At 34.5% G+C, this 144,179-nt stretch overlaps 2 protein-coding genes, 3 long non-coding RNA genes and 3 pseudogenes across 6 annotated transcripts; 6 read left to right on the top strand and 2 right to left on the bottom strand.

The window, feature by feature from the left end:
• Nucleotides 1-24,966: 24,966 nt before the first annotated feature.
• On the top strand, nt 24,967-27,586 carry LOC105798382 (terpene synthase 10). Of its 2 annotated transcripts, none has more exons than XM_012628430.2 (7): nt 24,967-25,239; nt 25,379-25,646; nt 25,762-26,113; nt 26,208-26,426; nt 26,516-26,654; nt 26,743-26,991; nt 27,112-27,586. In XM_012628430.2, exons 1-7 carry the CDS (start codon nt 25,000-25,002, stop codon nt 27,409-27,411), a joined length of 1,767 nt encoding a protein of 588 aa, XP_012483884.1. In that variant the 5' UTR covers nt 24,967-24,999; the 3' UTR covers nt 27,412-27,586. The 2 variants fall into 2 exon arrangements, with proteins under 2 accessions (XP_012483884.1, XP_012483883.1); XM_012628429.2 differs by having other exon boundaries at nt 25,735-26,113.
• Nucleotides 27,587-39,266: 11,680 nt separating this feature from the next.
• Nucleotides 39,267-40,559, top strand: LOC105797460 (uncharacterized). Its single transcript, XM_012627427.2, has 2 exons — nt 39,267-39,852; nt 40,414-40,559. The coding sequence occupies exons 1-2, from the start codon at nt 39,267-39,269 to the stop codon at nt 40,557-40,559; spliced, it is 732 nt and encodes a 243-aa protein (XP_012482881.1).
• Nucleotides 40,560-65,224: 24,665 nt separating this feature from the next.
• On the top strand, nt 65,225-73,071 carry LOC105797458 (terpene synthase 10-like; annotated as a pseudogene).
• Nucleotides 73,072-74,076: 1,005 nt separating this feature from the next.
• On the bottom strand, nt 74,077-75,181 carry LOC128032397 (uncharacterized). The gene is made up of 2 exons (XR_008188491.1): nt 74,516-75,181; nt 74,077-74,393 (listed from the first exon to the last, which is right to left on the bottom strand). It is a non-coding gene; the product is annotated as an uncharacterized LOC128032397 (long non-coding RNA).
• A 1,361-nt stretch (nt 75,182-76,542) lies between these two features.
• LOC128032395 (uncharacterized) lies at nt 76,543-77,511 on the top strand. Its single transcript, XR_008188489.1, has 2 exons — nt 76,543-77,133; nt 77,232-77,511. It is a non-coding gene; the product is annotated as an uncharacterized LOC128032395 (long non-coding RNA).
• A 2,323-nt stretch (nt 77,512-79,834) lies between these two features.
• LOC128032548 (uncharacterized) lies at nt 79,835-87,156 on the bottom strand (annotated as a pseudogene).
• A 5,460-nt stretch (nt 87,157-92,616) lies between these two features.
• LOC128032396 (uncharacterized) lies at nt 92,617-93,143 on the top strand. The gene is made up of 2 exons (XR_008188490.1): nt 92,617-92,770; nt 92,864-93,143. It is a non-coding gene; the product is annotated as an uncharacterized LOC128032396 (long non-coding RNA).
• A 15,603-nt stretch (nt 93,144-108,746) lies between these two features.
• Nucleotides 108,747-117,061, top strand: LOC105797456 ((-)-alpha-terpineol synthase-like; annotated as a pseudogene).
• The last annotated feature ends 27,118 nt before the right edge of the window (nt 117,062-144,179 follow it).

Below are 144,179 nucleotides of genomic sequence, written 5' to 3'. Positions count from 1 at the left end.
CACGTTGTGATGAGCGCAAAATAGTGAGTGACGTTGCATTGAGGAATCCCCAACGTTTTGACGACAGCTTGGGTTTTAAAAACTTTGTAATCTGGTCCCTATCAAATTATAAATTGTTACGAGAGCTATCATAAGTTTGGATGAACTTAAATAAAGTTTTAAATTGTATTGTAAATGTTAATTGATCTTATTAGTTGGTTAAAATGATAAAATGAATTGAAATTAATAGTTGTTGCTTCGACAACTAATGTAACACCTTGGTTCTGTGACCCCGCAGTTGGGTCGGGTATGAAGGTGTTACATAAACCCTAGTTAAATATACTAAGGTTGTCGCATCTCATACATATTATGAGGGGTTTTAGGCCTTCTTTGTATTGGGTCCAATTATATGTGCTTCTTGGACTTTTAACCCAACACTTTATAATTTAATCCAACCTAATACATGTTTTGAAAACATGTGTTTTGATTAATGACATAACTTCTTTTATCTTGTTAAGTCGAGGTAGTAGATGGTGAAGTTTAAAAACAAAATTAATCATCAGTGACTCGACCTTGGGAAAACGAATTTTGAGGATTGCTAGCATCATCGACGGTGATCCAAGTAGGTACGTGTACTTCAGTTAAATTATATTTTAGTTACTTTAGTCAATTGGTAAACTTTAGAGACTGTAGAAATTAAACATTCTCTACTTGAAATTAGTTAATTCTGCTAAACTTTAGACTTAGGATCTAAAAATAACCTAACTAAACTTTAGAATTTTGAATTGTAGATGAGTTTACACGGTATATGTGGTCGTGGTGCTCGAGGACGTGGTGGACGTTGTCAAGTGGCTCATGCTGTGTCCTCTTCTCGGGGAAGCATGCCAAATCTGAAGACGAGAGATTGTGGAGTCGCCTATTTTTTAGGGTAATAATCAAGGAGTTGAAGATGATGCTATGTCCCAAGAGATGCTTAGAGATTGGCAAAGGGTTATCGGGGCCCAATCTGAAATTGTGGGCCAAGGGTTAATGATTAAGTGGCTCCGATTGAATGAGATTGAAGAAGTGGAAGAGAGTAATCGTTTGGAGAGTGAGAAAAAGGAAAGGAATAAAGTACGGAATAAGAGGGGTTCTGGTCCCACTAACTTGAATCTGTGACCTCGGAAGCCAGCCAGAAAGGATAGACCTTAGCTAGTTGAGGCAGCTGCGGATGTGGATCGGGCTCCGATTTGTGCTTTCTATGATAGATGTCATCCGAGTGTGTTTTGGAGGAAAACGACGGTGTGTTTTAGATGTGGGTTCATTGAGCACCATGTTAAGGATTGTGCACATCATTCTTTTAGTCAGATACAAGCTTTGACTCAGAAATAAAATCAAAGATTGGATTATATAGTAAGCCGTTGAAAGGTTCGAGACACATCTAGCTTCAATGGATGTACTTTTACGTGTTTCCAATTGTACCCTGTATATATCAAGAATTTGTTGCACCCAAATATTTGTTATCAATAGTGTTTTTTGGAGAATTTGGGGTAGAGGAAATTTTTAGTGATAATCCTGTAGAAGCCCTTTAAGACAATATGTGTCAGTGCAATAGAAAGTCCGTTAGAAATGGTGTCTAGATTGCAATGAAATCAGAGTTGTGCAGCGGTAGCATGGTGGTTAGTTTAGAATGAAGAGTTATAGAAATTGTGCATAAGTGAGAGGGGTGATAGCTATAATTTCAAGGATGAAATTCTTTGAAGGAGGGGAGAGTTGTCACATCCCAAAAATCGGGTTAGTAGAATTGGGTTAGTGGACCGAGAGTGATCACGCCCTGTTTTTAGATAAGTGTTGTAGGAGTTATGTAAAAGTGAATTGATCTAGTTCAGTGGTTAAGTGCAGTGTTTGTGTGTGTGAGGTCCTATGTTCAAATCCATTCTCTTGAGTTTTTATTGTTTTTATTCCTACACTTGACTGGTCACAAGTAGGTCATATTTTATTCTTGTTAGTTATTGACAAGAAAGAGCCTATTGGTTTAGTGGTAAGGCTATAACTTACCAAGGGGTCCCGTGTTGGAATCCAATTATGTGTAAACAATAGAATTCTTTTTATTTCCTCACTATTGTGTCGTCCATGACTCAGGGGGTGGGTCAATTTTCAAACACTTTGAGATATGATAGGATAATAACTAATATACCAAAAATATCTCTCCCACTATCCACTCAACCATCCCACTCTTCCACACTCTCTTTTGTCGTCTTCTTTTCCTATTTTTCACTCCATCTTTTGGTTTCATCTAGTTTCTTTCCGTTTATTTTCTTTTTATCTTTTTGTTTGTCTGTACTCACATTTTCCTTTTCTACTTACCATATTGCACATCTGCAATTCTTCTTGTTGCTCCTTTCGTTGATAGTACTCGGAAGTATCCAGTATTATGGTCACATCTGCATATCAGTGTTTCTATTCCTTCTCTTTTAGGAATTAGTGTTCTATTCGGATAGCGTGCTAATGGGAGGTTGTGACTAGTATTGGTCGTTTAGTAAGTTTCATGTCAGGTTTATTATTTTGTGTTTCTACCTAGGTGCAAAACAGAAAGCGCATAATACATTTCCGGTGAATTAAGGTTTTCGTTGGCACTGCATCAAAGGTAAGGGACTATTTTGTTATGCTTAGGCCGATTGCCCTATGTTTTTGGCCAAATAATCTAATCAAGTAAGGGTCAAGTAATTAGTTTGGACTTGGTGTGGTTGTTAATTAGTCGTTTTAGGGCCCGAGAATTGCTGCTTTTCTGACAACATAGAAAAAAGACCAACTGTGTGACTCAATCTCGTAAAAATAGTGAACATCGTAATGCAAAAAAACCCACTGTAGACGCCACATGGCTGCGTGCCATACCATATGAGCCACACAGGTTGGGTTAAGTAGGCCGCGTGGCCTATTTTCTGTAAATTTTAGTTAGGGTCGTGTTTTGATGTGCGTTTCGAGGTCAGTGATTCGATAGGTTTTATATGTGATATGTATGATGTCTGTTAAAAGAAAATTGTTGTTCTAATATGATTGCATATATGTTAGAGGTATGTTTCCTTATACAATGTCGTTCTTATATGTAAATTAGTGAGCATCATCGGGATGTTTCAGATTAGTTAAGTGTATACAATTATTGATAAATTATGTTTTGCTCAATTCCCATAGCCTGTGACATTGTGGCTATTCTGATTAAAGTGATTTGTAATTATTGACATCTGATATATCTGTTCTGCAAAGCATGAAATCACATGCTTATTGGTACCTATTAAAAATACAAATGTAGGTTAAACATGCTTAATGTTCTAATTCCATATTTGCATGCTATGTCACATTATAGGTTTTCTTATAAAAATAACCTAAAAATTTTGAATAATTACAAAAATGACCCAATTTTTTTTATTATGTACCTAAATGACCTAAAATGAATAGTTAAAGTTGGTGAAGCCAAAGAGATTGGCGACACCAACATGCCACGTCAACCAATCGGATTAGAGAAATCAACTTTTTGGTGGAGCCATAGAGAATGGTGCCACCTGTATAAATACTAGAGAAATACCAGTATTTCTCAATAATTTGGGGGCTAAAAAATAAATAATGGTGGTGGAGCCATAAAGAATGGTGCCACCACTTTAATGTGTCAACTTTTTTAGAAGTTTTTTTTAATTTAAAAATAAAATTGATATTTTATTTGGTGGTGCCATTCTATATGGCGTCACCAGTGTCATGATATTTTTAAAAATTAAAAACTAATATTTTATTTGGTGGAGCTATATATAATGGCGCAACCAATGTCAGATTTTTTAGTTTAAAAGTGATTTTTTTAATTTAAAATTGAAAAACTAATATTTAGCCACAATTTTTTTAATTTTTTAATAATAAAAATCTTTTTTTTTATTTTAGTGGTGCCATTGAGAATGGCATGACCACTATAAAAGTGAAATTTTTATTTAGTTGGGGCTATTCTTTTTCCCATGACCAACTTGGTGGTGGTACACATATAGATCTTGTTGACGTTCTTGTAGTAGTTGAACTGGAAAAGATGAAAAGAGAGAAATTGTTGTGTTTAGTAGGAGAGCTTAGAAATTGTGTTAAAGATGAATAAATCAGAGTTTTTGGTATACGTTCTTTTTTATGGTGAAATTGTAGAAGGTGATGTTGGTTGTGTATTTCAAGGTTGGCAAAGAGTAGGGATGCGATTCAATAAAACTGTGAAGCTAGAAGAAATGAAAAGAAAAATCAGTGCGAAAATAGCTATTTGTTGTGGAAGGGAGATGTCCAAATTATTTTACAAGTTTCCAATCTCTATAGGTCCATTGGAATTTATAGAGATGCAACTATTAGATGATGATGACTTGGGCATTATGATGAAAATATGGTGGTCGACTAGGAATAAGAACCCCCAACTAGTTGAGTTATTAACTAAGTTAGCCGATTTAGAGCCCGTTAAGGATGTCAGTCTAAGAAGTCAACATGGTAGGTTTGACGTTGATATTAATGTCAGATATATAGATCAGTCAGACTACGAAGGGACATTGTAGATGCCCGAAAATCCATATTATGGTGGGAGTTCATATAACAACCATGTCCTGGGTCCCCGTCTACATATACATTCGGAGGTGATAGGCACAGATGTAAACGTCGATAAAAGGGTCTAATAATGATGAAGATTATGATCACGATGTTAAAGATTTTAGTGACCCTGATCTTGATGAGGTTTTATATGATATCGATGATGAAGGCCCAGAGGAGGATGAAAATGTTCACGCCCAGATGTAGCGCATGCACCTGAGTTCCTTGAGTACACCAATATAGTCCCTACTCATAGATTGGTGTCAAATTCACAGATGAAAGATTTGTTCGTTGGGCAACAGTTCAAGAACAAGGTTAACTACATGTTTGCTATGAAATAGTACAACATGAAGGTGTCAATTGATTACAAGGTCACAACATCTACATCTACATTATATGTTAGAGAATGTTGTAAAGTTGACGAAGGGTGTGGCTGGTGAGTTCAAGCTGCATTTATACTGCCGATTGAACAGTGGAAAATACAAAAATTAGAAATGTGTCATACATGCACTGCCACACGTATGATGCAAGACCACCTGAAACCCGATGCCAAAATCATCTGCGACTACATCAAACAACTAGTGAAAGATAGCCTAACCATTTTTGTATTGACATTGATTGTAGACATGCAAACCCGGTTCTCGTACAGAGTGTCATATAGGAAAACATGGTGGGCCAAACAAATGGTCATAGAGTAGTTGTATGGTGACTAGGATGAGTCATATAATGAAGTTCAAGGGTGGATTTCAGCAATGCTGGAGTACATGCCAAGAATGTTGTGGACTTGCAAATGTTATCGTACAGAGGCTCGAATTCGGAACTTGAACTAGAGAGGAGAGTTTTTTATCGATTGTTCGTGACGTTCGATCCATGTATTAGGGCCTTCTCCTATTGCAAACCGCTTGTGTAGGTTGACAGAACGTGGCTTTATGAAAAATACAAGCATATACTATTGATTGCGGTTGCACAAAATGGTAACTGAAATAAGTATGGATCGCCTTCACAATTGTAGAGTCAGAGAGCTCTGAATCATAGGAATTTTTCATTAGGAACTTGCGAAGGCATGTTGTTAGGCAAGACAACATTTTCATTGTCTCTGATAGATCCAAGGGTTTTGTTGCTACGATTTGGCATTTTGAGGTTCCATGATGGTTCGTCTACTACATTTGCCACATCGCTATCAACTTCCACAATGAGTATATGAACAAAAACTGGCACAAACAAATCGTGAACATGGGTACAAATATCGTAATTAAAATTGTATTTGTAAATATTTTGAGTCCATTTATTAAAAGGAATGGTAACGTGCTTTATCGGAATACATATGTAGGGTATGAGCAGGAACGACACTGATTCAGGCATAGGTTGGTGAGGTTGGAGACTGGTATGGTAGGGTTCGATCATTCTCTCAAATAGTGGTTAGGTAGCATAAAGGCCTAGCAATGGATTCAATATTTTGATGATGGGGTACCGATATGGTCATATGACGACCAATCTTGTTGAGGTCATTAATTTCATGTTCATGCATACGCGTCAGTTACCAATTTCATCAATTCTCTCAGCTACATTTTACAAGTTGGCAACCTTGTTGCCAAAAATGAGGCTGAGACAAGCAAAACAGATGGAGGTCAGACACGTGCGCGTCAAAGATCTCAGGAATTTTAACACTTTACACCCAACTTGGACATTATGGTCGAATCTTGAGGAGTTACATTAGCTCGTTTGAAAACCTAAAAATTTAATTTCAGATCGTGACGTAAAACGCTGCTAAATTTTTGGGAATAAACCTCGTAAAAACCATTTACTTTATTATGAAAAACCATTTAGATAATCATCTCGTTTTGCAGCAAAATTTTCTAAGTTACGAAGTTTTCAAAATCGTGGTCTAAATAGTAAGTAGATAGTTTTTTCGGTATATACCTTATACCATTTTCTCCAGAAAAACAAGTCAAATCGAAAGGTAAATTCAAAAAACAAATTAAAGTCTGAAAAAGTCACAATTAAGACATAAAGTTCACAATTAAGTCACAAATATGAGTAGATCACATGATTTTCAAAGTTAGATTTTAGTTTGGGTTTTTAAACGAAAAACGTGATACCTCTAGATCTAGCCATAACGTCTAAGTCGAGTCTGGTGTGTTACATTTAGTGGTATCAAAGTCAAGTTCAAAACTTGGGCTATGTTTTTTGGTTTTAAAAAAATGTTTGTATGCATAATTTGTTTTTTAAATTTTTGATTTTTAAGAAAATTTTTGGAAATCTGATGTAGGTAAATTTGCACAAAAATTTACTAAGATTCTAGACATGTGAATCCAAGTCTCTAACGCCAATCCAAATAGGTACGTGTACTTTAGTTACTTTAGTCAATTGGTAAACTTTAGAGACTGTAGAAATTAAACAGTCTCTATTTCAAATTAGTTACTTTAGACTTAGAATCTAAAAATAACCTAAGCTAAAATTTAGACTTATGAACTGTAGAAAAGTAAAATTAGTTTACATGATATATGTGGTTGTGGTGCGAGAGGACGTGGTGGATGTTGTCAAGTGGCTCACGCTGGGTCCTCTTCTCGAGGCAACAGTCCCAAGAGATGCTTAGAGATTTGCAAAGGGTTGTCGGGGCCCAATTTGGAATTGTGGGCCAAGGGTTAATGATTGAGCAACTACGGTTGAATGAGATCGAGGAAGTGGAAGAGAGTGATCGTTTGGAGAGTGAGAAAAAAGAAAGGAATAAACTACAAAATAAGAGCAGTTCTAGTCCCACTGACTCGAATCCACGACCTTAGAAGCAAGCCAGAATGGATAGACCTCAATTGATTGAGGTAGCTGCAGGTGTGGATTTGGCTCCAATTTGTGCTTTTTTTGATAGTCGCCATCCGGGTGTGTGTTGGAGGAAAACAAGGGCGTATTTTAGGTGTGGGTCCGTTGAGCACCATGTTAAGGATTTTGCACGTCATTTTCTTAATCAGATACAAGCTTCGACTAAAAAATGGAACCAAAGATTGGATTATATAGTTAGGTGTCGAGAGGTTCAAGACGCATCTAGCATCAATGCTGGTACTTTTACGTCTTTCCAATTGTACCTTGTATAGATTAAGAATTTGTTGTACCCAAATGTTTGCCATCAATAGTGTTTTTTTGGAGAATTTGGGATAGAGAAAATTGTTAGTGATAATCCTGTAGAAGTCCCTTGAGATAATCTGTGTTAACGCTATAAGAAGTTCGTTAGAACTATTGTCTGGATTACAATAAAATTAGAATTGTGCAGCGGTAGTGTAGTGGTAAGTTTGGAATGAAGAGTTATGGAAATTATGCTTAAGTGAGAGGGTGACAGCTAGAATTTCGAGGACGAAATCCTTTTAAGGAGGGGAGAGTTGTCACATCCCAAAAACTAGGTTAGTAGAAATTAGGTTAGTGGGCCGAGAGTGATCACGCCCTGTTTTTAGATAAGTGTTGTAGGATTTGTGTAAAATGAATTGATTTGGTTCAGTGGTTAAGTGTAGTGTTTATGTAAGAGAGGTCCATTGTTCAAATCCTTTCTCTTGAGTTTTTATTGTTTTTATTCCTACACTTGACTGGTCACAAATAGGTTATATTTTATTCTTGCTAGTTGTTGATAAGAAAGAGCCTACTAGTTCAGTGGTAATGTTCCAGCTTACCCAATGGTCCCATGTTTGAATCTTCCTGTGTGTAATAGTGGATTTCTTTTTGTTTCCCCTCTGCTATGCCGTCCATGACTCAAGAAATCGGTCAATTTTCAAACACTTTGAGATCGATAGGATAACAACTAATATACCAAAAAAATCTCTCCCACTTTCCACTCAATTGTCCCACTCTTCCACATTCTCTCTTGTCATCCTTTTCTTCCTATTTTTCTCTCCACCATTCAATTTTCTCTAAGTTCTTTCCTTTCCTTTTCTTTTTCTCTTTTTGTTTGGTTATACTCACATTTCCTTTTTCTGGTTACCATATTGCACATCTACAGTTCTTCTTATTGCTCATTTCGTTGTTTGTGCATTGATCTTAGATTCTTCGTGTGTTAGTTATGAGTACTCGGAAGTGTCCAGTATTGTGGTCAGATTTGCATGTTAGTGTTTCTATTCCTTCTACTTTAGGAATGCGTGTTCCATTCGGATAGCGTGCAAATGGGAGATTGTGATTAATGTTGGTTGTTTAGTAAGTTTCATGTCTGGTTTATTATTTTGTGTTTATGTCTAGGTGTGAAATAGGAAGCGTATAACACCCCTCCGGTGAATTAATGTTGTCGTCGACACTTCATCAAGGGTAAAGGGTTGTGTACCTTAGGTAGGGACTATTATATTATGTTTAGGCCTATTGGCCTACATTTTTGGTCGAATACTCTAATCGAGTAAGGGTCGAGTAATTATTTTAGACTTGGTATGGTTTTTAATTAATCATTTTGGATGCTATTTTAGGGCTTTGGGATTCTTGTTGTTATGATGACATTGAAAAACGACCAGGTGTGTGATTTGATCTCATAAAAATAGTAAATGGTGTAAAGCCAAAAAACCTACTGTCGACGCCACATGGTCGTGTGCCAAACCATGTGAGCCATAAGGGTTGGGTTAATTAGGCTGTGTGGACCACACAGACAATGTGTGACCATCTTCTGTAAATTTTAGTCAGGGTAATGTTTTAAAGTGTGTTTCAAGGTTAGTGATTCTATAGGTTTGATTTGTGATATGTATGATGTCTGTTAAAAGAAAATTGTTGTTCTGATAGGATTGCATAAATTCTAGAGGTATGTTGCCTTATACATTTTGGTTCTGATATGTAAATTTGTAAGCATCATTGGCATATTTTTGATTAGTTAAGTGTATACAATTATTGATAAGTTATGTTTTATTCAATTCCCATAATATCTGACATTGTGGCTATTTTGATTAAAGTGATTTGTAATTATTAAAATCTAATATATTTGTTCTATAAAGCATGAAATTGTATGCTTATTGGTTTTTGTTAGAAATACGAATGCATGTTCAACATGCTTAGTGTAGTAGGCCAATTCCACCTGGCCCATTTGAAATAAATAATACCCAAATTATTAACAGTCCAAGCAATTAACCCGATTACAAAAATAAACCCAATGGCCCAAAAGGCCTAATAACCTAACCCAGATCATAACCCAAGCCCAAACATCAAATCAGAGAAGAACAAGTCAAACCCTAGGTGCGCCGCACCTAGGGGTTCCTTGCTCTTGCCGCCGCTGTCGCGTCGGCAACCACCCTTTGCTACCGTCGCTCGTCAATCACCTGCAAGACAAAATAAACATGCAACTAGCAAAAGAAAAAAAGAAAAATTGAAACAAATCGGCTGTAAAAGCCGAATATCACTTCTGTAATTTTTTTTACAAGGACCAGTGAATCGAAATAGCAGAAAAAGTTTTAAAAGGTGTTGATTTAGATTTTTTTTACTGTTTTTCTCTTTGTGTTTTTATTTTCCTATCCGTTTATTTTATTATTTGTTTATTTTATTACGAACCTAATTAAAACTGCCCGTAGCCCCGCTGTCGGTAGCCCTCTTGCCGTCGTCGGGTTCGGACTCCAAGGTTGGTCGGGGTTCCTTTTTTCTTTCGCCTTTCGTGCTGAGAGAACTCAACTCTCGGATACGCCGTGCCGCAAAGGCTCAAAAGCCCGTTTCGCGCGACTCGGGCCACTGGCCACGGAGGTGACTCGGCAAAGGTTAGGGAACCAAGGGCCAGATGTTTGAGAGAAAAGGGGAAGGGTTTTGAATTTTTTTTTAAAAAAATGATGGCTGAAATGAATTTACTTTTTTTTTGCTTAAATACCCTAAATAAAACGGTGACGTTTTGCAACTAGGGGTTAGGTGCCAAAACGACGTCGTTTTAGCCCTGACCCGCGACCCGGCTCGGCCCGTCCACCCTCAGGATCCGCGTGTTTCTGCGGTGAATGTGATATTTGTGCGTGAGGTCCCTTCTCCTTTGCGCCTTAGTGCAATCTGGTCCCATTTTGACTTTTTTAATTTGGCCGCATAATTTTTCATGTGTTTCATTTTAGTCCGCGTTGAAACGCTGTGCGTTAGGGTTGGGAATATTGCCTAATCAGACCCTCGTCCCTTCAACGCGTTCTATTTCAGTCCCGGACCAGTCTTTTTTATTTATTTATAGATTGGTCCCTCCCCTTTAATTTATTTACGATTTGACCCTAAATTTTGTTTTTAATTCAATGTAGCCCTTTTTTGTTATTTTGGTTATTTTCTTATTAAAATTAATAAATTTGATACTATTATTATTATTAATTATTATTTACTCATTTATATCTTTTAATTTCAAACTTTGTTATATATATACATACATATATTTTATAATTCTTATATATATATATACAAACATATATATTTTTATATTTTATAATTTTATATACTTTCTTTATTGTTATTATTGTTTTACTTAATATTTATTTATTTATTTATGTGGCCAATATTATTTTAAAAATGTTTTAGTTCTATTTGATTATTTCTTTTTATTTATTTATCTTATTTTTGTTGTTGTTGCTCGTATTATCCATGGTCACATTATCGTATTCATTATCGTTTGTTAAGCATATTAACACCGTGTTTTATTTCTACCATTTGGCGTTAGATTTTTTTTGATGCATAAATTGCGACTTTAAAATAATTAAAACTTTGTATTTTGATTCGAAAAGGTCGTACCCTAACTTACGGGGTTTTGATTTTGTCGATATACTCAAATAAACTAATGTTTTTGACAATTTTTTTAAAAATAAATCTCGGGAATTAAAAAATCGTATTCTAACTTACGGAGTACGATTTCTTTCTAAATCCTAGAGGATTGAATACCTTTCAATAAATAAACTTTTTTTGGCATTTATTCTCGTATCGGGGATTCGAGACATTGTGTCCTAACTTACGGGACGTAATTCTCTTTCTCGATCAACGTGAAATATGCCCATTTTCTCAAAATTTTTCAGCATTTTAACAAAGGATCGTATTTTAAATCTCTTCAAAGTTTTCAATTTTCGACACTAAGACATTAATTAATCAACTAGGTACCAATTTTGGGCGTTACAAGGGTGCTAATCCTTCCTCATACGTAACCGACTCCCGAACCCGTTTTTCTGAATTTCGTGGACCAAAATTGTTGTTTTAATAAAATCAAATAGTTTATTAAAAAAAACTACTTTTCGAGGTGACCCGATCACACCTCATCAAAAAAGGATTGGTGGAGACTTCCTTATTCATTTTCGTTTTCAAAATCCAAGTCGACTCTTTTATCAAAAAGAAATGGTTTCGACACTTACTATTCTACTTCTGCATTTGCATTCCATGTCACATTGCATGGGGTTGGGATAATATGGAAAGGAGGAAGTTTTGACAGTTTAATAATCTGCACTATCTAATGGTTTAACCACACATCTATTATCGCAGCTTGACTGCAATATATTGGTTTGACCATATATATTTTATTTGACAGTTTATTTGAATAATTTTTGGTGCCAAAATCCACAATTATTTTTTGGTGTGTTTTGGATAGACGAGTTTTGGGAACTCTAATTGGTGTGTAGCGGAGTTGCATAAGAAGTTTTTAAAAAAGATGCATTTTATTTTTTTTAAATTCTGCATTGACTTGGTTATAGGAAGTGACTTAGTCATCATATCTGCAGGATTTTCATGAGTACTAATTTTGCTCACAACAATATCACCACGAGCAATAATATCACGAACAAAATGATACCGAACATCAATGTGTTTTGTTCTCTCATGAAACATTTGATCTTTTGTAAGGAAGATGGCACTCTGACTGTCACAAAATACTGTATTGATTTGAAGGTCTTCATTGAGTTCACTAAAGAGTCCCTTCAACCAAATAGCTTCTTTACAAGCCTTAGTAATCGCCATGTACTCAGCTTCAGTGGTAGACAAAGCGACTGTAGTTTGCAAAGTGGCTTTCCAACTGATTGCACAACCTTCGATTGTAAACACATAACCTGTGAGAGATCTTCTTCTATTGTGGTCTCTAGCAAAATCAGCATCACCATACCTAATGACTCCATCTCTAGTTCTTCCAAACTGTAAGCAAACATCGGTAGTATCTTGTAATTATCTTAAAACCCACTGAACTGCCTTCCAATATTCTTTAACGGGATTCGCCATGTATCTGCTAACTGCACTAACTGCATATGATAAATCTGGAAGGGAACAAACATGACATACATGAGAGATCCTACTGCACTAGAGTATGAAACATGTGACATGTACTCAATATCATCCTCTAATTGTGGAGAAAAAGCCGATGAAAGTCTGAAATGGGCTGCTAAAGGAGTACTAACAGGCTTAGCATTCTGCAGATTGAATCTGCAAAGAACTTTCTCAATGTACCCCTTCTGACTTAGGTACAATTTACTTTCTTTTCTATCTCTAAGAATCTCCATACCAAGTATCTTTTTTGCTGGTCCCAAGTCTTTCATCTCAAATCCTTCATTTAGTTGGGCTTTGACCTTTCTTATCTCTCATTTATCTTTCGCTGCTATCAACATGTCATCAACATAAATGAATAGATACACAAAAGAACCATCACTGTTTTTCTTAAAGTAAACACAACTATCAAAGCTACTTGTTTTAAAATCATGAGAAGTCATAAATGAATCAAACCTCTTATACCACTGTCTTGGTGATTGTTTCAAACCGTAAAGGGATTTTTTCAGCAAGCAAACATAGTCCTCTTTATCTGAGACTGTAAAACCCTCTGGTTGTTGCATGTAAATATCCTCCTCAAGTTCTCCATGCAAAAATGCAGTTTTTACATCTAACTGCTCAAGCTCCAAATTGTGCATGGCCACAATACCAAGCAAAGCTCGAATTGAACTATGCTTCACAACTGGAGAGAACACATCTGTGAAGTCCGCTCTTGGAATTTGACTGTAACCCTTTGCAACAAGCCTTACTTTATATCTGGGTTCTTCAACTCTTAGAGTCCCTTCTTTCTTCTTAAACACCTATTTACAACGAACAACCTTTCTACCTTTAGGAAGTTTCACAAGATCCCATGTTTTATTTTTGTGTAGTGATTCCATCTCCTCTTGCATAGCAAACATCCACTTTTCTGAGTCTTCACAACTAACCGCCTCAGAATAATTAGATGGCTCTTGGTTTGCATCTATATCTTCAGCCACATTTAAAGCATAAGCAACTAGATCAGCCTCGACATACTTCTTTGGAGGTTTAATTTCTCTTCTAGTTCTATTTTTGGCAATAGAGTATTGTGGTGAAGAAGCAACTCTATTTTGAATTTTTGTACTGGCTTTAGTAGTCGACTCTATTGTATATTCTAGATTAATCTGATGCTCCACCTGCTTTTGATTTTCTTTATTGGAAGAGTCTTTAAGAGATAAGTTAGTTAGCATAGCAGTTTCATCAAAAACAACATCTCTGCTAATCACAACTTTTCTATTTTCAGGACACCATAACTTATACCCTTTTACACCAGCTTTATAACCAAGAAAAACACATTTAATAGATCTTGGTTCCAATTTTCCATTACCAACATGAGCATACCCAAGACAACTTAAAATCTTTAAATCAGAATAGTCAGCAGGATTACCAGACCATACCTCTTATGGAGTCTTTTTCTCAATGGCAACGGATGGAGATCGGTTGATAAAAAAACATGCAGTAGAGACTGCTTCGGCCCAAAATGACTTTGGTAAGTTGGCATTTGACAACATACATCGAACCTTCTCCATGATCGTTCTGCAACACCGTTTTGCTGTGGAGTATGACGAACTGTCAAGTGTCTCACGATCACTTATGACTTACACAATTTATTAAACTCATTAGAACAGAACTCTAAGCCATTGTCTGTGCATAGGTATTTTATTTGCTTTCCTGTCTGTTTTTCAATCATGGTTTTCCAAGACTTAAATGCGAAAAACACATCATTTTTCTGCTTCAGGAAGAGCACCCACACTTTTCTGGAAAAATCATCAATAAAAGTTAGCATATAATTAGCTTCACCTCTCGAAAGCACTCTGGATGGCCCCCAGAGATCAGAATGAATATACCCCAATGTTCCCTTCGTGTTATGGATTCCTCTGGTGTATCAAACTCTCTTTTGCTTGCCAAAAATACAGTGCTCACAGAACTTCAGTTTGTAAATTCCTTGCCCATCAAAAAGTCCTCTTTTGCTCAATTCTACCATACCATTCTCACTCATATGCCTTAGGCGCATGTGTCAAAGTTTACTAATATCATCATCTGACAAGGAAGAGGATGAGACAATCGCATCACCGATGTGATAAGAGAACCTCAAAAACATATAACTTGGCAGTCTTTCTCTGCCCTTTCATCACAATGAGGGAACCTTTGGAAATCTTCAAAACCCCACTTTCAGCTGTGTATTTATACCCTTTTAAATCAAGAGTACTCAACGAAATTAAATTTCTCTTTAATTCTAGAACTTGTCGTACGTCACTAAATGTTCTGACAACTCCATCAAACATCTTAACTCTAATTGTTCCAACACCTTCAATTCTACATGAAGCATTATTTCTCATCAAAACAATACCTTCAGACATTGTTTCGTAAGTTGTAAACCAATCCCGATTGGGACTCATGTGGAAGGTGTAACCGAATCAAGGATCCGCTCCTCGCTCGCTTTAGAATTATTGACAGAAGCGACTAGAAGTTCACCATCGCTGTAGTCTTCTACAACATCAGCTTTACTGGAATTTTCTAGTTGTTTTTCATTTTGATTCGCAGCCTCCCTTTTGATCTTATTTTGTAGCTTATAGCACTTAGATTTAATGTGCCCTTTCCTCTTGCAGAAGTTACAAGTTTTACCTCTGTTTAAAGACTTCGATCTACCCTTAGATTTACTGCGAGGATTCCGTTCATGTGTCCTTCCATGATCATAATCAACATTCTGAACTTGTCTCCCATGAACAATAAGACGGAAGCAATGAACAAAGTAGAATCAACCCTAGATCTTCCTTATCATACTGAACCTCCATGGCCTCCAAGTTTGATAGAATTTCTTTAAACACTGTTAAGTGTTCATGCACAGATGCACCTTCCTCCAAACGATGAGCATAAAGACGCTGCTTCATATGCAGTTTACTAGTTAGAGTTTTCGACATACATATTTGTTCCAACCTCTTCCATAATCCAGCGACAGTCTTCTCCTTCATCACATCCTGCAAAATTTCGTTAGACAAATGTAGATGTAACTGTGTTAACGCCTTTTGATCATTGCGCTTTTTCTCTTCCTCCGTCAATGTTGAAGGCATCTTATCTACCCTTAGCAGGGCTTCCTCTAAGTCCATCTGTGCAAGAACTGCCTGCATATTTATTTGCCACAACGTAAATCTGGTGTTGGGATCCAACAGCGGAATTTCGTAGTTCAAAGACGTCATTACCGTGATTTGAGATGAACAACCCAGAAGCTCGGATACCAATTTATGAAAAATATAATGTCGGTAATGACAATATATCACAAAGAGAAGAAAATAAAGAACACACAGATTTTACGTGGAAACCCTTTCGAGAAAAAACCACGGGCAGAGGAGAAGAAAATTCACTATGTCGAATTCGAATTAATTACAAGAGGAGTAGACTATGTCTATTTATAGGCTTGTAAACCTTATTCTAATAGGAGTGAAACTCCTTATTCTAATAATATCAAATAGATGGAGTTTAATAAGGTTTAAAAAACCTTATTCTAAAATAAAATAAAAGAAGTATAATTCTATAGGGATTTTACTTTTATTTTATTTTACCATAGTATTTAATTTAAATAAGGATTTGGGTCACTTAATTCTAACAATTTAGTTAAGGATTTTCCACTGCAAATTTGAAATGAGTTTTATGGAAGTTAATAACGAAAGTTTTAGAATATGCTAAGTCGGCAAAGTTATACGTTTTCACTTATCGAAATCACGATTTCCAAATTAAGTGTTTTCCGTAAAATAAATATGTACTATGCATGGCTTCCTAAAAAATGTAAGAGTATTCCAAAAATAATATGATCAGATCACACAATTTTTAAATTAATATTTTACTTTGGGTTTTTAAACGAAAAAACGTAATACCTACAAATCTGGTCATAACGTTTAGGCCGAGTCTAGGGTGTTACACAGGTCGAGCTAGCAAATGGTGAAGTTCAGAAAAAAAATCATTAGTGTCTCAACTTTGAGAAGGCGAATTTTGAGGATTGCTAGTATTACCAGACATTATGAATGAAGAAGAAATGAAAAATGAAAAATGAAAAATAAAAACAAAGAGAGAAATAATGTAAATGAATAAAATAATTAAAAATATTTTTTAAGTTTATTGACTGATTTTTTAATGGATATAACATTTTGGTGTAAAATGGGTAAAGAATAGTTTAGGTACCACATATAACCAAAAAACTAGTTAGGTACCCAAATGGGGAAAAAACACAGTTTAGGTTCCAATATGTGGGTTAAGCCTTTTTTGAAATAAACTTAACAGTTTAGGTTCCAAAAAACTAATGTAGGTACTAATTTGTGAAAAAAAAGTAGTTTATGTACCACTTGCGATAAAAAACATTTTAAATACTAAAATGAAAAAAATAATTTAAATATGTTAAGCCATATTTTTTGGTACAAAGGTTATAAACTTATTTTTAATTTTATGCATTTTTAATTATTTTCCTTAATTACCAAAGCACATCGTTAAAATTAACTTGTGCAAAGATAGAGTCCAGTTCTTGAGTGGTTGGTTGTCGGATAATAGATTTGGGCAGTTTGTTAATGACAGTTGGAGCAATTATGCAATGGTAGAAGAGTCCATTAAAAAGTTTATAGAAGCAGCAGAGAAGTGGAATAGAGAAGTCTTTGGTAATATTTTGAAGAGGAAACGTACAATTTTAGCTCGACTCAGGTGAATCCAAAGGAGTATGGAGAAATATCGATCAAGGAAACTTATTGACCGTGAAAAAGAACTATAGATTAAGCTAGAAATTGTTCTTGATAATGAAGAACTGCTGTGGAAGCAGAAACCTCGTAGTAATTGCCTGACACTTGGTGACCGTAACACCAAGTATTTTCATTCTCAAGCTAATAATAGGAGACGTGTTAATTAGATCAATGCTTTAAAGTTAGAAGATGGGATATGGTGCTATGAAGAGGAGAGGTTAAAGTATGAAGTTATGTCTTTTTATCAGACATTGTACAATGAGGAGAAGGATAACATGGGCAGATTCCCGGTAAGGCGAATGTTTCCTACAGTGGAAGCTGAATTCTAGCAGCACTTGATCAAAATTTGACTACACAAGAAGTTTATGATTCTTTATTTGGTATGGCACCTCTTCAGGCCCCAGGAATTGATGGTTTGCATGCTCAATTTTATCAATTGCAGTGGAATGTGGTTGGGGAATCTTTAGTTTCACTAGTCAGGAGGGTGTTTGAGAATGATATGTTAAAGAGATTTTTTAATAAAACATTTCTTGTACTTATTCCAAAAGTTGTGGGTCTAGAATCTATTATACAGTTTAGACCTATAAGTCTCTGCATTGTCCCGTATAAAATCATTACTAAAGTCATTGTGAATCGACTTAAACCTCTAATACGACTTTTGATTGCTAGTAATCAAACTAGCTTTGTTGGAGGACAGAATATTATGGACAACGTTGTTATCGCTTAAGAGGTGATACATTCAATGAGGATTTGTAAAAGGCAGAAGGGATGGATGGTGGTTAAAATATATTTGGAAAAAGCTTACGATCGGTTACGGTGGGATTTTCTTAAGGACACTCTTGAAGATGTTCAGTTGCCTGACAATTTTGTCTGTATTATTATGAAGTGTGTTTCAACTTCCTCTATGCAAATTTTATGGAATGGAGGGCTAACAAATCAGTTTTATCCTACCAAAGTTGTACGACAAGGAGACCCAATTTAACCTTATTTATTTTTTTTGGCAATGGAGAAGCTTGGTCATGCGATTAATTTGGCAGTTTCAGAAGGGAAGTGGAAGCCTATTAAGTTGGGCAGAAATGGGCCGAGTCTCTCTCATTATTTTTTGCTGATGAAGTGGTCTTATTTGGAGAAGCAAACGTGGATAATGCTCGGTGTTTTAAGATGATTCTTGAGCAATTTTGTTTTTATTCTAGTCATAAAGTCAATCCTAGTAAGTCGAAAGTTTGTTTTTCGGCTAATACGGAGGTACCAATTTGCAATATGCTTGTGATTGTTTTAGGATTTTAGGTGGAAGTTGATTTGGGCACTTATTTAGGGGTTCCACTTTTCCATAAAATAACTAATAAGAGAACTTTTCAATTCGTTGTTGATAAAATACAAAAAAGATTGAATGGCTTTGATGGTAAACTGTTGTCATTTGCAGGAAGAGTAACGTTGGTGAAATCGGTGTTGCTAACTATACTGGTGTTTTTTATGCAGTCCGCTATGATGCCAATAGGGTTGTGTAAGAAGATTGAATAGATAGCCAGCCAATTTATTTAGGGTTCGACAAGTAGTGGAAAGAAAGTGTTTTTGATTAAATGGGGTGGTTGTTGTCAAGATCTAATGAAAGGAGGACTTGGTTTAAGGAAATTAGTGCCTACTAATATCTCCTATTTGATGAAGCTTGCGTACCAAATTATGAAAAATTCTAATGAGTTGTGGGTAAGAGTTTTGCGTAGCAAGTACAAAATGGTAGAAGTTTGTCCCCACTCAATTAGTAGAAATGCGTGTTCTTATGTATGGCGTTCGCTAGAAAAAGTATGGGAACAATTTCGCCAGAGACTACATTTGAGTCTAGGAAATGGTAAATCTGTCAGCTTTATAAAGGATAGTTGGACTCCTAGGTTGGGGCCACTAGTTGATCATTTGCTTCCTAATACAGAGGTCTTGATACATATGAAATTAGTTGATTTTGTTGATGTTAATGGTTGCTGGAAATGGTCAGAGTTGAATAACATATTCTGTACAGAGGTTAAAGAATACATAGCTACTTGTCACCCACCTAATGATGCCTTTGGGGAAGATGTATGTCTTTGGCAAGCCACTGACAATAGTAAGTTCACTGTTAAGTCTGCATACAATAGTATTGTCAAGAATAAGTCTTTGCATGATCTTAATGGGTGGAAGAAAATGGGGAAATTTACTACGTCCTAGAATTAAGCATTTTTTATGGCTAGTTAAGCATAGGAAAATTCTCACAAACTGTGAAAGGGTACGGAGACGGATGATTGATGATGCAAGTTGTTTAGTCTGTAAGGATGTTCAAGAAACTACTTGCATGCTTTATGAAATTACCGAGCTGCTGCTGAAGTGTGGAAGAAGATATTCTCTATGGAAGATGTTCCTAGTTTCTTTGGGAAGGCGATAAATGAGTGGATGTCTACTAACCTTAGAGGTGAGTATAGAATGAGAGTTGGAAGGATTGAGACATCAATTATGTTTGGGGTAATGTGCTCGATGTTGTGGAAAAATAGGAAAAATTTTGTATTTCAACATGTGAGGAGTAGAGTGGAGGATATTGTAAAAGTTGCTGATTGTTTCACTATTAATCTGTATGATACAAATAAGAACAAGAATGTAGCTGGAAATTTCAGAGGCAGTTCGACTAAATGGCATCCATCCAATAGTGGATGGATCAAGATTAATACGGATGGAGCGGCAAATACAAATGGTAGTTGGTCTGCTGTTGGGGGTGTTTTGAGAGACTCTGCTAGGAATTGGATTGAAGGTTTTCAAAGGTTCATCGGAAGGGGGTCGACAGTGAATGCTGAGTTGTGGGCGATCCTTCATGGCCTAGAAATGGCACAGAACAGAGGGTATGATAAGGTTATTCTTGAAATAGATTGTATGACAACAGTGGAGATGATTAAGTAGGGGTTGAGGAGTACGCCTATAATGACTATAATTAGGAAAATAAAGATGACGCAACGATAATTTGCTGATGTCAAATTCCAATTTGTGCGTAGAGAAGGGAACATGGTTGCAGACTTGTTAGTAATTAATTGTTCCTCAAATGTAGAAAGTTTAGTCAAGATAGAATTTCCTTCATTTCATGTTAAGAAATTACTTCTAGAAGATAAACTAGGAGATGACATTGTAAGAACATATTGAAATAAGGCATTATGATGCTTTCTTTTCTTCTACAAAAAAAATTAACTTGTGCATATTTATAAAAGTTTTCAAAACTAAATCCACCCAAAATCTGAAACCAACCCTTATCGAATACCGTAGATGATTTTATTTTTTATGACAAAAAGATAAAGTTGAACTAATTACATAGCGACATTCTGAGTAGAAGGACCACCCTTAGACCTATCCATATCAATAAAGGGGCGAACCATCGTAGGGGAGAGATCAAACACTTGCAAGTTGTCTTTCTCAATCAAGGCTTGTTTAGCTAAGCAATCCGCAACTTGATTCTACTCCCTCGGTATATATCGCAAAAACCATTGGTTTCCTAAGATAAGATATTTTGGATTCGCCTAATCAAGGCAGAATTTGAGACAGTGGAAGTATTACCAAGGATGGCTTTAATGACTTCCAAACTGTCAGATTGAATGATGACTTGATCATGGCCTCTTCGTTGAATAAGTTTGAGACCCATAAAAATGCCTTAAAGTTCAGCATCAAAGATCGAACATTTACCAAGAAACCGGTGATAACCAACAATTCAATTGACATGCTTACCGCAGATGATTTTTTAATCATTATAAAGCAAATAAATGATCTTTTTGATACATTACTAAATTCCAGGAACCATTTTGCAAATAATAACAATGTAGAATAGTTTATATTGCTATTATTCAAATATATATATTGCTTAACAAAATTAAAAAAGCATTATATAAATATATGAATTATTTTTAATATATAGATAATGATATAATTTCGTATTAGTAGTTATGATATAACTATATGTTCATGATTAAATTGAATTATACATAATTAAGTGATCTTGAATAAAAATTTAATAGTTGATAAATAAAATAGATGTTAAGTATTGGTATGAGTGATATAAATCATAATAAGTTAATCTATTCTTTAAAATAGTTTTCGAAAGAAGCGGTGATTTAACTTTTAAAATTCACTAAAATTGTATAAATATATTTAGATGTTTAATAAAATATAGAATTAAATCTTATCGAGTCTAATTTTGCATAAAAGAAATGGTGTAAGTAATGAAATTGTAGATTATGAGATATATAAATTTTGTGAGACAATGTCGAATGATTTCGGTTCCCTTGTTTTGACTTTGAAAATTATTACAAATTTTACAAAAATTTTAGGAGATAAAATTTATATTCTTAAAATATTGATGAGTTTATTTTAAGGAAACAAACAATAACATTATATGAGTTCCCTACTGAAAGATAATTAATTTTTAGTAGAGAAGGTTCAAAGCTGCCTAGCAACAAAATAGTGGAAAATTAAAATAATTTATTGTATAAATTGGCTTAAGTTGATTATGGTAAAAAGGTCATCGAGTCTAGTTTCAAAAACAACAAGAGAATCTTCATTTGGAACATTGTAGGCCAATATATAAATACTTTAGTGAATGCTACTCAAGTGGACAACTTTGCTAAAATTATTTAATTAGTAAAATTAAATTTAATGATGCATGTAGGCATACAATACTAAAAGCCATAAATCGTAGTATAAATACATGTAAATAAAAGATGTGAAATGGAGAGGAGGGAGAGGAAAAATAGCTGAAGAGTGTGATGCTCAAAAATTATTATAAGTGATAGAATTGCTAATACATAAAAATAGCTTAAGTGAATAATTTTAATATGATGTATTAATGGATTTATTGGTAAAATCTTGATAGTTGTGTTAATCGTATAAATTTGATCTAGAAACATATGATACTGAAATTGGAAATAGTTACATGTGAATGATATGCAGAGTGAAATTGGTAGAATTGTGGTAAATAAATTTGATTGTAAGTGATAAGAAGTGATAGGATGGAAATCAATTGGATATAAAATCAACATCGCGATTACAGGTTCACCACGTCGCTACGAGCATAAAACAGTGGGTGACATCACAATGAGGAACCCCCAACGTTGCGACGACGGCTCGAGGTTTTGAAAACTTTGTAATTTGGTCTCTATCCAATTATAAACTGTTACAAGAGTTGTCAGAAGTTTGAATTGAAATTAAATAAGTTTTTAAATTGTATTGTTAACGCTAATTGATCTTCGTAGTTCGGTTAGAATGATAAAATGAATTGAAATTAATAGTTGTTGCTCCGACAACGAATGTAACACCTTGGTGCTGTGACCAGGCGGTTGGGTCAAGTATGTGGGTGTTACACAAACCCTAGTTAAATATACTAGAGTTGCCACCTCTCATACATATTATGAGGGATTTTGTGTCTCCCTGTATTGGGTCAAATTATATGTGCTTCTTGGACTTTTAACCAAGACTTTATAATTTAATCCAACCCAATACATGTTTTGAAAATATTGGTTTTGATTAATGAAATAACTTTTTTTTTATCCTGTTACGTCGAGCTAGAAAATGGTGAAGTTCAAAAACAAAATTAATCATCAGCATCTCGACCTTGAGAAGGTGAATTTTGAGGATTGCTAGTATTACCTGACATTATAAAGGAAGAAGAAATAAAAAAAGAAGAAGCAAAAATAAAAATAAAGAGAGAAATAATGTAAAGGAATAAAATGGAATAAAAGAATTAAAAATATTTTTAAGTTAATTTATTAATTTATTAATGGATATAACATTTTCGTGTAAAATGGATAAAGAATAGTTTAGGTACTACATATGACAAAAAACTAGTGAGGTACCAAAATAGGTTAAGCCTTTTATGAAATACACTTAATAGTTTAGCTAATGAATGTACCAATTTGTGAGGAAAACAAAAAAACAATTTAGGTACTACTTACGATAAAAATGTTTAAATACCAAAATAATAAAATAATAATAATTTAAATATTAACCCATTTTTGGGTACTAACGTTTACACCTATTTTTAATTTTATGCATTTTAAATATTTTCCTTAATTACAAAAACATAGAGTTAAAATTAACTTGTATACATTTATAAAAGTTGCAAAATTGAATCCACCCAAAAGCCGAAACCAACCCTTATCCAATACCGCAGTTGATTTTTAATCATTATAAAGCAGATAAATTATCTTTTGATATATTACTGAATTCCAGGAACCATTTTTGCAAATAATAACAATGTAGAATACTTTATATTGCTATTATTCAAATATATATATTGCTCAACAAAAGTAAAAATAGCATTATATAAATATATGAATTATTTTTAATATATTGATGGTTTTTTTAAATTTCACAAACAATTTTAAAAATATCAATTTGTATTTCATATATTTATTATTTTAAATATTAGTAAATTTAAATATGGAATTTACATTAGTTTATTTAAATTTTAAAGTAATATATTTCTCTATTTAAGAATTTCAAAAATAAAATAATTTAATTAAATTAAAATATAGTCCGCTAACTTCTAAAGTTTTAAATTGTTTTTTATAAATTTTTAACATTGAATAATTTATTAAAACTAAAGATAAGTGTGAAGGAATAATTATATAATATTCTATAATTTTACAAAAGTTATTAATATAATGGATAAGATTTTTTTACTTTTAGTAACATAATTAATTTTAAGAAAAAAATATATATATAGAAAAAGTATTAATATATTGGCTTTAAATTTATATATAAATTTGAAATTGTACACAATCTATTAATGTAAATATTTTGGTTTTATATAACATCTCTCAATAGATAAATCTTATGTATCATCGGTAAATAATAAGAGGTAACTTATAATTAAATAAAATGAAAATAGTGAAAGATTTATAAATAAATATGTATAACTTTATTTAAATATAATTAAATAATAATTAATTATAAAATAAATGCTAAAATCCTAATTTTTAAACTAAGATCCTTAAAATTAAGATCTTAAGTCCGGGAGATATTAATATTTATTTAAAATAGTTATGTTTAATATTTAATTATATTTAAACAAAATTATTAATATTTATTTAAATAAAATATTATTCCATTTAACTACGTAAATAACATCAAGATTACAAGATTTTGGTCATGTTTGCGGTCATTTCTCTGGGCCACCATCGTTTTTTCTTTTAAATAAATATATCTCTATAATCATTGAATAAACAGTAACAACCCACTATAAACACCGAGTAAACGAGTCAAAATTAGTAATTAAAATAAAAATAAAAGAGACAAAAGGTAATATCAAAATAAAAGCATCTGAATCATATTGTTACTTACTATTACTAAATAAACATTAACAACACACTATAAAAATATAATTTATTTAAAAGTAAAGGCACTAACAATAGATGCATCATTAGTGCATGTATCAACAAAAACCACTTCTATATATATAGTTATGCATTGTTGTAATATGTTCTTCACATCAAGTGATAACCATCAATCTGAGTAGATGGCTTCTTGCATGTTTAATTCATTCTCAATTTGCAGTTTTCCTGTACAATCAAAATGGAAACACTTCTCATATCATGGGTCAAGCTTCCGTAGGTTAAATGTTTCTTTTGCCTCACGATGTGAAGCTACAAACAAAATTTCTGTTGAAGACAATATCGTAATTAGACGATCGGCTGATTACCATCCTCCTATTTGGGAGTATGATTATGTTCAGTCACTTAGAAACGACTTTGTTCAGGTATATTTCGCATTGTTAGTGCATATCTACATGGCACTTCACACCATTTTTTTTTTTTTTGTTTTTGCTTTTCCTTTTTTCCCTAATAAAGCTGAATTTGGAGCAAGCTAACAAAATCTTGTTGTTACTTGTGCGTTAGGATGAATCATACAAGGAACGATCAAGCAAACTAAAGGAAGATGTGAGGATGATGTTTGAAAATGTGGTGGATCCTTTGGAGAAACTTGAGCTTATTGATACAATACAAAGACTTGGGTTATCCTATCACTTTGGAGATGGAATAAAGAAAACTTTGAAGAATATAAGTATTGATCGTAGCAGTACTGTTGCATCGAACAAAGACAATTTATATGCTACAGCCCTTGAATTTAGATTGCTAAGACAACACGGGTATAAAGTGAATCAAGGTACAACACAAGAAACAATTCAAAATTGGACATTTTAATTTACATTAAATTTGATAACACATAACATTGAATTATTTTCATGCACTAGATGTTTTCGCTTGTTTCATGGATGAAGTTGGAGACATTAAAGCAAGCCATAATCAAGATTGCAAGGGACTACTCAACTTGTATGAGGCTTCATACCACTTATTAGAAGGTGAAACAATGCTGGAGAATGCAAGAAAGTTAGCAGCTAAACTTCTCAAACAATGTCTGAAGGAGAACAATGACCATCAATATCTTTGGATGCTTGTGGAACATGCCTTGGTGCTTCCTTTACATTGGAGGATGCCAAGGTTGGAAGCCAGATGGTTCATAGATGTGTATGAGAAAAAAAAGGACAAAAATCCCATTATTTTAGAGCTTGCTATATTGGATTACAACATAGTGCAATCTATGCACCAGGATGATCTTAGATATGCTTCAACGTAAGTATTCCTACTGCATACTAGTTCAAAGTTGACTCGCATATGCTTCAACGCAAGTATGATTTTGTTTTTTTTTTTCACTTGTATTGTTTAGGTGGTGGAAAGAACTTGGCCTTGGCAAGACCTTGAGCTTTGCTAGAGATAGGCTAATGGAAAACTTCTTATGGAGTGTGGGAATGATAAATACTCCTCAAGATGGAAAAGGTAGAAGAATTCAGACAAAGGTCAATGCGCTAATAACAGTTATAGATGATGTTTATGACGTTTATGGAACCTTAGATGAGTTGGAACTCTTCACAGATGTTGTTGAGAGGTTTGTAGTTGTACTACTATATGATTTTATCTGCTTTTGATATGTCTTACAAATGTTTAATAGTCTTTAATGTGTTGGTGTAATTTCAGATGGGATATAAATGAAATACAAAAGCTTCCAAACTATATGAAAATATGTTACCATGCGCTTTACAATTCCGTAAATGAAATGGCTTTCGACACTCTTAAGGAACAAGGGATAGATGTCCTTCCCTTCCTCAAGAAAGTGGTATTAAACCAATTCCTATGATTCTTTTTGCTTTTCCTTATGAGCTCTGTCTGATTTGTGTTATTCATGGTTTAACATAAATGTTCAGTGGACGAATCTTTGTAAATCATATTTGTTGGAGGCAAAATGGTATTACATTGGATATACGCCAACTCTGCGAGAGTACATTGATAATGCTTGGATTTCAATATCGGGTTCTGTAATGCTTGGTCATTCCTATTTGGCAACTGATCTTATAACAGAAGAGGGATTGCACCACATCCAGCAATATTACCCCGATATGATTTATTGGTCGTCCATAGTTGTACGATTAGCAGATGATTTAGGGACATCGTCGGTAAGCAATATATATATTAATAAATATATATAGTTATCAACTTAAAATTTCCATTCGTTAATTAGTCTAATAGTGATTTGCTTGCCCGTTTGACTTTTTGTTTTTAAATTTTTGGATTAGTATGAGCTTCAAAGAGGTGATGTTCCTAAATCAATTCAATGTTACATGAACGAAAGTGGAGCATCTGAAGAAGAAGCTCGTGACCACATAAGAAAATTAATTGATGCAACATGGAAGAAGATGAATGAAGACCAAATGGCTAAATCTCCTTTCTCTCGTACGTTTATTGAGGTTGCTATGAACCTTGCAAGAATATCTTTATTGATGTACCAAAATGGCGATGGTCATGCTATTGAAGATAAAGAAACCAAAGATAGAGTGTTATCATTATTCGTTAACCCAATTGCTTTGCCTAAATAATTAAGAACATTGGAATTATTTTTCAAACTGGGCGAATAAAATGTTAGTTTTTGGTATAGTGTGCCAAATCATTTTATGATATTTTAATATGGTGTACAATAAACTTATGGTAGTGTAAGGACTACCCTACTACATGTTTCCTTTTGCTTTAAATGGTTTCTGCTTCTCCCCTCTATATCCCATTTTGTTTTTCACTCCTTTGAGCTGTTACTCCATTTTTATCAAATGAATGCTACATGTTTCCCCCACCCTTAAAAAATTAAAAATAAAATAAAAGGTCAAACTTGTAACACCCCACATCCAACCCGATAATCGGATCCCAGTATGAGATGTCACATTTGTTAGTTGGAGCAACTCATACTAAACATACATGTCATTTCATAAAATTAAACCACATTAACACATTTCAATCACAATTTAATCATTCGAGTCTAAATGTGGTTTAATATGAGCATAGGAATCAAATTCAACAACTTGTCAAATTTTAACATTATTTCTTGAGACAGGAACTCTATATCTTGAAACAAGCCTCATCATAAGTTTTTAAAATTTTGCTTTGATGTTTATATGTCTCGAGACAATGAAATTCATGTCTCAAGGAAAAATTCCTCAAGCCTCGAGACTAGGTCTCGAGACAGACCTCCCCTATTTTCCTATCTTAGCTTCGATGTTTTCATTTCTCGATACCTAAAGCGGAGCAAAAGTTATTTAGTTTCTACGTGCCCTTATCTCGAGACATAGACCACTAGTCTCGAGACCTAGATGAGTTTGTCTCACGACATTAAGCAAATGAATGTATAATGTAATAACCCAAATTTTCCCGGCCCACAAATATTTAAAATATATATAAAGCCAAATAAAAATTAAAAGTCCAATAATATCAGTCCAGCTACAATAATTAACCGATTATCCAAACCCAAAATACATTTTCCAAACCCGATAGCAGGCCTAATACCCAAACCTGAGTAACCCAACACCAGACCCAAACCCTAGCCCAACTCGAAGTGGCCCATTTGCTTGAAACATCCAGAAACCCTAGGGTTTCTGGAACATTTTGCGCCGCAGGCAGGTCAGGCTCCTCTCGCGCGTGCACCACCACGCTTCCCAGCCACGCACGCATCCGTACGGCCACCTCCGTACCACCAGGCTGGCCGAATACCTGCAAAAACACACGGAGGTAGCAGCCAATAGAAAAAAAACAGAATAGGGGAACCTTGTATTTATTTTTTATTTTATTTTCTGCAAAATCGGGTTATAAGAAAGCCATTCAAACACTGTAAATAGATTACGCATTCAAAAAAATACAAAAGATATCAAAAAGGTGATTTTTGATTTTCTTTTCTTCTTTCCATTCGTATTTCGTTTCTTTTTTCGTTTAGGCATCTACTGATTTTCATTAAAGATAGAAATAGTAGTAAGAAGGGGAGAAAGGTACCTTGTGCCGAGATTCGGGCCTCCTCCGTTGCCATTGGGGAACAGGTCTGGATCGGAGATCACTTGAGCCCCCTCAGTGCGCAAAACGGCGCAGAGAACATTAGTTCTCTTTCGGTTTTCTGAAATGGAAACGTTTAGGGTTTTTAGTTTTTAAAACACGGGACTAAAACGTCGCCGTTTGCTGCTAACATAATAGCTTCAAAACGGTATCGTTTGATGACCAGATCCAGGCGGTGACCCGACCCTGCGTAGAATCCGCGCAGGCTGGACTAATTGGTCTATTTGTTAAATAGGTCCCTGTGTGTTTACTATGATTACGATTTGATTTCTTTAATTGTTTGTAATTTGTACGGTGCATTTAACTTGTTTTCATTCAGGTCCAACTTGAAACGGTACCGTTTTATGTGGTTGATTGTAATTATTTTAATGCTTGCGTTTAATTGCTAGTTTAGTCCTTCAATGTTGAAACCGATTCGATTTAATACAAATTCAGTTTTCCTTTTAAATTCCACAATATTTTTAATTAATTAAATCCTACTTTCGTATAGTGTAATATTTAATATTATTTGTAATATTTATTTTAATAGTGTTTAAATTTATTATAATAGTTCAAAATGTAATAAATTATTACTTTTTTGTTTATTTTTTATTCATTATACACCAATATTTTGAGTCAATTGCATTTTAATTTTGTTCTAATTTATCATCATTCAAATTTTATTTAAGTGTCGATTTGAAATTTGTTGATTATTGTTCTCAATTTCAAAAAAATGTTTTGCATATTTAATTTTGATTTCAAAAGTTTTAAAAATCAAGTTTTATACCAATTCATTGTTTTTAAAAGTATTGTAATATTGGCTTAATATTTTCAAAATTATTATTGATATGATTTCTAAAATATAATACTTTACCCTCTTAAATTATTATTAATATGTTCTAAATTCATTGGCATCATTTTTAGATTTTCATGATATGGAATTATTTTAATATATATGTGTATAAAATGAATTGTAACTTGTAATTTCTAAAATTTTATTCTACGCTTTAAAATTGTTATTCATTTCAATTATGTTGATTGGTTTACTTGTGATTAAATTATTTTTGTATTAATTATTCTCATTTTGTTATTTGTAAGATTGTTTACTAGGTTATTTGATTATTAACGTCGATGTATTATATATGTGGTTGCTCCAAATTGTAGAATTAACTTGCTATTCATCATTCGCTTCGTATATTGCTATTCAATTATATTGTTTGTAAGAATTGCATTCCATTAAAACGTTATAATCATTTTATTTCAAAATTCCAAAAAAGGGCTTGGTGCTTAATAATTCTAGAGAGAATTGTGCCCTAACTTACTGGGCTTCAATTCTCTTCGATGGATTTATATTATCAAGTTTCCATTTTATTAAAACCATACCGTTATTAAAATAAAGCTCTTAAGATTACAAAATGTTGGATCCTAACTTATTGGATGTGGCATTTTGTTATCTCGATTTTAAAAAATAAAAGGCAATATTTGAGGTTTAAGAATTTCGAGAAATTGAACCCTAACTCACTGGATTCTGATTTCTCGATTGACTTAAATAATGAAATAACCTTCTTTAAACTCGTTTAAAAAAAAGGGAACGTACTTAATTTTGATGATTGAATTGTTGCACTCTAACTTACTGAGTATGGCAATTTGTTTATTCAAAATAAGTACGTCTTGTTATTCAATTTGGTTTATCCAAATTTAAACTTTAAAAGGATCGTATTTTAAAAAAAAATCTTTTCAAAAACTTCCACCCTAAGACATAAAACAATCAATTTGGTACCAATTTTCGGCATTACTAGGGTGCTAACCCTTCCTCGTGAATAACCGACTCCTGAACTTGCTTTCTCAAAATTCGCAGACCTAAAATTATTTTCAAAGTGATCCGATCACACCTCAACAAAAGATCAGTGGCGACTCCCATTTTATTTTCAAAATCAATCCCCGATTTTCAAAAAACAATTGGTTTCGACAGCTTGGCGACTCCACTGAGGATACCAGAGAGTCAGGCCGTAAAATTGATTGTTTTGTCTTATTGTCGAAAATTAAAATTGTGTTTTAAAAAAATTTTACGATCTTCTCTTTGCATTTATTAGTATGATCATTGTACATTGCGCTTTTATACATTGGCATCATATTGCATAAAGACTGTTTAGTCTTACCCTTTTAAGTGGGAGGGAGAAACTACTCCTTCATGAGGTTTTCGCCTCTGTGCAGGATAGTGGATCACTTTCGGAAAACATCCGTACCTATGTCTTTGTGAGATTTTCATCTCCGTGCAGCCATAGGGAAATGTATTCCCCTGAACCGAACTCGGTCTGTATGAGCCTATAATGGGTGAAGATAGATGAATCTGCTGGTTCAGGTACCTTAACTTTAAAACCAAACTCCATATAGTGGACTTAGGAGCTCGACCTAGTTAGAATTATTCCAACCTCTAGTGATTGCCCAGATAAGTGTTTGTGTTTCTTATACCTGCTTTGAATTTTGTTTTTGTTGTACTGACTTGTATTTTGTTTTTGCATGTCACTGCATATTTCAAAGAGTGTCGATTCAAGTTCAGTTACTAAATTAGAAAATTTTCATGGCAAACAAATTTCTTGATAAAGTGGAAGACAATGCCATTGTTCGTATATGGTCAGACAAAAGGCAATCGGAGAAAGGAGACAGTTTAGCTAAGGGATATGTGTCAGAGCTGTGGGACTACACTCGTATTAGTGTGACGTAGAATAACCTTCAAGAGTTAAGGGAAATATGGGATCGGTGGAATGATGAGACCAAGCAGTTGTTCTACTCTAATTATGGGGACTTGCCGTACCTATTTGACATCAAGGTAGATGAACATTTTTTTTGAGCCTTTACTCAATATTGGAATCCTGCATATAGCTGTTTTACTTTTGGGAACGTAGATTTGGTGCCTACAGTGGAGGAATATACAGCTTTACTGCATTGCCCAAGGCTTCAGGTCGATAAAGCGTATTCCAGAGCCGCATATGTCCCAGCACTTTGGAAGAAATTATTGAATATTACGGGAATGAGTGAGCAATGAATCACGGCCAGGATCAAGCAGAAGCGTGAGTGTAAATGTATCCCATGAAGGAATTTGCAAGATTTGATTCTAGCACATCCAGATATGAAAAAAAAAGTAGATGTGTTTGCTTTGAGTAATTACTGGTTGGTGATCTTCCCTAGAGCACTGAGGCATGTTGATGAGGCGGTTGCTGATCTTTTTGACCGACTGGATAAAGGGGTTACGCCTGTTCCTGCAATTTTGGCTGAAACATTTAGATCTTTGAACGCATGCAGGCGAGCTGGCGAGGGCATATTTATAGGTTGTGCGCAGTTGCTACTAACTTGGTTTCATAGTCATTTCTAGAAGGTCAACAGGATTTCGTACCGGGTTTTCTCCGAACATTACCCTCCATTAAAAGAGATAGTGGCTACGCCAAGAAGGGACGACATATCGTAAGAGAATTGGACTGCAATTCTCCAAAATCTTCAAGAGGAAGCTGTTGAGTGGAAAGCTCCTTAGCTGATTCCTGATAGAATTCTGTACAGATGCGAGAGCTTTCATTGGGTTCCGTTGCATGGAATTTGGGGAGCTGTTGGATATGCACATTTGCTTATACTGAGGCAATATGGTTCAAGACAGTTTGTGCCGGCAACGCATGGTTTAGCTCAGTGTGAGTTCTCGCATCGAGGAGATAATTACAAGAAGAAGTAAAAGAAATTTCTCAAGCATGGAATCAGGCTCATAAGATGAAAAGGTTATCTGTGGGCTCAATGACGATTCCTGAGTATAGTGAGTGGCGAAGCAAGAGAGTTAATGATAATATTCTGGAGTTAAACTCAGAGGGTGTTCGACCAATGGAAGATTACTTAGAAGTGATCCCATCGGAGTTGGAAATTATAAAGCAAGATTTCGAAAAAATAGAATTTAGAGCTTGAAAAGAAGATAAAACGGTTGGAAGAGGAAAAGATGCATTTAAGGTTAGATGCTGACGTTCAAAAATTAGAGGCTAAAAAATTAGGAAATGGGAAGAATAAAGCAGAGGAGGACCTAGATAGTCTAAAGACGGATTACAAGAAGTTACGACTATCGAGGAGAACTACTGGGCTGGGAAAGACTACAGAGCAGTGGCGACAGGAGATCTAGGAAGAAAGAAGCAAAGCCGATCAGTGGGAAAAAAAGTTTCAAGAAACACAAGTACAGAAAGAGACTCTAGCACGACAGATGTTAGAAACTCAAAACCATCAAGCAGAACTAAAAAATAGAATAGCAGAACTCGAGAGGTCGTTTGCGTTGTATAGAAGTCATAATTCTGTGGTAGAATTAAAGGCAAGTTTGTGCAAGATTGAAGAAATGAAAAAGAGGATGGAAGAATTGGAGTACACATTACAAGGCTGTGGACAACGGATTGAATTCTTGGAGGGAAATGAAGATCATTGGAAGGAACAACTTTATCACTTGCAGAATCAAATTCAGAACAGAGATTACATTATGGGCAAGACCGTGTCATAGATTCGTGAAGTAGCAAATCATTTACAAACAATGGCAATTCAAGTTGACGTTTTAAGCACAAAGTATGAGCTGGAATCAGATCAGGGTCAAGAGTTAGCTTCATTGTTAAAGGAAGTTAAAACTTTGAGCATTAAGGCAAATTCATATTTGTAATCCATTTTATGTAAAGAATTTTGTTTATCAGTAAAGTTTTCTAAAAGAAATTGGATTAGAATCGACACCTTTTTGCATTCGTTCCATACATTTGCATTACATGACATCATATGCATTCAAGATTATTAAAAAGGGTTTTAATTGGTTAAAATTATGCCTCAGTTAACCTGGACACCAACAAAAACTCATCAACCAAGCACCGCTACGGTACCCGTGCAAAGTCAAAAATTATGGATCAAAGATTAGAAAAGTTGGAGCGACTTCAAAAGGAAATTCAGGATTAGTTACAGATGCAAATGAAGGAGCAATTTGAAAAAATTCAACATGACATGACAAAAAGGATGCTAGAGTCTCAAAAGGACATGATGGCTGAGTTGACGTAATTACTGACTGAAGGAGTAAATAAAGGGAAAGGTCCTATGATTAATGATGAAGAAGAAGACAAGGATGGACCCATCTATCCTCCAAGCTTTACGCCTTCGCATGTGCAGGTTCAGACTCAGGTGCATCCGCGTAGATCCTCGGTTTCAATAAAGCCTCAGCGGTTTCAAATCGATATTCCAATACCGACGAACTTCTAAGCGGGATCAGGCTCTAACCCTGGTGAGAACCCGGTAAATCTTGCTATCCCAAATTTTGATGAAATAGCTGAGAAAGATAAAGTAAAGGAAGAATAGCCGAAACAGTTTGAGAAGAAATGGAAATGGTTTGAAGAGAAGTTTAAGGAAATAGAAAACATTGAAAGTTATTGTGGAATAGATGCAAAAGATTTGAGTCTGGTCCCAGATTTAGTGCTCCATTATAAGTTCAAGATGCCAGAATTTGAGAAATATAGTGGGACTAGTTGCCCTGAAGCCCATATTACAGTGTTTTGTAGGAGAATGACTGGGTACATTAATAATGATCAGCTATTAATACATTGTTTTTAGGATAGTCTCATTGGGGCAGCATCTAAATGGTATAACTAGTTGAGCCGAACAAAAATTGGCACTTGGAGGGATTTGGCGCAGGCTTTGATGAGACAGTACAGTCATGTATCCGAAATAATGCCTGATAGAATCACTTTGCCGAACTTGGAAAAGAAATCAAACGAAAGTTTCAGACAATATGCACAGAGGTGGAGAGAGATTGCTGTTCAAGTTCAACCACCACTTTTGGAAAAAGAAATGACGATGCTTTTCATCAACACATTGAAGGCGTCGTTTATCACGCACATGTTAGGAATTGCCTCAAAGAGTTTCTCGGATATAATCATGAATGGCGAAATGATTGAACATGCTATTAAAAACGAAAAAATAGACGGTGGAGAGAATAATCGAAGGTTAGCTCCAAATAAAAGAGAAACTAAAGTAAACAATGTGAACGCATACAGTAAATCAATTACAGTGAATCAACCAAGGAAGATGGTTGCTAATCAACAAGGCTCATCGAAACAAGAATCAGGAATGAGGCAAAATACTGAGAAGCCCCAGTTCACGCCCATTCCAATGACATATAAAGAGCTGTATCAAAATTTATTTAATGCACATGTTGTTGGTCCTCGTTACTTGAATCCTCTACAACCCCCGTATCCAAAATGGTATGACACGAACGCCCAATGTGACTATCATACGGGAATTTCAGGGCACTCAATAGAAAATTGTACCGCTTTCAAGAAGGTAGTAGAAAGACTTATCAAATTGGGTGTTGTCAAATTTGATGATTCACCCAGCACAGAAAGTCCGTTGCCCAATCATGATGATAAGGGAGTGAGTATGTTCTACGGGGGAAAGAGTTAAGACTGACATTGCTGAAGTAAAAACTCCATTGAAATGGGTCTGGAAAGAGATGGCAAAAAGAGGGTTAGTTATTTTAGATTTTGAGGAAGGGTATAAGATGAGAAATTATTGTGAATTCCACCATAAAACAGGGCACGAAATCCAATAATGTGAAGGATTCAGGGCTTTGGTTCAAAGCATGATGGATAACAAAGAGATGAGGTTCTATGAAGATGTGAAAGAAAGGAGGAGCATATGCGCGGCGGAGTCAGGAACAGGGACTCTGAAAATAAATCATCCTGTGGTCATTATCTCACGCCCTAAGAGTAATGAGGCCAGGGTTCAGGTAACACCAAAAATTGTAATCATGAAACCGTAAAGTTTCACATATAAGGATGATAAAATGGTTCCCTGGAATTACGGATACAATGTGACAATCCCAGGAAAAGAAGTTGAGGGCAATATGGTAAAAGAATATCAGGAAAGGGGTTATTATACGCGCAATGGGAAGCGATATGACGCTCAAGCAGAATCGGCAAAAGAAGAGAATTGGAGGAAAGAACAGAGGAAATGGAAGGTAGTGGAAATTGAGTCATTGGTTAATTAACCAATAAAAGAAGAGGAGGTAAAGGAGTTTTTGAAGTTTTTGAAACACAGCAAATACAGTGTTGTGGAGCAATTGCACAAATAGCCGGCCACATTTCGATATTAGCTTTGCTCCTAAGTTTAGAAGTACATCGAAGTGCACTGATGAAAGTTCTAAATGAAACATATGTGACTGATGATATCTCAATAAGAAAGCTAGATCGGTTGGTCAACAATAAGTGCTGACAATTTTATCTTCTTCAATGATGACGAAATACCGTCTGGCGGTAGAGGTTCTACTAAGGCTTTGCACAGTACTACCCGATGCAAGGGGTACACACTGTCAGGGGTCTTGGTCGATAATGGATCTGCACTAAACGTATTACCTTTATCTACTCTCAATCAGTTACCAGTGGACAGTTCACACATGAAAGCATGCCAGAGCATAGTCAGGGCATTTGATGGAATAGAAATGAGGGTTATCGGGAGAATTGAAGTACCGTTAATGATTGGCCTAACCACTTATGAGGTGGACTTCCTGATAATGGATATTAAGCCTTCCTACAACTATTTATTGGGGAGACCATGGATACATTTAGCTGGGGTAGTACCTTCATCGCTACATCAGAAGGTGAAGTTAGTATCAGAGGGACGGTTGATAACAATAAATGTGGAGGAAGATATCATTGCAACAGTAACTGGTAATGCACCTTATATGGAAATTAATGATGAGGCATAGGAATGTTCTTTTCGGTCATTAGAATTTGTGAACACGATGTTTATTACTGGAGGAAGTAGAATTCCAGTACCGAAAATATCCAGGACCACAGAGATGGGGTTACGATTGATGATTGGAAGAGGAGCTTCACCCGCGAAAGGATTGGGAAAATATCTTCAAGGAAAGATTGAAGCACCGATGCTGAAGGAAAAGTTTGATAGTTTTGGCTTAGAATACAAGCTAGACATGAAGCAGAAGAAGAAAGAAGCGGAGAAAAGACAAGAGAGAAGAAGGGCATGTTTGAGCGGAGAGGAAGTCAAGTGGGAGCCTTTGACCTTCCCCCACGTATCTAAATCCTTTGTGTCGGGTGGGTTTATTTACCCTAAGCAAGGGGTGTCCAGAAAGGAAAGCATTGAAGAAATGTTGGAAAATGTTCACATCAATGCTATAGAGACAATTGAAAGAAGGACCTTGTTAGAGGTTTGCCCTTACGAACCGGGGAGTGAGCTAAACAATTGGACTACGGAAGAAATACCTGTAGTCTTTAGAGGTTATTCAGAGTAATGTTCAAAACATTCTTGTTGTTTCTAGCCTAAGAATGATAGGAAATCATTTGTGAAATAGGCTTAAGTCTGAATATCATTATTCTAATAAAATACATCTTTGTATTCATTTCGAGCAATTATTCTTTTATTCTTTCTAGGCAAGTAAATATTTTTCCATTTGATTGAATTTCTTCTAAATGATTCTTTCATTATATTTATAACCTTATTGTACAAATAATTATTCATAAATTTATATATTTTGTATATTCTTTGATGTATCCCCATAGGTCCTCAGATATCAATGACATGAGTGATGTTGTTTCAAACGCGGAGTCTCTTTTTGAGCAAGACATGTGTTTGGAGGGATCTCAGGACTTTGAAAATGACGAAGACTGTGGTGTATCTCCGGACTTGTTGAGAATGGTGGAACAAAAGGATAAGCAAATCCTACCTCATAAGGAATCATTAGAAATTGTGAGCCTAGAGGAAGGAAAAAATGTGAAAATTGGAACTGATATCACCGCAAAGACAAAACATGACCTCGTTGAGTTACTCCGAGAGTTCAAAGATGTTTTCGTATGGTCATACCAGGATATTCCAGGGCTAAACCCTAGCATTGTGGTACATCGTTTACCTATAAAAGAAGATTGTAAACTAGTTCAGCAGAAGCTCAGAAAAATGAGACCCGATATTGTGCTGAAAATAAAAGAAGAAGTCAAAAGGCAGCTCGACGCTGGTTTCTTACAAGAGGTCAAGTATTCAGAATGGGTAGCAAACATCGTCCCTGTTCCCAAAAAGGATGGAAACGTACGAATGTGCGTGGATTATAGGGACTTGAACAAGGCTAGTCCAAAAGACAATTTTTCGTTGCCTCACATTGATACTTTAGTAGATAACACATGTGGCTACTGATTATTTTCTTTCATGGATGGCTTTTCTGGATACAATCAAATAAAGATGCATCCTGAAGATATGGAGAAAACCACATTCATTACATTATTGGGAACATTTTGTTACAAAGTAAAGCCCTTTGGATTGAAGAATGCGGGAGCAATGTATCAAAGGGCAATGCTCACATTGTTTCATGACATGATGCATAAAGAAATTGAGATTTATGTTGATGATATGATTGCAAAATCTAGAACTGAAGAAGAACATCTTCGAGCCTTGAGGAAATTATTTTTAAGATTGAGAAAATTTCAGCTCAAGCTCAACCCGAATAAAGTTGTTGGGCTTCATAGTCAGTAAGAAGGGGATTGAGATTGACCCGGATAAAGTTAAAGCAATACGAGATCTGCCTCCTCCAAGCACTCAGAAAGAGGTTCGAGGATTCCTAGGAAGGTTGAACTACATTGCTCGGTTCATTTCACAATTGACTGAGAAATGTGATCCAGTATTTCGTCTTCTGAAGAAACATAATCCGAGAAAATGGGATGAGTAATGTCAAAAAGCTTTCGACAAGATAAAGCAATACTTGGCCAATGCTCCAGTACTATCACCGCCTAGTCCAGATAGGTCATTGATACTGTATCTAACGGTGTTTGACAATTCCATGGGATGCGTCTTGGGCCAACATGACGAGACGGGAAAGAAAGAAAGGGCAATATACTTTCTTAGCAAGAAATTCACTGATTCTGAAATGAGGTACTCGTTCATTGAAAGACTGTGTTGTGCTTTAATTTAGACAACTCAAAGACTAAGGCAATACATGTTGTATCATACGACTTGGCTAATTTCAAAGTTGGATCCGTTAAAGTACATGATGGAATCAACTGCTTTAATTGGGAGAATGGCTAGATGGCAAATCCTGCTCTCTGAATTTAACATAGTATATTTAAGTCAGAAGGCTATAAAAGGAAGTGCAATAGCTGATTTTCTAGCTAGCAGAGCCTTGGAAGACTATGAGTCTTTGAACTTCGATTTTCCAAATGAGGATTTAATGTATGTGGCAAATACTGAAGAAAACCCTTAAATAGACCACATATGGAAGTTAAATTTCGATCGAGCTTCAAATGCTATAGGTAATGGAGTCGGGGCAATCTTGGTATCCCCAAGTGGAGATCATTACCCTGTCACTAGCAAGTTGGACTTCGATTGCACAAATAATATGGCAGAATATGAAGCATGTATTATGGGTATTCGTGCAACCATTGAACGAAAAATTAAAGTGCTAAAAGTGTATGGAGATTCTGCATTGGTGATATACCAACTCAATGGAGAATGGGAAACTAGGGACCCTAAGTTGATCAATTATAAAGATCTGGTTCTTGAATTGATTGATGAGTTTGATGACATCACCTTCTGTTACCTCCCACGATATGAAAACCAGATGGTTGACGCATTGGCTACTTTAGCCTCGATGATTAGGGTGAACAAGTTGGAAATCATGAAGCCTATTCAGATGAGCATATATGAGGTTTCGGCTCATTGCTACAATATTGAAGAGGAGGGAAAAGATGATCATCCTTGGCATCAGAGCATACTACAATATGTGAAGAATCGAAAATACCCTGATCAAGCGACAGAGAACGACAAAAGAACATTGAGAAGAATAGCCATTGAATATGTCTTAGATGGGGAAGTGTTGTACAAGAGAGGGAAAGATCAAGTGCTGTTAAGATGTATAGATACCGTGAAGGCTAGAAAGATCCTGGAAGAAGTCCATGAGGGCATTTACGAAACTCGTGCAAATGGTTTCACAATGGCCAGACAGATCATGAGATTTGGATACTATTGGTCTACTATGGAAGGGGATTGCATTAGTTATGCCAAGAAAAGTCATAAATGTCAAATTTATGGAGATAAGATACGTGTACCTCCCTCATCTCTGCACGTCATGACTGCTCCGTGGCCATTCTCCATGTGGGGCATGGATGTTATTGGGCCAATATCGCCGAAGGCTTCAAATGGGCATCGTTTCGTCTTTGTGGTCATTGATTACTTTACCAAATGGGTGGAAGCTGCTTCATATGCAAATGTCACGAAATCAGCGGTTAGTAAATTCTTAAAAAAGGAGATCATTTGTCGATATGGAATGCCTGAAAGAATCATATCTGACAATGCGTTGAATTTGAATAATAGCACAATAGCGGAGGTTTGCAGTCAGTTCAAGATCAATCACCATAACTCGTCGCCATATCGCCCAAAAATGAATGGTGCAGTGGAGGCGGCCAATAAAAATATTAAGAGAATTGTAGGGAAAATGACTGAAACCTACAAGGATTGGCATGAGAAGCTATCATTTGCTCTCTTAGCTTACCAAACATCTGTTAGGACCTCTACTGGGGCAACACCCTTTGCTCTCGTTTATGGGATGGAAGTCGTATTACCCATTGAGGTGGAGATTCCTTCTCTTTGGGTATTAGCTGAACTAAAATTGGATGAAGCAGAATGGGTTTAGTCTCGATACGACCAGTTGAACTTAATAGAAGGGAAAAGGTTAAAAGCCATCCAGTATGGTCATATGTACCAAAAACGGATGATGTGAGCCTATAACAAAAAGGTTCATCCCAGAGAATTCCACGAAGGAGATCTAGTGTTGAAGAAAATTCTTCCTATACAGAAAGACTTTAGAGGAAAATGGATGCAAAATTAGGAGGGTCCTTATGTCGTAAAGAAGGCCTTTTCTGGTGGAGCTTTGATTCTAACTGAGATAGATGGTAAAAATTTGCCAAATCCTGTAAACTCAGACTCAGTCAAGAAATACTTCACTTGAAGGAAAGGGACCAAAGTGAAAACCCACAAAGGGCGCTTTGATTCCTAAAAAAAAAAATGGAGAGGCCAAGGTGAAAACCCGCAAAGGGCACCTTGAGACCAAAGGGGATTTGAGTTGAAAACCCAAGGGGGTGGCTCAAATATTGATCAGAATGGGGCATGAGGTGATCAGAGCAGTTCATTTTTTGATCAGTTTGGGGCATGTAACGATCTTGTTATACCTGAATTAATGGGAAAGGGTATGCGACATCTTGGAGCATTTGCAGAGTACTGTAGATCCCATAAACACATGTCAAACTCAGAAAGGTTTTCAGAAAGTTTGTACAGAGAAATTCAAGCTGTGATATCTGGGGCATCTAGTTTTTTATACTAGTCATATTTTCTTTCTTGGAATACTTCATTCTTTTTCAAGACACAAGTCAGTTCCTCTTTTATTCTCAATATTCTTGATAATTTATTCATTGCAAGTTATGCTCTCAAATCAAGTCTATTCTATCCATTGTTTTGTTCTTTGTGCAAGCATGTTGCATTAGAATAAATATTAATGGACTAATAAAACTTTCACAGTGGAAGTTCTGCATATTATTCAGAAAAAGTTTCTAAATAATACAGTAACCATGAAACAAGACTTTTGTTTAGAACGAACCAAGTTTAAAGGTCAGAAATCTAATAGGGAAAAGTCCGAATCAAGACAATCCTTTTAGATTTTGTTGATAGAACAGTGATTGAACAAAATGACAAGAAGATCATGTTGATGATAAAGCTTAAATAAACAAGCAAGCAATGATCATTAGGCAATAGGAAGAGGTTTCCTCGAAGAAGAAAGCCTTCATTTGAGTATAAGATTTTGGTACGACACCCTGGGAATGATGTAAGGGACCAGGAAGATTTAAATCCGGGATCCTTGAATCATGATAGGAGAGGATTGAGGAAAAGCCACATATTTCTACCCTTGGATTACAGGGGAGAATGATGGTAAAAATTTTGCGCCCTAATGGATAGAACTTTGAGGTTTACAGTGGGGGCAATCTGACTAAGTGTTTCTTTAGAAAATCCGGTCAAGCAAGAAGGCGTTGGAGCACGTCGGTGTTAAAGCCTTAATAAATTTCAAGTAATGACAACCTAAGCGGGATCATTCTCGAAAAATAAAATTCTACATTTATGCAAACACCATTCACACATGTCTAGGTAGGAGCATTTGATTCATTTTGATCATGCCATCCTAATCATTAGACATATTTAGGTTCATTATACAAGGCATGTTCCCCAGAGAATAGATCAATGAATATAGCATATCTTGCCTTCCTGCATCGACGGTGGAGCAGATCAAAGATGGCGGATTTTACCTCCCTGAGATTACAGCGGAGCAGATTGAAGCCAGTAATCCTATTTCCCTGAGATTACAGTGGAGCAGATTAAAATAAAGGATCTTATCTCTCTGAAATCACAGTAGAGTAGATCGCATTAGGTCTTATCTCCCTGATATTACAGTGGAATAGACCGAAGAATTTCAAATCTTATCTCCCTGAGGTTACAGTGGAGCAGATTGAAGCCAGTAATCCTATTTCCCTGAGATTACAGTGGAGCGGATTAAAATAAAGGATCTTATCTCTCTAGAATTACAGTAGAGTAGATCGCATCAAGTCTTATCTCCCTGAGATTACAATGGAATAGACTGAAGAATCTTATCTCCCTGAGATTACAGTGGAATAGACCGAAAAATCTTATCTCCTGAGGTTACAGTAGAGCAGATTGAAGCCAGAAATCTTATCTCCCTGAGATTACAGCGGACTAGATTGAAGCCAGTAATCCTATTTCCTTGAGATTACAGTGGAGCGAATTAAAATAAAGAATCTTATCCCTCTAAAATTACAGTAGAGTAGATCGCATCAGGTCTTATCTCCCTGAGATTACAGGGGAATAGACCGAAGAATTTTCAAATCTTACTTCCTAGGCGGTGCAGTGGAATAAATTGAAGCTACAACAGCGAATCCTACTTCTCTGACATTGTAGTTAAGTAGATTTAAGTCACCAGCCTTATCTCCCTAAGCAGTAGTGGAGTAGGTTGAAAATTTCAGATCTTATCTCCCTAAGCAGTAGTGGAGCAGCTCAAAGACAGCGAATCCTATCTCCCCGATGTTTTGGCGGAGTGGATCGAAACAATTCCTATACCTCTGAAGATGCAGTAGGATGGAATGAGGCTACTTGAAGAAGAACACCAAATCCCGCATGACCAGGAAAATTTGCCTTTATCAAAGTCTTTGCTTCATTCCCGTTACACGACAATGAGCAAAGAGGGGCAACTGTAATAACCCAAATTTGCCCGGCCCACAAACATTTAAAAATATATAAAGCCAAATAAAAATTAAAAGTCCAATAATATCAGTCCAGTTACAATAATTAACCCATTATCCAAACCCAAAATACATTTTCCAAACCCGATAGCAGGCCTAATACCCAAACCTGAGTAACCCAACACCAGACCCAAACCCTAGCCCAACTCGAACTAGCCCATTTGCTTGAAACATCCAGAAACCCTAGGGTTTCTGGAACATTTTGTGCCGCAGGCAGGTCAGGCTCCTCTTACGCGTGCACCACCATGCCTCCCAGCCACGCACGCATCCGTACGGCCACCTCCGTACCACCAGGCTGGCTGAATACCTGCAAAAACACATGGAGGCAGCAACCAATAGAAAAACAATAGAATAGGGGAACCTTGTATTTATTTTTTATTTTATTTTCTATAAAATCGGGCTATAAGAAAGCCATTCAAACACAGTAAACAGATTACGCATTCAAAAAAATACAAAAGATATGAAAAAGGTGATTTCCGATTTTCTTTTCTTCTTTCCATTTGTATTTCGTTTCTTTTTTCGTTTAGGCATCTACTAATTTTCATTAAAGATAGAAATAGCAGTAAGAAAGGGAGAAAGGTACCTTGTGAGGAGATTCGGGCCTCCTCCGTTGCCATCGGGGAACAGGTCTGGATCGGAGATCACTTGAGCCCCCTCAGTGCTTAGAACGGCGCAGAGAACATTAGTTCTCTTTCGGTTCTCTGAAATGAAAACGTTTAGGTTTTTCAGTTTTTTAAACACGAGACTAAAACGTCACCGCTTGCTGCTAACATAATAGCTTCAAAACAGCGTCGTTTGACGACCAGATCCAGGCGGTGACCCGACCCGAGGTAGGATCCGCGCATGCTGGACTAATTGGCCTATTTGCTAAATAGGTCCCTGTGTGTTTACTATGATTACGATTTGATTTCTTTAATTTTTTGTAATTTGTATGGTGCATGTAACTTGTTTTCATTGAGGTCCAACTTGAAACGGTATCGTTTTATGTGGTTGATTGTAATTATTTTAATGCTTGCGTTTAATTGCTAGTTTAGTTCGTCAATGTTGAAACTGATTTCGATTTAATACAAATTCAGTTTTCTTTTTTTAAATTCCAAAATATTTTTAATTAATTAAATCCTACTTTCGTATATTGTAATATTTAATATTATTTGTGATATTTATTTTAATAGTGTTTAAATTTATTATAATAGTTCAAAATGTAATAAATTATTACTTTTTGTTTATTTTTATTCATTATACACCAATATTTTGAGTCAATTGCATTTTAATTTTGTTCTAATTTATCATCATTCAAATTTTATTTAAGTCTTGATTTGAAATTTGTTGATTATTGTTCTCAATTTCAAAAAAAAATGTTTTGCATATTTAATTTTGATTTCAAAAGTTTAAAAAATCAAGTTTTATACCAATTCATTGTTTTTAAAAGTATTGTAATATTGGCTTAATATTTTTCAAAATTATTATTGATATGATTTCTAAAATATAATACTTTACCCTCTTAAATTATTATTAATATGTTCTAAATTCATTGGCATCATTTTAGATTTTCATGATATGGAATTATTTTAATATATATGTGTATAAAATGAATTGTAACTTGTAATTTCTAAAATTTTATTCTACGCTTTAAATTTGTTATTCATTTCGATTATGTTGATTGGTTTACTTGTGATTAAATTATTTTTGTATTAATTATTCTCATTTGTTATTTGTAAGATTGTTTACTAGTTTATTTAATTATTAACGTCGATGTATTATATATGTGGTTGCTCCAAATTGTAGAATTAACTTGCTATTCATCATTCGCTTCAGATATTGTTATTCAATTATATTGTTTGTAAGAATTGCATTCCATTAAAACATTATAATCGTTCTATTTCAAAACTCCAAAAAGGACTTAGTGTTTAATAATTCTCGAGAAAATTGTGCCCTAACTTACTGGGCTTCAATTCTCTTCAATGGATTTATATTATCAAGTTTCCATTTTATTAAAACCATACCATTATTAAAATAAAGCTCTTAAGATTACAAAATGTTGGATCCTAACTTACTGGATGTGGCATTTTGTTATCTCGATTTTAAAAAATAAAAGGCAATATTTGAGGTTTAAGAATTTCGAGAAATTGAACCCTAACTCACTGGATTCTGATTTCTCGATTGACTTAAATAATCAAATAACCTTCTTTAAAAAAAAAAGGAAACGTACTTAATTTTGATGATTGAATTGTTGCACTCTAACTTACTGAGTGTAGCAATTTGTTTATTCAAAATAAGTACGTCTTGTTATTCAATTTGGTTTATCCAAATTTAAAATTTAAAAGGATCGTATTTTTTTTAAATCTTTTCAAAAACTTCCACCCTAAGACATACAACCAATTTGGTACCAATTTTGGGCGTTACGAGGGTGCTAACCCTTCCTCGTGCGTAACCGGCTCCCGAACTTGTTTTCTCAAACTTCGCAGACCTAAAATTATTTTCAAAGTGATCCGATCACACCTCAACAAAAGATCGGTGGCGACTCCCATTTTATTTTCAAAATCAATCCCCGATTTTCAAAAAAAAAGTGGTTTCGACACATAATATAGTAAATTTTTATTCTAACAGTCTCAAGACATTCTCTCGTTCTTTCGAGACTTAATGGTAAATGGTTTAAAATGCACATTTTCAAACATTCAAACTTCAGCTAATTGTACATAAAACATACCCAAATATTACACCAATGCAAAATCACCAATTTAACACATGTAAACACTATCAAATGTCATTAAACTATAGTATCAAAAGGATTAAGGTTTGATCTACTAACTAGCATATTCAGACTTATATAAACAAACATAGATCATCCAACCATCACACCAATATAACTAGCACCAAGTGTATCATTGATACGTTCAAAAATATTGCGCTTCACACCTCATTAGTATAAATCGAAGAAAAATCTCGTACACTAATCATATGACATGCCAACTATAACTGATTCAATCCGAGACAATATTCACTATTTCAAAGTATAAATATATTTCTCATGTGACCAAAATATAAATAATATTTGATGATTGATTAACTATAAGTGCAACCTTTAACAACCTTAAGTTTTAAAATCACCAAAATATAAATAATATTTGACGGAACGAGTGCCCAAGGATTGCCCAAGATGCATTTGAACTGTAGGTCCTACCTGCAATTGCAAGTGTTGAGATTATTAAATCTTCTCAACAAAGAGCTAAATTAAATGACGGAATAAAATAGATGGAATAAAAAGTGACCAAAAAAAAAAATAAAAAGATCAAAGTGATAATTTACTTATAGTACAGGGACCAACAATGGATTAAGTCCAAAGATGCAACTTCAAAAGCTCCGGGCAGCTTGCTTCAAAATTCAAAGAAATAATAAAAATAGGGAGTAATTTTTAAATTAATCATAATGAAACGATTCATTATTATTTATATTATAAGAATTTCTTCCAAGAAAAAACAAAAAGTTATGGACTAAAAGAGAATTACTCCTTACAATTTTTTTTTTGAATTGCAATAACATGACAAAGTTTAAATATAAACATTATTCGAGCTTAGACCACACCTGAAACAATGAACACTCTTAACTATCAGATCATCACACGAAACTCATTACTTCTTACAATTTAAAACACGTTTTTGGTGTGATATCTACAATTTTACTTATTAGGTGGATCATATAGATATTGCTTTAGATATGAGCATTTTAAATTGATTTCTTTTCATTTCACACATCAATTATTTGAACTTGATTTGGAATTTATTATTTTTTAAGATTAAATGTATATTAAATCAAAACATATTGTGATTGATTTATCTATATTTTATTAAAGATATATAATATTTAAAATAAAAAGAAGTGTAATTATGTAGCTAAATTAAATCACGTTTAAAAGTTGATGATAAAGAGAGCACTTGGTGAATCTATTATAACAAATAACAAGTGGGCAAACTATTTAAATGACATGACATTAGATTTCCTTGATTTAAAATATTAATATCTTAGATATTAGCAACTAATATATATTAATTTATCCTGTATAAGGTATATAAATATTTCAATTCAGGATACATAAAATATATAATATATTTATTCTTTTACATTTCAAATATCATATAATATAAAATATTTTTAATATAATCTATTATATTTTTTTATTTAATAAAGCCGGTTATGAGGGATTTTAAATCATGGTGATAGAAGAGGTGAAAAAAATGAGGCTGAATGGCGTATGAAAAAGGAGAGAGAAAAAAAAAGCAAGAAAAACCCAGCTTTCGAGTTTTAAGTGTGCATTAATGGTTTTAGGGGTCATTGTGAACTTAATTCCTTTGAAATTTTTGTTTCTTTGCATGTGATTTTCAATTTGATTCATTTTAGTCCTTATTTACATATTTAGTATGTTCATGATTCAATCCTAATGTGATATATTAATATGTTCAATCTAGTCTCTAGATTCGTTTTTGTTAGGTTTAATTTTGGATTTATCCTTGATTTAAGTGTTTTTTACTTATTTATATGATTTCATATATTTTTACGCTCATATTATTTTTTAATTTTATAATTTTAAGTCTTTTTATCTTTTAATTTTATATATTTAAAAAATCAACGCTAAATTAGCAAAAAAGTATAAACAAGTCTCTTCATTACTCAATTAATGAGAGTAAACTAAAAAAATTAAGTGCATCGTTGTACCAATAGAGTAGTGAAATAGCAATCTGCCGACAACGAGATACTATTCATCCCATCATTAACTTATCTGGAACTTATTGCTCTACTTTTTCTTTTTTAATGCAATTTTCTTACCAGGAAGGAGAATGAAAGTTTTGATCCCATATCATTTGGAACAATTGAGATTATTGTTTAATATTAGATTAAAATAAACATGGGTTGGAGTGGAGGTTGGAATTGTGGTACTTAGGTATGGGTTGTATCGGTTAATATATATCATTTCAATCTTAAATGATTTTAAAGTAGTATATGTTTTAATTTGATTAAAATTTTGACATGTTTCAACTATTTCGATGTATTTGAATTGTTTTAGTTAATAACAACTTATATTTGTTCATCTTGAGCCTTACAAAATTTTTATATTTTAAATTAAATTTTAAATTAAATTTTATTTAACTTTTAATGTATTTAAATTTTTATAATTACATTTAAATTTAATAATTATTGAAATTGATGAAAGATTTTAAAATTTATATTTATATATAAATATATTTATAGTTATTTAATTAAGGTATATTTATAAGTATACAAAAATATATAATTTCTTAAAAATTAAAACTTAAACTATAAATATATACTAATACTAAAATAAAAACGGCAAGTCGATCATATTGGGTACCTTGATTGAAATTCCATCTTTCACATGCAATTGGTCCTCCTTAAACCTTAGTGAGATCAAACCTTATCAAAATCAAAATATGAATAAACCAAATAAACTTTATTTCTGCAGAAAATATGTAACACTCCTAACCCGTATGCAACACCGAAACAGGGTTATGGAGTATTATCGGACTTACAGTTCAATCAATCAACCATTTCACGTACATTTCTCATTCAATTCAAAAACCATTCATAGACAATCATATGGTCTCTAACACGAGCCCCCAAGGCCCTAAATAGACATTAAAAGTGGTTCAGGACTAAACTTAGTGCTCAAGAAATTTTTAGAAAAACATTGAAATTTTTCAAAGTGTAAGGGACACATGCCCGTGTGGCCAGACACACGGCCAAAAGACACGCCCGTGTCTCAGGCCATGTGGGCATTCGAAATGGGTACACACAGCTGTATCCCAGCCAATGTCGGACCCCGTGTAACTCACTGACTTGGGTCAGACGGCCAACCACACGCCCATGTGCCAGGCCGTGTACCCTTTAAAATGGCCTCACACGCCCGTGTGCTGGGCCGTGTGTTAGGCCGTGTGAAAACTGGAGGTATACTGACTTGAGCCACACAATGAAGCCACACGCTTGTGAGCTAGGCCGTGTGACGCTACTGACTTGATTTCTAAAAAGTATCAGGGGACACACGACCGTGTCACCTGGCCGTGTATCACACATGGCTGAGACACATGCCTGTGTCTCTGCCCGTGTGGACAAAAATTGACCATTTTGCAAGATATATTCCTCACCCACCTTGGTACCAACCTATACACATCAATTTGCACATAACCATGACATAAATAGACACTTAAAACTAACAAATATCAAGTTTATAACATTTACTATCCGCACACATAACATGATATCCATGAGCACATTCATTTGAACACTTTTAAACATACCAAATATACTTCTAAAGTCTACTTAAATGGTCAATTACATATGTGAGACGTTGTGCCTAAAACTTAGCATGCCTACACAGTTAGTGCCAACACTCAATTTCACAAGCAAGGCATTCATATAGCAACTATACACCACATATCATAAGGCCATTTATACATATATACCTATCAAAATATATGACCACATTACCAGCTAATTCAAATAGCCAAAACACAACAAAACATATAGGCCACATTAGCCAAAATGCCATCGGTTTGAGGATGAAATGCAGTGCTAAAATGCAACCGTGTACCCAAAGCTTTTTACATCTTCTTCCAAAATCGTGATGTAAATAACGGATCTCTATCTGAGATGATGGAGACTGGTACTCCGTGCAATCTCACAATCTCGAAAATATACAATTTGACTAATCTGTCAAGTGAGAAGTCTATATGTACCAGAATGAAATGTGTAGACTTCGTCAAACGATCAACAATGACCTATATAGCATCTTTCTTTTTCGGAGATAGGGGTAATCCCGATACGAAATCTATCGTAACTCTATCCCACTTCCACTCTGGTATCATCACTGGCTACAATAGTCTTGAAGGCACTTGATGTTCGGCTTTAACTTGCTGACAAATCAAGCATCTCGACACAAAATTTGAAATGTCACGTTTCATACCTGACCACCAGTAAATTTGTCTCAAATCACCGTACATCTTAGTACTCCTAGATGAACAGACAAGCTCCCAGTAGAGCTTCATGTAAAATTTTCTATATAAGTTATGTATTTTTTGGTACACAAACTCTACTCGAAACAACAAAAAATCATCAAATCCTATCTGATACTCTAAATTAGTAGCCAACTCACACTGTACTCTTTTAGCTTGCAATTCATTATCACAGTTCTGAGCTTCGCAGATTTGCTGAAGAAATATTGGTTTAGCTTTTAATTCAGCTAATATCGAACCATCATCAAACAAAGTCAATCGCGTATTCATCGCCTATAAGGCAAACAAGGATTTTCTACTGAAAGCATCTGCAACTATATTTGCTTTACCCGGATGATAATTAATAATTAGTTCATAATCTTTCAACAGTTCGAGCCACCTTCGCTGTCTCAAATTTAGATCTTTTTGTGATATCAGATACTTCAAACTCTTGTGATCAGTAAATATGTGGCATTTCTCACCGAACAAATGGTGTCACCAAATCTTTAATGCAAACACAATTGCGGCCAACTCCAAGTCGTGTGTCGGATAATTATTTTCATGCGACTTTAACTGTGTGGAAGCATAAGCTATCACTTTGCCTTCTTGCATTAAAGCACAACCCAAACTGTTTAATGACGCATCACTAAAAATCACAAATTTTTTACCCTACTCAAGCAGAACTAAAACGGGCGCTTCGATTAACATTACTTTCAACTGATTAAAACTCTATTGGCATTTCTCAGACCACTCAAACTTTACATCTTTCTATAATAACCAAGTCATGGTGTAGCTATCATCGAGAGCCCTTTTACAAATCACCGATAATAGCCAGCTAATCCTAGAAAAATTCTGACTTCGGATATTTTTCTGGGTGGTTTCCAATCAATAACTACTAAAATCTTGCTCGGATCAACTTTGATGCCTTTCGCCGAAATAATGTGTCCCAAGAATCCAACTTCTCGAAGCCAAAACTCACATTTGCTGAATTTAGCAATTAGTTGTTTATCTCTCAAAGCTTGCAACACAATTCTCAAATGGTTGGCATGCTCAGATTCTTCTCAGGAGTATATCAAGATATCATCAATGAACACAATAATAAATCTGGTTAAATATGGTTTAAAGATTCGATTCATAAAATTCATGAACACTACAAGAGCATTAGTCAACCTAATTGGCATAACAAGAAATTCATAGTGTTCGTACCTAGTCCGGAACATAGTTTTCGGTACATCCGAATCTTTAACCTGCAATTGATATTAACCTGAACATAAATCAATTTTTGAGAATACCGTTGCACCTTTCAACTGATCAAATAAATCATCGATTCGCGGCAATGGGTACTTATTCTTGATCGTTACTTTGTTGAGCTGACAATAATCAATACACAATCTCATTGAACCATTTTTCTTTTTAACGAATAAAACTGGTGCACCCTAGGGCGAGAAAATCAGCTGTGCAAAACATCTATCCTTAACTCTTGTAACTGAGCCTTCAACTCTTTCAACTCTGTCGGAGCTATTCTGTACGGAGCTATCAATATCGGTGATGTTCCCGATACTAACTCAATAGGAAACTCAACCTCTCTCATCGGTGGTAAACTGGGTAATTCTTCCAGAAATACATCTGGATATTCACAAACTACTGGAACTGATTCAATCTTTGATTCAGACACTTTAGTATCCAGTAAATATGCAAGGTAAGCATCGCTACCCTTTCTTACATACTTTTGTGCTAACATAGCCGATATTACAATAAGTAACCCACTCGAATCATCAGATTCAAGACGAAAAGTCTCACTGTTCCGACATTTCAATTCAATAAGCTTTCATCTACAGTTTACAACTGCATCATGTTGGGTCTACCAATCTATACCCAAGATCACATCGAATTCATCAAACGGTAAAAGCACCAAATCGGCTAAAAACCTATAACCCCGAGTCATCAAAGGATAATTCTTGCAAACATTATCAATTAGGACATACTAACCTGAAGGGTTCGATACCTTAACCACAAATTCAGTGAATTCAATAGGTAAACTCTTACTAGACACTAAATTTGTACATACATAAGAATGAGTTCATCCGGGATCAATCAAAGCAGTTACATCAGTGTTATAAAGAGGAAAACTACCGGTGATAATATCTGGTGTCGATGCATCCTCGGGAGCGTGAATAGCGTAAGCTCTAGCTGGCGCCTGTGCCTCGGATCTCACTGCTGAATCTCTCGTTGCACCTCTACTACCACTCGCATTTCCAGTGTTTCAGGGTGGTCTCCCTCTAGCATTTGTATTGCTCGGTCTCGTGGTTTGAGTTTTTTCTTTCTCAGACTTTTTAGGGAATTCTCGAAGGTAGTGGTCGAATGAACCAAACCTGAAACATGCTCCGCTTTTAACTCAATACTCGTCATAATGTGGCCTGTTGCAGTGTTTGCACTCGAGTCTAACATTTCTAACACTACCCATACTCGCTACAGATGTAGCCTAGGGTTTTGGACTGGAGTGTCTCGCATCTCTATCTCTATTTGAATACGCCGCAGAAACAGTAGGATGGTAGTGATGTTCTTTAAATTTCTTCAATGTTGACTAATGAGACTTTCCTGTAAATCTCTTTCTCGAATCTCTAGTTTCAAATTCAACTTTTCTCTTTTCTTTACTAAGCTCCTCGGCTTTGTGTGCTCTGTTGACTAACACAACAAATTCTTTCAATTCAAGTATTCCAACTAAAAGCTTAATTTCCTCATTTCACCCATTTTCAAACCTTTTACACATAACCACCTTAGTTGGAATGCACCCTTGGGCATACTTGCTTAATCTGAAAAAACTCTCTTTCATATTTAGATATGGTCATACGACCTTGTTTCAGCTCTAGAAATTCTTTACATTTTTTATCAAGAAATTGTTGATTTATATACTTTATTCGTAATTCTGTCTGAAAGAATTCCCATGTAACCCGTTCCCTCGGTACTACAGAAATTAAAGTGCTCCACCACTAGTATTCAACATCTTTCAAAAGAGATATGACACATTTAACACATTTCATTGGCATACAAGATAGTTCATCAATAACTCTGACTGTATTCTCTAGCCAAAACTCGACTCTCTTTGGATCGTCATCAACAGTGGCCCTAAACTCTTCAGCCCCATATTTTTAGATTTTATCAACAGGCGGTTTACTCATACATACAGGTTCAAAAACTTGAGGAGCTACTGAAACTGGTTGGGGAAAGGTGAGGGTGGAGGTTGCTAAGCAGCCGGATTAGTTCAGACAAACTCAGTGAACCATTCGTTCATCATCTGGAAGAGGGTTTCCTTAGTCTCTCCTCCACGACCCTCTGACATAGGTTTAGACCCAAACGATAATGCTCCGCGAACAAAGCTTGGCGCGTTACTTTCTAGATCATCGGAGTCTGCTTGGTTGGAATCTAGTACTATATGAAAAACATGATTTTAAACTATCAAGAGATGTCACACTATCACATGTTATAAAATGACATGTATAGCTAGACTCACATACACTACGTTAGTCCTAGAATCGACTAAACCGTAGCTTTGATACCAATAAATGTAACACCCTAACCCATATTCGACGCCAGAATAGGGTTATAGAGTATTACCGGAATGACAGTTCAATCAATCAACCATTTCATGTACATTTCTCATTCAATTGAAAAACATTTCATAGACAATCATATGATTCCTAATACGAGCCCTCGAGGCCCCAAATAGACACTAAAAATAGTTCGAGACTAAATCGAGTGTTTAAGAAATTTTTAGAAAAATATTGAAAATTTTCAAAGTGTAGAGGACACACGCCTGTGTGGCCAGGCCATGTGAGACACGCCCGTGTCTCAGGCCATGTGGGTATTCAAAATGGGGACACACGGCTATGTCTCAACTCGTGTCCGACTCCATGTAGCTCATTGACGTGGGTCACACGGCCAACCACACGCTCGTGTGCCAGGTTGTGTACCCTTCAAAATGGCTTCACACGCCTGTGTGCCGGGCTGTGTGCTAGGCCATGTGAAAACTAGTGGTATACTGACTTGAGCCACACAGCGAAGCCACACGCTCGTGTGCTAGGCCGTGTGAAGCTACTGACTTGATTTCTGAGAAGTATCAGGGGACACACGGTTGTGTCACCTGGCTATGTGTCACACATAGCTGAGACACACGCCCGTGTCTCTACCCTTGTGGACAAAAATAGACCATTTTCCAAGCCATATTCTTCACCCACCTTTGTACCAACCTATACACATCAATTTTCACATAACCATGGAATAAATAGACACTCAAAACTAATCAATATCAAGTTTATAACATGTAATATCCACACTAACAACATGATATCCATGAGCACATTCATTTGACCAATTTTAAACATATCAAGTATACTTCTAAAGTCAACCTAAATGGTCAATTACATATATGACTCATTGTGCCTAAAACTTAGCATGCCTACATATCTAAATTCCAACCATTTAGTGCCAACACTCAATTTCACAAATAAGGCATTCATATAACAACTATACACCACATATCATAAGGGCATTTATACATATATACATATCAAAATATATGACCACCTTACAAGCCAATTCAAATGGCCAAAACACAACAAGACATATAGCCCACGTTACCCAAAATACCTATACATGCCATTTAACCAAAATATATAAAGTCCAAAATACCAAAATGAGTGCTTGATAGTGTGACGCAATCTCCGATGACTTCCAAATTGAGCGAGCTTCCGAAGTACTATAAAACACGGAAAAATAAATGGAGTAAACAATTGAGCTTAGTAAGTTCGTAAAACATAGAATAAAACTTACCGTATAACCACAAATTTAGGTAAATAACTCAAAGCATAACTCAATTCAATTTGGCCAAAGCCTATCACATAACCATTCATCAAGTTAGCCATGTACACACATAAAAAATCGAGAATCATGTATGAATTAAAAAATTATTAAAATTCTATGTACATGTAACATCTCTACCGTATATCCGTATATCATATATATAAAAACTATCTCCATGTAAATATCTGTACTAGTTCGTATCGAACTTATATAATCTCGTAATAATGCTATGCCAGTTGAACCACTTAGAATCTCGTTAGATAGTACACATGAGGTGTACTAAACTGTAATATGTCAGTTCTTGTACATGTAAGCTCATACAAGCGATAAACGGTAAGAATTTATGAGCTAAATATCTGTAAGCTCCTACGAGCTCCAAATCTGTAAACTCATACGAGCTGTGGGGAGTCCGCAACACCTGCAGGACCTCAACCAAAATAGTAACCCTAATGACATGTCATTTGTATCCTACGAATTCCTAAGGTTCAAGCGGGGCTTGGTATTCTTCGTACATCGTCGATTATGTACTCGATAATTATGCATAATACTAACTAAACTAATCATACACGTATATATTTCAATCAAAACATATAATTAGGGTAATGTATTTACACGAACTTACCTCAAACTCAAACGGAGAATACGATCGTTTAGTCCATGACTTTATCTTTTCCCTGATTTAGTTCCGAATGTTTCTTTTCTTGATCTATATAATCAAATTTAATTCATTTAATCATATTTCTAATCAATTCAATCCAAATTTCTTGTTATGGAAAAATTACCATTTTTCCCTTAAACATTTGACTTCTTTACAATTTAGTCCCTAGGCTCGTAAAAATGAAATTCATGTAATATCACCACACCCAAGCCTAGCCAAATATCTTTTAAGTCTATAAAAGCCCATACATTTCACAATTTCACTTATTTAACACATAATTTACACATTTCTCAATTTAACCCCTAATTGACAATTTCATTAAAAATCACTTAACAAAAGTTGTTTAATTCCAAACAAAGATTCATTTTCTTCCATTAAAATTCAAAACCCTAACATATTCATCAATAGAAAGTCTCAAAATATTCAATAGTTTCGCAAATTAGTCCCCTAGTTAGCTAGGTTAAGCTATAATGATCCTGAAAACATAAAAATCAACAAAAACGGGACAAGATATCACTTACATGCAAGGGATTTTCTTAGGAAAAATTTTCAAGCTTCCATGGTTATTATTTTCTATAAAAATCAGTTGGAGAAGAGAATGAAAGATGATAGCTTTAAATTTTTGATTATTTTATCCTTAATTGCCTTTTTACCAAATTGCCCTTACCTAACTTTAAAATTTTCATAATTGCCAAGCCATGCACATCCACTCTCACCTTTAATGGTCTAATTACCATATAAGGACCTCTATTTTAAATTTCTATAGCTATTTAACACCTTTATCTTATAGAACACAACTTTCACACTTTACGCGATTTAGTCTTTTTTCACAAATTGAGCATACAAACGGTAAAATTTCTTAAAGAAATTTTTATACTATAATAATATCATGCTGTAGATATTACAATAATATTAAAATAATTTTTTTGACTTCATATTTGTGGTCTCAAATCCACTGTTTCGATTTCACTGAAAACGGGCCGTTACAAAATAAACTTAATATCCATAAACTAAAATAACTGAAAATGTGTTTATAACGTAAAAGCATTTAAAAGTACAAACTCCCACTAAAACCAAATATCCTTAAACGTGATTACACCCATTTGAGGAACCATTAAAATATATGATCAATGTTACCATCAAGAAACCATTAACTTAACATTAATCTAATGCAGTTTAAGGTCAAAATATTTCTACTAAAGCCATTATAATCCTTTCTCTAGTGGATCTTCTTAATGACATTTTTTCTTGAGGTTGTTGAGTAAAATAATTACCTTATCTTGGATAGAAAGCTCTTCAACATTGTCTTGTTAAAGTTCTGGATTCATTTCTTGATCAATGGTAGGTATGAGAACTTGATCATCGTCAACAGTGATAGCAGGAACTAAGTTAGAATCCATTTCCTCCCCAAAAGCAATGTTTCTAACCTTATTTCTCCCTTCAAACTCAACATCCTAAAAAAATATTGCAGTTCTTGTCTCAAAAATATTCCTAATTGTGGGATCACAAAACTCAGCCTCTAGATCTCTCAGAATAACCAATAAAGTAGTTGTTCATTGTTTTGGAATCTAATTTATTTTCATGTGGCCTATAAGGCTTTGCCTCAACTGGACATCCCTACATGTGAAAGTGCTTTAGACTAGGCTTTTGACCTATCCAAAGCTCATAAGGTGTTTTTGTAGCTACTTTAGTGGCTATTCTATTAAGAATGTAAGTTGCTATCTTTAAAGGTACTGACCAAATGAGCACTTTCAGACTTATCATGTTTCAACCTTTCTTCCTCTTGCACACAATGAGAAATGAGCTCATTTGGAGTCCATTTCCTCTTTTGACAGTTGTAACTAATTTTAAATTGTTTAAACTGTGCAAAGAAGCAATACCAAAACCATAAAAATAAACAATTAACCAGAAAGCTCAATCTTAAGTTCCTTAAGTCTTGAAGCAACATGAAACATCTCCATAATGTACTCCCTTACATTTCATTGACCCTTATACTTCATACACATCAAAGAAGTCAGAAGTGATGTCACCTCAACCTTATTATTTTTGGAAAAACATTTCTTAATTTCGTTAAGGAAACCTTGGCTTGAGTAATTTCTTTAGATCCTATGCCTCTAAAGGCTTTTGGAATGTTGTGCTTCATGATCATTAGACTCATGCAATTTGAACGATCCCACCTCTCAAAAACCCTTTTAACATAAGGGTGTTTTTTTTTTGCAATGAGAGGTGCGAGTTGTTCTTCCCTTAGTATAAGGTCTATGTCCATACAGTCAAGCACTATAAGTAATTGTCTTTCTCATTCATTGAAATTAGTCCCATTAAGCATGGGTATAAAAATTTATATTAGCAAATATTGTGGCAGTAGAAGATGAATTAGCTGAATATAGAACAAAATAGATAAAAAGAAGCTCAAATGAATATTCATAAGTAACCAATAAATTCAAAATAGTGGCTAATCTCATATCAAGATACTAAACACAACATTAATATCAAGTCTTTGAATAGTAATATTAACGAAGAACGGCACTCTTGTTGTAGCAATCAAATATTGACAATAAACTACGTCAAAAAATGAATCAATCTTTGGACTAACTTATTGCTCATATAAAGCACCTTATAATTGTCACACATTTATCACCATAGATGTTATTGAAATTATGCTAAATATTAGCTTACCTTTAGGTCAATTAATAAACACATAAATGAAATAAAATATATAATGATCTTGATATTTTAAATAAATTAATCTACACAAAAGAGGTCACTTTGGAGATATTTTGTTTCAACTAATCTATTTAAAATATTAGACATCATCAATTAAACCCTAAAGCAAAAATTTGAATTTATTTATTTCAAAATATTTAAAATTTAAACTAAAATAATTTCAATAAAGGTAAACATCATTTCAAGATATCGGACACTCCATTAATATTTCATATTTGGACAAAATATTAACTTGTAAGTGATATCTTAATGTAGTAATCAAACACTAACAATAAAAAAAATATGTCGAAAAATAAATCTTTCTTTGGGCTGATTTATTACTCACCTGTAAAACCGAATAATCGTCACATTTTTATTACCATAGTTGCACATGTAATATAATTAACCTTCATTTGGGCCGATCAATATTAACATAACTTAAGTTACATGCACACAACCTTTTATATTTTAAAACAAAATAATTTACACAAAAAAGATCGCTTTGACGACTTACTTCTTCGATGAAGTTATTTTAAAATATATAAATATTCCAATATTCAAATTTAAAAATTTCATAACAATTAACAAGTACATATATTCATAATTTTGGCGTGAAAAAAACACCAAAGCAATTCACGCCAGATACATGTATTCAAAATCAAATAGAGAAACTTACCTGCATATAACATGTAAATCTAAAATTGTATTAATGATTAAACAGAGATTTGCATGAATACTTGAAAAATCCATTCAAGCTAATAAATCTAAAAACAAAATCATAATAGTTGGCATATCCCACAATTCATACAATAAATCATATCATAATAATTTAACTAAATATTTGGAACCATAAGATGCCAAAACTTATATCTTTAAACAGCTATTATGATTGACATAGATTTTCACCGAGCACCAAAAAAGTTCCTATAAAATTTTCTAATAAACTTAATGTTACTTGTAATCTATTAAAAAAGGAAATGTCACTAGAAACTCGTGCCTTTCGCGTGAGCAGACAAAAGTTAATCAAAGAGACAAACACTATAACCTTTTGAAAAGAAAACAAATAATAATGCCTTCAATACAGTTACACAAGCTTCATCTCAGTCCACAAAATCACCATAAATCAAACATGAAAGCTTTGAGATTCAAAAGTTAAAGACAACGGAATTCAATGAAAATTTAAAATCATAGACAAATAAGTGCAGAATACTAACTTAACTCAGCGGCACATTAGATCCAATCAATTTTGGGTTTCAAACAATTCTATGATACTTAATATATATGCTGGAGTATTTGTACGAGAACATCCTCAATTTTATATAATACAACCATACATTGAGTTCTATTGCAAATATAATTCAAACGTTGAATCCTGAATTATAATTCGATTGTAAATATTCATAATTGAGGTTTAATAATCGAAGACCAAAGTTAAAAATTGAAAAAAATGAAAACCTTAATTTTCTTTACATAAATTCAAAATATTTAACATGTATGATTAAAACATTTAATTCATATATCAAATCCATAAATTATTCATAACTAATTAATCCAAAAATAATAAAAAATCAATTTTTTTCTCAATGGTTTAATATGACGAGACTCCGATGTCACTTATTAAAACCGTAAAATAATATCTCATATAAACTGTAAGGCCCAAATTTTTCCTGGGCCCAAAACACTCAAATCAGACAAAATAAAACCCAAATATCTCACCAACCTAAAACAGACTTCAGCCCAAATACAAATTAAAACCCAAAAAAAAAACTAAAAAACCTAAAGCCCAAACAACCCACAAAACTAAAAAATATCAGCTAAGGGAAACCCTAGCTAGCCGCTGCTCCAACCCTAAGCCTTGCTGCTGCCGCAAGCCACCTCCCTGCACGCCACCGCCTGACGCTTCTCTAACACCACTTGCAAGAAGCCAACAAACAGAAGCAGACAGCACAGAAAAAAAACAAGAAGCAAAAAACCAAATAAACATATTGTAATTTCGGCTATAAAGCCATTATTTTGAACCGATTGTAGCTCTCCGAGATTTTTGTTTTTTGAATACAAAAGAAAAAACAAAGATTCAGGCAAAAACAACAAAGGCAAAGCAGATTAAAAACAAAACAAAAATACGAAAGGTCCTTTTTATTTTCTTTATTTTCGATTTTGGGACTATTTATATTCAAAGGTTTTTATTATTATTTATTTCCTTTTGACTTAAAAACTACATATACAGAGAGAATATCTAAGAAAGGGAAGAAAAATGAGGCGAAAACTTACGAGATAAATGTCCGGCCATCGTCTATAAGCATGGCCCATGTGTGAGCCACGATGGCCCACTCTGCCGGATTCTGGGTCTATTCCAACGAGAGAACAGAGAAAAAAAGAAAGACTTTTGTTTTTTTTTTAAAGTAGGGTTTGAATGCTTTGTTTTTTTGTATTTATAAATCCCTAAAACGACGTCGTTTGGGGCAGGATTTTGAAGCCCCAAAACGAGGCCGTTTTGCCCTTACCTAAATTTCAACCCAACTCGCCTGGAGGATCTGCATGTTTTCAACCAATGGTATATTTATGCGCGCGGTCCTTCCGCCTTTGCGGCGCATTGCAATTTAGTCCTTTTCGTTTATTTCTTTTCTTTTAATTTTGCCCGATATTTTTCTCTTTATTTCATTTTAATTCGCGCTGAAACGCTGCGCATAAGGTTGGGGATATTTTCCTAATCGGTCTTTCCTTCTTGGTGCGCGTTTTACTTTAGTCCTCTATTATCCTTTACTATTTCATTTTAAAATCTATCCCCTAAATCCTATTTTTTTTATTTTTGTCCTTTTATTATTATTATTATTATTATTATTAGTAGTAGTAGTAGTAGTACTACTACTATTATTATTATTACTGTTACTATTACTTCCATTATTACAAATACTAATATTTTTATTTTTACTATTACTATTATTATTATTATTATTATTATTATTATTATTATTATTATTGTTGTTGTTGTTGTTGTTGTTATTAATTTGTTTTACCTAATATTCACTCATTTATTTATTTATTGGTTCTCTATTAAATTTTTAAAATTTTTCATTTATTTACATACTCATATTTTAATTAGTTTGTTTATTTATTTATCTTATTTTTGTTTTTATTCTCATTATTCCTATTTTTATTTTTGTTTATTTTATCTTTTACACTAATTATTGTCATTTCATTATTTATTTATTTACATATTTATATTTTGTTATACACACTTTCAAATTTCGATTATTCATTATTATTATTAACTTTATTATTATGTTTTTATTTATTAATATTAACATTCATTATTACTATTATTATTATCGTTATTATTACTATTAGTATTATATTTTTCGTGCTTACGTACCTAATACATACATAAATGTATACATTTATTTAATCTTATCATGCATTTATATCCTTTTGTATAAGTTGGGAATTGTATATTATTACCAATATCATTATCATCAATATCATCATTGTCATTTATTCGATATTTATTTATGCAATGTTAGGTCTTAACTCGATACTTATATTAGCATGCTTGTTATTCTGCTATGAACGCAAACGCGATCACTCAAATTTTTGACATTTCATCGCGAAACCGTTTTATATTTCACTTAATGTATAAAAATTGTTTCGTCAAAATGAACTTTGCTCGTATTTTGAGATTCGAGAAATCATACTTTAACTTACGGGGTCTCGATTTCCTCGATAAATTCGAATAAACGAACGTTTTAAAACGAAACTTTTAATAATCTCGGGAATTAAGAAAAGATTGTGTTCTAACTTACGGAATATGATTATTTTTCTAAAATCGAGATAATCAAATGTTTTTTTAACAATAATAAAACTCTTGGTGTTTATTCTCGTTTGGGGATTTAAAGATATTGTGTCCTAACTTACTGGATATAATTTTTTTTCTCGATTAACGTGAAATATGCCCTCTTTCCATGAAAATTTTCAGCGTTTTAACAAAGGATCGTATTTTGAATATCTTCAAAGTTTTCAATTCTTGACATTAAGACATTAATTAATCAACTAAGTACCAATTTTGGGCGTTACGAGGGTGCTAATCCTTCCTCGAATGTGACCGACTCTCGAACCCGTTTTTCTAAATTTCGTGGACCAAAATTGTTGTTTTAATCAAATCAAATTGCTTATTAAAAACAACCACTTTTCGAGGTGACCCGATCACACCTCATAAAAAAGGATTGGTGGCGACTCCCATTTTCGTTTTCATTTTCAAAATCCAAGTCGACCCTGTTTTCACAAAAAAATGGTGTCAACAGATTGGCGACTCCTCTGGGGACCCAAAATAAGAGAGTCAAGCCACGAGTTGATTACTTCTTTTCTTTTTGTCGAAAGTTGACAATTTGGTTTAAATTTACGATCTTTTCGTTGCATTTCATTTTTTGCACCATTTTGTTATGTCTGCTTTATCTGTACAAGTCTTGATATATCTTTTGGCATATTGCATTTGCATAAATCATTCGATTTACCCTTTTAAGTGGGTGTGAGAAACTACGCCTTCATGAGGTTTTCACCTCTGCATGGGATAGTGAATCGCTTTTGGGATACATCCGTACCTATATTTTCATGAGATTTTCATCTCTGCATGGCCATAGGGAAATGTATTCCTCTGAACTGAACTCAGTCCGTATGAGCTTATAATAGGTGAAGATCGAGGAATCTGCCGGTTCAGGTACCATTACTTTAGAACCGAACCACATATAGTAAGCCCTAGGAGCCTACCCTAGGTACCACACCGAACCCTAGTGGTTTCCTAAATGGTAGCTTTAATTATTATTTCTTGTATGCTTTAAATTTTAGTTTTGTGTTATACTGACTTGCTTTGTTTTGCTTTGACTGTGATCGCATAGCATTTTCATCATAAAAGAAGTGTTGATTCACGTTCAGTATCTAAATAGAAAGCTTGTCATAAGAAAATGAGTTTCTTGATAAAATGGAAGACAATGCGTTCATCTAAATATGGCACGAGAAAACGTAACGAGCTAAATGTGATAGTTTGATGAATGAGTACACGGCTTTGCTTCGTAGCCTGAGGATTCAAGGTGATAAAGATTATTCGAGAGCCGCTAACGTTCTATTTCTTTTAAAGTAGCCAACAAGCATCACGAGGATGAGCGAACAATGGGTCGCGGCTCGGATCATGCAAAAAGGAGATCGAAGAGGCACCTTTTTGGAGAATTACGAGGGTCGATCTTAGCATTTGGATATGAGGAAAGGGGTCGATGTCTTCATTTTGAGTTTTAGGGCAAGGCCGAATATGTAAATATTTGTTTTATATAAAGAGATTTGTTTTCTAGTAAAGTTGTTCTAATAGAATTGAATCGGAATCAACGTCTCTTTTTGCATTCATTCCATTCATCTGCATTACATTTTATTGCATCATTTGCATTAAGTTTCACGAAACGACCCTAATTAAATGAGATTGTTTCAGTTAATCTGGAAACCAACAAGAATCCACCAACAAAATATCACTACGGTACTCGTCGCAAAACAAAAACAATGGATCAAATGTTAGAAAGATTGGAACAATTGCAAAAGGAGATGCAAGATCAGATGCAAGAACGACTGGATAAAATCCAACAAGACATGCAAGAATCCAAAAGAACTATGATGAGCCAATTGGCGTAGTTATTGGCTGGAGGTAATGATAAAGGAAAAAGTCCTGGAGTTGATTCTGGGGTTGATCATAAGGACCCTATTTATCCTCCAGGTTTCACCCCGACGAGCACCCAGGCACAACCAGATATGTGCCCATAAAGAGTACCTGTCACTATTAGACTCAATATTAGGCTGGTGCCTCGGTACAAATAAACTTTCAAACAGGCTCTGGTTCTAATCTAGGAGATAATCCAATCAACCCCGTTGTTCCTGATCTTGATGACGTGGCAGAAGTGGAGAAAGTAAGAGTGGATCTACCGAAGCAACTTGAGAATCGGTGTAGGTGGCTAGAGGAAAAGTTTAAAGCAATGGAGAATGCTAATTATCATTGTAGGGTCGATGCTAAAGACCTGAGTTTGGTCCTTGACTTAGTTCTCCCTCCTAAGTTCTAGATGCCAGAATTCGAAATGTACAACGGGACTAGCTGTCCTGAAGCTCATATCACTATGTTTTGTCAAAGGATGACAGGATATGTCAACAATCATCAACTGTTAATCCACTGCTTCCAAGACAGTTTGATCGGGTCTGCAGCCAAGTGGTATAACCAGTTGAGTCATGCTAAAGTTAGCTCATGGAAGGACTTGGCAGAAGCTTTCATGAAGCAATACGGCCACATGACAGATATGGCACCTGACAGAATCACACTGCAGAATATGGAAAAGAGGCAAAGTGAGAATTTTAGGCAATATGCCCAAAGATGGAGAGAGGTAGCAACACAAGTCCAGCCACCTCTTTTGGAGAAAGAAACTACGGTGCTTTTCATCAACACTCTGAAAGCCCCATTCATTAACCATATGTTGGGAAGCGCTACCATGAGCTTCTCAGATATGGTAATGTCTGGAAAGATGATTGAAAATGCCATAAGAAGTGAGAAGATAGATACGGGAAAAAGCGTTAAAAAATTAACCCCAAAGAACAAAGAAAATGAAGTGAGCAACTGAGCTTGTATAATAAAGGGTATTCTAAATCGATCACTGTAGGCCAGCCAAGGATGGTAGCTGCTAGCTACCAAGGCCCCTCAAGGCAAGAATCCAACTAGAGGCCAAGCACAGAAAGACTCCAGTTTACACCTATCCCAATGACATATAGAGAGCTGTATCAGAATCTGTTTGATGCGCATGTGGTAGCTCTATTTTACTTGGAACCCGTACAACCTCCGTTCCCAAAATGGCATGATGCAAACGCCCAATGGGAATATCACGCGGGAATAGCAGGACACTCCATTGAAAACTGTACTACATTTAAAAAGTTAATCGAAAGATTCATCAAGATGGGCATCGTGAAGTTTGACGATCCATCAGGACCTAATGTAGTAGAAAATCCGTTACCCAGTCGTTCAGACCCAGGGGTCAATGCGATAATTGAGAATGGAGGAAAGAGAATCAAAACCAATGTTGCAAAAGTAAAAACCCCACTGAAATGGGTTTTGAAACAAATGATAGACATGATATTAATCATTCAGAATTAGGAGAAGAGACCAAAAGGGATGAGGAGCTACTGTGAGTTCCACACTGAAGAAGGACATGAAATCCAAGAGTGTGTTAAATTCAAAGCTTTAGTACAAAGACTAATGGATAATAAAGAGTTGGAATTCTTTGAAGAAGTCAAAGGACCGGGAGGAATGTTGGGAAATTTGAACGCCATATCCAAAGGAGCCGGGGAGGAGAATTATCTCACGTTTACCCTTACACACTTGAGAGTGGTTTGAACAATGGGACAGTTGAAGAGATCTGTAACAGCCCTTACCCGTATTCAACACCAGAATAGGGTACGAGGCATTACCAGAACACACACTCTTGTAAACGTATTTAACCGAGTTATAAAACTTCATCTAAATTAGAACTTTCAAATTATTAACATGATTTTATAATTCTTCATAATATATCCTCAAAATATTATATTCATAATAAATAGGACCTACGAGACCCGATACATATTCATGCAATTCACAAGTCTTAATAATTCAATGCTCTATTTCCATTTCATTCAGTTCACAAATTTCTCATGTTCACAATTCAGATCACTAAGTTCAATACTAATACGTATTTATCATTTATCTCAATGTTTATTGATTATACCATTCATTAACACATTTATGAAATTCTCAAATTTGCAATGAAAATATCACTTTAGCTTAAATAACAACATCAACTCAACTCATCATCCTGGTATAAATTCACTACCACTTATCCATTTACTATAATTCTTTTGGGCTCTTTTGTCACTTACCATCCTTAATCAAATTAGGGTACGGTTATGGAAAATTGAGTACTTCACTTCCACTTTGCCATTGTATAACTATGGTCTTGCGTATGATCACTTAGCACTTTCCGAAGCCATAGCCCTGACATGGTCTTACACAGATCACATTTATCACTTGTCACTTGTCCCTGATCAGATAAGTGTAGCTAAAGCTACTACTCATCACTTGTCACTTGTCACTGATCAGATAAGTGTAGTTAAAGCTATCACTTCTCACTTGTCACTGATTAGATAAGTGTAGATAAAGCTTCCACTCATCACTTGTCACTTGTCACCGATCAGATAAGTGTAGCTAAAGCTACCACTTATCACTTGTCATTTAAGAAGTACTCAAATCCGACGTTCCGCTCAATTTGATCATTTATTCGGTTTTCTCATTGTTATTTTATTCTCAAAACATCAACAAATATATCTCATCATACATTATATAATTCATAAAATTAACATTTAATCATTAAATTTCAGCCATACGAACTTACTATTTCATTATCTTTCTACACTCGTTTCCTATGCACATCACACAAGCTATAAACATATCATTCAACCATAGTCGCAAGCTAGTGTATTTAAACATAACTCTTTTTGGAACTAACCACATGATAAACCATTTCACTAGAGATTACATAATTTAAACCTTACCACCCTTTTCATGATCACAAGCATATTTCCAATTAGGCACTTACCATTTCAATGCATAACTTATAAATTTAACGTGGCATAATCCAACCACTACTTGGCCAAAGCCTAAGCATGTACGCCAAATATGTTAGCCAAATACACATATAGCATAAGCATTATAAACATGGATGAGCACAACATTTATTCATGTATCATGCTTACCAACATGTGTTAATTCATAAACCATTCATGACATTATTTCATGCCAAATCATATATCGAATATACCATACACACATACTATGAAACTTTATTTTCACACATGAGCTTAAACCATGACCAATAATGCACAAATATAAACATCATTTCTATTTCATCATTTATCAATTATAATCAAGCATATGACCAATTATACACAAATCATTCATATAGTTCACAATTTTCCTATTCCTCCTCTCCATTCCATATCCTTAATGTGTATAACACATTTAAACAACATTATCCATACTATCACTATTTTCCTGTATGTAAATTCAAGTTGTCGGTCTGAGTCAGAGTCACTAATTTATTTATATCTCGAGCTACAGAGTTCCAAATTAAGATCCGTTAATTTTCCCTGAAACTAAACTCATATATCTTCTTACCATAAAATTTTCAGAATTTTTGGTTTAGCCAATAAGTACAGTTTATGCTTTAAAGTTTTCCCTGTTTCATTGTTCAACAGTTTCGACCCCTCTTCACTAAAAATTAATTATCTCTTTGTATAGAATTCGGATGATGTCCCTGTTTATTTCTATTTAAAATAGAATCATTAAGGATTTTAAATAATTATAACCCATAATTATTTTTATACAATTTTTAATGATTTTTCCAAGTTAGAACAGGGGAACTCGAATTCATTCTGACCTTATCTAGCAAAATTTATTATATCTCATGATTTACAATTCCATTACTTACACAGTTTCTTCTATGAGAAACTAGACTCAAGAAGCTTTAATTAAATATTTTTTCATCCTCTAATTCAATTTCCACGATTTATGGTGATTTTACAAAGTTAACCTACTACTGCTGTCCAAAACTGTTTTAGTACAAGATGTTGATAATCAAATTTATAACACCCTCATTTCCTTTCTCTACAATATTTTCTATCAATTCCTCTTGTTTCCCTTCACTAACATATCAAGAAAATAGAACTTTATATAATAAAACCTTACATTAACATCAATTTCATACTTTTTCAACAATATTAAACTTAAAATATATTGAAATCTTGATGTTCTTACCTTGCTATATTGATTTCAATCTTTAACTTGATTTTCTCTCTCCTTAACAATTTTCTCTCTTGGTAGCTATGAAAATTCTTTTGATTTCTAGGTGAAAATGGTAAATTTTTGGTGGAAGGACCAAATTGTAAAGAAAGCAAAACTTTCTTTCTTCTCTTCTCTTCTAACGTGAAATGCATGGGAAAGGAAGATGATTCTTCATCTTTTCTTCCACAAATATATATATACTAAATAAAATAATAATAAAATGATAAAATGTAATTTAAAAATCAAATTAAAATATTAATAAACTAATATTTATTTATTTATTTGATCTAAAATATCTCCAACATCATCATTATTTTCTAGATTTCTCTTTCTTCTAATTGACCATTTTTCCCTTTAGATATTTTAAAATTCCACCATTGAGTCATCACTTAATTTGGTAAAATTACGATTTAGTCCTCATAATTCTTCATCTATTCAATTTGGTCCCAATTCATCTATTTTCCTTAGTTTCTAGATTATTCCACCCTTAAAATGTTTACACTATTGGTCCTTTAACTTTTCATATTTACACTTTAACCCTCAAATTTTGAGTATTTACTCTTTGATAACAAAACTTTTCTCACTTTTGCAATTTAATATTTTCTTTAATTAATATGTCATTATATACTTCCCAATGTTGTCATAACTCAAAATTCTCCTTTTTGTCACTTTATTTCCTTACTATATCAAAGATAATATCTTACTGTAAAAATTTTCGGGGTATTACAAGATCCCTGAACTTTTTAGACCTATTTCAGAGTAATATCTAAAACATGCTTATTGCTCTAAGCCTAGGAGCAATAAGAATCCTTTTGTGAGATAGGCTTATGTCCAAAATCTTTATTTTAATAAAATGCATCTTCGTTTCTCACTTCGACCAAATATTCTTTTATTGTTTCCATTTCATTCATAATCATACTATACAAATGAATATTCTTGGGTTCTTTTATTCTTTAGATGTACATTCGTTCCTATAACAGGTCTCCAGATATCAATGATATGAGCGATACTGCTATTGACTCAGAACCTCCTTTTGAGCAAGATATGTGTCCAGAGGAACATTAGGACTTTGAAGGTGACCGAGACTGTAGCTTATCTCTTGGTTTGTTAAGAATGAGAGAACAAGATGAAAACAAGATCCTACCTTCCAAAGAATCAATAGAAATCATGACCTTTCTCTATGTGGGGTATGGATGTCATCAAGCCAATCTCGCCAAAAGTTTTTGGTGGTCATTGATTCATCTTCGTGGTCGTCGATTACTTCACTAAGTAGGTGGAAGCTGCCTTATATGCAAATGGCACGAAGTCGATAGTCAGCTGTCAGTATGGAATGCCAAAAGCATCATATCAGACAATGCATTGAATTTGAACAACAGCACGATATCAAAAGTTTACAGTTTGTTCAAGATTAACACCATATCGCACCAAGATGAACGACGCGGTGAGAAAAAACTAAAAAAACCAAAAAAACTCTACTGAGGCAACACCTTTCGCTTTGGCTTATAGCGGTTTTGCCCATTGAAGCTGAGATTCCTTCTCTTTGAGTCTTTGGATCCAATCCTGATTAAAGAGAAACTTTCAAAGTTATCCGTCACAGTCAAATGCACCAAAAAATAAATGATGCGAGCTCACCAAAGAAGGTTCACCCTAGAGAATTCCCTTAGGAGGACCTGGTATCGAAGAAGATCCTCCCCTTACAAAAGACTTCAGAAGGAAGTGGATACCAAATTGGGAAGGATCTTATGTGAAAGGTCTTATCTGGAAAAGTGTTGATTTTGACTGGAAGGGATAACAAGGACTTACCCAATCCTATGAGTTCAAATTCAATCAAAAAATGTTTCAAAAAAAGAGAAAAAAGAAAAAAGAAAAAGAAAAATGAGAGGCCAAGGTGAAAACCCGCAAAGGGCGCCTTGAGACGAAAAAGGTTTTGAATTGAAAACCCAGAAATGGGCTATTCAAGTTTTGATCGAAGGTGGGGCATGCAGTAGTCTTGTCCTCTCCAAATTAGCAAGAATGAGAGGTGCTACATCTTGGGACATCATCAAAGTCTTCTAGGACTTCTAAACACGTATAAAGTTCAAAAGGGTCCTCAATGAGCTTGGGGCAGAGAAGCTCATGCTACGATATCTGGGGCACCTATTTCTATTATATTCATTTTTGTATTTTGGAAAAACGTGCCATCTTGATTAATTTATTCTCATTCTAGCAAAATTTGCTATCTCGATTAATCTATTCATTTCGAGCTTTGATCTCAACAAAATTTCATCTTGTCCATTTTGATAATCTTTTTCAGGCATTTCTCATTCAAATAACGATTAATGGACTGATAATATTCAAGCAAAAGGAGTTCTGCATATTACTCTGAAAGTTTTTAAATAATGTGAGGACTTGAAACAGGGCCATTTTTTAGAACTAACCAACTTAAGGGCTGGAAGCATTTGAGAAAGAATAGTCTAAAGTGCGACCATTTCTTTGGTTTTTCTGTTGAAGATACCGGCTAAACAAGAAGGCATCAGTGATAGAACTTTGATGAACATTGAGCAATGACAACCTAAGCATTAAAACGGGATCATTCTCATGACATTTTACAAATATCATACATACACATCTAGTTAGGAGCATTTGATTCATTCTAATCATGACATCCTAAACACTAGGCATAAATAGGTCCATGAAATGGATTTTACAGGTCATGTTCCCCAGAGAATAGATCAATGAAGTTACCCATACCCCTGAAATTGCAGTGGGATGGATTGAAGTCATCATATCAAGCCTTATCTCCCTGAAGTTGCAGCGGAGTAGATTAAAAATAGCAGTACTGTTGCATCGAACAAAGACAATTTATATGCTATAGCTCTTGAATTTAGATTGCTAAGGTAACACGGGTATAAAGTGAATCAAGGTACAACACAAGAAACAATTCAAAATTGGACATTTTAATTTACATCAAATTTGAAAACACATAACATTGAATTATTTTCATACACTAGATGTTTTCGGTTGTTTCATGGATGAAGTTGAAGACATTAAAGCAAGCCAAAATCAAGATTGCAAGGGACTAATCAACTTGTATGAGGCTTCATACCACTTATTAGAAGGTGAAACAATGCTGGAGAATACAAGAAAGTTAGCAGCCAAACTTCTCAAACAATGTCTGAAGGAGAACAATGATCATCAATATCTTTAGATGCTTGTGGAACGTGCCTTGGTGCTTCCTTTACATTGGAGGATGCCAAGGTTGGAAGCCAGATGGTTCATAGATATGTATGAGATAAAAAAGGACAAAAATCCCATTATTTTAGAGCTTGCTATATTGGATTACAACATAGTGCAATCTATGCACCAGGATTATCTTAGATATGCTTCAACGTAAGCATTCCTACTGCATACTAGTTTAAAGTTGACTCGCATATGCTTCAACGCAAGTATGATTTTGTTTTCTTTTTCCACTTGTATTATTTAGGTGGTGGAAAGAACTTGGACTTGGCAAGACCTTGAGCTTTGCTAGAGATAGGCTAATGGAAAACTTCTTATAGAGTGTGGGAATGATAAATACTCCGATAGAAAAGGTAGAAGAATTCAGACAAAGGTCAATGCGCTAATAATAGTTATAGATGATGTTTATGATGTTTATGGAACCTTAGATGAGTTGGAACTCTTTACAGATGTTGTTGAGAGGTTTGTAGTTGTACTACTATATGATTTTATCTGCTTTTGATATTTCTTACAAATGTTTAATAATCTTTAATGTGTTGGTGTAATTTTAGATGAGATATAAATCAAATACAAAAGCTTCCAAACTATATGAAAATATGTTACCATGCGCTTTACAATTCCGTAAATGAAATGGCTTTCGATGTCCGTAAGGAACAAGGGATAGATGTCCTTCCCTTTCTCAAGAAAATGGTATTAAACCAATTCCTAAGATTCTTTTTTGCTTTTCCTTATGAGCTCTGTCTGATTTGTGTTGTTCATGGTTTAACATAAATGTTCAGTGGATGAATCTTTGTAAATCATATTTGTTGGAGGTAAAATGGTATTACATTGGATATACGCCAACTCTGTGAGAGTACATTGATAATGCTTGGATTTCAATATCGGGTTTTGTAATGCTTGGTCATTCCTATTTGGCAACTGATCTTATAACAGAAGAGGGATTGCACCACATTCAGCAATATTACTGCGATATAATTTATTGGTCGTCCATAATTGTACGATTCGTAGATGATTTAGGGACATCATTGGTAAGCAATATATATTAATAAATATATATAGTTATCAACTTAAAATTTCCATTCGTTAATTAGTCTAATAGTGATTTGCTTGTTTGACTTTTTTTTTTAAAAAAATTTCGATTAGTATGAGCTTCAAAGAGGTGATGTTCCTAAATCAATTCAATGTTATATGAACGAAAGTGAAGCATCAGAAGAAGAAGCTCGTGACCACATAAGGAAATTAATTGATGCAACATGGAAGAAGATGAATGAAGACCAAATGGCTAAATCTCCTTTCTCTCGCACGTTTATTGAGGTTGCTATGAACCTTGCAAGAATATATTTATTGATGTTCCAAAATGGCGATGGTCATGCTATTGAAGATAAAGAAACCAAAGATAGAGTGTTATCATTATTCGTTAACCCAATTTCTTTGCCTAAATAATTAAGAACATTAGAATTATTTTTCAAACTGGGCGAATAAAATGTTAGTTTTTGGTATAGTGTGCCAAATCATTTTATGATATTTTAATATGGTGTACAATAAACTTATGGTAGTGTAAGAACTACCCTACTACATGTTTCCTTTTGCTTCTAATGGTTTCTTCTTCTCCCCTCTATATCCCTTTTTTTTTTTGACTCCTTTGAGCTGTTACTCCATTTTTCTCAAATGAATGCTACATGTTTCCCTGACCCCTAAAAAATTAAAAATAAAATAAAAAGTCAAACTTGTAAAACCCCATATCCGACCCGATAACCGGATCCGAGTATGAGTTGTCACATTTGTTAGCTGGAGCAACTCATACCAAACATACATGTCATTTCATAATATTAAACCACATTAACACATTTCAATCACAATTTAATTATTCGAGTCTAAATGTGGTTTAATATGAGCATAGGAATCAAATTTAAAAACTTGTCCAATTTTAACATTATTTCTTCAGACAGGAACTCTATATCTTGAAACAAGCCTCATCATAAGTTTTTAAAATTTTGCTTTGATGTTTATATGTCTCAAGACAATAAAATTCATGTCTCAAGGAAAAATTCCTCAAGTCTAGAGATTGGGTCTCGAGACAGACCTCCCCTATTTTCCTATCTTAGCTTCGATGTTTTCATTTTTCGATACCTATAACGGAGAAAAAGTTATTTAGTTTCTATGTGCCCTTATCTCGAGACATAGACCACTAGTCTCGAGACTTAGATGAGCTTCTCTTAGGACATTAAGCAAATGAATGCATAATATAGTAAATTTTTATTCTAACGGTCTCAAGACATTCTCTCACTCTTTCGAGACTTAATGGTAAATGGTTTAAAATGCATAGTTTCAAACATTCAAACTTCACCCAATTGTACATAAAACATACCCAAATATTACACCAATGCAAAATCACCAATTTAACACATGTAAACACTATCAAATGTCATTAAACTATAGTATCAAAAGCATTAAGGTTTAATCTACTAACTAACATATTCAGACTTATATAAATAAACATAGATCATCCAACCATCACACCAGTATAACTGGCACCAAGTGTATCATTGATACGTTCGGAAATATTGCGCTTCACACCTCATCAGTATAAACTGAAGAAAAATATCGTACACTAATCATATGATATGCCAACTATAATTGATTCAATCCGAGACAGTATTCACTATTTCAAAGTATAAATATATTTCTCATGTGACCAAAATATAAGTAATATTTGATGATTGATTAGCTATAAGTGCAACCTTGAACAACCTTCAGTTTTAAAATCACCAAAATATAAAAAATATTTGACGGAACGAGTGCCCAAGGATTGCCCAAGATGCATTTGAACTGTAGCTCCTACCTGCAATTGCAAGTGTTGAGATTATTAAATCTTCTCAACAAAGAGCTAAATTAAATGATGGAATAAAATAGATTAAGTACAGGGACCAAAAAAAAAGTAAAAGGATCAAAGTGATAATTTACTTATAGTACAGGGACCAACAATGGATTAAGTCCAAAGATGCAACTTGAAAAGCTCCGGGCGGCTTGCTTCAAAATTCAAAGAAATAATAACAAAAGGGAGTAATTTTTAAATTAATCATAATAAAACGATTCATTATTATTTATATTATAAGAATTTCTTCCAAAAAAAACAAAAAGTTATGGACTAAAAGAGAATTACTCATTAAAATTTTTTTCTGAATTGCAATAACATGACAAAGTTCAAATATAAACATTACTCGAGCTTAGACCACACCTGAAATAATGAAAACTGTAGCGACCTAAAAATTTGGTGTGGGCGCTAATTGAAGTGATTATTGAAAATTTGAAAACGGACTTTCGATTTTATTTGAAAAAAAGGAGTCGCCACCGATCTTTTTCTAGGTGTGATCGGACACCTTCAAAACTCTCTTTTTATAAGAAAAAATTTAATTTTAAACTTTTCTAAAAAAGAGGCAATTTTAGGTCTACGTTGAAATCCAGAGAAAATTAGGGTTCGGGAGTCGGTTACGCGCGAGGAAGGTATTAGCACCCTCGCGACGCCCAAAATTGGTATCTCGTTAAACGTGCGTTATCTTCATTTTCAAAAATACGAGTTCAATTTAATATTAGCCGTGATCCGATTAAAGCACGAGAATTTTAAAGCACAACAACTTTTTCTTTTTTTTTTTTGAAAACACAAATTTTTTTTTAAATACAAGCATTTTAGAAACACAGAACTCTTTTAAAAAACGAAAATTTTGAAACACGAGATTTTTAGGAAACACGAATTTTCTTTTGAAACACAAAATTTTAAAACACAATTTTTTTTGAAAACATAATATTTTGATAAAATACTGAAACACGAGGATTTTCTTTTGAAACACGAAAATTTATGAAACACGGTCAATTTTTTTGAAAACACGAAAATTTTTGAAAGACGAAATTTTTTTGAAAACACGGAAATTTATGAAACACGGAATTTTTTTGAAGACAAGAAAACTTTCGAAATACGGGACTTTTGAAAACAAGAATTTTTTTTTTTGAAAACACGACAATTTTTGAAACACTGGAATTTTGAAAATACGAAGATTTTTGAAATGCGAAATTTTTTTTTTAAACACGGAAACATGAAAATTTGTCGAACATGGGATTTTTTTTGAAAACACGATAACATCAAAAAATATTCGCGAAAGTTTTTTTTTTGAAACACGAGAAATTATTTTTTTGAAAACACGAAAACACGAACATTTTTCAAACAAGGGAATTTTTAAAAACACGAAAATTTTTTTTTGAAAAGAAACACCAATATATATTTTTGAAACACGGGAAATTTTATTATTATTATTTTGAAACACGAGAAATTTTGAAGACGTAAAAATTTGTGAAACACGATTTTTTTTAAAAAAATACCGTATTTAACACGAATCGATGATATTCACCCCGACATGGCGATGAAATCGTCGAATTAGTGTCAAACCGATTCAATTTAATATTTAATCGGGATTCTAATAAAACACGAGAATTTTTATTAAAATACGAGGAATTTTGAATATTCTCGATTTTTAGAAGGGCGTCCCGTATTTAACGCGAGCCATTGATATTCACCCAACATAGCGATGAAATCAACGGCTCCGTGCTAAACCGGTTCGTTGCCTTATGCGTTAAAATAATTTTTTTTATTTTTTTATTTTATACATGCAAATAAAATGAATATAATAATATTTTAAAAAAAATTAAAATGTTAGTTTAATTAAAATGGAGCAATATTTAAACAAATAGACTAAATTAAAATGGATTTAAGGAAATTACCAAAAGCCCAAAGTTGTGGGCCCTTTTCCTTTTTTCTTTTTTTTCTTCCTTTTTTTTCTTTTTTTTTTGGGCCTGCTGGACGTTGGGCCTGGGCCTGCTGGAAGTCTGCTGGGCCGAATCTGCTGCTGCTTGATTGGGCTGCGTTGGAGCTGCTGGGCTGGGCGGTACTGGGCCTGCTGCTGCTGCTGGGCTGGCCTGCTAGGTGCTGTTGGGCCTGGACTGGAGTAAACCAGCTGCTGGGCCTGCTGGCTTAGTGCTGGCCTGTTGGCTGGCCTGCTAAAGATGGTCTGCTTTCATCATTTTTTCTGCTGTTTTTTTTTGGACAGACCTGGGTGTTTTGCTGTTGGATCCTGCTGTTTGGAGAGGGCTGTTGGAGCGCGGGTCAGGTCGGGATGGCTCCGAGGGTCAGGTGGTCGGGTCGGGTTAACCCGACTGACTTTTAATTTTTTTTCTTTTTTCTTTTTCTTTTTCTTTTTCTTCTCCCTTTTTCTTCTTCTTTTATCTTTCTTCTTTCTTCTTCTTCGGGCAGCACCTTAACCCCACGTGCGCCTTTGAGGGCGTTTCCTCCACCTGGTACGACGGCCGGTGGTGGCACGGTGGCGATGAAGGGATGACTGGGCTTTCTTTTTGGACCTTTCTTTTTGCTTTTTTTCTTGTTTTTTGCTGCTGCGTTTTTGTTTTGCTTCTCTTTTTGTTTCACTTTCTCTTGGCTTCTAGGTGGTGGTACGGTGGCTGCGGTGGAGGGTAGTGGCACGACGGTGGCGAGGGCTGTTGGGCTGTTATTGTTTGGATTTTTTTGAATTTTCTCTGTACTTTTTCTCCTTTCTTTTTTCGATTCCCCTTTCTTCTCTTCCATTTTCTTCTTTTTAATCTCTTCATTTTTTGTCCTCTTTCTTCTTGTCTTCAGGTGGCAGAGGAGGGCATCATGGCCTAGGTCATCTGCTGAAGTAGCTGGAGGTGAGGGGAAGCACGCTCGGCTGTTGATTGGGGGGGTCTGACATGCCCAGAAGGACCAAAATGTAGAAGACACAAAATATTTGGGGTAAAAATGTAATTTTAGGAAAATATGGGGCCAAAATGTAATTTTCAAAAAGTTTAGGGGTCAAAGTGTAATTTTGAGAAAGTTTGGGGCCAAAATGTAATTTTAGCAAAGTTTGGGGTCAAAATGTAAATTTTTATTTTTTGTATTTTTATTTTATTATGACTAATTTATTAATATTTAAAGCAAACATTAAAAATGGGCTAAAACAATTCTAAAATTAAATCCTAATGGGCCCGATCATTGGGCCCATACGAGACCGACCCGGCCCAAAATTCAACCCGGGCAAAATTTAGTGATTATAGCTGCCCCTCTTTGCTCATCTCTGTGAAACAGGGATAGAGCAAAGATTTAAAAGCACTGAATTTTGCTCGATTGTCCAATTTTTTGTCTATATTCTTTTTAAAAGCCTGAAATTGAAAATAACTTGGTGTGCGATCCGAAGTTCAACTCACTTCTCAGATTGTGAGTTGACCTTTGAAAAATAGATATTGAAAATACCTCAGCGTAACCCGAGGCTCAACTCACTTCTAGCATTATGAGTTGATTTTTTGAAAAAAAAGTAAATTGAAAATATCTCAGTGACCCGAGGCTCAAACCATCTCTCGCATTATGAGTTGATTTTGAAAACAAAATTTGAAAGAAATACCTCGGCATGACCCGAGGCTCAACTCACCTCAGATTATGAGTTGATTTTTTGAAAACGAAAATTTAAAAGAAATACCTCGGCATGACCCGAGGCTCAACTCACCTCTGTATTATGAGTTGATTTTTTGAAAAAAGTAGAAATTAAAAAAAATACCTCAGCGTGACCCGAGGCTCAACTCACCTCTGTATTATGAGTTGATTTTTTTTGAAAAAAGCAGAAATTTAAAAAAAAATACCTCAGCGTGACCCGAGGCTCAACTCACCTCTCGCAATATGAGTTGATTTTTCAAAAACATAAATTTAAAAGAAATACCTCGGCATGGTCCTAGGCTCAACTCACCTCTCAGATTATGAGTTGATTTTTGAAAAAGAAATTTAAAAGAAATACCTCGGCATGACCCGAGGCTCAACTCACCTCAGATTATGAGTTGATTTTGAAAACGAAAATTTAAAAGAAATACCTCGGATGACCCGAGGCTCAACTCACCTCAGATTATGAGTTGATTTTTGAAAAAATGAAAATAAAAAATACCTCAACAGTGACCCGAGGCTCAACTCACCTCTCAGATATGAGTTGATTTTTTGAAAAAGCGAAATTTAAAAAATACCTCAACAGGACCCGAGGCTCAACTCACCTCTGATTATGAGTTGATTTTTGAAAAAGCGAAATTTAAAATACCTCAACAGTGACCCGAGGCTCAACTCACATCTCAGATATGAGTTGATTTTTGAAAAAAAGAAATTTAAAATACCTCAACAGGACCCGAGGCTCAACTCACCTCTGATTATGAGTTGATTTTGAAAAAGCGAAATTAAAAAATACCTCAACAGGACCCGAGGCTCAACTCACCTCAGATTATGAGTTGATTTTTGAAAAAAGCAATTTTTTTTAAATATTTCTTGAAAGAACAGGTTTCAAAAAACATCGTGAAACTAAAAGCCTTCTTCCTCATTGATTCATGCATGCCTTTCTCCTAGTATTCCTTGCTCTACTGGTATACCTGTATATGTCATGTATGATGTTATTACGATATGCACATGTTTGTCCTAAATGCTTTTGTGTCTACATAATCATGCAATGCACCGTAGGCTGTTTGTCACGTGCCCCACTTTTGATTTTTGTGAGGGTCCGCATTCATTGCCTCCATTCACGACTTTCTCTCAAGTTTTGTACTCATCTTCAAGGTTTGCAAGTAATCCACATTTCTTCGTATATCACTCTCTTACCCCCTGCTGAACATTGTTCCTTCTTTGGGGCCCTTGTATTTATCAAATTCTCATCCAGGTAATGCTCAACATTCCTTTTGTTTAGAGTATGTCATCTTACTATTTATCATTTAAATGAATAAATCATGAGATGCATAAAAAGGCAAAGTAGGCATGAAAGAAATATCTCACATTCATTTCATTTTTTTTCAAAAGCAACAAACAAAAAATTGACAAGGAAAGTTTAACAAATAAATTGTCATAAAGAAAAGAAAGCGAGTTCAATGGCCAGAAATGCTCTAGATATCCAATGCATGAACTTTCCACGTTTCTTCATCCTGGATCTTTTCGAGCACGGCTTCTTGTGTAGAAGATTTTGAGCTTCTGAGAATGCTTCAAATATTGTAACCCCGCCATTCGACTCCCCGTTCAAGCCAATTGGCTTCTTCAAGCCCGAGCCCACTTCATTAGGACGCCTTTTCGGGTTTTCATCCTAATCTTTTTGTTTATCAAGACGCCTTTTCGGTTTTCATCTTGATTTTTTCTCTTTTTTTGTTTTTGTTTTGTCTGTTTTTTTCTGTTTTTTTTTTTTTTTTCTATTTTTTTGTTTGTTTTTTTTAAGCATAATATTTCTTCACAGCATCTGAGTTCACTGGATTAGGTAATTCTTTCCCGTCCATCTCAGTGAGAATCAGAGCCCCTCTTGAGAATGCCTTTTTTACAACGTATGGCCCTTCCCAATTTGGTGACCATTTTCCTCGAAAGTCCTTTTGTATCGGGAGGATCTTTCTTAAAACAAGCTCCCCTTCACGAAATTCTCTTGGCCGCATCTTTTTATCATGAGTCGTGATCATTCTTTTCTGATACATCTGTCCATGACAAATTGCCTTCAAGCATTTCCCTTCAATAAGGTTTAGCTGATCATATCGAGCTTGAACCCACTCTGATTCTTCTAATCTTGTCTCCATTAAGACGCGTAGGGATGGGATCTCTACTTCGATAGGCAGAACGGCTTCCATCCCGTAGACCAGAGAAAAAGGAGTTGCCCCCGTAGACGTCCGTACCGAGGTGCGATATGCGTACAAGGCGAATGGTAGCTTTTCGTGCCAGTCTTTATATGTCTCAGTCATCTTCCCAATAATCCTCTTAATGTTCTTATTAGCGGCTTCTACTGCTCCGTTCATCTTTGGGCGATAGGGCGAAGAATTATGATGTTTTATCTGAAATTGCTCACACACTTCTTTCATCATCTTGTTGTTCAAATTTAAAGCATTATCTGAAATGATTCTTTCAGGCAGACCATATCGACATATGATCTCATTTTTTAAGAACCTACAGACTGCAGCCTTCGTCACATTAGCAAACGAAGTGGCTTCTACCCATTTTGTGAAGTAGTCTATAACCACAAAGATGAATCGATGTCCATTGGAAGCTTTCGGGGAAATCGGCCCTATAACATCCATGCCCCACATAGAAAAGGGCCACGGAGAAGTCATGACATGAAGGGGCGACGGAGCTGCATGAATTTTATCGCCATAAATTCGACATTTGTGGCACTTTCGTGCGTAACCAATGCAATCCCTTTCCATCGTCAGCCAATAATAACCAAGTCTCATAATCTGCCTGGCCATGGTGAAACCACTGGCATGCGTTCCACAAATTCCTTCATGAACCTCCTCAAGTATCTTTCTAGCTTCAACAGCGTCCACGCACCTCAGGAGCACTTGATCTTTTCCTCTTTTGTATAGAATATCCCCGTCAAGAACAAACCCAATCGCCATTCTTCTGATTGTTCTTTTGTCATTCTCATTTACTTGCTCAGGGTACGCTTGATTCTTGATGTACTCTAGGATATCATGGAACCATGGTCGTCCATCTGACTCTTCCTCAATGCTAAAACAGTGTGCTGGGGTCTCATATATGCTCATTTGGATAGGCATTATTTCATTTTCTTTGTTTGCTTTGAACATCGAAGCCAAGGTGGCTAGGGCATCAGCCAATTGATTCTCTTCCCGTGGAAAGTAGTTAAAAGTCACTTCATAGAATTACTTGATTAGCTCTGCGACGAGATCGCGATATTTGACTAATTTTGAATCTCTTACTTCCCAATCTCCACGAACTTGGTAAATGACTAGTGCTGAGTCCCCGTGTACCTCTAAGATTTTGATTTTCCTCTTGATAGCTGCACGAAGTCCTATGATGCAAGCTTCATATTCCGCTATATTATTTGTACAGAAGAAATTCAATCTGGCAGTAAGTGGGTAATGGTCCCCTTCAGGTGATACTAAGACTGCTCCTATCCCATGCCCCAATGCATTTGATGTACCATCAAAGCTCGTCTTCCATGACTTTCCTTTTGATGACTCGCCCTCTTTTTCTGAAATGCACATCAAATCTTCATCTGGGAACTCAAATCTCAAAGGCTCGTATTCCTCCATTGCATGACTTGCCAAGAAGTCAGCTATTGCGCTTCCTTTTATCGACTTTTGGCTCACATATACAATGTCATACTCAGTCAATAGGATCTGCCATCGGGCCATTCTCCCTGAGAGTGCAGGTGACTCCATCATGTACTTTATTGGGTCCAGTTTTGAAATTAACCATGTCGTGTGATACAACATGTATTGTCTGAGCCTTCGAACCGTCCAAATCAATGCACAACAAAACTTCTCAATTGAAGGGTATTTTGCCTCATATTCTGTGAACTTCTTGCTGAGGTAGTAAATTGCCTTTTCTCTTCTCCCTGACTCATCATGTTGCCCCAGTACGCAACCCATTGAGTTCTCAAACACGGTCAGGTACAATATTAAGGGTTTTCTAAGGGTCGGCGGTACTAGCACAGGAGGATTAGATAGATACTGTTTTATCTTGTCGAAGGCCACTTGGCACTCCTCGTTCCATTCTCCCGGATTACGTTTTCGAAGGAGTCGAAAAATTGGGTCACACTGATTGGTAAGTTGAGCAATGAATCGAGCAATGTAATTCAACCTTCCTAAAAAACCTCTGACTTCCTTTTGTGTACGCGAGGGAGGCAGTTCTTGTATAGCTTTTATCTTATCTGGGTCAACCTCGATACCTCTTTCACTAACAATGAAACCTAGCAGTTTTCCTGAGGTAGCCCCAAATGTACATTTGGCAAGTTAAGCTTCAACTGAACTTTCTTAATCTTTCAAACACTTCCTAAGACTCCCAACATGCTCTCTTTCTTCCCGAGATTTGGCAATCATATCATCGACATAAACTTCTATTTCTTTGTGCATCATATCATGGAATAATGTCACCATGGCTCTCTGATATGTTGCCCCAGCATTCTTTAATCCGAACGGCATTACCTTGTAGCAGAAGGTTCCCCACATTGTTATGAATGTAGTTTTCTCCATGTCTTCGGGAGCCATCTTTATCTGATTATATCCTGAGAAACCATCCATGAAAGAAAACAGAGAATGCTTTGCCGTATTATCCACCAAAGTGTCGATGTGCGGTAAAGGAAAGTTATCCTTAGGGCTTGCTTGATTTAGATCACGATAATCTACGCACATTCGCACCTTGCCATCATTCTTCGGCACTGGGACTATATTAGCTACCCATTCTGGATACTTTGAGACTTGTAGGAAGCCAGCGTCAAATTGTTTCTTGACTTCCTCTTTTATCTTTAACAGCATTTCGGGTCTCATCCTTCTTAATTTCTGCTGAACGGGCTTGCATTCTGGTTTCAGTGGGAGCTTGTGGACCACAATATCCGTGTTCAATCCTGGCATATCCTGATAAGACCAGGCAAACACATCCTTGTATTCATGGAGCAAGGCGATCAAATCTTGCCTTGTGTTTTCTGAAATGGAAGTCCCAATCTTCACTTCTTGTTTCTCTTCTTCGTTCCCCAAGTTAACTACCTCAACAGATTCTTGATGGGGTAGGATTTGTTTCTCTTCTTGTTCCACCATTCTCGATGAAGTCGAGAGGCGAGACACAATCTTCAACATTTTCGCGACGAATTCTCCTAAACAAACAACCTTCTCAAAATTGATTTCAGGATTCATAACGGGATTATTCATGCCATTGATATCTGAGCACCTGAAAGGTGAATGGAAAAAGGCTATAGTAGAGTATTGAGGTATTGTAATCAAAACACAATGATATGAGATGATATGAGATATATGCCTAGAAAAGGATATGAATGAGAATGAGTAGTCGCAGTTAATGAAAAGAATATGACAATATAAAACAAAATGCATCTTCATTAATGTTCATTGAAATGATAAAGAGCAAACAGAAGCTCTTACAAAAGGAATCCTACTGTTTAAGGACACACAAAATGAAGGGTTAACATTGAGCATTACTCTGAAGGGGACTTAAAAACTACAAGGAGGTCCTCAGCAGTCCAGTTGTTCAAAACATATCCTGGAGGACAAGGGCGTATCATTGAAGCATTCTTAATTTCATCATTCTCATTGTCAATAGCATTTAGGCTGATATTCTGAAGACCCTTTTCAATCAATAATGTGACTTGCGAGTTGTTCTGCCCTGAGTACATCACTCCTGCTGATGTAAATGTTCTTAACAAAGGAGGATACACTAACGGCTCCCACCCCAATTCCTGGCTTGAAGCCCTTGCGATTCTTCTCTCTCGATCTTTCTGCAATTGTTTTCTTCTTTGATGTATATCTGGTTTAAACCCCAAACCGTATCGGCCCTTGTGGTGCGTTGGTTTCAAAGCTCTAACCATCCCTTGTTGATATTTTCCCAAACCTTTCCTCGCTCGAGCTCCTTTTCCCACATCGACTTTAATTCCCATCCCTAGATTCCTTGACGGTTTGGGAATAGGGATCTTATTCCTTTCAAAGAACAAATGTAGCATTGATAAATTCCAAGGAGCGAAAAGAACATTCTACCGCATCCTCGCTTATTTCGATGTAGGGTGCATCAGTAGAGATAGATGCGATGATGTCTTCCTCACCACCAACAGTAATCAAACGGCTATCCATGATGAACTTTACTTTTTGATGGAGAGATGAAGGAACTGCCCCAGCAGAATGGATCCAAGGTCTTCCTAAGAGGCAATTGTATGAAGGCGTGATGTCCATGACCTGAAACTCGATATCATATACACATGGCCCCACTTTTAAAGGAATTTCGATCTTTCCCATGACTTCTCGCCGTGTCCCATCAAATGCCCTTACTGTAGAATAACAAGGCCTCAGATAAGACATATCAACCTAAGATCCTAGAAAGCGTGGCCAAAGGCATAACATTGAGTGCAGATCCATTGTCGATGAGCACATTTGGTAATATGTAACCTTTGCAATTGGTTGTGATGTGCAATGCTTTTACGGAGCCCCTACCATTTGGCGGTATTTCGTCATCACTAAAAGAGATGAAATTATCTGCATTTATATTATTTGCCCACCTATCAAGCTTTTCCACGGATACATTGTTCGCCACATAAGCTTGATTTAACACTTTTAACAAGGCATTTCGATGTGGCTCCGAGTTCAACAATAGAGACAATACCGAGATTCGGGCCGGCTGCTTGTTTAATTGTTCTACGACGCTATATTCACTGTGACTTAATAAACTTTAAGAACTCATGTGCTTCCTTCTCATTCACAGCCTTTTTAACTTCCTGCTCAAGTTGTGTTTCAACATCATCCTCAACCTCATACATTGGTGCTTTTCCTTTTTGGCTCGGACCAGCAACCTTCTTCTTTGGCTCAACCGTCTCGGGAGAATAACATCTTCCGCTACGAGTAAAATGCCCTACTCCGCTAACACCTTCACTCACAACCTTGGACTTTTCACCCTCAGGTACAATAATATTGACATCATAATTCCAAGGCACTGCCTTGTTGTCCTTATAAGGGAAAGGAGCAGGTACTTCAATTATCAAACTTGGTTTAACTTCTCGACTAACTTCTTCCTTCTTTACCTCGTAATAAATCACCAAGGGTCTATCGACACTATAAGGGAAAGCCATCAATTGATCATCAGAGGCACATATTTCTCCCTCATCGGCCCCTTCCACACTATCAAAGACTTTGACCTCCTTGTTATCTATCATGTCCGGAAGTAATTTTCTAAATTCCCTGCAAGATTGGATGTCATGCCCTTCAATGCCATGAAAATCACAGAAAATCTGGTCTTTTGTATTTTCTTCTTTAAGGATCTTACTAGACGGACATAGCATGCCATTTTCAATCATCATCTCCCATACCTTCTTCAAAGGTGTTCTTACTTTATTAACATCACATTTGGCTTGCCAACTGTCTTCATCTATCACCGCATTTACATTCCCGCCAGTATAGTTAGGAAGAGGATTTTCCGTCACATTGCTAACACCATCAAATCGTAAAATGCCAGCATCGATGAGACCTTGAACCCTCTTTTTAAAGGCCACACAGTTTTCTGTAGAGTGTCCCTGATTCCCAGCGTGATACACACAACTAGCATTAGGATCATACCACCTCGGGTAAGGGGGCTTCAGGGGTGCCATGTAATGTGGGGATATCAATTGCTTCTCCAACAGTTTTAGGTATAATTCTCCGTATGGCACAGGAATTGGGGTGAATTGAGGTTTTTCAGGAATGGGTCTTGCTGGTCTTTGATCATTTTTAGGTTGACTTTGTGTAGGCATGGTGTTTGGTGGGAACAAGGTGAATGGTCTTTGGTTATTCATAGCATAAACGGGGTAAGACGGAGGTGCTTGATGGTAAGGACCTTGAGGAGGAAAGTATAAGTTTGAAGGTGGGCGATAATGAGGTCGTGATTGGACGGGGTACGAATTGGGGGCACAGTGACTCTCGATTCCAACCATATGAGCCTCTGCCTCCTTTTTCTTTGCGGGTACTACCCTCTTCGAACTCTCGGGGCCTTCCATTCTCCCACTCTTGACGGCGTTTTCAATAAGCTCCCTGGATATTACAATATCCGCGAAGTCCTTTGTGGCACTTCCTACCAATTTATCATAAAACGGCGCTTTGAGAGTATTAATGAAGAGGACCGTTATCTCTGTCTTAGTTAACGGAGGCTCCACCTGAGCCGAGATATCCCTCCATCTTTGTGCATACTGCCGAAAAGTCTCTGTCGGCTTCTTTTCCATCATTTGTAAGGTTAGTCGATCAGGCACCATATCCGATACATGCCTATATTTCTCACAGAATGCTGAAGCCAAATCCTTCCATGATCAGATTCTCTCTCTACTGAGTTGATTATACCATCGAAGGGCTGAGCCAACCAAACTATCTTGAAAGTAATGCACCAACAATTTATCATCGTTTACATAACCAGTCATCTTTCGGCAAAACATGATCAAATGCGCCTTTGGACATCTTGCTCCGTCATACTTCTCGAAATCAGGTGCCTTAAATTTTGGGGGTAAGACCAAATCAGGTACCAAACTGAGCTCTTTGGCACTCAAAGTAGAAAACTTCAAATACTTTCTCGCCTTGATCCTCTCTTCCAGGATCCTGTACTTATCCTGAGCGTTATTGTAATCAATTCTCAGCCTTACTACTTTTACAGGATCATCTAGGTTTGGAACAATTGGATCTGAAGGATTAGCCCCAGGGTTCGATACAAACATTCCCTGTCCTAAATGAGCAGATGGAGTAGGATGTTGTTCCTGACTTGTAGGTTCTCTTTGGGGGTATCCTCTTTGCATTGTATGGACATGAGGTGGAGTAAATCCCGGGGGATAAAGTGGATCTTGATTAGCTCTTGACTGAGGCGGTTCTACGATATCGGGGCTCTGCATAGGTCCCTTTCCTTTGACCAAGGCCGTCATCATTTCCATCATTTTGGTCATTTGATCTCTTTGCTCGAGCGATTCCTCTCGAGATCTCACCATCAAATCTCTTGCCTCTTGCTGCGACTTGGCCAGTTGCTCCTGCAATTCTCTTTGGGTTCTTTCCATCCTTTCCATCCTTTCATTGAGTTCGATATCCATAGTTCTAGCTCTTAAGCGCGTCCTATAGGAGTGACATGATTCCAGACTTGTAGTGTGGTAACTGTGGATTAGATGGTTTTAACCTTAGCGAATGATTAGGGAGATATGAGCATGTAATGAATGAATGAATAATTAATGAATGTTAATCATGCGTAAATATGCAAAAATAGGTGTTGATTCCAAAATGGCCCCATACTTGGGCGTTTCATTTATCAAAAGAGTCCATTACAAAAAGTTTTGCCATATTAGTTTTACAGTTACACAAACTTCTTAGCCACGTCGCCTTACTTCTTTACACGTTCCAGGAACTCCGATATGCTTGATCTTTGGCTTGGAGGGTATTGGCAACTGAGAACTTCCGCTTCATCTGACAATTGTACTACATGCGCAAATTAGCCGCCCTACTTAATTTCATTGATTAAACTGCCGAGATACATATCCTTTTCTTGGAGGGCTCTCTCATAGGCGCGAATGTCTCTGTCATGCTGACCATTCTTGTCTTCTAAAGCCCTCAAGAGGTCATCCAAATATTGTTGATGAGCTTGCAGTGTACTCTCTAAACTTCAAATTTTTCCTTTTAGCTCTTGATGCTCAGACTGACTAGCTGTTAGTTCTGCAGTCACAGCTTCGTGTTCAACACTCTTCTTCCTCAACTCTATCATAGCACGTGCAGCTCTTTCCTCTTCTTTCTTCACTTTGGCTTTCCAGAATTCCATCCCACCTTTGATATTGCTTAGTTCCTCCTTCCATTCTGCTGATGCTTTGCCCAATCCACTATTTCTTATAGTGCCTCTTAATTTCTTGTTTTCCAAATGAAGGTCCCTTAAATCCTTTCTCGTAACTTCAACATCTTTTTAGACTTTTTCGGTTCTGGATTTTTCAATTTTGACATCAATCTTCAACTGGTAGTTCTCCTCCTGGAGAGAACTAATATCTCGCAATAGTTTGGCTTTTTCACGTTCAAATTCATGTCTTGCAATTTCTAGCTCGGATGGAATTTTCTCTAAGAACGGATTCTGGCAAGCTTCATCAATCGATGGGGTTACTTGACTCTTCACTCGTCGTTGCCTCCATAGGTCATAGTCTACAGTGATAGTATCAGCATAGAGAGCTAATTCCATTAGGTAGATTTGCCTCCAAGAATTCGCAGTATCTCGAACCTTTTTCATGTAACCCTCACCCATAAGGGCAAACTCCGATTGTGCCAATCCATTGGTAACTGGTACAAACCGTCATGGTTTAATTGTCTTTGAACCAAAAATGGAGCATATCTAACTCCTCCCCATAATCCTAGTAAAGGCATCCATCTTGGTTTCCACACTTGTATAATAAGACGGAGGGACGAATCCAAGGTGCTCTCCAAGTTATATCTTCTACACGGAGGTTCAAAAACGAGACCCAAAGTTGTTCAAAGGACATCCTTCGCCAATCTTTTTCAAGGTGTGCTTCCAACGGGCGAATGTCTTTGAAAACATGTGGAAAGGCGTCGCTCCACCTTCCAAAATGGCTAAAGATCCAAACATTCAAGAATCGAGCGCATCCAATAAAACGCCCTTCCCTTTTCTCCTACAAGCATTTAGAGATCTAAAAGTCTCACCAAGATGGTTGGGACCGGGTTGACTCTTTGCTTCAACTTTTCAAGAAATCCACAACCGCAACTTCAATATGCCCAAGAACCTTCGGAAGACGACCAATCAGTAAATGGCCAAGGCAAACAAATCTACTCTTTTCAAAACATCTGGATGATTCTGAACTAACTCCCGAAGAGAAAACCACGGAACACAACTGACTTCATTCTTCTTCTTTATCTGTTTTTCAGCCCATGTATCAGTCATCCCCGTCAACTTCATTAGCTTTTTCTTGAAGGTCATTGCTTTAGGCTCCTTCACATATATCTTGTTGAGTTGCACATTATCGATGCGAAGCAAAGCGGCATACTCTTCTATGGTCGGAGTCATATCTTCCTGATTGAAAGTGAAACATTGATAGGCTAGGTCCTAGAATCGAACCATGCTTGGATTAACTGCTCGTTCACATCAATTGCCATCAAGTGAGCTATATCCCCATACTTCTCAGTGAAAATGCCTTTGGTATCTGAGTCCCACTGTTTCCAAATCCTAGTCAAGTCTTTGAGATCATTCTAATGAGCATTCAAAGTCACATGCTCAGGAAGATCAGAGATGTATCCTTCTTTTAAACTATCCCCTTTCGCTTTCTGAGTCCTCAAAGACCAATCTCGAACTACGGCATTTTTCTCAGTTACTTGTGTAATTGACTCCTCCATCAGAAACCCGTTTTTGGCAACCAATCTTTAACCAACACCTTCCTAATGAGATGTCTACGATGCATGATGAAAAATAAAATAAAAAACAAATAACCCTGGTCAGAGATCACAACAGATATAAAAAGAAGAAAGAAGAAAAATAAAGACTATGGAAAATTTAACGAATTAAGCTATTCAATCATGCAATTTGGTGGAAAAGACCCACATTTTTTCTTTTTTCTTGCCCCAATATGCTTTACAAGAAACCTACCCCACATACCATCAGACAATCTATCCGGCCCAATTTATTAAACAGACTTAATTCATTAAATAAGTGTAAATGCAAAAGAAATAAAAGGTAAGAGGCGTTTCTCCCGTGTACTTATTTTGGTGACTATTCGATAGACGGAGGTTCGGCATGGCTCTACTCGGGTGGCTCATAAGGTTCACTATATGTAGTTTCGGTTCTAGAAAGGTACTCGAATTGTCCATACTGTCACCTACTAAGGCTAGTACGAGCCTCGGTTATCGCCTCGTCAGGCTCATGAGCTCAATTCGAGGATTACATTTACTTATGCCTGTATGGAGGGACGAGTTAACTCACAAAGCATAAGTCATATGTAACCCTAAGTATTTCACTAGCTTTGTCATGGAGGGGACGAGTTAACTCACGAAGGCGTGGCGTTTACTTCCACTTAAACAGACGGAGCCGGGTAGAGAGCTCAAGTTATGCAAGAATGTAGGTGCACGGTGTGTGGGAGAAACTCACAAACCTTTTATTTTTATTTTACTAAAAAACAAACTAAAACCACAAAACTTAAAGTTTAAAAAAACACGAAAGTAAAACAAAGTTAGAAAATATTAATTTCAAAACCGGATGCGGATGTATGATTTTTTTGAAAAAAGAAGAAGATAAAATTCAAGGATCACGATTAAAATTAATTTGAACAAGAATTTTGAAAATTTGATAACGCTGCTTAACGTCGACTCGACTCTCAAAGTCCTCAATGAGTCGCCAAATGTAGCGACCTAAAAATTTGGTGTGGGCACTAATTGAAGTGATTATTGAAAATTTGAAAACGGAGTTTCGATTTTATTTGAAAAAAAGGAGTCGCCATCGATCTTTTTCTAGGTGTGATCGGACACCTTCAAAACTCTCTTTTTATAAGAAAAAATTTAATTTTAAACTTTTCTAAAAAAGAGGCAATTTTAGGTCTACGTTGAAATCCAGAGAAAATTAGGGTTCGGGAGTCGGTTACGCGCGAGGAAGGTATTAGCACCCTCGGACGCCCAAAATTGGTATCTCGTTAAACGTGTGTTATCTTCATTTTCAAAATACGAGTTCAATTTAATATTAGCCGTGATCCGATTAAAGCACTAGAATTTTAAAGCACAACAACTTTTTTTTTTTTTTGAAAACACAAAATTTTATTTAAATACAAGCATTTTAGAAACACGAAACTCTTTTAAAAACGAAAATTTTGAAACACGAGATTTTTAGGAAACACGAATTTTCTTTTGAAACACAAAAATTTTAAAACACAAATTTTTTTGAAAACATAATATTTTTGATAAAATACTTAAACACGAGGATTTTCTTTTGAAACACGAAAATTTATGAAACACGGTCAATTTTTTTGAAAACACGAAAATTTTTGAAAGACGAAATTTTTTTGAAAACACGGAAATTTATGAAACACGGAATTTTTTTGAAGACAAGAAAACTTTCGAAATACGGGACTTTTGAAAACAAGAAAATTTTTTTTTTTGAAAACACGACAATTTTTGAAACATTGGAATTTTGAAAATACGAAGATTTTTGAAATGCGAAATTTTTTTTAAACACGGAAACATGAAAATTTGTCGAACATGGGATTTTTTTTGAAAACACGATAACATCAAAAAATATTCGCAAAAGTTTTTTTTTTTGAAACACGAGAAATTATTTTTTGAAAACACGAAAACACGAACATTTTTTAAACAAGAGAATTTTTGAAAACACGGAAATTTTTTTTTTGAAAAGAAACACGAATATATATTTTTGAAACACGGGAAATTTTATTATTATTATTTTGAAACACGAGAAATTTTGAAGACGTAAAAATTTGTGAAACACGATTTTTTTAAAAATACCGTATTTAATACTTAATCGATGATATTCACCCGACATGGCGATGAAATCGTCAATTAGTGTCAAACCGATTCAATTTAATATTTAATCGGATTCTAATAAAACACGAGAATTTTTATTAAAATACGAGGAATTTTGAATATTCTCGATTTTTAGAAGGGCGTCCCGTATTTAACGCGAGCCATTGATATTCACCCAACATAGCGATGAAATCAACGGCTTCGTGCTAAACCGGTTCGTTGCCTTATGCGTTAAAATAATTTTTTTATTTTTTTATTTTATACATGCAAATAAAATGAATATAATAATATTTTAAAAAAATTTAAAATGTTAGTTTAATTAAAATGGAGCAATATTTAAACAAATAGACTAAATTAAAATGGATTTAAGGAAATTACCAAAAGCCCAAAGTTGTGGGCCCTTTTCCTTTTTTCTTTTTTTTCTTCCTTTTTTTTCTTTTTTTTTGGGCCTGCTGGACGTTGGGCCTGGGCCTGCTGGAAGTCTGCTGGGCCGAATCTGCTGCTGCTGGATTGGGCTGCGTTGGAGCTACTGGGCTGGGCGGTACTGGGCCTGCTGCTGCTGCTGGGCTGGCCTGCTAGGTGCTGTTGGGCCTGGACTGGAGTAAACCAGCTGCTGGGCCTGCTGGCTTAGTGCTGGCCTGTTGGCTGGCCTGCTAAAGATGGTCTGCTTTCATCATTTTTTCTGCTGTTTTTTTTTTGGACAGACCTGGGTGTTTTGCTGTTGGATCCTGCTGTTTGGAGAGGGCTGTTGGAGCGCGGGTCGGGTCAGGATGGCTCCGAGGGTCAGGTGGTCGGGTCGGGTTAACCCGACTGACTTTTAAATTTTTTTCTTTTTTCTTTTTCTTTTTCTTTCTCTTTTTCTTTTTCTTTTTCTTCTCCCTTTTTCTTCTTCTTTTTTCTTTCTTTTTTCTTCTTCTTCGGGCAGCACCTTAACCCCACGTGCGCCTTTGAGGGCGTTTCCTCCACCTGGTACGACGGCCGGTGGTGGCACGGTGGTGATGAAGGGATGACTGGGCTTTCTTTTTGGACCTTTCTTTTGCTTTTTTCTTGTTTTTGCTGCTGCGTTTTTGTTTTGCTTCTCTTTTGTTTCACTTTCTCTTGGCTTCTAGGTGGTGGTACGGTGGCTGCGGTGGAGGGTAGTGGCACGACGGTGGCGAGGGCTGTTGGGCTGTTATTGTTTGGATTTTTTGAATTTTCTCTGTACTTTTCTCCTTTCTTTTTCGATTCCCTTTCTTCTCTTCCATTTTCTTCTTTTTAATCTCTTCATTTTTGTCCTTTTCTTCTTGTCTTCAGGTGGCAGAGGAGGGCATCATGGCCTAGGTCATCTGCTGAAGTAGCTGGAGGTGAGGGGAAGCACGCTCGGCTGCTGATTGGGGGGGTCTGACATGCCCAGAAGGACCAAAATGTAGAAGACGCAAAATATTTGGGGTAAAAATGTAATTTTAGGAAAATATGGGGCCAAAATGTAATTTTCAAAAAGTTTAGGGGTCAAAGTGTAATTTTGAGAAAGTTTGGGGCCAAAATGTAATTTTAGCAAAGTTTGGGGTCAAAATATAAATTTTTATTTTTTGTATTTTTTATTTTATTATGACTATTTTATTAATATTTAAAGCAAACATTAAAAATGGGCTAAAACAATTCTAAAATTAAATCCTAATGGGCCCGATCATTGGGCCCATACGAGACCGACCTGGCCCAAACTTCAACCCGGGCAAAATTCAGTGATTACAAACACTCTTAACTATCAAATCGTCACACGAAACTCATTACTTCTTACAATTTAAAACACGTTTTTGGTGTGATATCTACAATTTTACTTATTAGGTGGATCATATAGATATTGCTTTAGATTTGAGCATTTTAAATTGATTTCTTTTTCATTTCACACATCAATTATTTGAACTTGATTTGGAATTTATTATTTTTAAAATTAAATGTATATTAAATTAAAACATATTGTGATAGATTTATCTATATTTTATTAAAGATATATAATATTTAAAAATAAAAAGAAATGTAATTATGTAGCTAAATTAAATCACATTTAAAAGTTGATGATAAAGAGAGCAGTTGGTGAATCTATTATAACAAATAACAAGTGGGTAAACTATTTAAATGACATGACATTAGATTTCCTTGATTTAAAAGATTAATATCTTAGATATTAGCAACTAATATATATTAATTTATCCTGTATAAGATATATAAATATTTCAATTCAGGATACATAAAATATATAATATATTTATTCTTTTACATTTCAAATATCATATAATATAAAATATTTTTAATATAATCTATTACATATTTTTATTTAATAAAGTCGGTTATGAGGGATTCTAAATCATGGTGATAGAAGAGGAAAAAGAAAATGAGGCTGATTGGCGCATGAAAAATGAGAGAGAAAAAAAAAAGCAAGAAAGACTCAGTTTTCGGGTTTTAAGTGTGCATTAATGGTTTTAGGGGTCATTGCGAACTTAAGTCTTTTGAAATTTCTGTTTCTTTGCATGAAATTTTCAATTTGATTCATTTTAGTCCTTATTTACATATTTAGTATGTTCATGATTCAATCCTAATGTGATATATTAATATGTTCAATTTAGTCTCTAGATTCGTTTTTGTTAGGTTTAATTTTGGATTTATCCTTGATTTAAGTGTTTTTTTTACTTATTTATGTGATTTCGTATATTTTTTACGCTCATATTATTTTTTAATTTTATAATTTTAAGTCTTTTTATCTTTTAATTTTATATATTTATAAAAAATCAACGCTAAATTAGCAAAAAGTATAAACAAGTCGCTTCATTACTCAATTAATGAGAGTAAACTAAAAATTAAGTGCATCCTTGTACCAATAGAGAAATGAAATTTGGAACATTTGAGATTATTGTTTAATATTAGATTAAAATAAATATGGGTTGGAGTGGAGGTTGGAATTGTGGTACTTAGGTATGGGTTGTATCGGTTAATATATATCATTTCAATCTTAAACGGGTACAAAGTAGTATATGTTTTAGTTTGATTAAAATTTTGGCATGTTTCAACTATTTCGATGTATTTGAATTGTATAGGTTAATATATATCATTTCAATCTTAAATGAGTACAAAGTAGTATATGTTTTAGTTTGATTAAAATTTTGGCATGTTTCAACTATTTCGATGTATTTGAATTGTTTTAGTTAATAACAACTTATATTTGTTCATATCGTTACAAAATTTTGATATTTTAAATTAATTTTTAAATTAAATTTTATTTAACTCTTAATGTATTTAAATTTTATAATTACATTTAAATTCAATAATTATTGAAATTGATGAAAGATTTTAAAATTTATGTTTATAAATAAATATATTTATAGTTATTTAATTAAGGTATATTTATAAGTATATAAAAATATATATAATTTCTTAAAAATTAAAAGTTAAACTATAAATATATACTAATACTAAAATAAAAACGACAAGTCAATCATATTGGCTACCTTGATTGAAATTCCATCTTTCACATGCAATTGGTCCTCCTTAAACCTTAGTGAGATCAAACCTTATCAAAATCAGAATGTGAGTAAACCAAATAAATTTTATTTCTATAGAAATTATGTAACACCCCTAACCCGTATCCGATGCCGGAATAGGGTTACGGAGTATTACCAAACTTAGAGTTACATCAATCAACTATTTCATGTATATTTCTCATTCAATTCAAAAACCATTCATAGACAATCATATGGTCCCTAACACGAGCCCTCGAGGCCCCAAATAGACATTAAAAGTGGTTCGGAAGTAAAACAAGTGCTCAAGAAATTTTTAGAAAAACATTAAATTATTTCAAAGTGTAAGGGACATACGCCCGTGTCTCAGCCCGTGTGGGCATTCGAAATGGGTCTCAGGCCTAGTGGGCATTCAGAATGGGGACACACGACTGTGTCTCAGCCCGTGTCCAACCCCATGTAACTCATTGGCTTGGGTCACACGGCCAACCACATGCCCACATGCTAGACCATGTACCTTTCGAAATGGCCTCACACGCCCGTGTGCCAGGCCGTGTGCTAGGTTGTGTGAAAATTAGAGTTATACTGACTTGAGCCACATGGCGAAGCCACACGCTCGTGTGCTAGGCCGTGTGAAGCTACTGGCTTGATTTCTAAGAAGTATCAGGGGAGACACGGCCGTGTCACCTGACACACGGCTGAGCTAATGCTCGTGTCTCTACCCGTGTAGATAAAATAGTCCATTTTCCAAGCCATATTCGTCACCCACCTTGGTACCAACCTATACACATCAATTTGTACATAACCATGACATAAATAGACACTCAAAACCAACCAATATCAAGTTTATAACATGTACTATCCGCACAAACAACATGATACCCATGATCACATTCATTTGACCACTTTTAAACATACCAAATACATTTCTAAAGTCTACCTAAATGGTCAATTACATATATGAGACATTGTGCCTAAAACTTAGCATGCCCACACATTTAGTGCCAACACTCAATTTCACAAGCAATGCATTCATATAGCAACTATACACCACATATCATAAGGCCATTTATACATATATACATATCAAAATATATTACCACCTTACAAGCCAATTCAAATGGCCAAAATACAACAAGAAATATAGCACACATTAGCCAAAATACCAATACATACTTTTTAACCAAAATACATAAAGTCCAAAATACCAAAAAGAGTGTTTGATAGTGTGAAGCAATCTCCGACGACTTCCAAACCGAGTGAACTTCCTAAGCACTATAAAACACGGAAAAATAAACAGAGTAAGAAATTAAGCCTAGTAAGTTCGTAAAACATAGAATAAAACTTACTGTATAACCAGAAATTTAGGTGAATAACTCAAAGCATAACTCAATTCAATTTGGCGAAAGCCTATGAAATAACCATTCACCAAGTTAGCCATGTATACACATAAAAATCGAGCATCATGTATGAATTCAAAAATTACTAAAATTCCATGTACATGTAACATCTCTACCGCATATCCATATATCATATATATATAAACCATCTCCATGTAAACACCTGTACTAGTTTGTATCGAACTTATATAATCTCGTAATAACACTATGCCCGTTGAACCACTTAGAATCTCGTTAGATACGCAGGTAGTACACACCAGGTGTAATAAACTCTAATCTGTCACTTCCTGTACATGTAGGCTTATACGAGCAATAAACGGTAAGCTCCTCCGAGCTGAATATAGATAAGCTCCTACGAACTACAAATCGGTAAGCTCATACGAGCTGTGGTGAGTTCGCAACACATGCAGGACCTCAACCAAAACGGAAAGCTCAATCTTAAGTTCCTTATGTCGATCATATTGGCTACCTTGATTGAAATTCCATCATTCACATGCAATTGGTCCTCCTTAAACCTTAGTGAGATCAAACCTTATCAAAATCAGAATGTGAGTAAACCAAATAAATTTTATTTCTACAGAAATTATGTAACACCCCTAACCCATATCCGACGCCGGAATAGGGTTACGGAGTATTACCAGACTTACAGTTCAATCAATCAACCATTTCATGTATATTTCTCATTCAATTCAAAAACCATTCATAAACAATCATATGGTCCCTAACACGAGCCCTCGAGGCCCCAAATAGACATTAAAAGTGGTTCAAAACTAAAACGAGTGCTCAAGAAAGTTTTAGAAAAACATTAAATTATTTCAAAGTGTAAGGGACATACGCCCGTGTCTCAGGCCGTGTGGGCATTCGGAATGGGGACACACGACTGTGTCTCAGCCCGTGTCCAACCCCATGTAACTCATTGACTTGGGTCACACGGCCAACCACATGCCCACATGCTAGGTTGTGTACCTTTTGTAATGGCCTCACACGCCCGTGTGCCAGGCCATGTGCTAGGTCGTGTGAAAATTAGAGGTATACTGACTTGAGCCACATGGCGAAGCCACACACTCATGTTCTAGGCCGTGTGAAGATACTGGCTTGATTTCTAAGAAGTATCAGGGGAGACACGGCCGTGTCACCTGACACACGGTTTCAAGTCAGGCCTTAATGCGCTTTAAGTGTTGCTTAACGGTTTGCTTCATTTTTTTTTCTAAGCAAAAGAAGAAAAATTGATTAATATCCAAATAAGTAATAAATAATAAAATAAAGTAATAAATAAAGTAAAGAAAAATAATAATAAAAATTGGGTTGCATCCCAACAAGCGCTTGTTTAACGTCGTTAGCTCGACACCGTTATTGGTTCTATGGTGGTTCCAAATGGATTTCCTCAACCGTGTGGGCTTGAAAATTCTCATAAAATGGCTTCAACCGCTGGCCATTGACTACGAACTGCTTTCCAGATTTTTCACTCTCTATTTCAACCGCTCCATGTGTGAACACTTTAGTAACAATGAAAGGTCATTGCCATCGTGATCGAAGCTTACCTGGGAATAACTTTAACACGGAGTTATAAAGTAAAACTTTTTGTCCTACTGAAAAATTCTTTTGAGCAATTCTCTTATCGTGAAACAACTTTGTCTTATCTTTATCAATGTGAGCATTCTCGTAGGCATCATTACGAATTTCTTCTAACTCTTGGATGTCTAATTTCCTTGCCTTTCCTGCAAGTTCTAACTCCATGTTACACTGTTGAATGGCCCAATAGGCTTTATGTTCCAATTCGACTGGAAGGTGGCAGGCTTTACCAAAAACAAGTCGATACGGGGTCATACCAATCGGTCCCTTATACGCAGTCCTATAGGCCCAAAGTGCATCATTTAGCCGAATGCTCCAATCTTTTCGGTTAGGACGAACTATTTTCTCCAAAATAGTCTTGATTTCCCTGTTTGAGACCTCGGCTTAACCGTTCGTTTGGGGATGGTAAGCCGTAGCTATACGGTGGTGGACTCCATATTTTGCCAACAGTGCCTCCATGACCTTATTAAAAAAGTGGGTGCCACGATCACTGATTAGGGCTCGAGGTGTGCCAAACCCGAAAAGATAGTTTGTTTTAAAAACTCCATAGCAGCTTTTGGCATTATCATTATGAGTAGGCTTTGCTTCTATCCACTTAGAAACATAGTCTCGCAAGAATTATGTATACATTGCTAAATGAAGAAATAAATGGGCCCATGAAATCGATACCCCATACATCAAAGATTTCGCATACATGAATCGGGGAAAGGGGCATTTGATTTCGTTTAGTGATGTTACCTGTATGTTGGCACCTATCGCAAGACTTACAGAAGTTATATGCGTCTCGAAAAATTGTGGGCCAGTATAGCCCACATTCTAACACCTTATGAGCGGTCTGCTTAGGTCCAAAGTGACCTCCGCAAGCTTCAGCATGGAAAAAATTAAGGATAGAAGTTACCTCAGTTTCTGGAACACATCTTCGTATTATCTGGTCTGAACAGTGTTTCCACAAGTATGGGTCATCCCAAATGTAATATCGAGCATTGCGTCTAAGCTTGTCCCTCGCGGAACGTGCTAACTCAGTGGGTAATAATCCTGTGGCTAGAAAGTTTACTATATCTGCATACCATGGGAGACGTACCTCGGTCGAGAATAGGCTCTCATCAGGGAATTCTTCCTTAATTGGGATGTCGTCAAAAGGTACTTTTATTTTGCTTAAGTGGTCTTTTGTCTCGAATCTTAATGTCAAATTCTTGGAGTAGCAAAATCCACATAATGAGCCTCGGTTTTGCTTCTTTCTTTGCGATCAAATACCTGAGAGCTGCATGATCAGAAAAAATAATCACTTTAGTTCCCAATAAATAAGGTCGAAATTTATCTAAAGCAAATACAACGGCTAAGAGTTCTTTTTCCGTAGTGTTGTAGTTGCTCTGCGCAGCATCTAGGGTTTTCGAGGCATAACATATGACATGTGGTTCTTTGTCTATCCTTTGCCCCAACACGGCTCCTACATCAAGGCCATTGGCCGCATATAATTTCAAATGGGTATTTCCAATCTGGTGGTTGTACTATAGGAGCGGAGACTAACTTTTGCTTGAGTGTATCAAATGCCTCCTTACATTTTAGGCCAAACTCAAATTTCTTATTCTTCTGCAACAACTCACACAGTGGTTCAGCTACCCTCGAGAAGTTTTTTATGAAGCGCCTGTAAAACCTTGCATGACCAAGAAAAGAACGAATTTCCCTCACGGTGGAGAGATAAGGCAAAGAATTTATAATATCAATTTTGGCCTTATCGACCTCAATTCCTTTAGATGAAACAACATGACCTAGAATTAAACCCTTGTCTACCATAAAATGACACTTTTCATAATTCAAGACAAGATTAAATCCTATGCACCTACTTAAAATTATCGTTAGGTTTTTAAGGCATTCATCAAAACAATTCCCATATACAAGAAAATCATCCATAAAACTTCGATAATTTTTCCACATATTCGTAAAATATACTCATCATACATCTTTGGAAGGTGGTCGGCACATTGCAAAGACCGAATGGCATCCTTCTATATGCAAATGTCTTGAATGGGCATGTAAAAGTGGTCTTTTCTTGGTCCTCCAAGTCGATTGGAATTTGAAAGAAACCCGAGTATCCATCAAGACAACAAAATGAGTTTTTCCTATAATCTTTCAAGCATTTGATCTATAAAAGAAAGAGGAAATGATCTTTTCTAGTGTATGAATTCAACTTCCCGTAATCAATGCAAACGCGCCACCCATTTTGTACTCGGGTAGGTACCAAGTCACCTTCAAGATCTTTTTTTTCACACGCCTGCTTTTCTTGGGCACGACCGAACCGGACTTACCCACCTACTGTCAGAAATAGGGTAAATTACGTCAGCATCTAAAAGCTTGATTATTTCCTTTTTTACTACCTCCATCATATTCAGATTTAGCTGTCTTTGTGCCTCTCGCCTCGGCTTCGTGTCTTCCTCCAAGTAGATCCTGTGTGTGCACGTCAAAGGGCTTATCCCTTTTAAGTCTGCAATGGTCCCGCTAATCGCCTCCTTATGACTTTTTAGTATATGAACCAAACTTTCCTCTTCATTTGTGGAGAGTCTATTGGAGATTATGACTGGTAGGGTATTACCCTTCCCCAAAAATGCATATTTCAGATGCTCAGGAAGTGGTTTCAACTCCAACTCTGGTGCCTGTATAACAGAAGGTAACATTTTAGTATTTAGAGATAATAACTCTTTAACAAATTCAATTTCATTAAGTTCAGAATTATCTCCATAAATTGACTCAAAATTCTCTTCCACCAAAGAGTCAATTATGTCGATACGATTTACGCTAAAGATTTCGCTTGGATGACTAATGGCATCGTAGACATTAAACTTTACGATCTCCCTATCAAACTCCATTGTGAGAGTTCCACTTCGAACATCAATTTTAATACTAGTTGTACTAAGGAACGGTCGACCCAGCAGGAGATCTGAAGATCCAGGAGTGCTATCCTCCTCCATTTTGATCACATAAAAATCTGCAGGGAAAATAAGCTCGTTAACTTTTACCGTAACATCCTCAAGGACTCCTTCGGATGCACAATGCACTGTCCGCCAATTGAATTATAACACTGCTTTTGTCAAAAACTCGCGTTAAGTGATTCATAAACAGAATATGGCATTACATTTATAGAAGCCCCTAGATCACACATAGTCTTTTTAATTCCCAGATGGCCTATTTTGCATGGTATTGCAAACATGCCCCTATCCTTGCATTTTGCCGGCATTTTCTGCTGTAACATTGCGGATACATTCTCACCAACATTCACCCTTTCATTACCTGTTAATTTTTGCTTGTTGGTGCAAAGCTCTTTAAGAAATTTAGCATACCGCGGTATTTGCTTAATGGCATCCAACAACGGAATATTGATCTCGACATTCCTAAATGTTTCGAGAATTTCCTTGTCCTCTTTACCTCTTCGACACTGGTTGAATCGTTGTGGAAATGGATGTTGAATTTTAGGCAATGGAGGCTTCGGTCGGACCTGTTCGTCTTTTTCAGTTTTTTCTTGGGTAAGATTCCTGTCAGTAATCGATTCCAGTATTTTTCCGCTTCGTAACGTCACTGCATTTGCATTTTGCCTAGGGTTTGGTTCTGTTCGTGATGGTAACTTCCCTTGAAAGGTTAATTTCTCGATCGATGTGGTCAACTCTCTGATAGACTTCTCGATTTTCTGTTGGAAATCCTTTGTCTCTTTTTGGAAATTAAGAGTTTGCTGTTGAAAATCGAGAACATTAGCTGCTAACTTATTGACCATGGTTTCTAGAAAATTACCTGAACCTCGCGGCTATTGCGGAAACCGATTTTGGTATGGCTGGTTATTTCGTAGATTGGCCCCATAACTTAAGTTAGGATGGTCCATCCACCCTGGGTTGTAGGTATTAGCGTAGGGGTTGTACTGCCTTTGTGGTGGCCCAGGGAAATTTCCAACAGCATCTAGATAGGCCGTGGTATCATCATACAAACTGGGACATGCATCAGTTGTGTGATCAGGTGTAGCACATATTTCGCATAATCGAGCTGTCTTCGCTTTTTCTGCAATAAGAGAATTCATCATATTAGTAAGTCTATCAACTTTATCCTCTAAGGTTGAATTACTTAGCTGATGAACCCTTCTAGGGGTTCAAGATTGGCTCGAATCGTTGAGAATTTGCGACCATCGTGGAGATCAAGTCTCTCGCTTGTTGGGGAGTCATGTTGACCAATGCTCCTCCACTAGCGGCGTCTACCATATTCATCTCCATGGGCTTCAAACCTTCGTAAAAGTATTGGAAGAGAGATTGCTCATATACCATGTTGTGGGCGCTTGCACACAACTTCTTAAATCGCTCCCAATAATCGTAAAGGGACTCGTGTTCTTTTGCCTTATTCCAACGATCTCTTCTTAGCTCACCGCCGAGACGCTGGAAAAACCTGCTTCGTAAACAAACGAGATAGATCACCCAAGTTGTAATAGATCCAGGGGTAAATAAAATAACCATTCCTTAGCGGAATCGCTAGGAGAAAGGGAAAGCACGCATTTAATCTGATCCTCGCCACCCCCCGAGGTTTCATGCTAAGACAAACCATATGAAATTCTTTCAGATGCTTGTGGGGATTTTCATTTTGTAACCCACCAAAAGTTGGCAATAACTGGATTAAACCTGACTTCAATTCAAAATCAGTATCCATAGTAAGATACACGATGCATAATGGCGGTTGTTCTGTTGGAGCTTCGGCCAGTTGCCGAATTGTTTGAGCCATTGGTTCGTGTGCTAAATTTGGGTTTTCGTTAACCCTAGCGTTAAGTACTTCTTCTGGTGAGTCGACTTCTACTTTTTCGCTTTCAAGTGTTCGAGTAGGATTTTCGTTAACCCTAGACTCGCCTTCGTCGACTTCAATTTCGGCAAGGATTACTTTGAGTTCCAACCACCACCGATGCTTTTTAACTTTGTCTCCTTGCGATTGGCTCTAGCAGTCTTCTTAATTTCAATCGAACGCAAAAGTACCGGAGCAGATCCGGTCATAAGAAACAAAAACAAGATTAGTATCGTTGCGGTCCGAAGCGGCGCCAAAATTCGATGCGGTCGTTGAAAGCACCAAAATATCCTATCCCTAATAAATAATGAAAAAGAATAGTAAAAGGAAGTAGGGTCAAATCCTCAAGGACTGGACTTGCAAAATATCTTGTTCCGTGAAATCCCGTGCAAGAGTCTTGCCCAAGACAACTGCGTTCTCGGAAAAAATAAAAACAATAATGTAATTAAAGGGTTGGATCCGAAATGAAAAATAAAATAAAAATGCAATTAAGAATATTGAATTGAAAATTCGAGAAATTAAAAATAGAGTTAAGAGAAAGAAAATTCTTACGGGAGATTCCAGCCTCCAGTTGTCTCGTTCAGCCTTGGGTTAAATCCTCGGCTTTTAGATGATCCTTCCCAAACCGAATAAGCCAGTTATAGTGGAAGAGGATGCTTGCGACCACCAGCTCCAATGATTTAGACTACGACTTGGTGGAACCTGACTCTAGCTAACAATCGCTTCTGTGGGATCGTCTTATGCTAGATCAACGCTTCTTAATGGCGAATCCCATGCCATTTTGTCTCTTGGGCTCGCCAACCTCTGACGCAGTAAGCTAACGAACCGACTGTGCAACCTTCCCAAAACATACAAAGCGGCCGCCTTTGCATATGTTGAAAAACTTACTTAAGGGACTTGGATGGAAGGCCACCAGTAGTGAGAAACGATGAATACTCAGCGAGAAGGCTAAGTACGGATTCTAAGCCTCAAGAACCTTTTTGGGGATTTTTGACAACCTTCGGCTAGATGGGTTTAGTGGCTCATGGTTGTGGTAGAAAAGAAAATAAATAAAATAAAAATAAAGATTTTATTGAAAGGAAATATGAAAAGAACAAAAGCCTAGACTTTTAGGGAGAGAGTGTTTACAGAAAAAGAAAAAGATGAGATCCCCTTTTGAGTCACTTCACCCCCTATTTATAGTGCTAGGGGAGATATTCTAATTCTACTTAAATTCCTAAAAGATAAATACATTTAATTGAAGATAAATAAAGATAAAATAAAATCCTAAAAATAATCCTTAATAATTATCTCAATATTAATTATCCTAATATAATTAAAATAGAGTTTCATAAAATAAAATCTCTTCTTTTTGCATTTCAACCCTTGTGTCCTCCATGCTTGCACTTTTGGCACCAACTTTTCCTTGTGTCGCACATTGGCCCATTTTATCTCTAAATTCACGCTTTTGGCCCTTAATTTCACTTTTGCCTCAAATTTAGTCCCTATGAGATAAAAGATCATAAATAGCTCAAATTAGCAGGATCATACTCAGAATAAATACATAATTAATACATAAAAATACGTTATTCTAGAGTGTTATCAGAAAAAAACAAGAAGCAAAAAAACAAATAAACATATTGTAATTTCGGCTATAAAGCCATTATTTTGAACCGATTGTAGCTCTCTGAGATTTTTGTTTTTTGAATACAAAAGAAAAAAACAAAGATTCAAGCAAAAACTACAAAGGCAAAGCAGATTAAAAACAAAAAAAAGAAAATACGAAAGGTCCTTTTTATTTTCTTTATTTTCGATTTTGGGACTATTTATATTCAAAGGTTTTTATTATTATTTATTTCCTTTTTACTTAAAAACTACATATATATAGAGAATATATAAGAAATGGAAGAAAAATGAGGCGAAAACTTACCTGAGACAGAGTCCGGCCATCGTCTATGGCGGCGCCGCGGCAGAGCCACGATGGCCCACTCTACCGGATTCTAGGTCTATTCCAGCAAGAGAACAGAGAAAAAAAGAAAGACTTTTATTTATTTTTAAAGTAGGGTCTGAATGCTTTTTCTTTTTTGTATTTATAAATCCCCAAAACGACGTTGTTTGGGGCAGGCTTTTGAAGCCCCAAAATGAGGCCGTTTTGCCCTTTCCCGAATTTTCAGCCCAACCCGCCTGGAGGATCCGCATGTTTTCAACCAATGGTATATTTACGCGCGCGGTCCTTCCACCTTTGCGGCGCATTGCAATTTAGTCCTTTTCATTTTTTTCTTTTCTTTTAATTTTGCCTGATATTTTTCTCTTTATTTCATTTTAATTCGCGTTGAAACGTTGCGCATAAGGTTGGAGATATTTTCCTAATCGGTCTTTCCTTCTTGGTGCGCGTTTTACTTTAGTCCTCTATTATCCTTTACTATTTCATTTTAAAATCTATCCCCTAAATCCTATTTTTTTTATTTTTGTCCTTTTATTGTTATTATTATTATTATTATTAGTAGTAGTAGTAGTAGTAGTAGTACTATTATTGTTATTATTACTGTTACTATTACTTCCATTATTACAAATACTAATATTTTTATTTTTACTATTATTATTATTATTATTGTTATTAATTTGTTTTACCTAATATTCACTCGTTTATTTATTTATTGGTTCTCTATTAAATTTTTAAATTTTTCATTTATTTACATACTCATATTTTAAATTAGTTTGTTTATTTATTTATCTTAATTTTTATTCTCATTATTCCTATTTTTATTTTTCTTTATTTTATCATTTACACTTATTATTGTCATTTCATTATTTATTTATTTACATATTTATATTTTGTTATACACACTTTCAAATTTCGATTATTCATTATTATTATTAACTTTATTATTATGTTTATTATTTATTAATATTAACATTCATTATTACTATTATTATTATCGTTATTATTACTATTAGTATTATATTTTTCGTGCTTACGTACCTAATACATACATATATGTATACATTTATTTAATCTTATCATGCATTTATATCCTTTTGTATAAGTTGGGATTTGTATATTATTACCAATATCATTATCATCAATATCATCATTGTCATTTATTCGATATTTATTTATGCAATGTTAGGTCTTAACTCGATACTTATGTTAGCATGCTTGTTATTCTGCTATGAACGCAAACGCGATCACTCAAATTTTTGACATTTCATCACGAAACCGTTTTATATTTCCCTTAATGTATAAAAATTGTTTCGTCAAAATGAACGTTGCTCGTATTTTGAGATTCGAGAAATCGTACCTTAACTTACGGGGTCTCGATTTTCTCGATAAATTTGAATAAACGAACGTTTTAAAACGAAACTTTTAATAATCTCGGGAATTAAGAAAAGATCGTGTTCTAACTTACGGAATATGATTATTTTTCTAAAATCGAGATAATCAAATGTTTTTTTAACAATAATAAAACTCTTGGTGTTTATTCTCGTTTGGGGATTTAAAGATATTGTGTCCTAACTTACTGGATATAATTTTTTTCTCGATTAACGTGAAATATGCCCTCTTTCCATGAAAATTTTAAGCGTTTTAACAAAGGATCGTATTTTGAATATCTTCAAAGTTTTCAGTTCTCGACATTAAGACATTAATTAATCAACTAAGTACCAATTTTGGGCGTTACGAGAGTGCTAATCCTTCCTCGAACGTGACCGACTCCCGAACCCGTTTTTCTAAATTTCGTGGACCAAATTTTTTGTTTTGATCAAATTAAATTGCTTATTAAAAACAACCACTTTTCGAGGTGACCCGATCACACCTCATAAAAAAGGATTGGTGGCGACTCCCATTTTCGTTTTCATTTTCAAAATCCAAGTCGACCCCGTTTTTACGAAAAAATGGTGTCAACAGCTTGGCGACTCCTTTGAGGACCCAAAATAAGAGAGTCAAGCCACGAGTTGATTACTTCTTTTCTTTTTGTCGAAAGTTGATAATTTGGTTTAAATTTACGATCCTTTCGTTGCATTTTATTTTTTGCACCATTTTGTTATGTCTGCTTTATCTGTACAAGTCTCGATATATCTTTTGGCATATTGTATTTTGCATAAATCATTCGATTTACCCTTTTAAGTGGGAGTGAGAAACTACGCCTTCATGAGGTTTTCACCTCTACATGGGATAGTGAATCGCTTTTGGGATACATCCGTAGCTATATTTTCGTGAGATTTTCATCTCCGCATGGCCATAGGGAAACTTATTCCCCTGAACTGAACTCAGTCCGTATGAGCCTGTAATAGGTGAAGATCGAGGAATCTGTCGGTTTAGGTACCCTTACTTTGGAACTGAACCACATATAGTAAGCCCAAGGAGGCTACCCTAGGTACCACACCGAACCCTAGTGGTTTCTTAAATGGTAGCTTTAATTATGATTTCTTGTATGCTTTAAATTTTAGTTTTGTGTTATACTGACTTGCTTTGTTTTGCTTTAATTGTGATTGCATAGCATTTTCATCATAAAAGAAGTGTTGATTCACGTTCAGTATCTAAATAGAGAGCTTGTCATAAGAAAATGAGTTTCTTGATAAAATGGAAGACAATGCGTTCATCTAAATATGGCACCAGAAAACATAACGAGGTAAATGTGATAGTTTGATGAATGAGTACACGGTTTTGCTTCGTGGCCTGAGAATTCAAGGTGACAAAGATTATTCGAGAGCCGCTAACGTTCTATTTCTTTTAAAGGAGCCAACAAGCATCACGAGCATGAGCGAACAATGGGTCGCGACTCGGATCATGCAAAAAGGAGATCGAAGAGGCACCTTTTTGGAGAATTTACGAGGGTCGATCTTAGCATTTGGATATGAGAAAAGGGGTCGATATCTTCATTTTGAGTATTAGGGCAAGGCCAAATATGTAAATATCCGTTTTAAATAAAGAGATTTGTTTTCTAGTAAAGTTGTTCTAATAGAATTGAATCAGAATCAACGTCTCTTTTTGCATTCATTCCATTCATCTGCATTACATTTCATTGCATCATTTGCATTAAATTTCACGAAAAGACCCTAATTAAACGAGATTATTTTAGTTAATTTGGAAGCCAACAAGAATCCACCAACTAAATATCACTACAGTACTCGTCGCAAAAAAAAAGCAATGGATCAAAGGTTAGAAAGATTGGAACAATTGCAAAAGGAGATGTAAGATCAGATGCAGGAACGACTGGATAAAATCCAACAAGACATGCTAGAATCCCAAAGAACTATGATAAGCCAATTGGCGTAGTTATTGGCTGGAGGGAATGATAAAGGAAAAAGTCCTGAAGTTGATTCTGGGGTTGATCATGAGGACCCTGTTTATCCTCCAGGTTTCACCCCGATGAGCACTCAGGCACAACCAGATATGTGCCCATAAAGAGTACTTGTCACTATTAGACTCAATATCAGGCTGGTGCCTCGGTACAAATGAACTTTCAAACAGGCTCTGGTTCTAATCTGGGAGATAATCCAATCAACCCCGTTGTTCCTGTGCTTGACGACGTGGCAGAAGTGGAGAAAGTAAGAGTGGATCTACCGAAGCAACTTGAGGATCGGTGTAGGCAGCTAGAGGAAAAGTTTAAAGCAATGGAGAATGCTGATTACCATTGTAGGGTCGATGCTAAAGACCTGAGTTTGGTCCTTGACTTAGTTCTCCCGCCTAAGTTCAAGATGCCAGAATTCGAAATGTACAACGGGACTAGCTGTCCTGAAGCTCATATCACTATGTTCTATCAAAGGATGACAGGATATGTCAACAATGATCAACTGTTAATCCACTTCTTCCAAGACAGTTTGATCGGGTCTGCAGCCAAGTGGTACAACTAGTTGAGTCATGCTAAAGTTAGCTCATGGAAGGACTTGGCAGAAGCTTTCATGAAGCAATACAGCCACGTGACAGATATGGCACCTGACAGAATCACACTGCAGAATATGGAAAAGAGGCAAAGTGAGAGCTTCAGGCAATATGCCCAAAGATGGAGAGAGCTAGTAACACAAGTCCAGCCACCTCTTCTGGAGAAAGAAACCACGGTGCTTTTCATCAACACTCTGAAAGCCCCATTCATTAACCATATGTTGGGAAGGGCTACCATGAGCTTCTCAGATATGGTAATGTCTAGCAAGATGATTGAAAATGCCATAAGAAGTGGGAAGATAGATACGGGAAAAATCATCAAAATATCAACCCCAAAGAACAAAGAAAATGAAGTGAGCAACTGAGCTTGTATAATAAAGGGTATTCTAAATCGGTCACTGTAGGCCAGCCAAGGATGGTAGCTGCTAGCTACCAAGGCCCCTCAAGGCAAGAATCTAACTCGAGGCCAAGCATAGAAAGACTCTAGTTTACACCTATCCCAATGACATATAGAGAGTTGTATCAGAATCTGTTTGATCCGCAAGTGGTAGCTCTATTTTACTTGGAACCCGTACAACCTCCGTTCCCAAAATGGTATGATGCAAACGCCCAATGCGAATATCACGCGGGAATAACAGGACACTCCATTGAAAATTGCACTACATTTAAAAAGTTAGTCGAAAGATTCATTAAGATGGGCATCGTGAAGTTTGACGATCCATCAGGACCTAATGTGGTAGAAAATTCGTTACCCAGTCGTCCAGACCCAGGGGTCAACGCGATAATTGAGAATGGAGGAAAGAGAACCAAAACCAATGTTGCAAAAGTAAAAACCCCACTGAAATGGGTTTTGAAACAAATGATAGACATGAGATTAATCATTCAGAATTAAGAGAAGAGAACAAAAGGGATGAGGAGCTACTGTGAGTTCCACACTGAAGAAGGACATGAAATCCAAAAGTGTGCTGAATTCAAAGCTTTAGTACAAAGCCTAATGGATAATAAAGAGTTGGAATTCTTTGAAGAAGTCAAAGGACATGGAGGAATGTTGGGAAATTTGAACACCGTATCCGAGAGAGCTGGGGAAGAGAATTATCAGACGTTTGCCCTTACACACTTGGGAGTGGTTTGAACAATGGGACTGTAGAAGAGAACTATAACACCCCTTACCCGTATTCAACACCAGAATAGGGTACGAGGCATTACCAGAACACATACTCTTGTAAACGTATTTAACCGAGTTATAAAACTTCATCTAAATTAAAACTTTCAAATTATTAACATGATTTTATAATTCTTCATAATATATCCTCAAAATATTATATTCATAATAAATAGGATCTACGAGACCCGATACATATTCATGCAATTCACAAGTCTTAATAATTCAATGCTTTATTTCCATTTCATTCAGTTCACAAATTTCTCATGTTCACAATTCAAATCATTAAGTTCAATACTAATACGTATTTATCATTTATCTCAACGTTTATTGATTATACCATTCATTAACACATTTATGAAATTCTCAAATTTGCAATGAAAATATCACTTTAGCTTAAATAACAACATCAACTCAACTCATCATCCTGGTATAAATTCACTACCACTTATCCATTTACTATAATTCTTTTGGGCTCATTTGTCACTTACCATCCTTAATCAAATTAGGGAACGGTTATGGAAAATTGAGTAATTCACTTCCACTTTGCTATAGTATAACTATGGTCTTGCGTATGATCAATTAGCACTTTCCAAAGCCATAGCCCTGACATGGTCTTACACAGATCACATTTATTACTTGTCACTTGTCCTTAATCAGATAAGTGTAGCTAAAGCTACCACTCATCACTTGTCACTGATCAGATAAGTGTAGTTAAAGCTATCACTTGTCACTGATCAGATAAGTGTAGATAAAGCTACCACTCATCACTTGTCACTTGTCACTGATCAGATAAGTGTAGCTAAAGCTACCACTTATCACTTGTCATTGATCAGAAGTACTCAAATCCGACGTTCCGCTCAATTTGATCATTTATTCGGTTTTCACATTGTTATTTTATTCTCAAAACATCAACAAATATATCTCATCATACATTATATAATTCATAAAATTAACATTTAATCATTAAATTTCAGCCATATGAACTTACTATTTCATTATCTTTCTACACTTGTTTCCTATGCACATCACACAAGATATAAACATATCATTCAACCATAGTCGAAAGCTAGTGTATTTAAACATAACTCTTTTTGGAACTAACCACATGATAAACCATTTCACTAGAGATTACATAATTTAAACATACCACCCTTTTCATGATCACAAGCATATTTCCAATTAGGCACTTACCATTTCAATGCATAACTTATAAATTTAACGTGGCATAATCCAACCACTACTTGGCCAAAGCCTAAGCATGTACGCCAAATATGTTAGCCAAATACACATATAGCATAAGCATTATAAGCATGGATGAGCACAACATTTATTCATGTATCATGCTTACCAACACGTGTTAATTCATAAACCATTCATGACATTATTTCATTCCAAATCATATATCGAATATACCATACACACATACTATGAAACTTTATTTTCACACATGAGCTTAAGCCATGACCAATAATGCACAAATATAAGCATCATTTCTATTTCATCGTTTATCAATTATAATCAAGCATATGACCAATTATACACAAATCATTCATATAGTTCACAATTTTCCTCCTCCTCCTCTCCATTCCACATCCTTAATGTGTATAACACATTTAAACAACATTATCCATACTATCACTATTTTCCTGTATGTAAATTCAAATTGTCGGTCAGAGTCAGAGTCACTAATTTATTTATATCTCAAGCTACAGAGCTCCAAATTAAGATCCATTAATTTTTTCTGAAACTAGACTCACATATCTTCTTACCATAAAATTTTCAGAATTTTTGATTTAGCCAATAAGTACAGTTTATTCTTTAAAGTTTCCTCTGTTTCACTATTCGACAGTTTCGACCCCTCTTCACTAAAAATTAATTATCTCTTTGTATAGAATTCGGATGATGTCCCTGTTTATTTCTATTTAAAATAGAATCATTAAGGATTTTAAATAATTATAACCCATAATTATTTTTATACAATTTTTAATGATTTTTCCAAGTTAGAACAGGGGAACTCGAATTCATTTTGACCTTATCTAGCAAAATTTATTATATCTCATGATTTACAATTCCATTACTTACACCGTTTCTTCTATGAGAAACTAGACTCAATAAGATTTAATTAAATATTTTTTCATCCTCTAATTCAATGTCCACGATTTATGGTGATTTTACAAAGTTAACCTACTGTTGCTGTCCAAAACTGTTTTAGTGCAAGATGTTGATAATCAAATTTATAACACCCTCCTTTCCTTTCTCTACAATATTTTCTATCAATTCCTCTTGTTTCCCTTCACTAACATATCAAGAACATACAACTTTATATAATGAAACCCTACATTAACATCAATTTCATACTTTTTCAATAATATCAAACTTAAAAATATATTGAAATCTTGATGTTCTTACTTTGCTCTATTGATTTCAATCTTTAACTTGATTTTCTCTCTCTTCCAGCTTCTATTTCTTGAATCTAACTTGTTATTCTAGCTCCCCATAGTCTCCTTAACAATTTTCTCTCTTGGTAGCTATGAAAATTCTTTTGATTTATAGGTGAAAATGGTAAATTTTTGGTGGAAGGACCAAATGGTAAAGAACGCAAAACTTTCTTTCTTCTCTTCTCTTCTAACGTGAAATGCATGGGAAAGGAAGATGATTCTTCATCTTTTCTTCCACACATATATATATACTAAATAAAATAATAATAAAATGATAAATGTAATTTAAAAATCAAATTAAAATATTAATAAACTAATATTTATTTATTTATTTGATCTAAAATATCTCCAACATCATTATTATGTTCTAGATTTCTCTTTCTTCTAATTGACCATTTTTCCCTTTAGATCTTTTAAAATTCCACCATTGAGTCAATACTTAATTTGGTAAAATTACGATTTAGTCCATCATAATTCTTCATCTATTCAATTTGGTCCCAATTCATCTATTTCCTTAGTTTCTAGATTATTTCACCCTTAAAATATTTACACTATTGGTCCTTTAAATTTTCATATTTACACTTTAACCCCTCAAATTTTGAGTATTTACTCTTGGATAACAAAACTTTTCTCACTTTTGCAATTTAATATTTTCTTTAATTAATATGTCATTATATACTTCCCAATGTTGTCATAACTCAAAATTCTCCTTTTTGTCACTTTATTTCCTTACTATATCAAATATAATATCTTACTGTAAAAATTTTTGGGGTATTACAAGATCCCTGAACTTTTTAGACCTATTTCAGAGTAATATCTAAAACACGCTTATTGCTCTAAGCCTAGGAGCAATAAGAATCCTTTTGTGAGATAGGCTCATGTCCAAAATCTTTATTTTAATAAAATGCATCTTCGTTTCTCACTTCGAGCAAATATTCTTTTATTGTTTCCATTTCATTCATAATCATACTATACAGATGAATATTCTTGGGTTCTTTTATTCTTTAGATGTACATTCGAACCTATAACAGGTCTCCAGATATCAATGATATGAGCGATACTGCTATTGACTCAGAATCTCCTTTTGAGCAAGATATGTGTCCAGAGGAACCTGAGGACTTTGAAGGTGACCGAGACTGTAACTTATCTCTTGGTTTGTTAAGGATGAGAGAACAAGATGAAAACAAGATCCTACCTTACAAAGAATCAATGGAAATCATAGCCTTTCTCTATGTGGGGCATGGATGTCATCAGGACAATCTCGCCGAAAGTTTTTGGCGGTCATCGATTCATCTTCGTGGTCGTCAATTACTTGACTAAGTAGGTGGAAGCTGCCTCATATGCAAATGGCACGAAGTCGATAGTCAGCAAATTCTTGAAAAATCATATGTCAGTATGGAATGCCAAAAGGATCATATCAGACAATGCATTGAATTTGAACAACAGCAGGATATCAAAAGTTTGCAGTATGTTAAAGATTAACACCATATCACCTCAAGATGAACGACGCGGTGAGAAAAAACTAAAAAAACAAAAAAAAAACTCTACTGGGGCAACGCCTTTCGCTTTGGCTTATAGCGGTTTTGCCCATTGAAGCTGAGATTCCTTCTCTTTGAGTCTTTGGATCCAATCCTGATTGAAGAGAAACTTTCAAAGTTATCCGTCATAGTCAAATGCACCAAAAAACAAATGATGCGAGCTCACCAAAGAAGGTTCACCCTAGAGAATTCCCTTAGGAGGACCTGGTATCGAAGAATATCCTCCCCTTACAAAAAACTTCAGAAGGAAGTGGATACCAAACTGGGAAGGAACTTATGTGAAAGGTCTTATTTGGAAAAGTGTTGATTTTGACTGGAAGGGATAACAAGGACTAACCCAATCCTATGAGTTCAAATTTAATCAAAGAATGTTTCAAAAAGAAAAAGAGAAAAAAGAAAAAGAAAAATGAGAGACCAAGGTGAAAACCCGCAAAGGGCGCCTTGAGACCAAAAAGGTTTTGAATTGAAAACCCAAAAATGGGCTATTCAAGTTTTGATTGAAGGTGGGGCATGTGGTAGTCTTGTCCTCTCCAAATTAGCAAGAATGAGAGGTGTTACATCTTGGGACATCATCAAAGTCTTATAGGACTTCTAAACACATATAAAGTTCAAAAGGGTCCTCAAGGAGCTTGGGGCAGAGAAGCTCATGCTATGATATTTGAGACACCTATTTCTATTATATTCATTTTTGTATTTTGGCAAAATGTGCCATCTTGATTAATTTATTCTCATTCTAGCAAAATTTGCTATCTCGATTAATCTATTCATTTCAACCTTTGATCTCAACAAAATTTTATCTTGTCCATTTTGATAATATTTTTCAAGCATTTCTCATTCAAATAACGATTAATGGACTGATAATATTCAAGCAGAAGGAGTTCTGCATATTACTCTGAAAGTTTCTAAATAATGTGAGGACCTGAAACAGGGCTATTGTTTAGAACTAACCAACTTAATGGTTGGAAGCATTTGAGAAAGAATAGTCTAAAGTGCGACCATTTCTTTGGTTTTTCTGTTGAAGATACCGGCTAAACAAGAAGGCATCAGTGATAGAACTTTGACGAACAGCGAGCAATGACAACCTAAGCATTAAAAAGGGATCATTCTCATGACATTTTACAAATATCATACATACACATCTAGTTAGGAGCATTTGATTCATTCTAATCATGACATCCTAAACACTAGGCATAAATAGGTCCATGAAATGAATTTTACAGGTCATGTTCCCCAGAGAATAGATCAATGAAGTTACCCATACCCCTGAACTTGCAGTGGGATGGATTGAAGTCATCATATCAAGTCTTATCTCCCTGAAGTTGCAGCGGAGTAGACTAAAAATAGCAGTACTGTTGCATTGAACAAAGACTATTTACATGCTATAGCTCTTGAATTTAGATTGCTAAGACAACACGGGTATAAAGTCAATCAAGGTACAACACAAGAAAAAATTCAAAATTGGACATTTTAATTTACATCAAATTTGAAAACACATAACATTGAATTATTTTCATGCACTAGATGTTTTCGCTTGTTTCATGGATGAAGTTGAAGACATTAAAGCAAGCCAAAAACAAGATTGCAAGGGACTACTCAACTTGTATGAGGCTTCATACCACTTATTAAAAGGTGAAACAATGCTGGAGAATGTAAGAAAGTTAGCAGCCAAACTTCTCAAACAATATCTAAAGGAGAACAATGATCATCAATATCTTTGGATGCTTGAGGAACATGCCTTGGTGCTTCATTTACATTGGAGGATGCCAAGGTTGGAAGCCAGATGGTTCATAGATATGTATGAGAAAAAAAAGGACAAAAATCCCATTATTTTAGAGCTTGCTATATTGGATTACAACATAGTGCAATCTATGCACCAGGATTATCTTAGATATGCTTCAACGTAAGTATTCCTACTGCATACTAGTTCCAAGTTGACTCGCATATGCTTCAACGCAAGTATGATTTTGTTTTTTTTCCACTTGTATTATTTAGGTGGTGGAAAGAACTTGGCCTTGGCAAGACCTTGAGCTTTGCTAGAGATAGCCTAATGGAAAACTTCTTATGGAGTGTGGGAATGATAAATACTCCTCAAGATGAAAAAGGTAGAAGAATTCAGACAAAGGTCAATGCGCTAATAACAGTTATAGATGATGTTTATGAAGTTTATGGAACCTTAGATGAGTTGGAACTCTTTACAGATGTTGTTGAGAGGTTTGTAGTTGTACTACTATATGATTTTATCTGCTTTTGATATTTCTTACAAATGTTTAATAATCTTTAATGTGTTGGTGTAATTTTAGATGAGATATAAATCAAATACAAAAGCTTCCAAACTATATGAAAATATGTTACCATGCGCTTTACAATTCCGTAAATGAAATGGCTTTCGACACTCTTAAGGAACAAGGGATAGATGTCCTTCCCTTTCTCAAGAAAATCAATTCCTAAGATTCTTTTTTGCTTTTCCTTATGAGCTCTGTCTGATTTGTGTTGTTCATGGTTTAACAGAAATGTTCAGTGGATGAATCTTTGTAAATCATATTTGTTGGAGGTAAAATGGTATTACATTGGATATACGCCAACTCTGTGAGAGTACATTGATAATGCTTGGATTTCAATATCGGGTTTTGTAATGCTTGGTCATTCCTATTTGGCAACTGATCTTATAACAGAAGAGGGATTGCACCACATCCAGCAATATTACCCCGATATAATTTATTGGTCGTCCATAATTGTACGATTAGTAGATGATTTAGGGACATCATTGGTAAGCAATATATATATTAATAAATATATATAGTTATCAACTTAAAATTTCCATTCATTAATTAGTCTAATAGTGATTTGCTTGTTTGACTTTTTTTTTAAAAAAATTCGATTAGTATGAGCTTCAAAGAGGTGATGTTCCTAAATCAATTCAATGTTATATGAACGAAAGTGAAGCATCTGAAGAAGAAGCTCGTGACCACATAAGGAAATTAATTGATGCAACATGGAAGAAGATGAATGAAGACCAAATGGCTAAATCTCCTTTCTCTCGTACGTTTATTGACGTTGCTATGAACCTTGCAAGAATATCTTTATTGATGTACCAAAATGGCGATGGTCATGCTATTGAAGTTAAAGAAACCAAAGATAGAGTGTTATCATTATTCGTTAACCCAATTTCTTTGCCTAAATATTTAAGAACATTAGAATTATTTTTCAAACTGGGCGAATAAAATGTTAGTTTTTGGTATAGTGTGCCAAATCATTTTATGATATTTTAATATGGTGTACAATAAACTTATGGTAGTGTAAGAACTACCCTACTACATGTTTCCTTTTGCTTGTAATGGTTTCTGCTTCTCCCCTCTATATCCCATTTTTTTTTGACTCCTTTGAGCTGTTACTCCATTTTTCTCAAATGAATGCTACATGTTTCCCTGACCCCTAAAAAATTAAAAATAAAATAAAAAGTCAAACTTGTAAAACCCCATATCCGACCCGATAACCGGATCCGAGTATGAGATGTCACATTTGTTAGCTGGAGCAACTCATACCAAACATAAATGTCATTTCATAATATTAAACCACATTAACACATTTCAATCACAATTTAATCATTCGAGTCTAAATGTGGTTTAATATGAGCATAGGAATCAAATTCAAAAACTTGTCAAATTTTAACATTTTTTCTTGAGACAGAAACTCTATATCTTGAAACAAACCTCATCATAAGTTTTTAAAATTTTGCTTTGATGTTTATATGTCTCAAGACAATAAAATTCATGTCTCAAGGAAAAATTCCTCAAGTCTAGAGATTGGGTCTCGAGACAGACCTCCCCTATTTTCCTATCTTAGCTTCGATGTTTCATTTCTCGATACCTAAAGCGGAGCAAAAGTTTTTTAGTTTCTATGTGCCCTTATCTCGAGACATAGACCACTAGTCTCGAGAACTAGATGAGTTTGTCTTAGGACATTAAGCAAATGAATGCATAATATAGTAAATTTTTATTCTAACGGTCTCAAGACATTCTCTCACTCTTTCGAGACTTAATGGTAAATGGTTTAAAATGCACATTTTCAAACATTCAAAATTCACCTAATTGTACATAAAACATACCCAAATATTACACCAATGCAAAATCACCAATTTAACACATGTAAACACTATCAAACGTCATTAAACTATAGTATCAAAAGCATTAAGGTTTAATCTACTAACTAACATATTCAGACTTATATAAATAAACATAGATCATCCAACCATCACACCAGTATAACTAGCACCAAGTGTATCATTGATACGTTCGGAAATAGTGCGCTTCACACCTCATCAGTATAAACTGAAGAAAAATCTCGTACACTAATCATATGATATGCTAACTATAACTGATCCAATCCGAGACAGTATTCACTATTTCAAAGTATAAATATATTTCTCATGTGACCAAAATATAAGTAATATTTGATGATTGATTAGCTATAAGTGCAACCTTGAACAACCTTAAGTTTTAAAATCACCAAAATATAAATAATATTTGACGGAACGAGTGCCCAAGGATTGCCCAAGATGCATTTGAACTGTAGGTCCTACCTGCAATTGCAAGTGTTGAGATTATTAAATCTTCTCAACAAAGAGCTAAATTAAATGATAGAATAAAAAGTGACCAAAAAAAGTAAAAGCATCAAAGTGATAATTTACTTATAGTACAGGGACCAACAATGGATTAAGTCCAAAGATGCAACTTGAAAAGCTCCGGGCGGCTTGCTTCAAAATTCAAAGAAATAATAACAAAAGGGAGTAATTTTTAAATTAATCATAATAAAACGATTCATTATTATTTATATTATAAGAATTTCTTTCAAAAAAAAACAAAAAGTTATGGACTAAAAGAGAATTACTCCTTACAATTTTTTTTTGAATTGCAATAACATGACAAAGTTCAAATATAAACATTACTCGAGCTTAGACCACACCTGAAACAATGAACACTCTTAACTATCAGATCGTCACACGAAACTCATTACTTCTTACAATTTAAAACATGTTTTTGGTGTGATATCTACAATTTTACTTATTAGGTGGATTGTATAGATATTGCTTTAGATTTGAGCATTTTAAATTGATTTCTTTTTCATTTCACACATCAATTATTTGAACTTGATTTGGAATTTATTATTTTTAAAATTAAATGTATATTAAATCAAAACATATTGTGATTGATTTATCTATATTTTATTAAAGATATATAATATTTAAAAATAAAAAGAAGTGTAATTATGTAGCTAAATTAAATCACATTTAAAAGTTGATGATAAAGAGAGCACTTGGTGAATCTATTATAACAAATAGCAAGTGGGCAAACTATTTAAATGACATGACATTAGATTTCCTTGATTTAAAAGATTAATATCTTAGATATTAGCAACTAATATATATTAATTTATCCTTTATAAGATATATAAATATTTCAATTCAGGATACATAAAATATATAATATATTTATTCTTTTACATTTCAAATATCATATAATATAAAATATTTTTAATATAATCTATTATATTTTTTTATTTAATAAAGTCAGTTATGAGGGATTTTAAATCATGGTGATAGAAGAGGAAAAAGAAAATGAGGCTGATTGGCGCATGAAAAATGAGAGAGAAAAAAAAAGCAAGAAAGACTCAGTTTTCGGGTTTTAAGTGTGCATTAATGGTTTAGGGGTCATTGCGAACTTAAGTCTTTTGAAATTTCTGTTTCTTTGCATGAAATTTTCAATTTGATTCATTTTAGTCCTTATTTACATATTTAGTATGTTCATGATTCAATCCTAATGTGATATATTAATATGTTCAATTTAGTCTCTAGATTCGCTTTTGTTAGGTTTAATTTTGGATTTATCCTTGATTTAAGTGTTTTTTACTTATTTATGTGATTTCGTATATTTTTACGTTCATATTATTTTTTAATTTTATAATTTTAAGTCTTTTTATCTTTTAATTTTATATATTTATAAAAAATCAACGCTAAATTAGCAAAAAGTATAAACAAGTCGCTTCATTACTCAGATCGTTGTACCAATAGAGAAATGAAATTTGGAACATTTGAGATTATTTTTAATATTAGATTAAAATAAATATGGGTTGGAGTGGAGGTTGGAATTGTGGTACTTAGGTATGGGTTGTATCGGTTAATATATATCATTTCAATCTTAAACGAGTACAAAGTAGTATATGTTTTAGTTTGATTAAAATTTTGGCATGTTTCACTATTTTGATGTATTTGAATTGTATCGGTTAATATATATCATTTCAATCTTAAATGAGTACATGTAGTATATGTTTTAGTTTGGTTAAAATTTTGGCATGTTTCAACTATTTCGATGTATTTGAATTGTTTCGTTAATAATCAACTTATATTTGTTCATATCGTTTTAAAATTTTGATTTTTAAATTAATTTTTAAATTAAATTTTATTTAACTCTTAATGTATTTAAATTTTTATAATTACATTTAAATTTAATAATTATTGAAATTGATGAAAGATTTTAAAATTTATGTTTATATATAAATATATTTATAGTTATTTAATTAAGGTATATTTATAAGTATATAAAAAAATATATAATTTCTTAAAAATTAAAAGTTAAACTATAAATATATACTAATACTAAAATAAAAACGACAAGTCGATCATATTGGCTACCTTGATTGAAATTCCATCTTTCACATGCAATTGGTTCTCCTTAAACCTTAGTGAGATCAAACCTTATCAAAATCAGAATGTGACTAAACCAAATAAATTTTATTTCTACAGAAAATATGTAACACCCCTAACCCGTATCCGACGCCGGAATAGGGTTACGGAGTATTACCAGACTTACAGTTCAATCAATCAACCATTTCATGTATATTTCTCATTCAATTCAAAAACCATTCATAGACAATCATATGGTCCCTAACACGAGCCCTCGAGGCCCCAAATAGACATTAAAAGTGGTTCAGAACTAAAACGAGTGCTCAAGAAATTTTTAGAAAAACATTAAAATTTTTCAAAGTGTAAGGGTCTTACGCCCGTGTCTCAGGCCGTGTGGGCATTCGAAATGGGTCTCAGGCCGTGTGGCATTCGGAATGGGGACACACGACTGTGTCTCAGCCCGTGTCCAACCCCATGTAACTCATTGACTTGGGTCACACGGCCAACCACATGCCCACATGCTAGGCCGTGTACCTTTCGAAATGGCCTCACACGCCCGTGTTCCAGGACGTGTGCTAGGTCGTGTGAGAATTAGAGGTATACTAACTTGAGCCACATAGAGAAGCCACACGCTCGTGTGCTAGGCCGTGTGAAGCTACTGGCTTGATTTCTAAGAAGTATTAGGTGAGACACGGCCTTGTCACCTAACACACGGCTGAGATAACGCTCGTGTCTCTACCCGTGTAGATAAAAATAGACCATTTTCCAAGCCATATTCCTCACCCCCTTGGTACCAACCTATACACATCAATTTGCACATAACCATGACATAAATAGACACTCAAAACCAACCAATATCAAGTTTATAACATGTACTATCCGCACATACAACATGATATCCATGATCACATTCATTTGACCACTTTTAAACATACCAAATACACTTCTAAAGTCTACCTAAATGGTCAATTACATATATGAGACATTGTGCCTAAAACATAGCATGCCTACACATTTAGTGCCAACACTCAATTTCACAAGAAATGCATTCATATAGCAACTATACACCACATATCATAAGGCCATTTATACATATATACATATCAAAATATATTACCACCTTACAAGCCAATTCAAATGGCCAAAATACAACAAGAAATATAGCACACATTAGCCAAAATACCTATACATGCTTTTTAACCAAAATATATAAAGTCCAAAATACCAAAAAGAGTGTTTGATAGTGTGAAGCAATCTCCGACGACTTCCAAACCGAGTGAACTTCCGAAGCACTATAAAACACGGAAAAATAAACATAGTAAGAAATTAAGCTTAGTAAGTTCGTAAAACATAGAATAAAACTTACTGTATAACCAGAAATTTAGGTAAATAACTCAAAGCATAACTCAATTCAATTTGGCCAAAGCCTATCAAATAACCATTCACCAAGTTAGCTATGTATACACATAAAAAATGAGAATCATGTATGAATTCAACAATTATTAAAATTCCATGTACATGTAACACCTCTACCGCATATCGTATATCATATATATATAAACCATCTCCATGTAAATACTTGTACTAGTTCGTATCGAACTTATATAATCTCGTAATAACACTATGCCCGTTGAACCACTTAGAATCTCGTTAGATATGCAGGTAGTACACACCAGGTGTATTGAACTCTAATCTGTCAATTCCTGTACATGTAGGCTCATACGAGCGATAAACGGTAAGCTCTTCCGAGCTGAATATAGATAAGCTCCTACGAGCTATAAATCGGTAAGCTCATACGAGCTGTGGTGAGTTCGCAACACATGCAGGACCTCAACCAAAACAAAAAGCTCAATCTTAAGTTCCTTAAGTCTTGAAGCAATATGAAACATCTCTATAATGTACTCCCTCACATTTCATTGACCCTTATACTTCATACACATCGAAGAAGTCAAAAGTGATGTCATCTCAACCTTATTATTTTTGGAAAAATGTTTCTCAATTTCATTAAGGAAACCTTGGCTTGAGTAATTTCTTTAGATTCTATGTCTCTAAAGGCTTTTGGAATGTTGTGCTTCATGATCATTAGACTCATGCAATTTGAACTATCCCACCTCTCAAAAACCCTTTTAACATAAGGGTGTTTTTTGCAATGAGAGGTGCGAGTTGTTCTTCCCTTAGTATAAGGTCTATGTCTATACAGTCAAGCACTATAAGTAATTGTCTTTCTCATTCATTGAAATTAGTCCCATTAAGCATGGGTATAAAATTTATATTAGCAAATATTGTGGCAGTAGAAGATGAATTAGCTGAATATAGAACAAAATAGATAAAAACAAGCTCAAATGAATATTCATAAGTAACCAATAAATTCAAAATAGTGGCTAATCCCATATCAAGATACTAAACACAACATTAATATCAAGTCTTTGAATAGTATTATTAACGAAGCGGCACTCTTGTTGTAGCAATCAAATATTGACAATAAATTACGTCAAAAATGAATCAATCTTTGGACTAACTTATTGCTCATATAAAGCACCTTATAATTGTCACACATTTATCACCATAGATGTTATTGAAATTATGCTAAATATTAGCTTACCGTTGGGTCAATTAATAAACACATAAATGAAATAAAATATATAATGATCTTGATATTTTAAATAAATTAATCTACACAAAAGATGTCACTTTGGTGACATTTTTTCAACTAATCTATTTAAAATATTAGACAACATTAATTAAACCCTAAAGCCAAGATCTGAATTTATTTATTTCAAAATATTTAAAATTTAAACTAAAATAATTTCAATAAAGGTAAACATCATTTCAAGATATCGGACACTCCATTAATATTTCATCTTTGGACAAAATATTAATTTGTAAGTGATATCTTAATGTAGTAATCAAACACTAACAATAAAAAAACATGTCGAAAAATATATCTTTCTTTGGGCTGATTTATTACTCACCGTAAAACCGAATAATCGTCACATTTTATTACCATAGTTGCACATGTAATATAATTAACTTTCATTTGGGCGATCAATATTAACATAACTTAAGTTACATGCACACAACCTTTTATATTTTAAAACAAAATAATTTACACAAAAAGATCGCTTTGGCGACTTACTTCTTCGATGAAGTTATTTTAAAATATATAAACATTCCAATATTCAAATTTAAAATTTCATAACAACTAACAAGTACATATATTCATAATTTTGGCATAGAAAAAACACCAAAGCAATTCATGCATATACATGTATTCAAAATCAAATAGAGAAACTTACCCTACATATAACATGTAAATCTAAAATTGTATTAATGATTAAACAGATTTGCATGAATACTTGAAAAATCCATTCAAGCTAATAAATCTCAAAAACAAAATCATAATAGTTGGCATATCCCACAATTCATACAATAAATCCTATCATAATAATTTAACCAAATATTTGGAACCATAAGATGCCAAAACTTATATTATAGAGTCAAAGATTAAAACCAAATTCTTTAAACAGCTATTATGATTGACATAGATTTTCACCGAGCACCAAAAAGTTTTTACGTAATTAAGTTTTATTAAATGTTAAAATATTAACACCAACCTTAAAATGTTGTTACGTAATTAAGTTTTCTACTTAGTAATAGCAATGGCATGATTAGTGATTTTGAATTATTAATAAAATTTGCAATGACAAAATAAGTTGTTACTAAAGATTAAAATATTAGCAACAACTTTAAAATATTATGTATTTTGATTTTCTACTTATTGATTATAACAATACGATTTATCGTTACATGGACTCGGCCTGACCCGAACTTAATTGAACTCAAACTATGAACACCTCTAATCCATAATCATACTGTTAAATTTGAATTTTGTGAAATAATTGGTGATATGAAATTTTTATTTCATCGTTGGTTAATTCTAAAAATTTGACATTAATCATGGCTGTGTCAGATGCAAGTGTTTGACATTAGCAGCATTACTGGAAATTTGAGTTATGGGGTGACTTTAACACTGTTTGGGATTTACAAGTGGTTGATAATGTTTTAAGATGATGTTGTTTATAATATTTTTAATAAAATTATAATATTGTTGAGAAAAAATTGCTTTTTTTTTTTGTCTAAAACGACATAACAACCGAACATCACAAAGAAACACAGACAAAAAAAGAAAATCTTCATGAAAAATCACCATTGTAAACAAAGATTCAACAAAAGAAAAATGTACCAGAGGATCAATACAGCCACAAAAGAACCACTTCAAAAGCAACATATTATTAAACTCATTAAAGCCATAAAAGCTTTGAAGGGCTCAACTCCCAATTGTAGACCCATGAGAACCAGAGTCGAATAAGATTCAACGATCAAGAGCATCAAATCAAACCATGGAGACTTCAAGAACAACCGTAACAAAAACATTTTAAAAAAGAATTGAACGATTTAAAAAAATATATATATATGATTTATCCTTATATTAAAAGGATTGATCCCTTTTATTATAATATACACTAAAAAGGACCAGTCCTATATTAAAAGGATGGGTGTCTTTTAAAAATTTTATGTTTCCTTACATTAGTTTCTTACATAAACTCCATTTCTACTTTTATTGTAATTTAATCTCTTCTGTTCAAACTTCATCAAAACCAAAATATTTATAAATAAACAATAGAATTTTACTTTCAACATCCATGGATAAAATTTTCTATCTTCTCGAGTATCTTTAATGAAATTTATATTTGGTTAAATTTCTACTAACCTTGTATATATAGCTTTCTTCTCAAGTAATCGAAGTTTATAAAATTGAAAGGTTATTTTTACCTATATAATCTGAAAGTCATATAGTTCATTAGGATTGCTTTTGGTACTACAAAAGTTTAACATTGGCAAATTTAACTTAACATTTTCCATTTTCTTAAGAAAGATTTAATTATTAGGGTTTTATAATTTATAAGAATTAGTAATTTGTGAAAATAAGAAACATTGTATTCTATTTTATCAACCCTAGTAAATTCCATAAACTTTAAAACAAAATATGCAAGGTTTTACTAATTACCTTATTTTGTTCCTTTCTTTTTGAGTTAATCCAAAATTTACAAAATTTTTAAAATTTTGACATGAGAAATTGGAGGCAATTGCCTACCACTTTGGTACTAAAAATTTTCACCACTAAGTTAAAATCCTTTTGCAAAGAAATATTGAAAATTGTTTTACAAGTTCATTCTCCTTGTCTTTTTTGTTTTTCTCTTTGTAAAGGAGAAAATTATATTAAAATATAAGTAGTTGTTAAGATTATTCATATTCTATTTTATAACAAATTTATATATAGTATTACTTTTGTATTTATTTTTAGTATATATGTTATTGTATAGGATGAATAGGCGAGGTAGTAGAAAAGAGAAATTTCAAGGTGTTTGTGATGATTTTTCCTAAAGAAATCATATCTAGAAAGAATTTTATAGAAAGGGCTCTTATTGATGAAGATGAAACTCAATCACCAAATCATACTTGAGAAATTGAAGAGGATAAATACAACTTATCAAATGACTTATCTAAAATCAATGATCTGAATATAGGTTTCTTTTATTTTAATAAATGATCTTTGTGTTTGTTTTTTTCTCTATTGCTTATATATATCGGAGGATCACTATCACATAAGATTTTATCAAAGTGTATATATATTGTAACACCCCCTACTCGACCCGATCGCCGAGTCCGAACTACAAGACACCACATTTGTTTTCGGAGCAACTACGATAAACTATATTTAGTGTAATCCATTAAACATTTAAATACAAGTAATACATGCATATGATACGATATTTAATCATTTTTGGGTCTTATATGAGCTTACAAAAGCTCTTTTTCTAACCTGAGCTCGAATTATGACCTAATTGTAAAGTTTGCAAAATATCCAGTTGACATCATGACTTCAGAGGTTCCTCATCTCGACGCAACTCAATGACTTTGTCTCATTGTAACAAAAAGGGCTCAATATCGCGATGTGACCGTATGCTTGCATATGGTCCAAAATAGTACCAACTAGCTTCACCTAGAAAGCAAATTCATCTCAATCATTTTCTATTTCTGCCAAATATACCATTCCCAAATCTACATTTCTAACATATCTTACCATATATACATTGAAATACATACACATTCATGTCAAAATATGTACCTAAATTAAATCACATTTAAAATTTTGATGATAAAGAGAGCACTTGGTGAATCTATTATAACAATTAACAAGTGGGCAAACTATTTAAATGACGTGACATTAAATTTCCTTGATTTAAAAGATTAATATATTAGATATAAGTTTAAACTAATATATGTTAATTGATCCCGTATACCTTAATTTAAATATTTAATGAATTAGATATATAAATAATTTAATTTTGGATAGATAAAATATGTAATATATTTATTCTTTTAAATTTTAAAAATCATAAAAATCATATAATATAAAATATAAAATATTATATATTTTTAATTAATTTTTTAATACGGTCTATTATGAGGAATTTTAAACCATGGTGATAGAAGAGGAGAAAGAAAATGAGGCTGAATGGCGCATGAAAAATGAGAGAGAAAGAAAGCAAATAAGACCCAACTTTTTAGGTTTTAAGTGTGCATTAATGATTTTAGGCGCCATTGTGAACTTAATTCCTTTGAAATTTCTATTTCTTTGCATGTGATTTTCAATTGGATTCAATTTAGTCCTTATTTTCATTTTTAGTATGTTCATGATTCAATCTTGATGTGATTCTGAATATGTTTAATTTAGTCTTGTTGAGTAATTTTTTGCGTGTCTCATTAAAGGAAACATTTGGGTATTTACACATATTATCACTGTTCATGATTTGACTCCACTGCTCATGACTTAACCCTACTATTCATAAGATTGACACTCTAAGCAGGTCTCGGGCATGTTGGACATGTGTATTGTTCCAAGTCGCATGTTGGAGTTCGCAGTCCCTTTCATATGAACTCATTGGGTGTAAGCGAGATGGGACCACGAACTCCCTTCCACTCCTATGAATTGATACTGTGAGCTCCTTTCAACTCCTGCAAGCCGATACCACGAGCTCCCTTAACTGACCTCTCACTGTACATCTTGTGTGCATCCATCTGGTGGGGTCTAGTCGGGTCGCAGGTAGGCGACCCGAAGCTTATCTTGGTCTCGGGCTGGTGACTATTACTGTATGACAATCTAGTCCCCCCTGGTAGTGGGCCTAAAGAGGGTTATAAAGTGGCACTCTTTAGGGCCATCACTTCACGTTTATTACAGCTTGCAGAATATAGAACGTCTATTGTGATCTTATGTCAAATTTGCCACATTTAGGGACGGATCGTGCTCGCGTGTACCGGACCGTTGGTGCCCCTCGTTTATTTGAACCGTCAGAATGTGGAGGGAAAAGACTTCTTTAAAAGGGTTTTTTGAAACCTTAAAAATCACACTCTTAATATTTTTGTAACCGGAATCAGTCAAAACTTTTCTTTAAGGTAATTTTCAGTAACTTCTCATCTTAGGTTTTAAATTTCCTCTATTCTTTTCTTCTTCTTTCTGTGTCGAAAACATGTTGAGAATGAGAGGAGCTCATGGTCAATTAGTTCCGTGTTGCCTTTTGAAAGAGCGTGCTTCCAAAACCCTTGTCGAAGCCAACTTTTTTCCCTACACTACAAAATACAAAGAGATGCAATTGGCCTTACGTGAGCGGGGATTAGAGATTCCCAATTTCACCTATGAATTTTCTATTCCTGAGGGTTGCACAGGCTCAGTGATACAAGTGATGGTAGTTTCATGCTCCCCCTCCACGCCTTGGAAGTTGGGTTCCAGTTGTCTTTGAACCCGTTCTTTTGCCATCTCCTTGATGATTACTAAATTGACCTTAGTCAACTTTTTGGATTTTTGTGGTGGATCATGATAGCCTACTTTATCAACTGTCGCCACTACAATGAAGTACTACAACTTATAGTTTTTCAGAGTCTGTATATGTTAAAGTCCTAAAACCAAATTCATCTCAATCATTACCTATTTCAGCCAAATATACCATTCCTAAATCTACATTTCTAACATATGTTACCATATATACATTGAAATACATACACATACATGTTAAACTATGCACTTATGGAAATTTCCAAATTTCTATTAAATTGTCATAAACATACATATATAGATCACAAATATGGCAACATATTAAGCAATCCAGCTAAGTGCCAAACTCTAATACAAAAGCCAATCCAATTGACCATTCTCCTATTACCATTTCTAACATTAAATATGAACATGATCACACCTTATGTAAAAACTAACTCAACCTAAGTACATGCCATATAGTTAACAAAACATGACTATAAACACATTACTGAGTTAAGGATCACTGGCTGGATGTTGGATCACACTTAAAAATTTTAGGATTTACCTATGCCCGAGCATAGAGAAAAAAATCATATGCTGAGCAATGAAGCTCAGTGGTATTTCCATGATTCAAGTCATTATAATAAAAGTTTAAATCAGTTGCATATAGTCAATTCAAGTTCAATTCATAGCCAATTCTCATGCAATTTCATGCTTAAAACTTCTATTACCATATAAACATGCATATAATCATTTTTACACTCCAATTCACTATGTATGCAGCTAAACTTACCATTTCTCAATCATTTCACAACTACTTGTAACCTCCCCAACCCGACCTAGACGTTAGACTCAAATTTGGGAGATTACATTAGCCACCGAGGTGACCTAGTATGATCGGAGTTTATAAAATAATAATTTTAAAAGATTTGTTTATTTTAAAAGAAAACTTAGCCTATTTTCAGAAAAACAACTAAGTTAACAAAAAACCAATTAATATTAACATTTTTCTTGTAACAGTGACTATTTTTGAAAACTTACTTAATTTATTTATAAACTTAGCAATAGACAAGTGATTTTTTTAACTTAGTTTTGATTAAAACTATATTTCATGCATAGATAATTAAATTTCATATCTTAAATTAATTTAAGTGTTGTGCATGCTAAAAAAACCCTAAATGTGAGTCTCATGCCACAAAATAAGTTAAACTGGACGATTCCAAAATAACAGAAACTATTAAATAAGCTTAACAATACCTTCATAAATAAATAAAACGTATTTGAACTCTTCATATGCCCGTCCACGCCCTAACTTGATGAGTTATTTGTAAAGATGGAAATAAAAGGGGGAGTAAGCTATGAAGCTCAATGTGAGTTCCATCACAAGGGAACCGATGCAAATAACAGACAAGTCAAGCAAAATAGCAACTCATAGAACAAATAAAAATTAATTAGCAATACAGAATATCGATAATTCAGAGCAACAAATCAACATAAAATTTCAATGTTCATAGCCATGTAATTACTTATGAATGTAATGCAAGTTTGGTTTAACAGTAAAAAGGTCCTATCCTACCGTTACACACCACAGTTAGGAGTTCTCCTTTACCTTCACACCACGTTGTGGATAAACCACTGATCATTGCAGATGAACTGCTAATGATAAATATATTGGCGGATGAACCATCCATCTATGTAGATAAAAGTTGCTAATACGTTGTGGATAAACCACTGGTCGAGCATATGATTGCCGACTAGAATATTGGTGGATGAACCATTCATTTGTGCAAATAAAAGTTGCTAATATGTTGTGGATAAACCACTGGTCAAGTAGATGAACTTCCAGCTACTTCCTCCGTTCAAATGTCCTACCCCATGTAATGCAGCATGACATGTTATAACAATTAAGTGCAGAGCTCCGCCCATGTGACAGAGCTCCGCCCATGTAGCTAAACTGTGTAACAGTTTGTGCCTGTGCAACTCAGGGTCACTCTTTGAGATCATGTGGACAAACCTGCACCAAAAATCAAAAAGGCCATATGGCCGTGTCATGCAACCGTGTGGGACACACGACCGTGTGGTAGACTGTGTCCTAGGCTGTGTGTGCCCAAAAATACCTTCAAACACAAGTTTTTTCACATACCAAAACTTAGACTCCAAGCTATGCATTAACAAACTTCCAGACCTATTCAAATTGTGCCAAAACAAGCCAAAATATACCAATTCACAATAAATTTATTTGCCTAACCAATATGCCCTCATTGGTACCACAATTTCAAACATAAACAATAACCATTCAACTAAAATATATACCCCAAGTTAAACTCATTCAATCATCATCCAAATTCTAGGCATCAAATGTCAAATTATCAAATGCATATATATCTAATCCTAAGTTCATAATTTGCCACAACCAAATTGACCATTTCAACAAAGTACAAAACATTCCAAGATGTCTATTATCATAAACATCCCAAAATAACCATTTTAAAAACATTTAGATACAAATTATTCATTCAACATCACATACCATAATCAACCAAAATACCTAGTAAGATTTACATCAATACATACATTATTTTTTCCAAAAGCCACAAAATATACTCATAATGCTTATAGCATACCTAACCAAAAACTCTATTTACACGCCACTTTTAACTGGGTCAAAATAAAGAAATAACTACTGAATGAGTTGTTGGATAGTGTGGTCTCCAACGACATTCCAATCGAAAGAAAAAGTTTCACAATCTACAAAGAAGAAAAACCAAATAAAGTAAGCTTGTGGAAAACTTATTAAGTTCATAAACAAAACATAACATACATGTCAACTTAATTACAAATCAGACAAATGTAATACTACTAACTCTTTTTCATATTTCATTATCTCAACTTGGATGATTCATATCACTAAAACATAACATATCAATATTTATACACCAAAATATAAATCATCATATCTTTATATTCCATTTCCATTTCGATCATTAACTATTATGCCCAGAGAACAATAGTAAATTGACTTTGGATACACAGGAGGGTAATGCTCACATAAGCTAACAAAAAGACATTAATCGATACATGATGCTGCTCACACAAGCTTGAGAGAATCTGTAACACATGCAGGATCTCAAGCCATTAGTACGATATCCATCACCGGTACATAGTACCTACTAAAAATATAACATCGACACAGAGTGCCTGCTAATACAACACCAGTACAAAGTACCTGCTACTGAGATCATTAGAAACTAATGCCTGCTAAATATAACACCAGTACAGAGTGCCTGCTACGCTCTAATGACATGTGATTTGTATCTGAGCTATTCACTAAGTTCACACGGGCTTATCTTGTTTTCCCGAGATCTTTCCATGCTTAGAATTTATCTTTCAAACCTTAATCTCTCCATTTCATTACCATTTAATAAAACATAACATCATACAAATTCATATAATCAAACACATACTAAATTAAAACATTAACAACATAATAAACATAATACAAACTTACCAAAATATGATAGCTAACGACACGTGACAACGATTACTTAACAACTTTTCCTTTCCCGCATTTATCAACAAATCGATCTGTTTCTTGATCTAAATATAATAATTTTATTCAATTAACCAATTCAAATATCATAAAATACTTAAATTCACTTATTTGACCTTTTATCAATATTTTACACTTTTACCTTAGAATTTTACCTTTTAATCAATTTATTCCCTAAACTCGAAACTTTCAATTCAATCACAATTTAACCCAATTTCATGCTAGCCAAATTTTCCTTATACTAATATAGCCCATATTTATTAAATTTTCACAAATATTTTATGTCCAATTTAATATTTTATTAATTCATCTTTTAACTAAAACTCACCAAAATCACTTTACAAAATAGTCCTATTTAACTATCAAGCTTAATAATCTACCATTAAAATTAAAAAACATCACAAATTCATCCATGGAAAAATACTAAATATTTAACATTTTTACAAATTAGTCCCGGTCTAGCTATACTAAGTTACAAAGATATCAAAACATAAAATTTACAAAAATGGGCTAAATAATAGCTTACATACAAAGGTTGAATAACGTTCAAGATTTGAAGCTTTTATTTCTCTTAAAAATGGTGGGAGGTTTGGTGAAAGAAGAAGAACGAATAGGTGATAACATTTTTCTTTCATGTTATTATATTTTACTTAACATTTTAACATTAAAATATTATAAATTAACTTAAAAATCATACCAAACTGTCCACTAAAAATAACTATGGAATATTTTCCATTTAAAACCCTTTAATTAATTAAGTGAATACATTTAGTCCATATAAACTCATAGTGATTAACTTTTGCAGTTTTTACAATTTAGTCCTTTTTCTTAATTAACTAAAAAATCACTAAAATTTCCCGACCAAACTTTAATACACCTATAAAGTAACCCTGGTTTGCGAAACAAGGACTCAATACCTCATTTTCCAAAACTACTTGACTTTAGGGACAAACCTATTGTACTTAACTATTCATTTAATTATAAAAAAATATCAAATAAAAAATTAATATAATATTATATTTGACTCGTAAATATTAAATACTAATATTTATCGATTCATTTATCAGAATTGTGGTCCCAAAACCATTGTTTTTGACAGCACTGAAAAATAAGTTGTTACAACAAGGGCACTTAGTCGGGTGAGATGTCTCAGGCCATGTGGAAGGGTTACACAGCTGTGTGACATACTGAGGCCATGTGGTTTATGAACTACACTAGGGTTTCTAGGACATATGGTCGTGTGGCCCACACACCCGTGTGGTAGACCATATGGAAGGTTTGTGCCTGTGTGAGAAGCGAACTATCTTAGGGTTTGCAGGGGGATATGGATGTGCGGTCCACTTGTGTGGTCCACATGCCCATGTAGCCCTATCCTAGGCACAATTTTTCCCTGACTCAGTAGTAAAAGAACACACACCTTTTATCAAAACATCGAGCAACGTCTCTCTCTTTCAAATCTAATTCGGGGTACCTAAAATGGTCCTTCAACTAGCAATTATACAAGGATTAATGGTTGACATCAAGATAAAACAAGATGGTCAAAAGTTTTGATGAAAAATTGAGAAAGATTGTTTAATTGATCATAAGATTATCGTTAGATAGGAATTCTTTAAAGATTCGAGATCTAAACATCGGGATTGAGGCGTACTTACTGATTTTTGGCTAGGATTTGAAATGTTTCTAATAAAGATTTCAATTCTGGTGGAAAAATAGGTTAAGGAAGATTGGCTTTGGTTTGGGAAAGGAAATAATAATTCAACAATGGATTAAAAATATGATGAAAAGAAAAGGGGAGAAAAGAAAAGATTAAGATATAGAGAAAAAAAAGGGAGGAATTCTAATTTGGAATGTAAACTAAAACAAAATCCTAATGTAATTAAGATATAATAGAGGAGTAATTTACCCTTGCTTTCAAAATTAAAAGGAAAAATGGGGGACTTTGGCATGACTTGAAACTAGGATATAATAGAGGAGTAGCTACTTAACCATTTGAGCTGCTACCCATTCTTGTTATGTTTTTACCTTATTTAATAGTTATTTTAGGAGTGTTTTACAACCTAGATTGCTAAAATGAAAAATAAAAGAAATGAGAGTGAAATGGATAGAACCTAGGATCTCTAAAGAGTGCACTAACTACTTATCCATCAAGACCAAGTTATTTTTTAATTATTCATTTCATCTAACCCCTTATATTTTGAGGCATTACACTACTTAATCAATTCATATTGTCATTTATAGGTACATATACTTCTTCATTTACCATCATCAACATATACACATATACTCAATTACATCTCAATATTTTAATCATTTCTGAGCCTATTAGCTCTTTAATACTCAATCGGCCCTAAGAGCTCATTTTCAACTCATTTTGCATAATCTTTCACATGTTTTCATATACCACATTTCAACTACATTTCATTTCTTATACCATATAGTCAATTCATGTTTTTATAACCCTGTTAACTAGTCATGAACTTAGAATGGATACATGGATCTGTCACCCTAATTTGCCCGACAATGATGACTCTAAAATATGTACATATTACCACCCCAAGTTCCTCGACAACGATGGTTTCCAAATCTGATTATTCTGTCATCCCAGGTTATCGAGCAACGATGACTCTATTTGTACATTCTACCACCCCGGTTTCCTGGCAATGATGATATCTATCAATATCTTGTCCCTATTACATGCCAACTATATTCGACTCGATCCAAACAACTAATAGGGTAACCATTTTTTCAATTTCATTATATGATTGAGTTCACATTTCATTCTAATTTCATCATCATTTTACTAACTATTCATACCATATAACATATTTTAGTTCCATTTTATATCACATATCAATCATGTCATGATACTTTCTATTCTATTCAATTTAGTCCACTATTATGATATTCTACTCGAATCATAGTAATTCAATTCAAAAAACCATTATTTTCTCACCTTATTAATAAATCATGCAAGTTAACATGAATATGCAATAGTTAGATTGATCTCAAATCATAGAAATACAAATTGGGATCACGTGTCACTCGTCGTCGGCTCTCGTTTTTCCTTTCCTTCTTGATGACCTGACGTCGTCTTTAACTATGAATAGTAATTCAAAAATTACACACTATCTAATTTCATCCAATTTGCAATCAAATACAAACCAAGCATATTTTTATTTTATCCAATTTAGTCCCTAAATTCAGGACAAGCATAATTTTCAATATATTTCCTCAGATTAAAATTCGATTTCACATTTATTCACTAGGGACCATATACTTTCTATTCCTAACATAATTTCATAACAGGTTTTCATTTTATTCAATTAGATCCTAACTCAACCTTGGATTAGCAAAGGAGCTTTTGTAAGCTCGTATGAGACCCAAAAATGATTAAATATTGTACCATATGCATGTATTACTCGTATTTAAATATTTAATGGTATAAATTAAATATAATTTATCATAGTTTCTTTGAAAATGAATGTGACATCCTATTGGGTCGAGGATGGGGTGTTACATATACTTCGTGTTAGGTTGTGGAAATTAGCCTACGTATTCATTATTTTAAGTGAATAATTCAGTTCGATGATGCAATATTAGCATTATTTATACATGCTTCCATAGTTAAGTACAATACTTTTTTTATCCAATGTTTGCGTTTTTTATGCATTTCATATTTGGTTCGTAAAATTTTGCAATGTTATGTCCTCTTAATAGCCTTCAAATAGATATGCCTCAACTTGTCCCTTAAGGAAAAGGTCATGGCTTAGTTAAAACTTGTGATATTTAACATATTACTTTTTGATGAATTAAATGTATAAAGTCAATGATATGTTGATGGTTTCTTGTGACAATGGTATAATGCTTATGTTAATTTATTTCTAGGTAAAATAAAATTGTGTGGTAAATATAATATGCATAAAACTAGACTTGAAAACTAATGGTGAAAAATCGAAGTTAAAGGTTAACATGGCACATGATATAGATTGTGTCATTGGGGAAAATGCACATGACTTAGTTAATATTTGTGGATACATCATTACAACAACTGCTTCTTTGAATGTGAAGAACAAATTCATATTTATCACGTCTCCTTTTCTATACCCCGTCATGGGCCTAACTTGAATTTTGCAAAATGTCAACAAAGTCTAAACCATGCTCGAACTTGGAAACTAAAAGACTCTTAGTCTTCAAGCCAAAGTTGTATAATGCAACAAGGGCCAATAATATATGAATAGGAGAGAAAACAACAACTATCTCCATTTAACTATAACCCTCTACGAACCATTCGAGTCCTAAAGACCAAAAAAGAGATGTGATTCTTTTCTAAATCAAGCACATGCCTGATGTCTGACACGACTCCACCTTTAATCGAATTATATGTGGAGAAAAAAATCATCACCCTTGTCCTTAGCCACATCGGCTACCTCTGTAATTATCTGAAACTGTCAAAATTGAAATTTGTTATTCCATCGACCTTTTCGATATCCAAATTTATTTTTGTGTCACCAAACAAATCATTCTATTGAAGATGAACTTGGGCTCTGATACCAATTTTTTGGGGATCGACCCTTATAAACAACGGATAAGAAAAGTAGAGAAGAGCCAACACAAATATTTTACATAGAAAACTCCTCTAAAGAAGATAAAAATCGAGAGCAACAAAGGCTTCGTCTTTTCACTAAATGAGTAAAAAAACGAGAGTACAATATGATGTAAATAAACCTAAATATGCTTAACGTACAATACCAGACCCCAAAAACAAATCCCTAAGTTGGGAACAAAATTCACTCCATAGTTACCACGAAACTCTCACAAAAATTCATATGCAACTACATCTTATCTCCCTCAAGAAAAGCCCTTACTGATTAGCATGTCTGAATTAGGGTTACAAAGATCCTTTAAATAGGTTAAAATTAGAGGTATAATTATACTAAAATAACCCTGAAGTAATCAGAGTCCAGCTAGGAGAAGAAGTCCTACTTGGAGTCTAAAATGTGGCTACATTTGGAGAGATATCATCGCAACGTCATGACTCTCTTCGTCATGATGTCTCCCCTTCTCTTGCCTCAAGAGATCGACGCCTCATCTTGATGACCCTCGTCGTGGTGTCGCCTCTTGCTCGTTGCGTTGTCGTAATGCCACATATTCCTCACCTTGACGTTGCACATCTATTTCCGATAAATGTGAGGCACACCCCACAACTTTAGTTATGTTTTTATTATGATACAATATATATGATTTTACAATTTTTCAAACTTTAAATTTTATGAATTATTTCAATTTTACTTATGAAATTATTTTTATTACAATATTTCTTATAAATTTCTTTAATTTTGCTAGTTTTTTTATTTTAATTTGATTTAACTAAAAAATATTGTTTTTGAATAAATAACTAGGATTTTAAGATTGTGATGGGCTATTTTATTACCAACTGGGTTATATTTTATTGCAAAATAAAATTAAATAGCCATAATGATATCTTATTTATAAACGTTTGAAACCAAATATTATAGTTTCTAAAATTTACTTTATACAATGAGTAAATGTTGTTGTGTAACATAGAATGCATCCAATTATTATGTCATTGCAAATTAATATTTCGTAGTTTTATAAATATCATTATGTAAAAGTATTAACAACCATATTATTATTATTATTATTATTATTATAATTATTATTATTATTATTATTATTATTACTATTATTATTTTGTAAAGTATTTGAGAACCACATTTTATGGTTGTTAAAATAACTTTTTGGCAATGACATATAGTCATTGTGTATTGTAATACACTACCATTTAAAATATCGTTGCAAAATAATATTTGGCAACCAATAGTATCTTTACTACATAAACAATTTGACAACCATTTCTTATAGTTATTAAAACAATTTTTTGGAAATGACTTTTAGTCATTGTGTAATGTAATACATAACTAACTAAAATATCATCACAAAATAATATTTGACAACCATTATATTATAGTTATATAAAAGATTTTGCATGTAAATTTATGTTGTTATGAAATCTATTTTGCAACTAATATAAAAGTAGTCATTTTTTCATATCATCTAAAGTTATCATGTAACAAAATAACTTTTGTAACTAAAATATTATTGTTGAGTTATAAATTTGGTAACCAATTTTATTGTAACTAAAACATTTTCACACAAATAAATTAAGTATTTGCTAAAAAACCATTACATTTGAAAACAACAAAATTTGTTGCAATATCTATAAATAAAAATGACATTTTTATTTGTAAGTGGTTGCGTATACTTTCGTTGTCTATAGTATACAAAATTAGCCTCAAAAAATTTTCATTGTTACAATAAAAATTTAGCAACAGTAATACTATTTGCCCTTTTAAATAGGTTGATATTAGAGTTCTAATGATACTAAAATATCCCTAGAATAACTAGAGTCTAACTGGGAGAACAAGTCCTGCTTGAAGTCTAAAACACGGTTGCCAAATAGGAGAACACGTTGTGACATTGCAACGTCCCATTCGCTTCGTCACGATGTCGTCCATCGCATCGTTCCGATGAGCCGATGCTCCTCATCCTGACATCAGGCCTGTTTTGGCCCTTCTTCGGATGCTCGTCGATTCTCATCTAAGCTGTCTACAATGCATCTGGTAAATGTAAGGCACACCCCACAAATCTCCAACTTGACTTGTATTTATCATGCATCCTTTTTCATGCCCCGTCACGATCCAAACTTTAATTTTGTAGAATGTGAACCAAGTCTAAATCGTGTTCAAACTTGAAAACGAAAAGATTTCTAGTCTTAAAATCAAAGTTGTATAAAGCAATAGGGGCCAATAATCCTAATCAGGAGAGAAAGCATTAACTCTCTCAACCGTGACTATAACCCTCTACAACCAACCTTGCCTCAAATACTCTGCGAACCATTCGAGTCCTTAAAACCAAAAGGGGATTAGATTCTTCTCTAAACCAGGCACATATTTGACATCTGACACGAGTCCACCTTCAACCGAATTATGTGGAGAGTAATGAATCATCAACCTTTTTCCTCGACCATATCAACTACCTCCGTAATTATCCAAAACTGCTAAAAATTAAAATTTGTGATCTATCGAACTTCTTGATATCCAAAATCATTGTTGTGTCACTGAACGAGTCGATCTGCAGAAGCTGAACTAGACTTTGGTACCAATTTGTTGGGATCGACCCTCATAAATAACGAGCTAGTAAAAGTAGAGAAGAAAGAAGACAAATATTTTATGTGGAAAACCTTCAAAGAGGGAAAACCACGGACAAATGAGATATCAACTTTTCACTAAATGAGTAAACAAATGAGAGTACAATATGGAGAAAATAAGCTAAATGTACAGCCTGTACATTATCCAAAACCCCGAATACAAAGCTCAAAATCTCAAAGAGTAAATCAGTAAACAAAGCCCTAAATCTAATAAGACACTCACAAAAGGGGTATAAAAATACTCTCCATGATTACTACAAACCTTTCACTAAAACTCATATGCGACTACATCTTGTCACCCTCAAAGAAAAAGCCTACGACAACATCTTGATTGGCTTATCAAAATAGGGATACAAGGCCCCTTTAAATAGGCTAATCTTAGAGTTCTAATCATATTAAATATCTATAAAATAACCAGAGTCTAACTGGGAGAAGAAGACTTGCTTGAATTCTAAAATACGGTTGCCAAATAGGAGAACACGTCGTGACGTTGCAACATCCCATTCACTTCGTCACGACATTGTCCATTCACCTCGACCTGTAATGTGTCCTATAAATACGAGGAACACCCCACAAATACAATATTTAACGACTACTTTTAGTGTTGATAATAACGATAATACTCATTTTAAAATGCAACTTGCCTAGCTTATGGCTGCTTGCTTAAGTAAATATTGTCTCACATTTACTGAATAGATCCTGAAAGAAGCTATTTGATGCATTAATAAATAACTAATCATATGTTATTGGGACACTTGGTCATTTTCATCAATAAAAGAATTAATGGTTGTATTTCTTTTCCCAATCCAGTAGCAAGAGGATTTTGTCGAGTAGTTTGAATTATTTTGTTCATAAAATTGCAATTTGGTTTTATCATTATGTTTGGTTATCTACTTTTTAACATTCCTTTTACTATCAAATCACATCCACCACGTGGATAAAAAATAAAATCATGTATTAAATATATTTTAAAATATTAATATAAAAATAGATTATGTTTTGGTTGAAATAGTAATGGTGTTTTGAGTGTGTATTTTTCATTTATATACATGATATGAAAAATAAAATAAAAACACCATTAAAATTATATAATTTACTTTGTAAAGCAATGATATTTTTTAGTCACTATTTAAGTCAATATAAATATATTTACAAAAAATTGGTACACAAAATCGAATGAGGCTTTAATTAAAAGGGTAAAGTAGAGATATTGAAAACAATAGTGTTTCAAGTTCAAATCTCTTGTGTGTTTGCATTATTTCTATGTTTTATATATAAAGTTATAAAAGACAAAAATACTTACAAAATAATATAATTTACTTCGTAAAAGAATGATAATCATTATTCAATTCAGGTTGATGGTCAATTGACTTGTGACACTAACTCAATTAAAGACTTAAAATTAGTATATATTAAATTATAATTTATCTAGATTTAAAATTAACCAAAAAACTTAAAAATAAAAGTGGATAACTTTTAGGTAAATCACACCCATAGTCACTTTAAAATAGGTTTTGTCATATTTTGATGATTCTAAATTTTGTTTTCTCAATTTAGTCACACTAATTAAGATAATCGTCCAAATTAATCATCATTGTTAAAATTTCATTAATCCACTAATAACTTGCTAACATAGATTAGTCCATTGAATACCCCACACGCGACATTTTTTTTTACTTTAAAATATAATTAGCCTAAAATACTTTATTTTTATTTGAAAGTTTGGACTTTACCTGTATGTTTAGAATCGAAAGAACTCGGTTCTTCAAATTTTCATTGTCGATTGATGTTTCAAGTTTCAAAGCTAACAAGCAATTAAACAAATAGAAATGCCATGAATTCAAAAATGTTATACTATATGTAATAATGACAGTAGAAATGATCGTAAAATAATAAAAAAATAAAAATAAAACACACAGTTTTTACATGAAAAACGTTTATTGCGAAAAATTACGACAGAGAAGGAGAAATTCACTAATGTTGAAAAATAAGAATACAAGAGGTTTTGAGCTATACGTTGTTTATAAGTTAAAAGAAGTATACTCCTATACGGATTCAAATTGTGCTCTAAGGTCTGTAGGCGAGAGCTTTGGCCCTCGGACTATAACACCTAAGACTCGGCCTAGACGTTATAGTCAAATTTAGAAATGTTATGTAAAACTGTTGTAAATCTAGTTTTTCGTAAATTTTGGAAAAATGTCGTAAACTTTTATTACTGAACCCTGGTTTAATAGAAAAATACATCCATCTTAACTTTATAGTTGAAAACAATGTTTGCTTACATTTTCTAAAACAATAGTTAGTAGTGAAAATTCTCAAATCGTTAAGTTTTGGAAAACCAAGTTTATTTTCTCGAAATCAGTTGTTTTGTAGGAAAACAGACATTTTCGATAAAATATTTTTAATAGTATCATGCAAAAATTGAAAATAAAATAAAATAAAACAAAAATAGTCTAAAAAGTCCCAACAGTCCAAAAATTATTAAACACAATAACCCCAAATTTAGGTATATTAGATAATGAAACTAAATCAATTTAATCGAGCTTCGTCGCATCAATTCGCCTAAGTTTGAGGATTACCTAAAAAATCAGACAAACAGAAAGTAATTTTACAAAACTCAGTGTATAACGAATAACTTTAAACAATTAATTTATATCAGATAGATTTAGCAGAACAGATTCATACCATTACAGTATAGATACAGACATATATTGCTACCCCTATCCGCTACACACCATCTCCGACAATCTCACCACACCTATGGGGTATGAAACACCCATCCAACCCTACATACGACTGATTGTCGATATGACACTTTTCAAAGTATTTGCAGCTGAACTACCAGTGTAATAGGTGAATTATCGCCATTAACAGAAATAGTTCATCCACATAATATAACCCATCCCAGACACAAATACAAAATAGAACAGAACAGAATCAGACATGGTACGGTTATACATGCATGACATAAAAGATACAAAGCATACATAACATTTTTTAGGTTTCTCATAGCCTATTACAAGGTTTATTTAACATCTCAAATATATGAACAAATATCAGAATTTATACTAGCAGTTGAGTGGATTACATACTTAATAGTCTATTTGATAACATATCGACCCTACGGAGGGCCTACAATCGATCAGCACGATGTGTACAATCGTAGGGAAAAATTTAGAATTTTGGGCCCACATAGTCATATCATATAGGGTCCAACACACGGCTTGACACATGGCCATGTTTCATCAACAATGTAATTTTTTGGCTTTTGTCATTCGCTGTTTTTGTGTTTTTCGTTACACACCTGATACGATTTTGATACGAAAGCAACCATGCGATACCCTGAAAATTAAATTTGAAATAGCAACCGAGATCTAACCACCACCAATATGCAAGAAACAATCGAATCAAAGGAATAGGACCCAACAGCTGAATGAATGAAAAAAAATAATGGCAAAGATCAACGAGAGAGAAGAAAATAATGAACTAGATTTTGGGAATTCTTCTTTTTTTTCTTTACTGGAAGTGCCAAAATTCAACCGAATAGAAACAATGAAAAAAAAACGTGAACAGTGGGGGAAAAGAAATCATATTCTTATTATTATTAAAAAAATAAAGTAAAATAAAATAAGATATAAATAGAATCCACCACTTAACTAACCCACTAACCTTATTTTTATCCAACATATTCTTTCTTTCTATTTTCTTTTTTTTTAAAGGTCAATTTCAAATCAAACTCTACTAGCTGCACACCTCACAGCAGTCCATAGCAAGGACAAAATAACCCCACTTACCCATATGAAGACTCAAACAAAAGACCCCTAACACATTAATAAAGCCTTTAACAACTAAAGCAGGTACTTATCACATGAAAAAATTTTACAAAACACAAATGAATACTTTGAGGTGTTACAACTCTCCCCCTTAAAAGAAATTTTGGCCTTTAAATTTACCTGATTCAAACAAATGTGGATGTTGCTGTTGAATTAAGTTCTCAGGTTCCCTTGTGGCATCCTCTGTGCCATGATTTTGCCACAAAACCTTAACAAAATTAATAGATCTCCTCCTCAAGAGCTTAAAAATTCGATCCAGAATTTGAACCGACTCCTCTTCGAATGACAGATTTAGCCTAACCTCAATCTCATTAATAGAAACAATATGAGATGGGTCAGATCGATTCTGCCTCAACATGGAGACGTGAAACACATCTTGAGTACCATTCAACTCTAAAGGTAGCTCTAACTTATAAGAAACCGATCACACACATTTTAGAATCCGATAAGATCCTATGAACCCAGGGTTGAACTTGCCCTTACATCCAAAGCGAAGTACTTTCTTCAAGGGAGATACCTTAAGAAAAGCATAATCACCCACGAAATACTCGATATCTCGCCTCTTCAGATTCATGTAAGACTTCTTTCTATCAAGAGCCACCTTAAGACAATATCGAATCAGTCTAACTTTATCCTGAGTCCAACACAATAGACTATGACACTTACGATGATACAGAGCCTCGTCAGGTGTCATTTGAATACTAGATTGGAAACTGTTATTATAAGCGAACTCGGTTAACGGCAGAAACTCGTCCCAACTACCTTAGAAGTTAATGACACAACTCTAAAGCATATCCTCCAATATTTGATCCACACTCTCAGATTGACCATCATTTTGAGGATGGAACGTAGTACTGAAGTCCAATCTAGAACCCAGAGCTCAAGAAGCTTCTTCCAAAACTAAGAAGTGAAGCGAGGACCTCTATCAGAAATAATCGAGATTGGAATCCAATGAAGTCTCACGATGTAACACCCCAAACCCGGCCTAAACATTAGGGCGGAATCTGGTGATGTCACATTGTAACACCTCTTACCCGTATCAACACTGGAATAGGGTACAAGGCATTACGAGAATAAATACACTTATAGACATATTAATCCGAGTTATAAAATTTTATCCAAATTAAAACTTTCCAATTGTTATTCTTGGGTCGTTAATTAGGGTTTACTTGG

This window comes from Gossypium raimondii, chromosome 9 (genome assembly GCF_025698545.1).
Source record: "Gossypium raimondii isolate GPD5lz chromosome 9, ASM2569854v1, whole genome shotgun sequence".
NCBI classification, from domain to species: Eukaryota; Viridiplantae; Streptophyta; class Magnoliopsida; order Malvales; family Malvaceae; genus Gossypium; species Gossypium raimondii.
The sequence above is the reverse complement of the archived record's forward strand: the minus strand, read 5'-3'. Positions and strand labels throughout refer to the sequence as shown.

What these genes read in the sequence shown, in the direction of transcription:
- LOC105798382 (XM_012628429.2), top strand. Translation starts at nt 25,000, where the DNA reads ATGGCTTCTTGCATGTTTAATTCATTCTCAATTTGCAGTTTTCCTGTA. An exon ending in TTAGAAACGACTTTGTTCAG is followed by an intron (nt 25,240 to 25,378) that starts GTATATTTCGCA and finishes CTTGTGCGTTAG; the next exon opens with GATGAATCATACAAGGAACG. An exon ending in CGGGTATAAAGTGAATCAAG is followed by an intron (nt 25,647 to 25,734) that starts GTACAACACAAG and finishes TTCATGCACTAG; the next exon opens with ATGTTTTCGCTTGTTTCATG.
- LOC105797460 (XM_012627427.2), top strand. Translation starts at nt 39,267, where the DNA reads ATGGCAGAATATGAAGCATGTATTATGGGTATTCGTGCAACCATTGAA. An exon ending in TTACGAAACTCGTGCAAATG is followed by an intron (nt 39,853 to 40,413) that starts GTTTCACAATGG and finishes TTGCTCTCTTAG; the next exon opens with CTTACCAAACATCTGTTAGG.